Consider the following 111,884-nt stretch of genomic DNA (forward strand, 5'->3'; position numbering starts at 1 on the left):
TCAAGCTTGACAATACAAGGACAATATGAGAGATAATTATCTGTGTGATTTCTACATCGATCAATTAAAACGTTCGATGACACACCCCGACCGAGATCAGGGCGTGCTGGCCGTCACGCGAAGGTGACGTAGCCATGTGCACAGTGCGGAAGCTATTAGAATAGTAATATAAAAGTATGAATAAATAAAAACTAGCATACAAACGATAATAGTAATGAGTGCTAGTGAAAGTGAGACACTAAGTTCAGAGCAATAAGTCTACAGCAGTCCAAATTAAAATAATACGACAACAGTGCACCCAAAGGTGACCCTACATTGGTGCGTGTCTGTCAGAAGCGCCGGGAAGCCCTCTGGGAAACCACCGAACCTGCTAAGCAACTAGAACCTGGAGGGGCGCAAAACAAAAGCGTAAGTGGGCAAAAACAAAGCTCTTTGAAAACCATTTAGTAAAAATATATTCTAACCCCTCGCCGTAAAACCTGTATACTTCCCAGAAAATAAACATATGTACGTATACAATAAATATGCCAATCATGCTCAAGGATATGCTATACCAAATCTCGTGGTGAAATGCAAGTGCTCAGGTATAAATCGTATCAATAACATATCACTGGCAGCCGGAGTCACTAAAGTGACCTGTGCGGCTGAATCTAGAGCTCAAATCTCAATCTCAATAACTAAACCTGCCCACGAGTTGGAACCACCTATAGTGGTCTGTACGACAGGCCTGGGTGTAATACATATAGATGCTCTAGTGCTACGATCACGTGAAGGCTGTGCGAATAATCGTGGGTCACCTACGAGTCGGAACCACCTATAGTGGTCTGTACGACAAGACTGTGCACCTAACTTGGATCCAAGCTGAGCATGTGGTGCGGGAGGTGAACAACACGTGAAGGACTGTGCCCTACTCTGGGCGGGAGCACTAACACCGGAGTTGCAGGTTATGAGCTCTCTAAGCACCTCGAACCACTATTTAAATGCGATTATTAAATAACGCTTACCTGGCACTTACCTGTGCCTCCACAGCACCAATAATATATATAAACGTATAAATGAATATATATAATAACCATATATGCAACTAACCATGCATAATAACCAATAATAATAAAGGAATGGCATAAACTAATAAACATATACAAAAATTTCTGGGAATTATAAGTATATAGGTATATACGGAAAAGCAAAAGCCCACTCACTGGTATATGGAAGGGTCGTAGCCCCCCTGCCTCGACTGAGCACGCTCGTCCTCGGGATACGTATCACCTATATGCGAAAATACTATAAAAACGTTAATTTTAAAGCACATAACCAACTTCTCGTAATAACTTCTCATACATTGCTCAAAATGGACAATTGAATATACCAACGTGCTCTACACAACCTCAGAATCACAACCATATTTTTATAAAAATTTTCCACCGCCGCACGCGCAGGCACGTGCGGTGCACACGGACGGCGTCAACTGACGCCGTTAGGAATATTCAGTCAGTTTTGACAGATTCCGTTGACGGCGTCAGGAATATTCCGTCAGAATTGACGGAATATTCCGTCACCTTCTCCGGCGACGTCGCCGGCGCCGGAAACTGGAAAAAATTTCAAACTTTGTTTTCTCACTCGTTTCTCAACCATTTTTCACGATTCTTGAAGCAAAATGATGCCTAGGACTAGGAGAATAACGATATACAAGTTTTAAGGGTCAAAAACCACCAGGAATTACCTGTGCAAACTAACCAAAACCGGCCAACTCCGACCACGGTGATCCCAACGTCAAAACTCGTCAAACGAAGTACTCCGAGGCTCCTTGGGACCTCACCAAACCACCTACGAGCTTCAAAAACTCAAAAACGTAAGAATTTACGTTCGCATGAATAGTACTCAAATCGGACCTTGTGAAATCGACGTGAAAACGTCGAAGTTCCTACCTGAAACTGGTACGATCGTGCTCCCCTCGACCTCACGAGCTCGAATATGGCTTTAGTTCTCTCGATCTGTGGGTGTATATTGTGGTTGTGTGTGTGTCCGTACGTATGGTGAATGAGAAGGGGGAAAGAGACTCGGGACAGAGAGCAGGGAAAGGGACAGAGGAATAGGGAGAGTGAGGGTGTGAGTGTGTGGCCCAGAACATGCCAACACACATACAAAACAACCCAAAAATGTAACAGAATCGAACTAGGGTAAAATCGTCTTTTCACGCGTACATTTTCGAAAATTTCGGGACGAGATGTCACATTCGAGGTCTATGCACCGTCTCAAATCACTCATATTTCAAAATCAGGTGATTATATTTATGTTAATATTTAGGGTTTTCTTATTATAAATTCATGTATATGCTATGGTTGCAAATTCAGGTGACATTCTATACAGGTTAATAGAAATTTTATTCAATTAAAAATCAAGCAAACAGTAGACTTAGAGAGTTGCTATTAACACTTTAAAAAAATTATTCTGCATTCTACATATGTAGAAATGTGACGAGAAAATGCACTTAATGACACACCCCGACCGAGATCTGGGCGTGCTGGCCGTCACGTGCAAGTGACGTAGCCATGTGCACAGTGCGGAAGCTAAAAAGGTAATGATATAAAAGTACGATTAATTAAAAACTAGCATACATAAGGTCGAAGTAAAGAGTGCTAGTGCGAGTGAACCGCTAAGTTCAGAGCATTAAATCTACAACAATCCAAGTTAACATAATACGGTAACAGTGCACCCGAAGTGACCCTACATTGGTGCGTGTCTGTCAGAATCGCCGGAAAACGCTTTGGGAAACCACCGAACCTGCTAGCTAGCTAAAACTTGGAGGGGCGCAAAACAAAAGTGTGAGTGGGCAAAAACAAAGCTTTTCAAAAACCCTTTCAAAAACAATATTCTAACCCCTCGCCGTAAAACCTGTATACTTCCCAGAAAATAAACATATGTACGTAGGAATAAATATGCCAATCATGCTCAAATATATGCCATAACGGAACCTCAGCCTGAAATGCAAGTGCTCAGGTATAAATCACATCAATAACATATAATCTGGCAGCCGGAGTCACCCTAAGTGACCTGTACGGCTGCATCTAGAGCTCAAATCTCAATCTCAATAACTGAACCTGTCCACGAGTCGGAACCACCTACAGTGGTCTGTACGACAGGCCTGGGTGTAATACATATAAACGCTCGAGTGCTACGATCACGTGAAGGCTGTGTGAATAATCGCGGGTCACCTACGAGTCGGAACCACCTATAGTGGTCTGTACGACAGGACTGTGCACCTAACTTGGATCCAAGCTGAGTGTGTGGTGCGGGAGGTGAACGACACGTGAAGGACTGTGCCCTACTCTAGGCGGGAGCACTAACACCGGGGGTGCAGGTTATGAGTTCTCTAAACACCTCTAATCACCATTTAATGCAAATGTTAAATAATACTTACCTGACACTTACCTGTGCCTCCACAGCACCAATATATATATATATATATATATAACATGTGAATGAATATGTATGCCATCATATATGCCACTAACCATGCATATTAACTAATAACGTAAAAGGAATGGCATATAACCAGTAAGCATTTATATAAAATTTATGGGAATTATAAGTATATAGGTATATACGGAAAACAAAAGCCCACTCACTGGTACATGGAAGGGTCGTAGCCCCCCTGCCTCGCGTGAGCACGCTCGTCCTCGGGATACGTGTCACCTATATGCGAAAATACTATAAAAACGTTAATTTTAAGGCACATAACCATCCGTTCAAAATAACTTCTCATACATTGCTCAAAATGGACAATTGAATATACCAACGTGCTCTACACAACCTCAGGAACACACCAGAATTTTTAGAAAAAATTTTCACCACCGCACGAGCCCCCACGCGCCGACCAAGGCACTGCCACACGCGCCGGCCACGCGCAGGCACGTGCCTGGCACGCTGACGGCGTCAACTGATGCCGTTAGGAATATTCCGTCAAAGTTGACAGATTCCATTAACAGCGTCAGGAATATTCCGTCAGAATTGACGGAATATTCTGTCTCCTTCTCCGTTCAATCTCCGGCGCCGTCGCCGGCGCCGGAAACTGGAAAACCTGCAATTGACGTTTTCTCGTTCGTTTTTCCACCATTTTCCATGATTCTTGCACCATTTTAACCCTTAGAACTAGTAGAACACGTCCAAATACGTTTTAAGGACTAAAACTCACGAGAACTCACCTGTCACCAATTACCAACACTGGTCAAACTCGAACCAGGCTAGTCTGACGTCCAATTCCGTCCAACGATGCATTCCCAAGCTCCTTGGGACCTCACTAACACATCTACAAGCTTCAAAATCCCAAAAACTAACTAGATTAATCTTGCATGAACAGTACACGAATCTGCCATTGCAGAATCGACATGAAAACGGTTACAACCTTACCTGAAAATGGTACGACTGTGCTCCTCACAGCCTCACGAGTATGATGGTGTACTTGATTCCCTCGATCTGCAAAGGTTTGAGGGGTTTTGGGTGTGGTCCGTACATATATGGTGAAAAGGAAGGGAAAAGGGAGCACGGGAGAAAGAGAGAGACAGGGAAAGAGACTGAGAGAGGGATAGGGACAGTGAGGGTGTGTGTGTGTGGCCTAGCACCTGCCAACACCACACCAAGTAACCAAAAACATAACGTAACAAACTAGGGGTAAAAAGGTCATTTCACATGTACGTTTCGATAGTTTCGGGACGGGATATCACACTTAAACCTTGTCCAATGGTTGGATTAAATCTTAAAATTTAAGGAAAACTAATGAAAATGGCTTGAAATTTTTGAGTTTTAACTATAAGGATAAAATAAAATGTAAAGTAAATAGTACCAAGATTGACTTTTTAATCTAAAAATATGGTTTTTTTTGTTAAAGTGAACAGTACCAGAAACTTTTCGTTAAAGTTCCTTAAAATTTAAGCTTTGGCCTACCCAAGCCATTTGAAATCATTGGGTTTAATAACCCTTGAGGGAAAATTTATGGGTTAGATTACACCCAAGAATAAAGCCAGACTTTAATTCACTCGGACTAATAGGTGAGATGCGTTCCACACACCAAACAAAAGAATGGCAGCGCTCATGTGGATAGGTCTGTTGGCCACTCTAAAATAGAGCCATTGGCTGATCAACGGTCCAAAAAATATGATCGTTGGTTGATCCAACGGTAATACTCAAATTTTTTTTGTATTTATTTTTACTTATAATCCAAGAGTTGCTATTAAATGAAATTAAATCTAATCGTAAAAAAAATCCAACGACACAAATTTAAATCTAAAGGCTAAAACGATTAAAATTTTCATTTAACTCAAATTTAACCTAAAAAATGATAAAATATCTATCTAGGGTGTGATTTTTCATTATGTATCGAAACTTAAATATTTTTAAGTTAAAATGTTCATAAAATAAGTTAGAATAATCTACATAAATTTTATTTTTAAAAGACTAAAAAAATTATGTTAAAATCATTCTTTCATAATCAATGACTTAAATTTTAAGCCATCACTATGGAAAAAAAAATTTCTGAATTATGACTTAAAATCCTCTAGGGTAAGTTTTTAAGCTTTAACCCAGACCATTCATTATACACGGTAGCAATGTAATTTAGAGTGTTAATAATAACTACTTAAATTTTGAGAACTGGTTACTTGTAAGTCCTTGATAAACATGACACTTCAGAAAACTCAAAACTTTTGAGAACCAAGAAAAATTACAACTACAAAATAAATTAGAACATGACAAATAAATATCGGAGAGTTACTATTTCGAAGAAAAAAATAGGCAAGGGGTATTACCATTTCATGATTCTGTGGGTCTAAAATACATGGGCCCAACCCATGATATCGACATGGACCAACCCATAATATCTTTGAAAATATAAGAACATGAAAAATGGTTCCGTTGCCGGGACTTGAACCCGGGTCTCTCGGGTGAGAGCCGAGTATCCTGACCAACTAGACTACAACGGATTGCATTGAGCACAAAAATTATATAACCTATTAGCGTAAAAAAGGGACCAAACGGTGACTTTTCTTTCCTCTCAACTAAAAATGGAACCTAAACAAATAAGGGTTTTATCACAAATGGTGTCTGTGATTGATCAAACTCATCATTTTGATCTCTCACTTTCAAAATCAATTAATGCAATTAATGTCATCTCTGACATTCACTACCACACATCAATTTGGTCATTCCGTTAAAATTCTGTCAACTATTCTGTTATTTTGTATGTGGGACCTACAAATCTAATGAAATGGTGACACATGGATTACACAAAATAAGGGTTTTTATTGCATATGGTTCCTTGATCCAACTCCTCATTTTAGTCCTTAAGTTTCAAAAATCAATAAATTTGATCCATGACTTTCAATACCACACATCAATTTAATCTTTCCAATCATATGGCGCCACGTGGATTAACTACAATAAACTATTTTCTTATGATTTAAAACTAAAAGTAAAATAAGAAACTAAAAACCAAACTAAAAGATTAAACAAAAGTCGTCGTTTTAATCAGGGTATGCTAAAAAAGAAAAGGAAGACACCATGACACACCACTAAAATACTTTGCTTCCTAAACTCACTCCTTATTCTCTCTAGTTGATTATAATCCTATCAAATTTGAATTGAATTTGGATTCGATTTTATCAAATTTAGATTGATTTTTTTTTTCCAATTGGGATTGTGGGATGCGAGAAAAATGTCAGTGCGGAATACTCGTTCACTGATTCACTCTTAAAAATATATATATATATATATATATATATATATATTTTATAGTTAATCCACGTGGAGCCATATGATTGGATTACTAGGACCACATCAGCACACAAACAAAAAATATAGATGAAATTTTAACAGAAAGACTAAATTGATGTGCATAGTGAAAGTGAGGGACCAAATTTATCGATTTTTGAAACTCAGGGACCAAAATGAGGAGTTTGATCAATGTTAGGGACCATTTGTGATAAAAAAAACATTTATTTTGTGTAAATCCACGTGTCATCATTTTATTGGATTTGTGGTTCTCACATACAAACTAACACAATAGTTAACAAAATCTTAACGGAATGACCAAATTGATGTGGAGTAGTAAATGTCAGGGACGACATTAATTGATTCTAAAAGTGAGGAATCAGAATAATAAGTTTGATCAACCTTTATGGACCATTTGTGATAAAAATCCAAAAGATAATTATTAGTAGTAATTGTTGAAATTTGATAGAGATGATATCTTATACATTTAATTGGAAAATGGGAAAAGAATAGTAATACACTCAAAATTTTGGATCTTTGATTTGAATAATTGTTTTGTAGGATTGATCTTTAAATGAAGATTAACAAACTGAATAATTCTAATTATAAAATCTTTATGGTAAAAACACGTTGTTCGCAAGAGCTGAGATATGCAAGTATTTTTTTATTTTTTTGGATACTGGAAATGTATTAACCAGGGCAAGAGATGCCAAAGAGTACAACAAAAGCCAAACAACAGGCAAACAACCGAAAAAACATACAGGAAGTACAAGGGGGTAGAAAACCCGACACTCGAAGCCAAGCTCAAAGTGTCCCCCCTTGAACCCTGAGCACAAAATTAAGGTGGGCAAGGTAAACCATTATTCAGGACATGCACTAGTGGGATATGCAAGTATTATCCTTAGTAATATGGGCGTTTTCACAATGAAAAGAAAAAAGTCGCATGGGCATTCTTTTTCACATTGAATCATGCACCTATTAACAGTACAAATATAATCAGTTTCTTTCCTATCAAGCATGGTACAGCCACGGCGGTTTTCTTCAAGATGAGATAGCCCGCAAGGCACAGGCAATAGTGACTTCCATATATACAAATGTACTCGTGATTAAGCTGAAATAGGTACATTTGAGGTTGATCAGTAACCTAGCCAAGTCGATGGTATTGGCTGAAACTTGTTCTTCGCACAAGCCAACACATCATAGTAATCTACATCATTGAAGCAGTCGCGAAAATCTGTGAAGAGTTTTTCAAACACCCTCCATTGGACTTTGATTGATCTTGAGTACGGGTACAGAAGAAAAACCTGCTCATTCGGAATCTATTAGCACCACGGCGTCAAAGTAAATAAACATGTTGCAGCAACAATATATGCTTATTCATGTTTGTATGCTCTGCATTTCGACATTACTTATAGCAAGTATAGCAATTAGTATAACTTTATAAGCTTACATCGGCTTCTTGTGCAAGACGTTTCAGTAATTGAAAAGTTTGCTCGTTTTCCTCTAAATTGTCAAGAACAGCCAGCCAGATCTGGGAAGCAAGATCATGAGCCATGTCTCTCGATTTCCCACAAGCAATAAACTGATCTGCTAAAACACACAGTAATCCCAGGTCAGGAGGTCGTATGAGATTTACAGCCTGGTATTAATTTAACTAAGCGTCAGCAATGAAATTCCCCATTGGATTTGGTATGCAATATGTACTATCCATGTCACGTGACAGTAAACGATAAAAGGTTCAAGATGCGTTCCATTAAATGGCATACAATTTGAGGCTGTCAACTTCTACACTTACGTGTTATGTAAAGTAAATGTTTTGAACATGTCAACAAGTTAGCTGCAAAAGAAAGATTAACTAGCTTATATTAACTTTTGTTCATCAAATTCGAGATCGAGGATCAGTACTCAAATCATAAATATTCATTTCACAGAATAATTTTCAGTTCCTAGTTTATAAAGGCAGACTAGAGAAAGCACGAAAGAGAAGTGAAATTTGAAACGCACCTATGAGGGTTCCGTGCAGTATAGTGGAAGAGGGTGGCATGGTTGAATGCTCAAGCTGCTCTTTTAGAAACAAATAACTATGGCCTACGATCTCATCAATCTCACCATCTAGAGCAAAGATATGTTTACCGACATATAAAGCTTCAAATCTCCTGCGAAAATTGCCAGTGCCTTAGCAGAATATAATGCATGGATATTTGACGAAAAGCACACGCATCAAATCAGCACCTAGGGGACAGTAAGAGCCACCGGTTTAAGATATGAATCCACAAACATCAAGACACAAGTCATAACATGATCTTTAAATAAGATGCCAACAAATCAAGCTAGGCCAAAAGTTGTTGTTTGGTTTATTTTCAAGCGGGAAGTTAAAACAAGAAAAGGAATTTGTCCTTAAGGCAATGATTATATCTTCAGTGATTATAGTGCTTTTTTTTTTTTTTTTTCAAACAACAAAATATAAAAACTCCGACGAAAGGAATTACAAAAGGAGAGAAAAAAAAAGTGGGATTGAAAAGTTAAGGATAGAAAGAAAGAACCAAGATTGGACAAAAACTGGAAGTAGAAATGCTATTATACCTCTTGTTCAATCCTCGAGGGATAGGTCCCGGCCACCTTTTAGCTTGGCTAGCCAAAGGAAATGTCATAGCAATAGCAGCTTGCCACAAGAATTCTCCGCGAAACAAATTGGCCCACTGTTTTTTAACACAGGAGATTTGTGCCCACTCTGAGACAGGAACTCGGATGAAAATTTCTATTAGCAAATGATCAGGAAGCTTTCCGAACGAACTATCAACTGACATTAAACTGTCATTTTGATTGTTATCTGTCATTAGGGTTCTGCACTGCAAGGACCAAAAACATAACACATTACTTCAATAAGCAAACCAACAAAATGAACTAATTTTCATTTAGAACAAGGCCATATTTAAGTTAACGAAAAAATACAACGTTTTTCAAAGGCACATTCCAAAAGAAGAATAAACCCTTAAATCAGCCTGAAGTCTATACAAGAGGCAGATACGTAGTTATGTCATAAAAATTCAAAGACTCAACGAATGTCCCGAAGCTATTGAAAGAACCAATCCATCATCCAAAAGGGGCGAATTGGAAAAAGAAACTCATGGAAGGAAGATGAATGAACAATGAAATGACAAAAGGAGTCACTTGAATCAAGCAGAAAGGAAGGAACAAAGACAGGCAGAATAGAACATTAGACAAGGCGAAGGATTCACATTATTTGAAGGTTAACTTACAGTTTTTTAAAACCGAGCATTTATAGTTTACCTTGCTTGAAAAGAAAACAAGGATCACAATTACTTTACTCTTTTACATTGAACAAAGAAACAACCATAAAATGTTTATAGTAAAAGACTAGATTATAATGGATAGAAAGTGGTCCTCGGGTTTAAGTCTTTGCAAGGAACCAGGGCACAAACTAACTTCAACATTGCAAATCGCAACATACCAAAACAAATTCTTCCCAACTTGTTCTAGCTTAAAGAAACAAGACACTCTAATGAGACGATATAAACAGAACGATTAACTTTGTTAGTTCTCGCGAGTATACAACATTGTCCCAGAAACTCCTGCAGAAACTAAAACAAAAATACAAAGCAACCTATATTTGTCTTCATCAAAATCAATCCAATTCTGCTAAAACTCACCTGAATACCAGATAATAAGCCAAAACATAAGACACAAAAAGGAAACACTTGAGCCACCAGAAAATGGAAAATCACAGAACCAAGCCACCAAATACTTGTTACTCTTTCAAATTACACAATTAAGCAGAACTGAAACAATTCACAATACCATAATCTGTTGATTTCACATAATATTTTATTAAAATTTCAGCTGTAAGATGAAAACCCAAATTAATTTGGCTACTTAATCCAACAAACAAATGAAAGATTAGTGTTTGATCAACATAATAATAACATGCAGAGAGTCAAACGATTGAGAATTTCATACAACTGATTGGAGATTTCATGGTGCAAAATATTATGAACTAACAGTAAAACAAAGATTAAATATGTCCAAAATAATTCGAGAAGAGAAGGAAGGGAGTGATAAGGAATTATATTACCTGATAGACTGAGAGGAAGGAGTGAGCTTTTCAGCTCAAAGGGTTTTTTTTTTTTTTTTTTTTATTTATTTATAAATTTGCCCGAATTTTCTGCTGAATGTTCCAGTGGAAGAAGAAAGACAAGGCTCTTGCTTTCCTCTCCTTATACGGCTGTTTTAGGTGAATGACGTCAGATTTCTCTTGTAATTTTCACTTGAATTTCCATAAAAAATGATATAATCTCTATTAATTAATGGAATCTTCTTTGTCAACCAAAAGAACCGAAGCCTCACCTACCGATGATGTTAAAATACCTTCAATATTAAAAAAAAAAAAACAAAACAAAACAAAAACCTCCAACTCCCTCCCTCTCTCCTTCTCATTTAAAAAAAAAAATATGTTCATACACACAAAGTGTGTAGGCAAATGCTAATTGTATTTAAAAATATCTATTTTTTCAATTAAAGCGTTATAACATCTTGTATTTTATATATTTTTCCATCATTATTCGTTTTTGGGTAATAAATTTGAGTTACTTGGTCCGAGTAGTTGGTGTATGTAAAATTGGAGAAATTTTTGTTTACCGAACACGAGCACGATCAAGTAATGTTATTTTGTCACATAAATATGAGTGGAAGACAAAACTAAGGTGCTTTTTTAAAAAAAATATATTAACTTAAAATAAATATACTTTATACATTGAGTGAAATAATACTACAACGTTATATGCCGAATACATGTAAATACTATTGATAAATTTGCTAAAAAAAAGAAAATTGTGAAAGATGACTTTGTGGACTACAATGCTTTGCACAGTTGGCATATGTAGTCCTTTTGTTGGCTTCTACCAACCATATGTTAGATTCTCGGATGAGAAAACGATGTGACCTACCATCTATAATTGTTATAAAAGTGAACTCACCTATCATACAACAAACTGGTTGAACTGCCCAAATTCAAATCGAAATTGTTAGTTTGGTTGGTTTTGATTATCGAAAATTTCGAGTGCTTTCACAATCAAACCGAACCAAGGTGTATTGGTTCGGTTCGTCCAGGGTGTTGGTCGCCTTTAAATCACTTCATACAAACTAAATCATCCCCTTCTTAGTTTATTTATCTTTACATATCATCTTTTATTTGTAAATTTGGGATTGTAGAAAAGAATGTGGTTTTTTTGTTTTTAACATACTATATTATCTACATTAAGGGGTGAAGAAATGGGCTAAGCCTCACAATGAATTAGCAATAATATGGTTCAAATTCGTTTTTTAACAAGAATTGACCTAACTTACAAGTGAAGATAATTACTAAAAAGAGAAGAATGTGGTTTTAAACTATTAACTATAACTGAGATGGTTTGGTTAGGTAAAAATTGAACCATATTGTTCTATGACATCATTGATATGTATAGTAATTGATAGTCTTAGAGCATCTCCAAAGGAGAAGAATGTGGTTTAAAACTATTAACTATAACTGAGATGATTTGGTTAGGTAAAAATTGAACTATATTGTTCTATGACATCATTGATATGTATAGTAATTGATAGTATTAGAGTATCTCCAAAGAATATGTCAAAATTGCCACATAGACATAAAATAGTAAAAAATGGTAGCAAAATATTTCCAACCAAGCTTTCGATTTATTACGTGATCACATGACAGCAGGTCTCAAATTCATTTAATAATTTTTTTTAATCAATGTGATGCAATATATAATAAATGTTATTGTGTATTACAAGTATTTGATTGGTTATCTCAATAATTGGACCCCACAAAAAGATAAAAAAAAAATTTAGAATTACATTATTATTTAACATATCAGTTGGAACAAAAAATTATTCAAATTGTTGCATAGGTTATCAAATTTCATTTTGATGTTTTAAATTTGACATCTCGTTTAAACTTGCACTTAAACGACCATGTTAAATCTTTGAATTCCTATTTGGAAAATGCAAGAATCAGTTGTAAACAATTATGTTGGTCTTAGAACGAACATGGATGACGAAGATCAATCTCAAGATTGTGAGTCGGCACTTATCTTTCCATTTATATATTTCATTGGTACCATGATCATCATGTGACCAAAATTTACAAATTCTATTTCACTATTTTTCAACATAAATTTTAAATATGAAATCTAAATCTAAATTGAAAAACCTATGGATGATGAGAAACACAATCCAATCTATAATATTTGGATCTATTCAATTAAGATTTTGAGAATTTTAATTATTTTAATATGATTTTGAAAGAGTATCAAAATTTAAAAAAAAAATCTCAATGCATTCAATTAGAATTTTAAAAATATTTTACGTACATATCTAATTCAGAATTGATTTTAAAGAATTTAAAAAAATTGAAGAATCTAAAATGCTCAAAGAATTCAAGAAATTTTGTAGTGTATTTTAAGCAATCACAAATCTTAACTCAAAATTTTACCAATAATGCTACTCTTACCGTATTATTATACCACATTTAGTATACCACATGATGTGGAAGCTTAGGTGTCAACCTAGGTGGAATTTCTATTTATTTTATTTTTGCTTAAACCCTACCCGTTCAACTTCCCTGTCAGATACGTTTCATCTCTCCACCTGATCTGAGTCCAACAGATGATAATTCCAATGAAAATTCAAGCCAAAACCTTCGACTACATCGGGAAATAACATGGAATGAAATTTTCATTCCTGTAGAGGATTAGGAAAAGATTTTGGTGCTAACCAAAAGTCCGTGAAGAAGGAAAAAAAGAGGTTGTCTTCCAAATCTTCTTCCATTCGGAAAATCCTCAGCATAGAATATAAAGGAAAATATCGTATCCAATCCTCTTCAGATTTTTGTTCAATGTTGCCGGAATTAAAGACCCATGAAATCCAACGTTTGGCTAGAACGCATACACCTTATCTGACATGAGAATTTTTCAACTGATGTGGATGCATCTCAATTGCTTATAGTATATTTAGATAGTAAGAATAACATTACTCAAATTTTACACTCAATCTCTAGTAAATTCATCAAAATGCATGAATATATAAATCCAGTCAAATATCTCAAAATTCTCAAAATCCTAAATACACTTTTAATCAACTTAAGAAAACGAAGAAAAAGTAAGATTATTATTGGCACTCCTTAAAATATTTAAGAATAAATTTTTAATGTGCTAATAACAATTCTTACGAAAATCTCCCGGTTCTTCTGCTGTATGCCATTTTCAACAGACCTTCACGTCCAGGAAACCGTTTCGAATTCTCCACCATCCAATCCTCACCGCCACTCTCTTTCTCCCTCCCTAACCCAACTCCATTTGTAACACTACCCCCACTCTTTTCAAAAATCCCCAACTTCTCCTCCCTCCTCATTCTCTGCCTCACCCTCACTCTCCTCTCCCTCCGCCTCTCTCCGACCTCCCCCAAATCCTCCACTACCTCCTTCTCCTCTTCCCTCTCCTCCCCTCTCTCTCCTCCCTTCTTCTCACTCCTCCTCGGAATTCTCCCCCCTTTCGACGTCCCCAAAAGCTCAAAGTTCACCCTGCTCCACCCAATTTTGTCCTCATTATCCCAACCGAACCTCTCGCTGATCTCCAACAGCTCCGAAACTCCACCGGCGGCGATAAAATTCCTCCGATTCCCGTTCAGGATGTTCTCCGCCAGCTCCCACTCGATCCGGTCCCGGTAAACGGCGTCGTCGAGGACCTGGTCGGCGAGCTTGGCCCAGTCCTCGAAGTCGCGAGCGCGGAGATTTTTGGAGACCCACTTGAGGTAGGCGGAAGGGAGGGTGCCCAGCATCTTGCCCTTGTGTTTTCCGAAGTCTATGACTCTGTCTCTGGCGGGCGGCGGCGGCGGTGTTGAGGCGGATAGAGAAGGTCGTTTGCGGGGTTTTGTGGGTTTGAAGGAGCAGGAGAGGCGGAGGGGGTGCGGAGAGGTGTGGGAGAGTGGTGGGTTTGACGGCGGAGTGTGGAGGCGGAAGAGAGTGCTTAGAGTAGTCATGGATGGAGGAGGAGGAGGAGATAAGGCAGAGAAAACAGAGTATGTGAAACAGTGAAAGGAGGTGTGCGAGTGACTGAGTGTGCCTTTTTGAACCCAACTTTTTCATACCTAAACCCAAGTATTCTAATGAACAATGGGTAACAAAGTTCCAATTTCACACCCTATCGCGCATTGGTCAAAAAGAAATTATTTATTGACAAATAGACACTCAAACTGCGGATGGGAGGTGAAAATTTTATCTCATGATCGAAGATATATATTTGAGATTTGCTAATTTGAGTATTTTCTATTCTCTAGTATTGGGGTTAGTTACTATTTATATTCACGGAATTGGTTGAAATGTGTTCTTAATAGATTCAAATGCGTTGATAAAAATTGTTTGTCCCTAACCAAACAATATCGTTTGGAAGTGCTCTTAAAATGGTTAAAAACACTTTTTAAAACCAATACTTGATAAAAATCAAAGTAAATCCTGGAAGCAAGAAGTACATATTTGATATTTCTTTCAAAAAGCATTTAAAAATATTTTTAGAACTTAAAACCAATTTCACTAAAAACTTTCAATCATTTTAAAAACAAGGGAGGGCCCACCACACAGAAGCAATTTACTAACACAGAAAATATATGCTATCATGTCCTGTTCACCTGTGAGGCATCAAAACACGAAAAAAGAGAGAATTAATCTCAAAATGCTTGGTGAACGTTGTTTGCTTATGAGAGTTGTGTAGTAGTTAGCAGCCACATTTTTCGCTGGAACTAGTGTTGTACTTGTACGCTATGCGACACTCAAATTACACCATGTTGAAGTAGGTAAACCTAAAATTGGTAATCTTAAATACTACAAAAGTTGGTGAATGTATGAGAATGAATGCCTAAATTTTCATTCTCTCTTATCTTAGAGCTCTCACATTAGATAAAATCTTGAGCGTAATTGGGAAAATACATGGTGAAAACTCTCCTCATATTTGAAGCTAGTAACTTAGTATACTTTTTAAGTTGGGGTTATTTTTGGAAGATGGGTTGGATATTGTTATGAATATTCCTTGCTGTAGATACATGAGGTTGGCGAGGTTCGTTTCAGACCAAGACCTAAATTTGAGTCTTGCTGCAGCAATTCCTCTTGGTGGACAATTTGTAAAAACCAAAAAAGGAGTTTAGAACCCCCTTTATAAGTTCTCAAAGAGGTTTATAATAAGCTCTTTAACAAGCACACTGAGGCCATCTCCAACCGAGGGTTGGCCAGAAGGCTCGTTTTGGCCCTCTAGCCCTCCAAGATTCTCCAAGATATTAATATTTTATTGAACAGTACATGCCCATATTTGTCTACGTCTCCAACCGAGGGCTAGAGGGTTAGAAAGCTCGTTTTAGCCCTGCCACAAAAAACCGTCTCCAATCGAGGGCCAAACATAATTTATTATTTAAAAACTACAACTTAAATTCAAATCCAACGGCTAAGTGACATCAGCATGAAACAACTTAAATTCATATTGTTTAATATTGTTTCATGTTACTTAATTTAATTTAATGTTGTATAATGGCTTAGAAAGTTATAGGAAAAAAGTATAATTTAAAAAAATATGAAACAAATTTTGTGAAATAAAAGTTATAGGATAAAAATAGAATTTAAAATAAAATAAAGCAACTATGTGAAATAGAAGTTATAGGAAAAAATGGAATTTTAAAAAAAATGAAACAAATTTTGTAAAATAAAGTTATAGGAAAAAATAGAATTTAAAAAAATATTAAAAATAGAAGTTATAGGAAAAATTTTGTAAATAAAAAATAATAATAAAACTATTAAAATTTTTTTTAATGTAACGGCTAGCATTTTTGTCGGTTATAACCGACAGGAAAACTGAATTTTCTGGACAGCCCTTTAGCCTTCTCCGATTCCGTGAGGCCCTCTCAGATTCCAGAGCTCTCTAGCCTAGTCCTCGGTTCTGGACCCTTCGGTTGGAGATGGTCTGAACAAATTGCATAAACAATAAGAAATCAGATTATCTATACTTGCAAAATCAAGTAACCTGATTTTGTCTAGAGTATCTTTAGTTGAGAAGATCACAAATATACTTGCGTATGATTTGATTAACATCAGGAGGATGTACACCACCTAAAATACATTAATTTTAACCATATTGAATACCAACCAAATAACTTGATTTAAGAAACTATATCAAACTCGTGAACAAACTACAAAATCGAATAGTCTAACTCATAACTTAGAACCCCTCGTCGCCCTTTTAACTCAAGCCGAGAAAAAGTTTACCTCAAACAAGGGTCGGACGCTCCATCAGACAACATTACGGATTACACCCTCGTTGATCTGCTCTTTGCATTCAAATTTCTGTAATTAAGGTGATTGAAGCTTTCAAAGCACAGAACACAATAGGAAGAGGACCCAAAGCTCAGTGATTTAAGCAAGAAACGGTTTGCCTTATTTTCTTAGAAAATTAATGATAAGGGTTCAAAACTTTTTTAACAAAAAATCAGATAATAAGTTTATTTAATAGTAAGGATACAGGTGTCCATAGGTTATTGATGAGGAGTACCACTTGTCATGCTAAGGTGTTTGTTCATGGAAAAATTTCTCGAAGTGCAGGTACTTGATAAGGTGGGGTCCACTTTTAACTGGTGATGTGTACTGGTCCTACTGGACCTGTGGTGTTTTTTTATTCTTTGGGTAAATGGGCCTTGAGCTCCAACAGGCATAATTATGGACTGCTACAAGCGGTGGAGCATATCATTGGCATATTTCATTTCTGGGCCTTGGTAAACAAGTTTGATATTTTTTAGAAAGCTGTTATTAGCACTCTCAAAATCTCAATCTATGCTCCTTTTGTATTTCTGATTTATCTATTTTAATTCTTTTAATGTGATTTCCGATTTTGCCCTTGTATTGCGTTTAATGTTGCTTAGAATTTTGAAAACCTCATTAAGTATAATTTTAATGACTAAAATAAATTGGTTTTCATTCTTTTCAACAACATAAAATTGTTGCTAAAGGCAACAAGTAATCCTTCTAAAATACGACATAATAGTTGTGGCTATTTGTCACATGCCGGCTCAGGAGGGATCACTTTCTGGACTTGACTTCGCCGTATCACGATATTGTCTATTTTGGGTCCCGACCAAGTCCTCGCGGTTTTGTTTATGGGAACTCAGACGAGAACTTTCCAATGGGTCACCCATCTTGAAATTGCTCTCGCACGAACTCGCGTTACTTCGGAGTTCTGATGGAACCCGAAACCAGTGAGGTCTCAAAAAGCCTCGTGCTAGGTAGAGGTGAGAATATACATATAAGACTTACAGAATCCACTCCCTTAGACGATGTGAGATCTTACACTATCATAGTTCATATCTTGAATATCATAACAAGGAATAATCTCATGTTCTTTTTCTAGAATTTTAACCATGTCAATGCAAAGTTAAATAATTATAAACATAGCATCCAAACATATATGTATCAGCAATTGCCTCCACATCTCAAACCAAGCTTGAAGCCTGTTTCCATTTCCTTGATAATCAAACTCTAATCTTCAATTGCCTCCACATCTCAATCAAGCACACAAATATGCATCAGCAAAGTGCATAACCTGTATATCATAATAAAATATACCAAAACAATTAGAAAACATATATAAATATGTCCTATATATTCAAACTCACATTAAAATACAAATGATAAAAAGGTGCAGTCTATTTGCAGACTTTAGTTGTTACACATACAAGAGAAATTTCAGTTGAGGGAACACAAATTAATTTTAAGTCTCAACCGAGATGAACGTGATTTAAAGAGTAATTATAAAAAGAGAACGTACAGGTATGTTTGTGTTCAAAATCTGCAATCATACCACAGAAATCATGCAGCTCTCTCGTTGAGTTCACAGGTCCGACGGTTGTTGCAACATGTTACAAATGCTACATTTTCGGGAGTTCTCAACTATCTCAAACGACGAAGGCTCATGCTAAGTGGAGTTAGATTCCTTTCTCTTTTTTTGACTTTGATGGACGAGCCTTATGAACTTGAATAGTAGGCTCAAGAATTAAAGGAAAAGAAGCACAAAAACTAGGATAGCTGTCTTTTGGTACCTTTTTTTTCAGAAATGGGCATTTTCTCGTACTTTGATTTAAAATCTACCAGAAGATCACTTATTTCATCTATATTACCATCCAAGTTAACATCACAAACATCACTAAACGATCTTGTATCAATCCTCCTTTGCTCATGTACGTCCTTCAATTGCAATTCACTTCTCATTTCTCTAATCATGTGTGCACAAGGAAGGCCCATTGTTTTTAAAAATTGCCCTTACACCGAGATAAAACATTAGTGTATTTTTCTAATCCATATTTCTTATGTAACTCATCCAATGCAAACATAGATACATGAGTAACAAGTTCTTTAAAGAAAGGAATTTGAAGTTCTTCTCACTTGAGAGTCGAACTTTGATTTTTTGAAATTGATTTTCAATAGCAAGACAAATGTTTTCTTACACCTCACGAAGGTCTCCAGTTGAAACTTGAAGATACTTCTTTAACATTGCATGTGCACCTTCTGCTTTTGAACTAATACGATTACCAAAGTGCATAACCTGCTCAGTCCATGCACTTACAAATTTTTCTTTGAAAGGTAGCCATGTAACTGTAATATATTTAAGAACATAATTATTGTACTTGTCCTTGTATTTTACTTCAAAACAATTCCAAGCTTCGTTGAATGATGATTCATCAGGATAATGTATTAAACTAATCCAAGTGGATATGGAATTAACCCAATCATCTTCGTTATCAAAATGAGACTTACAATTGTAAGAATATTTTTCTCAATATGCCAGACACATAAAATCTTTGTAGTTCTAGGGAAGACACTTTCTATAGCTTTCTTCAATAATTCCCTATCTGATATAATCGCCGTGGACGATTATTAATCCCCATGAGTTTACTAAACATTGTCAGCTACCCGCCCATACATAATCCTCTTCCTCCTCTTTTTGCATGAAGGCAAAACAAGAATAAAATGATGTGTTGAAACTTGAGACTCCAATGATATCCAACAATGGCATCTTGTACTTATTAGTCTTATAGGTGCAATCCATCACAACCAATGATAACATATTTATCAGCCTTCGATCTCCGAATAACAGTTGCACACCCTTGCTTTAATGCAATTTCACGAACAATATCAAGGAGTTATTCCCGACTTTGAAAGTTCTTTTTAGTCAAAAAGAGCATCGTCTCATGTTCACTGATCTCTACTTGACTCCCTAGATAAAAATAAACTTAGTTTTATAGCATGTGAACCATTCGGTTCAACATAATATAAAGTAACTTACTAACAATGGAAGCAATCATACTAGTTAATAAAACAAAAGAAGTTGGTCGAATGAGAAGTCAATTGATAAGAGGGTAGAACTCATTACATGAAAAGCAAATCAGGGTAAAAAAAAACAAGCATTCAAAGGGTAGCAACAGAAAAACTTATTCATGAAATTGCATTGCACCAACAAATAAATTTGTCTAATGGAAAACTCCAATTATAATCCATGAAATTGAATATCTAATTCATGTTATTGAGATTGAAATACAAGTATGTTCAAACTCATAACTAAATACCTATAATACTAAAAATAATTAAACGAGTAAATAAAAAAAAAAAAAAGTCATGAGAAGACATACCATGAAAATTTGATTCAAGAGAGTTAGAAGGATTACTCAAGTTTGACATTTCTTCCATTTCACCATTGTAAATTTTGTCAAAACTTTCCAGTAGTATCAGGTCATATATGGTTGTTCATCCATGAATTACCCAAAAAAAAAAATGAAGAATTTTGCTCAGACAAGAGGAAAATAGTCTGAGGACGAAGAAATGGTTCACTTGATAAAGCAACCACCAATTCTATATGGAGCTAGATTTTTTTGCATATATGCTCGGACTTGAGAGTCAAAGATTACTTGCTTCTAGAGCACAAAAGGTCTTTACAACTCCCTATAAATATTTACCCATATTTATGTCATCATACTTATAATGAGGTTTTCAAGATTGTAGACATTAAAAGTAATATAGGAAATCACATTAGAAGAATTAAAATAGATAAATTAAAAATATAGATGAAGTGTAGATTGAGATTTTGAGAGTGTCAATAACTGTTTCATTTTTGTATAATGATATTTTAATTTCATTTAGTAGGGAAAATCCTAGTTATTGCCAAAATTAATCATAATAATTATAGAAGTGTTTTTTTTTTTTTTGGTAAAAATAATAATTATAAAAGTTATCTTTCATATGAACTCAAGTTTGAATCTTCTTTTCCGTATTTAAATGAGTTTAGTTATTATTACATTTTGGATCAAAATAATATTATAATGATTACAAAAGTTAAAATTACGAACTTTTTAATCTTGAGTCCACATACAAGTTAGCAATATGACGACATTGACGAGTCAATGAGTGATACAGTTTCATCGCATAACATGTTAAATAGCTAAAAACGCATTATTACTTCTACATATTCTGTTATATTAAGTAATTAAGCATGTTATGTTGCATCATAATTTAGATATAATACAACATAGAAATATAGCAATAGGAGTTATAAAGGATTAGATGTGACATTCAACCCCATAAGGCCATCTCTAACCGAACAGTTTAGAGGGCCGAAAATAGTCTGAAAACCATCTCCAACAGAGGGCTAGGCCGGAGGGCTATGGAATCTGAGAGGGCCCCACGGAATCGGAAAGGGCTGGCCAGAAAAATCAGTTTTCCTGTCAGTTACCAAAGGGCCGAAAATAGCCCGAAAATAGTTTCCAATCAAGGGCTAGGCCAGAGGGCTTTGGAATTTGAGAGGGCCTCACGGAATCGGAAAGGGCTGGCCAGAAAAATTAGTTTTCCTATCGGTTGTAACCGACAAGAATTCTTAAAAAGAATTTTGAATCCAACGGCTAGCTGGCGTCAATTACCGTTGGATTCAAATGCTTTTTTTTTTTTTTTTTTTGGGGATTTTTTGGGGCTTTTTTTTTAATTTTATTTTAAAATTCTATTTTTTTCCTATAAATACCTAAACCATTCCTCACAAAATTCACCATTCCTACCATTTCAATTCTCATATTTTCCTTCCTTTTTCAAAAATCTGTCCTTCAATTTTTTTAATAATTTTGAAATGGCCTCTTTTGCAATGAAAGGTAGGGCTTGGACCCGAAAAGAAGATGAAGCTTTTTGCAAGGCTTATAGATGGGTGTCGAAAGATAGTGTGAGGGGGAATTGTCAAACAAATGACGGTGTTTGGACTCTTGTGTCCAAAAAATACTTAGAGTTCTATGAAGGCACCACTCCAGTGAATATTCAAAACCACGAGAGTTGTTCTTCAAGATGGAAGAAACATCTTCAGCCAAGTTTGAACAAAAGGCATCAAACATTGTTAGCAGCCGCAAGTAGACATAAAAGCGACGTTAATTACTACGACGAAGTAAGTGTTTTCACAATTTATTTTAAATATTTAATTATATTACATTTAATTTCATAAATTAATTTCTTTTAATTTTTTTCTAGGTATGCCAAGCGGAGGAATTATATATGGAGAGCAGCTCGAAACCCTTTCAGTTTTACAATTGTTGGGAAATTTGTAAAGGGTGGGTGTTATTTGAAGATTCACCACAAAGAGCTCCTATGCCGGTGTTCGAAACTGCATCCTCAGCTGCAGATATGGATGAAGATGGATCTCCAACCATTCAACAAAAAAGGTAGAAAATCCGTTTTCGGGTGAAGGTTCCATACCTAGGGCTATGGGACAAAACAAGGTGCGAAGGTTGAAGGAAAAGGGCAAGGCAAATGATAATTATGCCGCTCAACATGAAGTGGCGGCGTCATTGTGATTATTGGCGGAGCAAAATGCCCTTGAAGCCGAAGAAATGAAGCGTAGGCATGAAGAACGGGCAAAACAAATACAAGAAGAGATGGATGATAAGAATATGGAAATGAACACTTCGAATTACACTCCAATGAGTAAGGCCTATTTTGATAGAAAAAAAAAAAAAAAGAAATTATGAGCCGACAACAATTGTTTACCTCTGATTATACTTCTATAATGACAGATGATGAAGATGATGTTGATTATAGATAGTAAATTTAAGTTGTTTTAGTTTTTAAATTTGAATTAATGTTATTTTCGAATTTAATTTGTAGTTTTTAAATTTAATTTGTCATTTTTAAATTTTAGTTGTAATTTTTAAATATAAGTTGTAGTTTTTAAATTTAAGTTGTTATAGTTTTTAAATTTAAATAATAAATTATGTTTGGCCATATGACCCTTGGTTGGAGACGGTTTTTTGTGACTGGGCTAAAACGAGCCATCTAGCCCTCTGGCCCTCGGTTGGAGACGGAGGCAAATATGGCCATGTACTGTTCATTAAAATATTAATATATTAATATCTTGAAGGATCTTGGAAGACCAGAAAGCTAAAACAAACCTTCTGATCAGCCCTCAGTTGAAGATGATCTAAGTTTAATTTGCTCACCCAATGCACCAATTAACAAGATTATCCTCACTGGGAATTAGTCTTTTCGGAACCCATTGTGGATTAGTCCTGCTCTTCAAGCGAGAGATACTTCAGATTTCGAAAAGGAAAAGAATAAAAAACACAGATTATCCTCACACACTCACTCATTTTACAGAAATCTGAAAAATGCTTTATTTTATTGACTTTAGCAGTATGTAAATAATAGATAAATAAATGATAATAAAGATGGTAAGGACAGATAAAGACAGGGAGTAGCATGTGACAGTTACACCACCTCACATCCTTAGCCTACTTGCCTTGATAATTATTTGTCCTTCGTTTTTTTTTTTTTTTTTTTTTTTTTTTTTTTTTTTTTTTTTGAAGAACCGGAATCCATTGAAACCATGGCCGAAGCCAATTATTTGTCCTTTTCCACTCTACAAAACCAATCGAAAGCACTTTCGCGGAAACATCATTCACCAGGCACATGGCAAAATACCTTTGGATCCTCTTGTAGAGCTCCGCAATTTTCACTTTTCACCACGTCATCAGTAATCCAACGGGATTGGAGATCTTTTGGTGAGAATATTAAGGATTAATAAATTGTGTTCGTTCATCATCTATTATATAATCAGTTTTTATCATGTACTTTTTGTATTTAATTTTAAATAAAAATATTTAAAATAATTTATGACCACACAATGTACATTTATAGATTCCTAGAATAGTTAAAAGGGCATCCGGATTCATCAGTAATCTTCCAAATTGTGGACCCCAATACGTGGCGGATTCCCACCAGATCGCGCGCAGTTAAGTAAATACAATCATCCGCATGGGATCACACTGGGTGCTCTATCTGCCAATTATACCGATCTCATAATAACAGTCCGTGTCCTTTGAAAGCTTTCCCTCTTTATCTTCCTGCTCTCCACTCTCTCTTGTAAATTTTAACTCTCTCTCTCAATTGTCTCTGCAATTCGGTCGGAACCCTAGAGTTTTGGTCGAGCTTCGAGCCTCAGATATCAAAATCTCTGCCCGATCTGCGCCCAAAATGCCGGCGGTGTACGGTGCCCGATTGACCACTTTTGAGGACTCCGAGAAGGAGAGTGAGTATGGCTACGTCCGCAAGGTTCGTTCCACTTCCACCCTCGATTTGAACGGATCAGATTTATTGAATTCGATATCAATTCGATCTGTTGATATTGAAGTGATTGGATCAGTGCTCTGTTGCTGTGAATTTTGTAATTATTGAGATATAAAGGTTGATTGAAAAGATATAGTTGTGTGTAATTGATCCAAGAACTTGAATTGACGTGTTCATTGTGATCAATAAGTTTAATTGATCGATGAATTTTGCTGATATGATTTGCATTGCTTCCAAAATTGAGTGGTTGGTTAACCGGAGTAGAAAAGAAATGCTAAAGTTTAATTTTTTCAGTACTTTTTGTTGCTCGAGCAGCAAAAGTTTAGTAATTTTCCACTACTTTAATCGCAAATCACATCGATCTTCTCTTTATTGGGTTTGTTGATTTGATTTACGTACGACAAGGTTTGGTTTTACGTTTATATTTTTGTGTGTATTGCGGCTGGCTAATTGGATTTGGCAAATACATAATTGACAGGTCTCTGGACCTGTCGTGGTTGCTGATGGCATGGCTGGAGCTGCTATGTACGAGTTGGTTCGTGTTGGACATGATAATTTGATTGGTGAAATTATTCGGTTAGAAGGAGATTCTGCCACAATTCAAGGTTACTTGTTATTTCTTGTTCATCCTATCTTGTTTGCAGTCATATCTATTCATGTTTGGCATCCATCGTTTCAGAAAAGTAAATAATCAGCTAATTTATGTTTGGCTTTGGTATAACCATAAGTTTTTCTGTCCATTTCAGTTTATGAGGAAACAGCTGGGTTGATGGTGAACGATCCAGTTCTACGTACTCGCAAGGTGGGTTTGACGTCTTGTTTTACCCTCTTTGTTTTCTGTTGCTTCAACTACATCAGCTAATATTTCGTATATTGGTGTTTCAGCCTTTATCAGTGGAGTTGGGACCTGGAATATTGGGAAATATTTTTGACGGAATCCAGGTTTGTTTACATTACTTCGCAGCTATCCTTTTTTCTATACTGTGTTACGAACTTATCTATTCTGTTTATACTTCGTATTATCTTTAGTCAAAACAAAACCTCAAGAATTTTGAGAAAAAATTATTGATTAGGGCAGTTTTTTATGCTTACTCGCTTCTTTTCTTATTGTCTTTTTCTTTATCATGGCAGAGGCCCTTGAAAACTATTGCAAAGATCTCTGGTGATGTCTATATCCCACGTGGTGTATCTGTCCCTGCTCTTGACAAAGATATACTTTGGGAGTTTCAACCTAAAAAAATTGGTAATTTAAATCAAATTTATGTATAGCTGTTTAGCAGAAAGAAAAAATTGATTTTAATATGGCTCGTTTGATTTTGAAAATTTTAAACCACGGATGGCAGGTGAAGGTGATCATCTTACTGGTGGAGACTTGTATGCTGTAAGTTCCGTAGCATCGAACTCTTGGTTTGTGAAGACTTTTTGAAAGATATTGTACTACTCAAGTATGATCATTTTCGTTCGAGTTGCATTTAAGTTTGGGCATGTGTATCTTTTGCATTGCAGACGGTCTTCGAAAATAGTCTGATGGAGCACCGAGTTGCACTTCCTCCCGATGCTATGGGAAAAGTTACTTACGTCGCACCACCTGGTCAATATTCATTGAAGGTTTGATTATGACTTTGTTAATATTTGGTATCCATTTCTCTGATCATCATTTTAACTAAATATTTACTACAATTCTGTGAACATGGTTTCTTTACTATGTTAGGAGTATGTAAACATTTGCGTGTATATACATGATACAGACGTTTGTCTTTATAAAGCAAGCACTACTTGAGTCATGAATGGATTTTCTTGAACTTTGAGAGTTGACTCTTCCTATATGCATTTGCAGGATACTGTGTTAGAGCTTGAGTTTCAAGGACAAAAAAAGAAATTTACAATGCTTCAGGTCTGTATAGTTTGCTCTTTGGCTTTTGGTTTCAGAGTATTTGTGCTTACCGATATGGTCATTATTGTAAACTGTATTTAAATTGGTTTACATAATTGCAGACTTGGCCTGTACGTACACCTAGGCCTGTTGCATCAAAGCTTGCTGCTGATACCCCTCTACTCACTGGGCAGGTGATTATATTTTTGCTTTATAGATTCTTCTATCTTTTGGGATTAGTGGTTCCTGACGATTTTTTTTCTCAGCGTGTTCTTGATGCCCTTTTCCCCTCTGTTCTTGGTGGGACTTGTGCCATTCCTGGGGCTTTTGGTTGTGGAAAAACGGTTATTAGTCAAGCTCTTTCAAAGGTAAAAATATGTCATTGTTTATTAGAGATTTCCTACAGTTATTTGTGCACTGGACCTCATAGTAGATGTTTTTCTTGAGTGCAGTACTCAAACTCAGACACTGTGGTTTATGTTGGTTGTGGAGAACGTGGAAATGAAATGGCAGAGGTATGTATTCTATAATCGGATCATTTGTTACACATTTTGACCCTCTTGGATGTGATCAATTCAAACTAATCAATGATCCAGGTGCTTATGGATTTCCCTCAATTGACAATGACTTTGCCTGATGGTCGTGAAGAATCTGTCATGAAGCGCACAACCCTTGTGGCCAACACTTCTAACATGCCTGTGGCCGCTCGTGAAGCTTCAATCTATACTGGTAAACCTTTTAAGCTATGTCTCACTAAGGTTCCACTGATCTATTAAAAACTTTGGGTGCAAGAGGATGATATGTTGTTTTTATAAATCTGTACGATTTCATTCTACTTCACCACCTTTGATGGTCCATTACATATGCTTGGAAAAGCATAGACATAGCCATGGCTCAAATAGAATTGAACTCTTCTATTGAATTTTTCGGGGAAAATTTACTTAGATAGGTCAACTTCCTTGCTGATGCTACTCTTTTTGGGTGGCGAACTGAGTCAAACTATTATTTTAGGAGTTGTTTTCATATTCTTCGCCTTTTGTCTCTGAAATTTTCAGGAATCACTATTGCTGAATACTTCAGAGATATGGGCTACAATGTCAGCATGATGGCAGATTCAACATCTCGATGGGCTGAGGCATTGCGTGAGATTTCTGGGCGGCTGGTAATTCTATCTCTTATAATTTATTTTTGTGCAAGATGCATTTTTATTGATTTGTTCTCTCACCTTCTTACACACACAAAATATGTCATGTGGCATATTCTTCTTTCACAAACTACTTTGGAAGTTTTTCTCTTTTTTCTTTTTTATACATGAAATATAATATTCATCCCTTTAATGGCATTTCTCTTGCTTTTATATATAGGCTGAAATGCCTGCAGATAGTGGATACCCTGCTTATTTGGCAGCACGTTTAGCATCATTTTACGAACGGGCTGGTAAAGTAAAATGTCTTGGTGGGCCAGAGCGTAATGGCAGTGTGACAATTGTTGGTGCTGTTTCTCCTCCAGGAGGAGATTTCTCAGACCCTGTGACATCTGCAACCCTTAGCATTGTTCAGGTATATTTGCAATCTCATTATTATGTATGAAATTACAAATAAGAGGTTGTTCTTGATACCTTCTGTGATTCTCATCAATGGAAGTATACCTTTTCTTTTCCAGGTTTTCTGGGGTCTGGACAAAAAACTTGCCCAGAGGAAGCATTTCCCCTCTGTGAACTGGCTTATTTCTTACTCGAAGTACTCAACGGTATGTTCATAGACTTTTACCCCTCATCATTTAATAAAGGCTCCCCTTTGTTGGTACCATTGACTGAGCGGGATTAATTGTTCATTCCTTTTTGCTGATTGTTAGACTTGTTTCTGTATGTTGTTTGCAGGCATTAGAGTCTTTCTATGATCAATTCGATCCTGATTTTATCAACATCAGGACAAAGGCACGTGAGGTTTTGCAACGAGAAGATGATCTCAATGAAATTGTCCAAGTACGTCTTTCTTTACTTGTAGTATGGATTAGAGGGTTTTCCAATCCCAAAAACAGAAACAGTTTCATTTTTGTACGTTATTTGTATAGAGCTGAACTATAAGGTACTGTAAAATTCAAGACAGGGACCTTTAGATTTTCTATCGTATCAGATTGATGTCTGGTGTGATAGATATTCAAGTTTTAGCTTATACATACATTGTCTGTCATAAACTGATGTCATGGGTTACTGCAGCTTGTAGGAAAGGATGCTTTGGCTGAAGGAGATAAGATCACCTTAGAGACTGCAAAGCTCTTGAGGGAGGATTATCTTGCTCAGAATGCATTTACTCCGTGAGTTCCAGCTCCATAGTCCTCTCTTTTGACCTATATATGTTTTAATTATTCATATGTTCCTTCTGTTTTCATTTTGGTTGGGCCCAGTACAGTTACTCATCTTTTACATGTTTTTCATGGGTGGACAGATATGACAAGTTCTGCCCATTCTACAAGTCCGTCTGGATGATGCGGAATATCATCCATTACTTTAATCTGGCCAATCAGGTGAACTGTTTGTCCATTTCTTTCCTTTATTATTATGACCTACGATGTTTGCATTAGCAATATCTTTGGATGTCTGAAGAATCCGTCTCTAGGTTGATTGAATTTTTTTTGTTCTCGTGTTCATAGTGTAAGGAAAAGAAGAGTTGTTATCATTCGTTGTCTTCACATACACAATTTTTTTCACCACAATTAAGCTTTATATCGTATATAAAGAACAACTGAGTTCACCTTGAAATGGCTTTAATTGAATGAGAAATGGTCATCTGATGTTATGCGGCGTTCAATATGCAGGCTGTAGAGAGAGCAGCTGGTATGGATGGTCAAAAGATTAGTTACAGCTTAATCAAGCACCGCTTGGGAGATCTCTTTTACCGCTAGTGTAAGTAACATCACAACGCTTTTACAACAGGAAACGTTTCAATCTTGTTGGTCCTAACCCTCTTACCGGTGACATGCAGGTCCCAAAAGTTTGAGGATCCGGCAGAAGGGGAAGAAGCTCTTGTGGCGAAGTTTAAGAAGCTACACGAGGACCTCACAAGTGGTTTCCGTGCTCTTGAGGATGAAACCCGATGATTGAACATCTCAAAACAATGAGCTTTAGATTGTTCGAGTGGCTGTTATAAAGTCGCGTGGCAACAGAGTTTGAGTTACCGTGGATTTATTTTTGTTGTGCATGAAGAACGACAGTGTTAGGTCTTGTGATGCCACTCTTGCCCTGCTCATGTGGCACTTGTTCTAGTCGGAATGTGTAGTTATAGTTTCAATTATTGTATTCCTGTCATTCCCTTGGGGATTTTTCACCCAGAATAATTTAAACAATAAGGTATGCATCATTTCGAGTTTTTGGTTCGCTCGACAGTTCTCATTTCTCTCCTTTGGATCTCCCATTTTTAAGACTCCGAGTTGACGAAGCAAGCGAAGAGAAGAAAGGATGAAAGTAAAACGAACTGCCTGTATCCCAATCCAATAAACCCTTCTCGAATGGCGACGATGAGCGTAGACAGTGACCATGGTAACTGCTAAGCTCTATCTCCTTGGGAGATGTCAAAATTCTAGACGAAATGTCACTGTGCGTATTTAACATCAAAAGTCTATCCAACTGAAGTATTATTTGCTGATTGGATTTGAAGACTTTGTGATTACGAGTGAAATTTGACATCAATGTCAAATTTATTTTAAAATAATTTAAACGACAAGCCCCTTGTTCCACTACATTTCAACCAATTTTCAACATTTTTTAATAATTACAACCATTTGAAGCAATATTTAAATAAGACAATAACATTTGACAATTCGGTTGGAGATATACAAAATTTGATATAAAACTTCCGATTACCACATCAGCCATTAATTGTAATATGATTCTTATAATTTGACATTTCCTTTGAAGATGGTCTAAGAAAGTAAAAGGCCTAGTCACTCTTTAGAAACTGGCTAACAGAAAAGCAAGTCTACCACTTTTCAGCAAAGCAATGACATTGACATAGCCATACCAAGGTTTAGCGGAACAAACGGAATTCAGAAAACCCTAAGACGTAAATGAGTACTACAAATTACAAAAGCAAGGTTCAAATAAAATGTCATTAGGAATCGATTCATATCCAAGCAAACACTGCTACATTGAATACAAAGCATAAATTGACGACCGCATGAATTAGACCCCATATATATAGTACTGACTTGAAATGAAAAACGAGACTCGATCCTTTGGCTTTCACTTTCAAAGACTTCGCCGAGTTAGCCTGGCCCGACTTTAGGAATGTCATAATGCTCGCTCATGTTTGCCAGATACTGGTTGAAGTCTTGAATTCTGTCACGGTGGGACTTGTTTGCTGTCTTGGCCAGCCTGTGATTATCAATTCTCTCTCTCTGTTCTATATATCGTCTCTCTGCAGGTGTGAGAAGATCACCGTAGTGAGGAGCCTTCCCCTCCTCACTTGATTTGTGAGGATCGTTTATTTCTTCCTCATCGGGATTGGTTACTTCTGTACTTTCATCTACACCTAATACCATATTGAATGACTAAACTCAGACAATAGGGAAATTCAAAACAGAAATGGCATGGTAAAGAGGAACCAAAGTAAACATCAATACAATACTTTTTTTTTTTTAGAAAACAGCATTGGACATTGGTACTGCCTTGCATATAAAGTACTAAAAAATGACTAAATCAACGAAACCAATGTCTTCTTGTTCTTTTTTTTTTTTCCAAAACAAAATCATTGTCGTTGAAATTCCATCAAGTCTAGCAATGGATAGTCCTGGTGATGAAAGAACCATTGTTCACACACAGAGTTGATAAATATATACTACTAAACTAAAAATTAATCTGATGTTACAAAAAACAGTTTTTATTTTTACAGATTCACGTGCGGTCAAACCTTTCTCAATTTGCAAGACCATGAAAAATGAGAAAAATACAGGATAAAATATTCAAACCTAGAAGAGAAAACAGTTTTAATTTGATATCAAAGGGATAACTTACCAGCTGAGAGCTCAGTTTCTGTTACAATAGAAGGTTGTTCTTGATGTTTCTTATGCTTCTTTTTCTTCTTCATTCCAGCAGCCTTCACATCCAGAGCCTTTCCCTTGAGCTTCAGCTTCCCACCAACGACATTCTCATACGACGACATGTTTGTGTCTATAAGATCAAAATACACAAAAGTTATGCTACACAAACACGAGAGCGATGAACGAAATGGCAGAGAGCAAACATATGTGGAAAAAGAACGAGCTCTCTCAACAAAAAGGCAATCAAATCACAGGTAAGTATTAAACTGTCCCAGTCTCCCAAGAAACAAACAAACTCATTTATAACAAGGGCGAAATATGAAACTATTTATTGACCTAAAACAAATAATTTACTACAGAATCAAAGTCAATTGAACTCAGAAAAACCTCTGGAAAGTAAAACATATACAGAGGAAAAGAACCCTTCGTTCCAGGATATTAGGTTATCCAAGAAACAATCAAACCCCAATTTGTTATTCCTCAATTAGATTTAGATACCAATTTCAGCCAAGCTCCAATAAACCCAGAAACCCTAATTCTTAGTAACTGAGTTGCAGCAGCAAGAATCAAATTTGCCCCTCCCTTCATCTAAGAACCCATCAAATAAACGAATAACCACACTAAAACGGACTAAAAATGAAGAAAAATTACCACAAAAATTCTCAGATGAATCAATTGAGAAAGCAGAAAGCAAAGAACCCTTAGATTAAAGATTGTACCTGAAACAAAAGAGAAAGAGTGCTTGATCTCGATCGCTTTGGAATTTCACAGAAGAATCTTTTATCTTAAGTTTTACGATGCACCTCAAGATTAAAGATTTTGTGTTCGATATGGACCCCGAAGAGTACCCAGGTCTTTGCTGTTATATTTTAAACCCGCGTTCAGATGGCCCGACCCAAATTTTAAATTTCGGACCCTTTTAGAGAGCAGTTTTTATTTTATTTTTAAATGAAACAAAAATGAGTTTACTGTAACATGTCGTCCCAGTTTAATAATAGAATATTCTGTGTTGAAACATTTATAAATGACTTTATACTATTAGACCGAAGATACAACAGTCATGGTGAATTTGTTCTGTGTGAATCCATTTTATCCCAAAGTGATACTTGAAATTAAATAGATCCATACATCCGTTAAGGTTGTAATTAAGTTAATCATTAATTGATGACATAACGTTACGTGGACAATGACGGGATGCCAAGTGGATATTAAAAAATTAAAAAAAAAAAAAAAAAAAAAACATCAATCTGGGTTCTTCTCCCTTCCTCCGCACCCAGTGCTCCCCCTCCCTCTTCGACTCCTGCACATCCACCCTCTTCCTCCTCCCTCCTTCGCACCCAGGGCTTCCCCTCCTTCTTCGACTCCTGCACATCCACCCTCTTCTCACCCAGGGCAACCCGGCAGCTACTGGTAAGAGTAGCAAGTTGGGTGGAGGCAAAAGCAAGAAAACTGTCCAGTTTGTTTTGCCCGAAAAGGAGGAGTTCGATGAAAATTTGCAAAGGTTAATGGTTATAGAGACAATGGTATTGTGATCGGCGACGACAGGGACAAGGGAAAACCTCACGAGGAAACGTGAACATAACCAAGTGCTTACCAGAATTAAAAGTTACAGGGGGTTGATCGGAGATGATAGGAACAAAGGCAAACGTGATGGGGAACGTGAAATTAAACCAGTGCTCAGCAGAAGCGAAAGACAGGGATGAGAACGATGGCATTGTGATCGCCATGTAAGGGTAAACTCACTAACCAAGATTAAAACACGAATCCCAATCTAACAAGAACTAACCAGTTCATGTATGAGAGAATTAAGAAGAGAAGCATACCTGCAGAGGTTCCAGAACTCGATGCCATGGCACCAAGCTTTCAGCGGACCTTCTCCCCTTTCGCAGAAAATCAAGAACTCGACTTACAATAGGTGTAAGTCCCAAGATGAGCATGTGTTCTGTGAGAGGAGAGGCCCACTATATATATACAGAGTCTTTTCCGTAACAAATAGGATTCCCTATTAAAATCCCTATAGGAAACAGATACTCGTTTCCTCATCCCATAAGAACTGTTCTCAATGCTATACGAAATCCTTCTTCATCAAGGACTGGCATTCCTTTTATTAACAAGAATTTTCTATCAAATCGAATACCTATAGCCGGTCCCTAAAACTTCACCTTCTCATACTCATATTCTAACACACAAATGATAGGGACGAAGGCAAACACTTAGACGAACGTGAAACTAACCAAGTGCTAAGTAGAAGTAGAAGTGCAAGGAGTGATGGCAATGATAGGTGTATGCGAACCCACGTCCGCCGATGAATTACATGCCATCAGATTCAAAAGCAGCAACTGATCCTTACACTATCTGCAGTGATGACCACGTCAATGGTTGCTCTGTCATGTAAACAATCTCGCTTGAGATATAAGTGCAACACCAGAAAATATTTTTATGTGATAAAATGAGAATGAATCTCATTCGATTTAGAATCAACAAATTTCTAGCAAGAGCCTGCAAGTTTTACATTACACGACCTCGGGTCAAGAGGCTCAGTAGGAGCAGGACAAGGAAGTCAGTACCATGCACACGGTATAGTGAGGACTGCATATTAAGGAAGGCAGAGTGTACAAACGCACCAGAGCTTCCGAGAGTTGGCTTAATGCTTTGGCGCGGACGCTAAGTACCATATCATCCAAGACTAATAGGAATGTGGGGAACCTACTCTTCGTCATTTAGATTTTGGCACTTGGATTCCGGGTAGGTTGAACATCTTTTGATATAAACCCCATCTGCAGAGTCAGCAATGATTTTATCAAAAGCATCAGCTCATTTTTCAGATTCTTATATATGCATGAAATTAGAATGCGTCGTGCAGAGTGAGACCGCATTTTCAGCTTAGCCTTCCAATAATTTCATTTGCCTACTACATTATTTAGTACATTTACACGATACCAACTGTGGACACACTCTTGGTCTCATATGATTAATCAATTCTATGTTGCGTGAAGTCAACATATCACTACTCTATTCATATGCAGTGAGAATATAGTATTCAACTATATTCATATGCAGAGTTATAAATACAAAATACAACTGGAACACTCACCATTCTGAGGTTTTCTTTTTTGACTGCACCATTCTGAGGTTAAACGAAGGTTTATCTTTGATTCCCCGTATATGGTAGTGCAGAAGCAACTGCCTGTGAAGATACGGACGCATTGCGGCTCTTCTGTCAGCCAACATATACCAAACTACACATAGTACGAGATAAGAATCACATTATAAGTTTCAGAAAACCAAAAACCTCTTAAGGGTTTCAGACAAGAATACGCACCTCTAATAGAGCTTTTCTCCACACCAAGCATGTTGCTTTGCGAAATTCTTGGTTTTGCCTGTCATTTCGTACTTGTTGCAGATGCACAATCCCCCACAACATAAAGTGCTAGCTAAGAAATGTGACAAATGATAAGAGGAAGAAATGAGAAGAAAAGAGCAGATGAATTTATTTTAATTTGTACTGCTAGGTACACTTGTAAACTTCAGCTAAAATCCAAATTTGCCAGATTCGAAAAGCCGCAACCTCACTTTGACAGCGTAAAGTTTTTATTTTTCTTTTGTTCCCCTATGAACATTTCATAATTCATCCAAACAACCTAAATGGTAACCAAAGTCTAACGGATAACCCTGTTTCCTCGCATTATCATTGAGCAGCCATAACCCCACAATAACTACCATGTACATGACTGACAAATACATATCAATATTCATCTAGGGAAGAGCATACTTCAAAATATGGAAATAAGGTGATGATTAGAACACACCTTCAGAAATTCTGCAGAAATATGATGATTAAATTCACAATTTAATAAACTGGGCAAACCAGTGATGGTTTGTAGGATGGTTGACCAGGTACATATCTTGAGAAGTATAAATGGATGGCACCCACACTAGGCAACTCCGATAAATATAGAAGCTAGCTGCCAGAGACAAACATACAGTGAATCGTAGTGAGATGAAGCATGCAGATGGCGCTTTACCGCAGTGGCGGAAAGCAATTAGTGAGATGAAGCATGAACTGAAACAAGTGAAGAATGGAAAACAAAGTCTTGAGTTTTGCCCCTTCCCTTATTTAGTCCAATAAATTGTGCAAGATCAGTGAGACGTATCATTCTTAAAAGTTATAAATTTGTAAAATTATAAGATATGGCACCTTTTCCCCGAATTATTAAAAAACATGTTTCCCATTTGGAAAAACAAAAAAAAAACAAAAACAAAAACTATCAAACAAGTTTCCCTTTTATTTGTTAGACTAATATGTCTGTTCAATTCTACCTTGTGTTCCTGTCTGTTCAATTCTAACTTGTGTTCCTAATAAGTAATAATTGAAAAAAACAAGTGTTTTTGGAGTGAGGAACAAGCTCATGTTTGGAATAATCAAAGCTACCAATGAACCAAATATCCAAAAGAAATTCTTAAACTCAAATTTAATGTTTTAAGAATTAATCCCAAGGGCCAAAGGCAATTCAAAGACAACCAATTACACAGGATAGAAATTAAAGTTACGGAATTACCTTTAGCATGCTAGCTGAAATACCATTTAAATCATCAATTCCAAGAGAAGACATTGAAGAGGCAGATCTCAACCATTATAAATCTCAACCCATTGAAGCAGCCACATCATAAACGTCTTCAGAGCCAGATGTCTCCACAGATAAGCCAGTTTCTGAACTAACGCCTAAAAATGCAACGAGGCCATCATCTACTTTCACGCCTTCAGCTACTTCGTCGGAAAGTAATTCTTGTACTACCTTGGAAGATATCAAACCCAAACTTCTCATCTCAATCCATAGTTCAATAACTGAATCAGAATGATATGGTCTACAGAGGAATTTTGATAATCTCAAGAAAGTATTGGAGCCCAGTTCTACTCTTGCTTCTATCATCTCTTGTAGCATTAAATTAACCATATTAAGATCTCTTTCTTTAACGAAACCAGAAACCATTACATTGTATGTATGTGCAGTAGGAGCCAAGCTGACCTCCTTCATCTGGCGATAGAGTGACCAAGCCTCTCCAGCTCTACCACCCATAAAGAGCCCAATAATGGCAACTGTGTATGCGACAACATCAAGTGTGAACCCCTCTGCAACTGCTTTTCTAAACACTCTAATGGCCGCATTAAACTTACCAACCTTTATAAGCCCATCCATGACCACAGTATGAATGTAAGCATCCTGTCCAGGGAAACTACGGAGAATCCCTTGGTACACATCAACTGCTTCGTCAACTCTTCTTGCCTTACACAACCCATCTACCAATCCAACGAAAGTATACTTATCTGGTATAAGACCTCTATCAAGCATATCATTGTAATACTTCACGGCAAGAGATGGAAACCCAGCCTTACAAAAATAACAGAGAAGTGAGTTGCATAGCAATAAGTCAGCTTCTATGACAAGTCCACGAACCAACTTGGGTAACAGATGAAACCTCCTAGACAAACATATGGTGGATAACAATGAAGAGACAGTACAAGAATCAGGAGCCAAGTTTCGTGATCGCATGCTAACAAAAACATTGATGGCATCATCACACCTCCCAGCCTTGGCAAAGGAGTCTATTAACACATTACAAAGAACGAGGTCAGGGGCATATCCTTTAGATTCAATAATATTTAGAATATTGAATGCTTCACTAACCATATTAGATTTTAAAAATCCTCTGATTAAAGTCGTGTACGTTACAATACTAGGAGAAGAACCAGTCTCAACCATCTTCTCCAATAACTGACCAGCCGCATCAGGTCTCTGCAATCGACAAAACCCATTCATCAACATGCTCCAAACATTTACAGACACAACGTTGCCCAAAGTAATCAGTAGGCCCAACACTTGATGCGCCTCCACTATATTATCCATTTTGCAAAAACAGCTCAAAATCATCTCAAAAGTCTCAACTTTTGGGTGATATCCCTGCCGCAACATCATTCTCAACACATCTCGAATGTGACATAAATCCTTGAGATTACATAAATTACACAGTGCAATGTTATAAGTCAAAAAATTTGGCCTTCGGGTTTCTTTCAGAAACTTAATAGCTAAATCCCCATGCCCAATTTTGAACAACGCATCAATGATTATGTTACGAGCAAATGTGTTTGGAATAAAACCATAAGTACCCATTAACTCAAAAGCCTCAAAGACCATTGTATACAGTTCGCCACGCCAATAAATCCTCAACAAGAGTAAGAACGTTTGAGATTTTACAACACACCCCATGCTCTCTAGTTCCCTAATTATCAATTGAACTGTTCTGTATTGTTCCATCATGCGCTTGATGACACCAACCATGTGATCAATCACAATCTTGTTGTGAAAATAATTGCGTTGTCCGGCACACCACAAGAAGAATCTCAGTGCAATCAAATCAGAAGAGCATTTCAATAAAGTGGAATGCACAACTTGATGATTGAGAATGAGTTCACTTCTTTCTCGGTCAAAAATTTTCGGGAAATTTTCCTGGGTTTTGTTAGTTGGACACACCTTTGGTGATGAAAAGTGGCAGATTGGGAACATGCGCAGTGCTTTGATGATTTGGGTTGGCCCTCTGTGCAGAAAACAATACCTAAATCTCCATACTTTTTCCATGAAAGTTCAACTTTTCCTGCAAACCAAACGCTATATAAGAAAATTAGGAAAGACCAAGAGAGGGTCAGGTCAACAATATAGGTTTTTTCTACTTTACCTACATTATATAGGGTTTTTTCTGGTGCCTAGGATTGGACTGTTTAGCATAACTATATCCCATGTATGGTGAATGAGATCAATGAGTCGGACCATAATCCATGCTTTGTGGTTGCATTTCCCCCACCTATCTAGGCGTTATCCCTCGGTGAACCGCTTCTTGTTCCGTGAAGATTCAGACAAAAGCTTAGTGGGATCTGTGACCTTGATTTGGCAGCAGTTCAAAAACACTATCCATCTGAGTGAGTAGGAGCAGATCGACTCCTTATTGCCCTGGAGCAGCTGCGCCTCTGTCACTGTTTCTTCTTGATGTGCCTATTCGTGTAGCTTCAGAGAAATACGAAATTATTATTTATCCCCCCTCAGAATGCAATCCAATCCAATCTTAGGCACCAAACGAGCCCTAGAGTATTGGCATTTGAGTTTCCTAAGGTTTAGCAGATACACACACGTACATATACGTATGCACATACACACACACACACACAAATATATATATATATATATATATATATATTTATAAAGGTACTTACTTTCATCTGCTTGGCACTCATAACCCCTGAATTAGTGCAGTATGTATGAATTAGCTGAAGAAGAAAAAACCTTTTACCCTTTGGAATTTGAGAGCCAACCCACCAAAAAACCAAGCTTCCATTTACATCTGCAACCCACCACTCATACAATAAAAACTGAATAAAACAAACCCATCACATTTAACAGCAGCAGAAGCAAAAGCAAAAAATCAAAAGCGTATATAAATACAAGGACGTAGAGAAGTACCTGAGGAAGGAGGTGGCGCCGACTGGAGAAATCAAAGGGAGGATTGAAGAAAAGCAATAACAAGGGGGAAGAAGAAGGAGACGAACATATAATCGAATGGGCTTTTTCTTTGTGGGCTTAAAATGTATGACTATAAGAAAGTAAGTTGGGCTCCGCCCAAACTACAGTCCAGCTGAACGCACTCCAGCCCTCTTGGTTCTTGATCATAAGTAGTACTTTTGTATCTAATCTATTGGGTCTTGGATTTAAACTCTCTTTATTTGTTGAATCTTTACTAATTAATAAAATATTTATTGTTAATTAAAATTCTATATTAATTAATAAAAAACTGATTGTCAACCAAAATCCTATGAAATTACCAGTTTAACCCTCTAATTAAAACAGAACATGAATAAGAAATATGAGGTAGAAATGTAATTTCACACAACCAATTTTTTTTGTTTTTTAAAGCCTCACCTCCATATAATCCTAACATATCTTAAATTAAAAAAAGTAAAAAAAAAAAAAATTCCCGCTCCCACATTCTTTATCTCTCTTCATCTCTCTTCTATTTCAAAGACAAAAATAAAAAAATCTCTCCCACACTTTGTGTGTGCCCATATGCTAGTATGAATTAAAAGAATAACATTGCTCTGATCAAGAGATCACGTGACTGAAATATATAGAAAGAGAACTATGTCAGTTGTATGATATAAATTCCCGTAAACACTGTGTCAATAATGCATCAGAGGATCTAAGGCATCCAAATTTCGAAACTTTTTAGAGGAGATTGGATCCTTAAGCTCCTCAATTTATTTTGTATTCGATTTACAGAACGTCGTGTTTAAGATTGTAACTATTTATTTTATAAATTCCTTTGTAAAGTTTATCTCTACAAAAAATCAAAACTATTGTCGTTTAGTCAATCAGTCATAGAAAATAAATGGACAGTTCATAATACTTTCATTGAATCTGTCAATCTATTTTTGTATAGTTTGATACTAAATGATTTCATATTTTATTAATTTATTTAAGGATGATCTTTATAAAATAATATAATATTATCGACTCTAATCATAAGTCCCAAATTTCATAAATCGAGCACAAAATGAATTGAGGAGAGTCTTCTTCAACCATTGAGGAGCCAAGTTAATTCTTTTCTTTTTCATGCAAGTTTTATTTTGGAAATGATAGTCTAAAAATGGCATCCTCAAAGTATTTATCTTTAGAAAAACTGATAAAAATGACTTGAAAACTTTAAATTTTTAAGATATGGACAAAATAAAAGGTAAAGTGAATAGTACCAGCATTGATTTTTTAGTGTAAAAATATGATTTTTCGTTAAAGCCAACAGTATCAAGAGCTTCTCGTTAAAGTTCGCTTTTATCCTTTGGACAAATCCCCCTCAAAATGTCCTCCTTTTCCTGTAAAGAAAGGGAAAAAGGAAAATTTAAACTCTTGGCTCTAAGAACGGAGTGATTTTTGCACTCTCCTTTTTTTACATTTTTCGCACTCCACTTTTCTCCATCTCTCTCAACAAGGGGAGAAGTTTAGAGGGAGAAAACGAGACTATGATAACCACCACCCACATTAATGAGACTTTTGGACAGGAAGTCATAGTGAAGAGTTGATTATCCATCACCATCCATCATCAAATTGGAGTAGGTTGAAGTCCAGGTATAGTCGTAATTTTCCACATAAATTGATGGCGATTAATGAAAAAAAGAAAACACTGAAATTGTACATAACGGAGTCATAAGCAATACAAAACTAATGTTTACTTGTGCAGTCGACAAGACTAATACCACAATACACCAAAACTTACATCCCAAAGCAAGCATACACAGCATTCACAAATCACCAAATGAGCTGTGAGTAGAAAGAGCGAGTTCAACGTGGCGCACTGGTCGATGCTTACCGGATTCGGACTCTTCAGTAGATTCCGGGAACGACCCTGTAGGGAACCTTCTGACAATATGACTTCCAGTATTTGCCGTACCTGCAAACGGTACTCGTCAAAATCTCATCAACATTACATACAATGGTTGAAACTGTTTTTCATTTTTTATGGTTTTTACAACTTGATTACTTTATTTTGAAACCACTGGACGTCTATTCATTTTTTTGGATTACCCCAAGAAATGAATATTATGTAATAGGAGGAATCTGTATCTGCTTACTTGGTGCGACATCGGTCATCATCCCTCTTTGCTCGGTCAAGCAGAAGGATTGTCAGGAAAATCACGTAGAAGTAAGGTAGAAACTGCAGGAAAACAAGGAAATAGTTCAGCTAAACTGCACGAAAACTGAAGTAAGCTAGAATCGGTGGTTGTTTTGTAAGAAAACACTAAATATAAATGGTTACATGATTGAAGAGGGCTGGAACAGTCCAGAAAAAGGCAGCTGATATTTCTGGCACATAATGGAAGTGACGAGATAAACCCCACCTGCAGGGAGAGCAATACTCCTTAGCAATGACTTAAAACAAAAGTTTCAGGCTTATCTTTTGAACTCTAGCATAGGCATGAATCAAAATATGCAATGTACATAAACGAGAAGAGATCAACAAAAGCACAGCTCAACTCACTCCCCATGTACGACAAAAAGAACTAACAAAAATACTCAGTTGAAATATTCACCATCCTGAGGTTAGAAGAAGACTTGTCTTTGTTTCCCCAGATGTGGTAGTGTATGAAGCGACTATCTGAGATGTGCAAATCATGTTTTTCTGTCAGCCAATATAATCTCAAACTGTGCATATAATTAATCACACGATAATCCTTAGGAAAAAATTTCACCTTTGATGGTGCTCTCCCCCAAACCAAGCATTTTCCATTAGTTCTGCGAAATTCTTGCCTTTGCCTGTCACAATCATAGTTGATGTATATGCAAAGGATTCCGGCTGCCAGAATAAAAAGTGCTAGCTGGAACATGAGGTTGGAGATTGTTAGAAATGTGACAACTAATGATAGGAAGAAAGAAGATAAATGACTCAGCTGAGAAATTTCACGGACATGTATAAATCCAGTTGAATTCAAATTGCCAAAACTGCAGCCAGACTTACCCTACCTAAAGTTTTTATTTAAAACCATGCTTCTCTTTGTTGCACAAAATTTCTTTTTCCCTTTTGTCTTTTTAACTCATTGATGTTCACTGGATTTTACAGTTTTAAGCAGAAGGTAGTACTCCTGAATTCTGAAAATACCTTATCTTGCATAAGGATGAATTCTTATTCTAGCATGATGCAATGAAACCAAATGCAAAGCATTGAAAATCTTTGACGTTAAGAAAACTTCATAATATTCATACAAACAACCTAACCAGTAACCAAACTCCAATGGTTAATCTATTAGTCAATAACCAAAATCTAAATGTTAATCCTTCTCTTCCTATGCTCATTGAACTTTTAGAATCAGGAGTGTACATAATAAGTTAATAACTATTCATCATTCACTACGACCCCTGAATAAAAAGAAAATGTGCATGACCTAAAACATAAAGAAATCACAAGTAGACAAACTTAGAACACGCCTTCATAACCAAATACGTTTACTACTATGATTCATACTTAAAAAAATGGGGCAAACCACATATCAGGATGCTATTATACCTGAGTACCAAGATTTACAGGATGGTTGACCAGGTACATGCCGGGAGAAGTGTAAATAGATGGAACCCAGACTAAGCAACCCCAGCAAATATAGAATCCCGCTGCCAGAGACCAAAGTACAATGAATCATAGTGAGATGAAGCATGAACTGAACCAAGTGCAGGATGAGGAAACCATGATTGAAAAAGTTACATTACTATGTGTCAATCTACAAGGGTAAGAACAAATATGACAATAGTCAGCATGAAAATCTTGGACTTGCTAAGAGATTGGTATTATAATAGGCCCGTAGATCACCATAAACACATGGTAAATACCATGCTCGTGGTAATCAAATATCAATACAATCAACCCCCGAAAAGACCACCAAATTCATTACAGTTAAATGTTGACCTTATAACATTGATTAATATTATCACATCTGATGGTTAGTCTTGGGCATGCCAATATCCAACAGTTGTGCCAACCAAACAGTGGGAGAAAAAGTAAAAGGCAGAGCATATGTGTACCTCGATCGTGTGCGATATCCATTGTATTCCAGTATCCAGCCTCCCACCAGAAAAACTTTGTGACATACACCAGCATCAATATAGTATTCACAAGCATTGAGTCAGCTACTCTCCCATTGACTTCATACTGGTGCAACAAGAAAAAAGTTAAATGTTAGAAAAAAATATGTTGACAAAAAAATTTCAAAAGGTGAACAAATACACTCTTCATCTTGGTCCTTCGATCACACAGGTTTTTCTGCCTTGGTTGAATGGGGGAAAATTCACATTGTCCACCAACCAAAAAGTGACGGAAAAGTAAATGTGGATGACATTGAAAATTTTAACAAATCTACACGGGTAACTTTGAAATTAGAAATATATGGACTGAAGTGAAATGTTGGACCTAAATGACAAGGACAGGAGAAATATCGTAGAAGATTTACCTGCTTTATGCAATAAGTCACAGCAAGAACTGCCCAAGACATCATCCCAAATCTGCAGTTTGTGAATACTTTGATATCAAAGTATTTGCCAATTCGAGGATACAACTCCATGCCCTACAAAAATGAAGAGGAAATCATAATTTCTTTACATTAATTTAGGCCATATCCAACAATTATAGATTATCATTTTTTTTTTTAATAAAAGAAGCATCACATAACAATAACTCTACATGTGCGCAGATACAAACTACAACCTATTGAAGTAGTCCAGTAGTTTATTTTATTTATTTATTTATTTTATTTATTTTTTATACAGGAAGCAAGAATGTTATAAAACAAAGAGAGGGTACAACTAAATCTGGAGAAGAAGTCCATCCCATTAATCGACCAACACAATAATCCCTTCTAGTTGTATTAAAAGGAATGCCAAGGTAATCCAGTAATTCAGTATATCAAAAAGTAAAACCATGTTTACTAGAGTAAGGCTGTGACATTAGCAAAAATTATCTTGGGACAAACTTATTCATTCTGATATAGTACATCATGAACCAGGTTGAAAACCATGTCTACAGCTCTGTGTGCATTGTGAACTGCTTATTGCAAAAGAAAAGCACGGCTCATTTGCTCAGATAGATCATAGGTAACACAACTTGTTGAAAGAAACATTTTTCACATGGTTTATTTAGAATGGGTGAATGGATATAACACATCTTGCAAATATTAGTCACAAGGCAGAGTCACACATGTACAAATTAGCATAATTAATAAATTAAAGGTTGACACACACTGAATGTGAACCTTCTAAGGGTATATATTTAGTTAAAACCAAAAGATATGTCAATTCTTAAATTTGTGTGGCAGGGAACACAATAGATAGAAAAAAGGCAAAAATGACTTATAAATGAAACTTACCCAATAGAAATCAATTATTGCATTCCCAGATGATCCAGAATCAGTGGAAGATGGTGTCACATGGCCCTTGCAAACATAACGTATTTGTGTCAAACAAAAAAATCAAAAAAAAAAAACATTTGTAAGTTGCAGATAAACTTATATTTCGGAGTAATGATAAACCCTCACTTTTATGTACAGGAAAATACAAAAAATGAAGCTTCCGAAAATGAGGGCTGAAAATATTTCTCCCAGATGATCATAAACAACTGTAGGATTGAATATCCCAAACCTGAAATTTAACATAGAAAAACATCAAATGCACTCCAAACATTTTGGTGCTACAAGGCCACCCTGTCAATAACTCAACAATGCCGACCAAGAAACTAAAACAAGACTATGACCGCCTCTCTAGGAATGTGGAATCAAACGATGCACCCGCATTCATAAAAGCAAACACTGTGAATTGATGGAGAAAGTATGTACCACCAAAGGCCAAGGTAGGTAGTCAACGTTACAAAATAGGCTGCCATACCATTTGCCTGCAAAATGCACATGCTATATTAGAAAAGGAGAAAGGAGACTATGCATATAGAACTATCTAGAACAAGAAGTAGAAGTTTCCTTATATTTCAGAGAACTAGATCAACTTATAGCTAATAGTTATCAATGTAACAATCCTACATTTCTGCAAGTCCAGATACAGAAAATTGACAAGAAAAGACTTTAAGCTATACAAAATTTAAATCTAGAAGGCCAAACGTTCCAGAACATTCAAGACATATAGCTTGAGCTTGGCATACAGATTGGAAACCATATTTGTATGATCACATTCACAAAGCAGTTTGGATAAAGAAATCGAGCATCCAGCACCTTGTATACAGGCCGATTCCCTGCTGGAGATATTGGTCCCTCAACGCTTTTTCCAGGTAAAAGAAGCTGAAGTGCAGCCTCAAAAGCACCGTAACAGGCAATAATCTTCCATGCAGTGGCAGTAGGTCTGGGCCAGATTTCGATGAACCCCTGCAGTCCATGCTGCCTCAAGTGATCCCAAGTTTGCAGAATAGAGCCATCAGCATGTACCATTGTATACCATCTGCATTAAGTATCAGATTCTGAGTTCAATCACTCGTGATCATCATGACCATTACATTGATGTCATGTAGCAGTAAATGGCGTATACATTGATAAATTGATACGGTGCTCCAAATTCTGTAACTGTTTAGTTTTTATTCACATGAACTTCGTTTTGCTTTATTGAACTGTGTATCAGTTTAGCTGTGGTAATGTTAAGTCACTTACATCATCCCAACTAACCAATATCTAACACTCTTAAGGTTTCAATTTCCGATTCTTTGCATGCATCGTGTCATTATCGAAAGAGGGGATTATTAAAAAAAAAAAAAAGGAATAAAAAGAAATCAGTTATCAATGGATCTACGCGAGATACAAACTTCAAAATACAAGTTCAGGACTTTGTACAATACAAAATCAAATAATCTTACACTTCTTAAGATTTAATACCAGCATCTCTTTCTTTGAAGCAAAATTAAACATGTCCCTGTACTATTTCCAGATCAAAACATCATATTTTCCCAGAAAACTAAAATTTTCTACGGAAACAAACAAGAAAACGAAAAACCGATACGAGATTCGGATTCGATCACACTATTTTTCCCGCTACACCAAAGAAATAACGAAAACCCATTAGTCCCCATATCACCATCCCTCCAAAAAATTCAATCCCAACGCAATAAAACACAAAATTCATTTCAATTTCCACACCGAAAAAAAAACGCAAAAACGAGAGATTACAGAGCGCTTACAGTAGAATTACAAAGGGAGGGCAGAGAGAAAGCAGCGATAGCATGGAAGCGTACGTCACCAATGGCGAATGTACGGTCTTCGTCTCCCCCATTGTTTCTCTCTGTGGTTTCTGAGAGTGTAGACTGAGATCTCAGTTTGTATCGTTGATTGATTGACTATCTGAGATGAGAAGACTTCTGTGTAGCAAATAGCATCATGAGTGTCGTTTTAGTATTTCTTTTTGGTTAATCTCAAGTTTACTAAAGTTTATTGATTTTCAATATTTATTAGAAATTTTTTTTATTTTATGATGGTACATATGATAAAGTTATAATTTTGAGATATTTTTATACATCTGTTTCATACATTTATTAAAATTGCTGTTAAATTTATTATTAATAGATGATATGACATACACGTGGATAATAACGGTACGCTAACTAGATATTAAAAAATAAAATAATAAAATAATAAAAACTAAAACAATTTAAAAATAAAATTTTGGGCATTTCTCCCTCACCCCTTCCGACCCCTCTTCCCTTCTCTCCTTTGCAACACACCCTTACCAAATCACTCCCACACTACCGCAAGATCCCCACTCTGCCTTCCCACTTCGACCTTCCTCTCTCACCAATGGAGGAAGAAGACCAGCAAAAAGCTGCAGATTTGTAAGCTCTGGGGCGAGGTTGAGAGTTTTGGTTTCGGGTCGGATTCGTTGAGGGCGTCGACGATGGCGAGGCCGATGCCTTTGGAGTCCAATTTGTCCCAGTGGATGTGTCTGGATTCGGGTTCCGGGGTTATGGGGGTGTTCGATTCGGACCAGAAGGGGTTTCAGAGGCCCAGAAACGGTTTCGTTTCGAGCATGGATGTTGGGCTCATTATGGCGTCGGATTTAGAGACGGCTTTTGAGGTGAAGCTGGTGAACAATCTCGGATTAGCGAAGAAAGAGGAAGTGAGTCTTGTGTGTTTTTCTCTGGGAGAGAGAAGAGAGCCGTTTTCCGCCATTGGAGCTCGCTCGCTTGCGCTGGTTCTTGAATAATCCTATAAAAACAAAATCCTTCTGCAAAACAAGAAAAATAACTACTAAATGCACCCAAAATTTAAAACTTGAATCGATTTTTACCCAGTAAATTACTCACAAGCTTTGAAGCTCTGGAAAATGGCAGAAAGTTGCAGACTTTTAAGCTCTGCGGTGTTAGAAAAGGCTCGGTGGTAGGGGTGGTTATCAGGAAGAGGAAGGGTGTCGGTGGGTGAGGGGATGGAGGGGATGGAGGAGTGTTGTCGGCTGGGGAAGACATTTCTGAGTTTTTTTTTTAATACTTTTATTTATTTTTTTAACATTTTTATTTAATTATTTAATATTTTAAATTTTTTTTAATTTTTAATTTCCACGTGGATTCCCTAATGACACATGGCGTCCAATCATTGTTCATATAGGTGCCACGTCATCAGTTAACGGGAGACTTAAAAGCCAGACTAACAGACGTATGAGACTATCCCAAAATTAACACTTTAGGTATGATTCTGGAACAAAAAAAAACTTCATATACTAAATGTTAAAAACTACGAAATTTAAGGGTAGCAAACTAAAATTTACCCTTTGCTTTTCCAATTATGCCGTGGTTGGTGGGATGGGGTCCACTTACAATGTCCCATTAGTCCATGATCTCTTTCTCATCATCTATCAAATCAGTGGATCCGTGCTATTGAAATTTGATCAAACGACTGAAGTTATTATAACTTTTAAAGTGGACTCCTGTTGTAGCCATTTGATCAAATTTTAATGGCACAGATCCACTGATTTGGTGGATTAGGAGGAAAGGATCCGAAGAGGATCCTTTTGCGTCCATGTTATCTGAGTTTTGCTTCATTTAACAAGGAGTTTAGCAGCCATTCAGTACTACAGTCTGTTGATATTTTTTTTCACTTGAAAGTGAAAAGTTTTAGTTTCAAATCTCGTGAATGAAAAATTTGATGTCAAATTAGATTGTCATTGTATGAATTAGCCGAACCCTTTCCCCTTTTTAACGTAAAAATATTGATATATTAAAAATAAAAAAATCAAGGAGTTGAGCAGACTGTGGTCGTTATGACAAAACACAGAATAAGGTTAGAAATGGCCCACATGGAATCTTCAGACTAATCATGTGAACCAAAATTTTTTCAGTCCTCAATTTACTTTTATTAAAAAAATAATATCCACATACTCTTTTTCGTTAAATATGTAACTTAGCCCCAGTTTGGGGTTGAGGTGCTTTTTAAAAAAGCTACCATGAAAAAAAGCTGGTAAGGATTTTGGTGTTTGGTAAACATCTCAAAACAGCTTAATTTCAAAGTTTCACATGAAAAAAAGCCAAAAAGTGGAAGCTGCGTTTTGCAGCTTCCAGAAGCCGCTTATTTTTCCAAAACGCGGAGCTACAGTACCCCATTAATGAATTTTTTCAATTTACCAAAACTGCCCCCTCCTTTCTCCTTTCTCCTTCTCCCGATCCTACACTCTGCACTCTCTCTTTCTCTATCACAAAAAACCCTCTTCCCTCCCGCCGCTGCACCTCTTCCTCCTCCTCTTTTTCGTTTCTCTCCGTCACTCTCAACGCCACACCGCCGTCGCCTTCCAGGTACCAACTACTCGACTTGCTTTCAATTTTTGCTATTAATTTAATTTTTAGGTTAGGGTTTGGCTGCTCTCTGCACAAAACTAATAAACTTTCAGCGAATCAGCGGAAACAGAGTGCGAAATCGATGTAGACGACGAGATCCATGCCTGTCCGTACAAACGAAGCATCGTGAACAACCACCGGAGATCCGAATACGACCTAACCGGGTCACAGAGACAGAGAAAGCAAAATCGGATTCAGACCCAGATCAAAATTCGAGATTTAAATGGAAGCCCAAGAGCAGAAACTAGAAAGTGGGCACCTACTGACTGAGCAAACACATGCATATATTTGTATTAAGTTCTTGCTTGTATTAAGTTTTGATGCATATATTTGGTGGGTTTGGATGTTTCTAAAGGAGCTTTCTTGAATCTGTTATTCGGTTGCAGAGGTACATCAAGCAGTACAATGCAGTTGAGCTCTCTGCATTGGGAATGGGTACCGACAACTTGTTCAATCTTCCTCCTTTCCATGTATATTTGTTTATGTTATTTTTCCGACAATATTGACTGCAGATTTCTTAGTGTTAATTAGAGCAGCCATGGTTTTAATTTGCATCAAGTTTCAGCATTTTGTTCTAATTTGTGAAAGTTATTTGGTACAGCCATTCCTACTCTGATCACAATTGCTGAGAGTCTCAAGAGCAATGGAGTTGCTGTCGAGAAGAGTAAGTCGATATTTGACTAGTGTTTGATTTCCAGTACTGTTTTGATGAACATAATGGTTAATCCTTTGGCGATAATACTTGAACAGGCATAAGCACCTCTACTGTTGTACTAGTATTTGGTACAGCCATTCCCACACCTTCATATGCTTATTACTTCTCTTGCTGCCTGTGGAGACGTTCCAGTTACTATCAAGGATCCCGGTTGTACCAGAAAAACATTTCCCGATTACTTTGAAGTCCTCAGGAAGTTTACCAAGCATTGAACAGCGGTTATAAGATATATTTATCTGTAGATAGGGAGAGAGAGGGATCGTCCTTGTGCCTCTACAGCCAAAGTAGTGCAGATGGAAGCCACACTTGTTTCAGTTTCTCTTTATTCCCCTGTAATTTTGGATGATTTGTATTTGCGAGTTGAGCTCGTTATTTGTATTTGCGAGTTGAGCTCGTTATTAAGAAATAGAATAGCGGCAAGTTTGATGAATGCATCTAATTAGATTACTATTAAGTACATTAACAATATTGTAGTAATGAATTCTAACTATTCAGTCTAAAATATTTCAATTGAAGTAGTTTGTCATACTAATTAATATTTAAGATAAAGTTTATAAATATGTTTGTTTTACAAATAAAGTATATTTAGTAATTCACCTTTATTGGTTAAGAAAATTAAATTAATGACACATCTAGTATTATACCCTTTTTGGTCATTTTACACAGTCACAGCTGTTTTACATAAAAGTTTACCAAACACTATCATACTACTTTTTTTTCCAAAAGCACTTTCACAAAAAAGTTTACCAAACACTCTGCTGGCTTTTTTTCACAGCCGCTTTTTTTCACAGCACAACAGAAGCAGCTTTTTTTCAAAGCACAGCAATACCAAACCAGCCCTTAGGCCTGTCGAAAAAAGTTAGTGTAATACTAATATATTGAATTCATATATAAATCACACTTCTATAGTGTGATACTAATTTATTGAATTTATGAGTTCAATATATTAGGCTCATTAGTTATATCAAATTTACGAGTGTGATACAAATATATTGAATTAGTATTACAAAAAGAACAATATTTGATTACTCAAAGATGAGTAGGAGCTCATACTCAGAACTTTTAGTATTTTAATCACAAAGCTTTGTACTTATGATCAGAACCGTTCATACTATGAATCACACTGTAAAGATCATCTCTACAAAAAAATAAATTAAAACTAAGGTTGTTTGGTCAATCTATTGTAACAAATATATAAACGGTTTGTAATGCTTTTACAAATACTGTTCATTTGTTTCTAAATAGTTTGATGACTAAACAACTTTAGTTTTAATTGATTTTTTGTAAATGTGATCTTTATAGGATGATTTATAATATGAACGACTCTTATTATAAACACGAAGTTCCATAAATTGACAACGAACAATTTTGAGAAATTTTGAGTAAGAGTTCCCAATCATCTTTGAGTAGCCAAATATTATTCTTACAAAAATCAAACATGATTCTTATATACGGGCTTCACGTTCATCTAAATCACTGTGGAGTGCCACACTTAATTTAACACAATTGGGAGTTGGGTTAATGAAGCCAATTTTAAAGCTTTGAATTAACGGGAAGGATATTTTTTTCATGCTTGTTGGTTGCTTTGTTGAATTATATAATTTCAATTTTAATGAGGGATTGGTTTTGTTTCTGGCTTTGTAATTTCCAATTGTAATGTATGCCATTTGAATTAAGGTTGGGCAAACAAACCGAAAAACTAACCCAAACAAACTGAAAAACCGAAAAACCAACCAAACTACATCATTTGTGTTGGTCCAGTTTGATATTTTTTTATATATATTTATTCTAGTGATATTTATTTTCACTTATAAGTGAGATGTTTTAAGTTCGATTCTCGCCAAATGCGAATTTAAACCACGTTACTGATAACTAGGGGTGGTTCGGTATGGCATCCCATACCGAAACCATTGTCCCGATTCCCAAACCGAAATTTTTGGGAATCCCAAATTCAATCCCAATCCCAAACCAAATTTTCGGGAATCCCAATTTTCGGGAATCCCGAAATAATTTCGGGATTTCGGGACAAATCGGGAATCCCGAAATGTTTTTGGGCTTTTGGACTAAAATTTGACATATTATGTTTTTGGGCTAAAATTTGACATATTATAAAGTAATAAATAAAGTAACAAACTCAAAAGCAAAAATATTAGTTACAAGCCAAGGTTTATAAATAAAGTAACAAACCCAAAATCAAAAAAATTAGTTATGAGCCAAAGTTTCAATAATTAAGTTACAAACCAAAAGCTAAAAAGCAAAGCTTAAAGTCTATAAATATTGTTGGCCTCTTCGGCCCCTTCGTCCCCTTGATCTTGTTGATGCTTGTGGTTGCTCCCTTCTTGTTGGTAATTGTATGTATATATATATATATATATATACACATATTAAATCTAAAACAATGAACGGTTGAAATAATTCTCTTATAATAAAAAAAATTATATATATATATATATAATATTTATTTTAATTCGGTATGGGAATACCGAAAAAATGGAGATGGAATACCGAATCCCATACCGAAAATTTCGGTTTGGTTCGGGATTACATACCGAAAATTTCGGGAATTTTGATTTGGGATTTTTTTGGTTTGGGATCGGGATTTTTTCGGTTTGGTTTGGGATTTTTGGAATTTTTTTCCAGTTATCAGTGATAACTAATTGTCTGAGTAAGCTCACCCCCTTTTTCTTTAGCTAGATATTATCGTGTGTTAAAAAACTAAACCAATTATATAATATAGTAATTTACTGAATATCTTAGCATTATGAGATTGTAAATTTAAAATTCCGAGGTTAACAAGTTGGCAATGAATTTTCTATAAATTGGAAAGAAAAAAAATCTAATATTTATTTCAATATAGATGCAAATTTTTTATTAAGCGATAGGTGCATATTACACCACAAACCGAATCAAACCATTGGTGAACCAATGTTCTAAGCCATTGTGGCTAAAGATAATACCATAAGGCTTTATAACCACCTCGCAACATCTCCAAACTGATAGTATAATACTGATTAATGGGCAGACTATTGGTTTAAGTATATACTGATACACTATAAACACATACTATGGCCAGCGAATGGATCATAATGAGAACCAATTAGGCTTTCAACAATCAATAGAGATTGAACTACAAATTTTGTATAGTTAGAAGCCTGAGTAGCCAAAGGAAATGGATCATCTCCGGATCCCTTCCTCCTAAGCCACAAAATTAGTGGATTTGTGCCATTGAATTTTGATTCAACGACTACAAACAGGGGTTCACTTTAAAATTTATAATAATTTCAGTCATTGGATCAAATTTCAATGACACAAATCTACTGATTTGGTGGATTAGGAGGAAGGGATCCGAAGAGGATGTCTTTCCCCAAAATTCCCAAAAGCAACACAGAGTACTGATTACTTCATCCACAAGATTCATTTTCTCAGCTTTGATTTTCTTCCTCAATTTACTTCGATGACGTTCTCCTAAGGAAGCAACTGTTCGTGCTATTACCTTGTCCTTAGTGACTCCATTATGTTGTCCTGAGATTTGGGCGAAGTAGTTCATGTGAAGACATAAATTAATCACATCTAGTAGGAGGACACATGGAGTATATGCTCATTGTGACGGTTTTACTCTTGACGTCATAAGTAGTATGTTATAAGGTAATTGGACTTTTATGCCACTAACATATCATGGGCTTTGAAGGCCACCCATGGTGTGTGTCATGGACTCTCCCAACTTCACATGACACTTATTATGGACTCTCCTTGCCGCCTATAGTACATTATGTCATTAGGCTATACCCAGTCTCAATTATGGCAAGGCAACGACTCTTCAGAGTCTCCCTTTGCGTGTTCAAACGCACATGCGCTCTTACCAAGGGACCTTCAGGAATGCTAGCTGGTAAGACTAGGGTTGGAAAAAAATCCCAAAAATCCCAAACCAAACCGAAAAAATCCCGATCCCAAACCAAAAAAATCCCAAACCAAAATTCCCGAAATTTTCGGTATGTAATCCCGAACCAAACCGAAATTTTCGGTATGGGATTCGGTATTCCATCTCCATTTTTTCGGTATTCCCATACCGAATTGAAATAAATATGATTAATCTTTTGTTTGTTTCTATATTCCAGTTGTCTCAACTAATGTGATTAATCTTTGGATATTAGTTTAAGTTCATCAGAAAAGTTTGATTATATATATCAGTATACATATATTATACTAGTACCTTAATATTGTGCATGCATATTGTTAATTGATAAACTAGTACATTAATAAAACTAATTAATATAACTGATGTGGTGTAATTCACTATAGGGAGGTTAATAAAGGGTATACTGATAGTTATAATTGATGCACCTTAATATTTGATGTAGTTTAAGTTCTAACTAGTACTAATAGTTAGTGATATGAAAAGTTTGTATTTGAATTATTCATTATTTATTAGTTGTAAACAATTTAATTTCCTCTTTTATTTTCTTAGTATTTATTATCTATTAGACTATAATTCAATGTAAATGATTTGTGGTTTATTGTTTTAGACACGGCTAATTTGGGAGGTGAGGAGAATACAACACAATTTTGGCTCATAACTAATTTTTTTGATTTTGGGTTTGTTACTTTATTTATAAACCTTGGCTTGTAACTACTATTTTTGCTTTTGAGTTTGTTACTTTATTTATTACTTTATAATATGTCAAATTTTAGCCCAAAAACATAATATGTCAAATTTTAGTCCAAAAGCCCAAAAGCATTTTGGGATTCCCGATTTGTCCCGAAATCCCGAAATTATTTCGGGATTCCCGAAAATTGGGATTCCCGAAAATTTGGTTTGGGATTGGGATTGAATTTGGGATTCCCAAAAATTTCGGTTTGGGAATCGGGACAATGGTTTCGGTATGGGATCCCATACCGAACCACCCCTAGGTAAGACTGTGGAGACTGGCCTGCATCATCAAGGATTGCCTAGTATGCTCTACAACCTCCTTCCCAACTACCTGCTAGGGTTTCTTCCCAATAAATAGCCAAGTCATTCAAAGAAAATTGTAATCGTCCCTTACTACTTAGAACTCTCTCAAGTTTTTTGTTTTCTCTACTTTTTTCTGAGCATCAGAGGTCCTTTGACGAACACATTCCCTTTTTTATTGAGTGTTCGTCAATTAGGCTAACATTGTTTGTTCTCTTCTAGGCGGAATTTCATCAAATCAGCCATGTACGAAATTTGCATCCACATTTCACGGATCTAGTAGGCTCAGGTGCACGCCTTTTCTTTCAAAGTTGTGATGGCACTCCAACACCAGATATGGAACTTTTGTGTTTGCTACTATGAGTTGGGGTTGATGCCCATCTACCGTTAGTGAGATTGCCGACATAGAACTTCACAGGAGTTGCAAAACTATGGGGAGAATGGGAAATTCCAGCTGACAGCTGTTGCATTTTCTTTAACCATTCGGATTTTTTTTTCCAGGTTTATTGGGTTGTGGATAAAAGAGAGCTGTGAAATCTTCCCTAATTGTCAAGTTATGAACACATTCAATATATGATAATAACATAGGATAAAGCGTGTTGCAGTGTAGACGGAAAACGAGAACAACAATTTCAATGGTAACGACAATTTTACTAAGATATTGTCAAGTTTAATTTCAACATGGGTCTTTACAACTGTGAGGCTTTATATACTTGTAATTACGGCGGTCCCGTGAGAAATACAGCTCAAGTAAGGCTAGCAACCATCATCTCTCAATGAAAACTCAATTAATTTGTCCGAAAATGCAATGTTTAGCAACTCAAGCTGTATATCAAGCCAATTTGATCTGTTCCGAGTTGTCCCTCATCGAGTTATATTTCGGTCAGTATCCCTACTAGCTCTCTGTAGTATACCAAGTGAGCTTTGAACAAAATTGCAACATGCTAGGAATAACACTTGACATCATTCAGGATACTAAAATTGCCAAACATCCCAAACATAAATTTTCCAGGTCGGCCTTAAGCAAGAAAGAGGTGGGAAGTGCACATGTGTCACCTAGTGTGACTTTGTTGAATTTAACATAATTAGCCAAATAGGTCCAATGTGAGTTAGTTAAGTAAGAAACCATTTGCTGCTTAATTTTGTGTACATAAACGAATACACTGGACGAGATAAAAACTGATCAAATAACATGGTTCACCCAACTTATAGTAGCTCCATACCAGCATATGCAACGGTTCTCAGTTCACCCACTGCCACCACATTTCACCTCCATTTCTACTTCCAACTACAACAACCACCATAGTCGGCAATCAGTCAACCATGGTCCCTTTGCCTCCACCTCTACCTCCAATTGCAACCCCAAATCCAAACACTGTCGTCAGTCCAAAAAATGTGTTCACTCCGCCTCCACCCATAACTAAAACCATCGCCACTGCTAACATTCATCAAATCTAAAGCCTTCACCATTGTCTTGTCCACTTCGGAGGTATTGCTCTTCAATTTTTGCTTTCTAGCTCTTCAATTTTTGCTTTCTAATTACTTGAATTTTGTTTGGCTTGAGTATGTATATAATTTGTAAAAATTATGTTCTTTTTTACAATTGTCATCGAGTTTTATTCGGCTGTCAGGGGTTTTGGCCCTTGTTTGGATCAATTATCGAAAAATGTTACTTTTTATAATTTTACTTGTAGGAAGTCTTTTTAAAAATTAGAAAAAATAAGCATAACAAAACAGAGAGAATTCAAAAGAAAAAAATAATAAAGATGAATCATAAAGAAAATCTACAAAATTTTTTTTTGTTTGTTTCTTTTATTTGAGTACAAAAGTTCTCCTAATCAGATTTTAGTTTCCTCCAACATTTCAATTTAAAATTTTGAAAAAGAAAGACATCCAAGTATTTTTCCTTTTTACAGAAAAAAAAAAAGACATCCAAGTACTGTAAGAACATGTAAAAATACAATGTTGTACAATATATACCATATATACATTTATAAACACGCTAACGAAATGAAACAATTATCAAGCTATAGAAATGAAAGTAGTGTGACTATACATGAACCCAATCGGTCTTTCAGATTCAATAAGGAAAAGTGTGACAATCTTGGCAACTATCTTATAAAATCAACATGAACATTGGCAACTATGCACGTGTAAAGAACAATGTGGCCACCACAAAAGGTTGTGACAAACTATTTTCTAATGTAGTAGGATAATCGTAATTACAACACTTCTTGTTGTTTAATCTTGATGGTCGTTTTGGTTTAACTAATTCACTCAACGACTAAAAATAAGATAAAAAAAAAGAAATTATGACGTTAAACTGTAAGAGCAACTCCAGCGTTGGAGCCCTCCCCCCTAGCAATACACTATTCAATCCACCTAATGAAGAGTAACTGCCCTTAATGAATAGTAAGTAACCCTGGCAATAGAATTTGCATCTCCACCGTTACACTTCAATAGCCCTGGCAATAGGCAATAAAATATTAGTATTTTGTTTATTTATAAAATAATACAAAATAATTTTAATTGTAATATCGGATAAGATTTTTAATCGTTCTCGTTGCGCCACGTGTCATTATCCGAAATATTATTAAATAATACAAAATAATACAATTATTGGTGATGGATTTCTGATAAGATTATTAACCAATCACGTCGCGCCATGTGTCATAATCGGTTCACAATCTTTGAGGATAGATTTCCATCAGATTTTTAACGAATGACGGCATGCCACGTGTAATAATCTGTTCACAATCCCGTAAGCGAACTATGAGTAACTTCAACCCAGCTAGTACACAGCGCAACATCTTCAATAAGCGACCAATTCGTACCTGCACCAATTGTCATTTTGTTGAAAAAAAATGGATTCAAACTTTGAGACAAAGAAAGGAATGTGATTGAAAGAAGTTGAGAAAATATGAAATTGTTGTGTAAGGTAGATGATAATGACAAGGTATTTATAGAAAAGTAAAAACAATTTTTTTTACAATTTTTTTCAGATTTTTCAGATATTTTTTTGAATTTTTTACAATTTTTTTAAAAATTTTATTCAATTAATTAATCTCTGTCGTTGGATATAAAAAAATTTGAATTCCAACACTCCAGATTGTGCCACGTGTCACAACGGTAACTTTTCAGATTTTTAAAACTATTTTTTCATTTATTTTTTAATTTATAAAGCATTTTAATATCCACCGTTGATCTCAGATCGAACGGTGGATATTAAATCTGACTTAATTTTTTTTTTACCGTTGAGATCTAATGGTCCACATTAAGTGACCGTTAAGATCTAACGCACCGTGGGAAGCCACATGGCTTCCCAACGGTAACTGACACTTTTTTTTTTTTTTTTTTTTTTTCTGATTTTTGTGTCAGCGACGCGCCCCCACGCGCGGGTGGGGTGCACGCGCCTGACACAAAAAAATTTAAATAATGCGCTGACGCCACCCTGGCGTCAGCCTTACGTCACCCCTACCTCGGGCTCAAGGCCTGGCAATCCCTCACGGGCCCGTGACCGGGCCTCCCCTTCCCATCGGCCCCCCAGCCTGGAGGACAGCCCACGGCCCTGGGCCATTGTTTTGGACCCCTTCTCCCGAGCAAAACCCCACTCTGGGGATGCTCTAAGGTGATAGAAATTTCGTAGAAAGTCTCATTTTAAAATTTTTGTTTCTCTGCCTTTTGGTTAAAATCAAAGTTAATAATATATGAACCTTTCGTATAAAATCACATTTTGTGACAAGACTCGGGGATCAGAAATTTCATTAACATTAAAATTGAATCCATCTCGTTCTCAATTCTCTGTTAGTTGAAATTTCTGGTCAACTTAACTTGGTAGGTCACAGCTTATGTTCAACCTGCAAAGCAACCTGTACTTACTCACTAGGGTCTAGGACCTTGGTACAAAACCTATAGAAAACAGGATTGGTGTCCAACTAAACTATGGTACACTTTTAATTATAGAGAATAAGAACAAAATCATTTTCATCATCGTCAGACTTCCACGTTTACTAAAGTATGAGTGTAAAAAACTTTTTAAGGTATGTTTACTTATAAGAATTAGCTTACAAGGAATATGTATCAGTTTCATTCATGTGTTTATTTACAACTAAGGATTAAGAGAAATGTGTATGATTTCAATTCATGTGTACCAAAAAAAAAAAAAAAGGATCAAAATTGATTTTGAGTGTCGGGAATATGTTCATCCCTTTATATCTTCATTCTCATGATGAGTAAACATGCCCCGATTCCTAACTTTGCATGTGTTTATTTTTTATGTCAAACTTTCTAGCTATAAACACATATGAAATTATTAAGAAAAGTGTGAGTTCGTAATTTAATACTTGAAAATCATGATCATATAAGTTGTTGGAGACTAGTTGGTCCGATTCACTTTCCTTACTTGTCCTCTTAAGTTTCTTGAGTCTTTGTGCTTCTCATTTCTACTATGTAAACATGAGCAATACACAATTGGTCAAGGCCCAAAAGAAAAAGTACAGACCTAGAAGGAAAAGTAAACGTGCTTACCAAAATGGCATGTAAATATGCGCATGCAACAAAGAATGAGCGGCTGAAGAGCATGCCCATGACCGTTAGGTTATACCTAAGATTCAAACAAAAAAACTCCCGGGAAGGTCATGACTTTGTCTCGGAGGGACACATTGTCCTAATTACATACTTCCAAGGCCAAGAAGAGAGAGGGAGAGAGAACATTAATTTGCATGTAGGGGAAATATTTCAATGGAGGACGATGGTGAGAAAAAAGCCGACCCGTCTCCGACATCATCTCCTCCCACACCTCCCTCTCCACTTCCAATCAGTGTAGGGCCTGGCAACCAAAAGTACATATTCTCACCGTCTCCTTCCCCCTCGCCGCCTTTCTCTCCGGCTCCCTCGAGCCACACGTCAGCTGAGAACCTCCCTCTTCTGCCTCGTGATCAGAAGCTCTCTAGTAGTCCAGCAGGGCCATCGGTATTCTCGTTGGATTATCGGAGACCGCCAGAGGATTCGGATTCCAAGAGCTCATGCCTTAAAGACTTGTAAGTCCCTTCTATCTCATTACAAACTTAGACAGCATTAGCATTTAGGGGAAATAATAGATTAATTAGTTAATCAAATTTTTGCTTACCATAGTGGATGAAATAACAGATCAATTAGTTGATAAAAACATGTATTTATGCATTAGAATTTTTGAGTTTTCAATCCGTGTAGTTTTGCAGTCAATGATCAATTACAGCAAACAAAAAAGAATTATTACTTTTTAAATATTGATTTTTTTAACATTTAAATGGGAAATGATTTGTATTTCCTTATTTAAGAATCATGGAAATGTCAAATTCAGGCAACTGTATGCAGATGATCTTGATAGGGGATTTTGACTGGTAGGTTTTTACTTTTTTCCTCCCTTTTATATTTAAGAATCATGGCAAATCCACACTGATTTACTTTCTTTGATCCAAATCATCCAAAAGCCTAGACCAACCAGTCAAAGCTTTATTTTTTTTATTTTTTTTATTTTTTATTAAATTGTAGAGATGGATTAGACGAGATTAGCTATTCGTCAACAGTCGTGTGCGAGGCACCAACCCTCTCCTGAAGGAGAAAGGACCGTTGCACTCAGAAATCTCCCGTCCGTCCCCTCTCTACTAGATTTTATTAAAACGAGCCAACCAGTCAAAGCTGAGCAAACGTAGAAACACACATGGTAAAAATCCACCACAACACACAGTCAATAGTGAAAAATTGTGGATTGTTAATTAAGAAAAGTTCGAAGACCCACAGAAGGAAATTAACCTACCTGTGAGTTGACTGGTAGTTAGGAAAGTCAACACCTTCAACTGTTTCACATAGCTTTGTATTGCTATAAATGCTAGCGATTAGGGAAGGGGATTCGAACATAGAGCCTCACGTGAGTACAAGGGTAATTGCTTTTAAACACTGAGTTACAAGCCTCTTGCAACTATTCCGAAAAGTTAACCACGTAGCTTTTTCTTTCAAATTATCAGTTAATTTGACTAATAATGCTATCTATTTCCTTCTGAATACAGGTTAGAGTGGTTCATAGAAAGATGCTGCAACTGTGGTGCTAAGTCTCAGTAGATTTTTTCTCATTACAAAGACAAAACAGAAATGCAAAAAACAAAGAGAAAATCAGGAGCAGTCAATTTGTAAAAGATATGCTTGCTTGCATTACCGGTTTTCCTTTTACCCCCAGGGATTTGGATTTACCAGAGATTTGCAGCTGCAAGTGATTACTTCTAACATCCTTTCTGCCAACTGACCGTTAAGATTGATCTCTCATCAGATGGGTTTTATTTTTGCCCCTCAACTACTTGAAGACCTGCATGCAGCAAAAGTGAATGAGTATTTTTGTTATTTTGTAACAATTAATATTCTTTGCACAATCAGATTTTCCCAATTTTCTGATAGAATATCGGAGAGATTCTTGTCACTGTAAATGTTTGCTTTATCATTAAAAATTTGAATTACTTCATGGTTTGGTTAATTTGGTTAATTATTTGATTCAATTAATTTTCTGATAACACCTGCCTTTTTAAGTACTCTTTGTTTTCACAAATAATAAAATAATTACACTAAATTCATCATTACTATGCATAGTGGGAGGTGCAAATGGTTAGCCAACTTTGCTAAACCCTTAGGCCATCTCCAACCGAAGGGTCCAGAGGGCCAGAAGGCCGAAAATAGCGCGAAAACTCTCTCCAACTGAGGGCTAGGCCAGAGGACTTGTGGAATCTGAGAGGGTCCTAAGGAATCTAAAAGGGCTGGAGGGCTGAAGGCTGGCTGCAGCCAGCCAGCCAGCCAACCTGGGGCTGGCCAGAAAAATCATTATTTCTGTTGGTTATAACCAACAGGAATCCTTAAGCTAAAATTCAAATGCAACGGCTAGCTGACGTCAGCTAGCCGTTGCATTTGATTTATTTATTTATTTTTACAGTTTTATTATTATTTTTTATTTACAAAATATTTCCTATAACTTATATTTGACAAAATTGTTATTTAATCTATTTTCCTAACTCTATTCAAATTGTTTATTTTTTAAATTCTATTTTTTTCGTATAACTTCCTAAGCCATTATACAACATTAAATTAAATTAAGTAATATGAAACAACATTAAACAATATGAAATAATATTAAATAACATTAACCAACATACAAATTATACAACATAAAAAAAATATTTAACAACATAAAACTTAAAAACATTTAACAACATTTAAAAACATTTGCACCCATTTTGCTTCCAATTTGGAATTGGATGAGGACCCCCAGTTGGAATCTGAAGAGGATCCAAAGTTGGAATTCATTGCAAACTTGAATTGAAAAAGATTGAATTGAAAGAGATTGAATTGAAATAGATTGAATTCAAAGTTGTGTGAATTATAACCCAATATCCACCCTATTTATAGCAAAAGAAAAATTAAAATCCAACGGCTAGCTGACGCTAGCATGATGTTAGCTACCAACGGCTAGTTGACGTCACTGAACCATTGGATTTGAATTTAAGTTGTAGTTTTTAAATAATAAATTATGTTTGGTCCTATGACTCTCGGTTGGAGACGATTTTTTGTGATAGGGCTAAAAAGAGCCCTATGGTCCTTTGTCCCTCAGTTGGAGACAGAGTCAAATGTGGCCCTGTATTGTTCATTAAAATATTAATTTATTGGAGGGCTAGAGGGCTAAAACGAGTCCTCTTGCCATCCTTCGGTTGGAGACGACCTTATACGCTTTCTAAGGACCTTTTAAACAAAACTTCATAATGTTTTTTTTTTTTTTTTGACAAACGATATAATATTTACAATCAACCCACAATACTACAATGAAGCTATGGCGTTATAAATATCTATCGTCTTCGTCATCCATGTTGGATGAGCTAGACTGTGGATCTTAGAATTAACAAAATGCGATATATAGCTAGTTTGGAGCTAATAGTTTGTGTAGATTCATATGGTTTGGCTGGCCGGCATCATGTGGTTTGGTTTTCCAGGCATATGTCCTTCACCGAATCTTCAACTTCAACCTTATACTGATTACTCTATGCTGCAAAATCAAATCAGAAAAAGAAATAAAAAGGGAAAAGTACGTTAGAAAAGGCCGGCCCATATATGAAGTGGGAAGATTTTGAACTCGAAACGTGACTTTATGAGAAAAAGAACGATAGAATTAATGATCTATATTAGAAATGGTCGGTCTATATATAAAGGATGATCTACGTTAGATAATTTACACTAATATTATTTATACATCTATACTATTAAGAGAATTCTCATTGCCAATTTTTTTTTTCTATTTTGCTCTCACTTTTGATGCACATTATTGATAAAATGACAATCAGATATTTATTTTTTCAATTTTACTCTCACTTTTAATATACAATATTTACATAAAAAAGATAAAACAGTAATTATGTAATATTAAAAAAAATATACACTTATTAAAAAAAATTGCTCACATACGAAGTGTGTGCTGTCTTCTAGTTTAATCTATGAGAAGAGTTTGACCAAAACGCAATTTCATTTCTTGGCTTGATTATTTTATGCATCTAAAATCATTTTTTGTTTGCTTATGATCTTGTTTTTTCTAATGTCTTAAATATTTATTTATTATGATTGTTCATCATTTCCATGATTGGTCAATTTCTAATTACACCCACCACCTACCCTGCCTGCTTACTTTTCAACGAAAACAATTTTAAAATTAAATTTAAAAAAAAAATCCCAAATTTTTTTAATCATCCTTGCACCCTTCAAAGTCCACCGTTTCACTTCAATTCGTAAGAACCCTAGAATTCGATTCTCAAATTCCCCATCCAACCGATGCCTGCATTGTTTCAGTCCGATGGCGATCTCCCGTACTGCTAAATTTCAGGTCAGCCCCCTTATTTGATCTCATAAAAATTCAATCTTTGCTCGAAATTTGTTAATTTGTTGATTGAACCGCGTTCCTTTTGATGAGAAATTTGTATTCTTTAATCACATTTTCAGGGTTATGATTATATATTATGATTATATATCATGTATTAAATTTATTAATTGCATGCTTGATTTTTATTTGTTTATTTAATTTTCTGGGAAGAAATAAACCTTCTTTTGTATGGACGCCAAGTTATTTATAGGGAAATTGAAAGCTGGAGCTGAAGTTGATGCTATACAGAGTAATTAAGTTGGAATTTTATGCTAAGTATATATACTTATCTTGATGGGTTATTCATTTAAGAAAATTCAAGGGCTTTTTTTTTTCCTTTTTTTTTTCCTATAAATTAAAACAGTGGGATAGTTTTTTTTATTTTCATAAGTCAAGTAATTAGGCCATGTTATATGTTAGGCTGGTTGCAAGAGCTTGGAATTGTAGTACCTATCAACGAAATCAGTAATAATCGTTTGTTATGCTCCTATTGTTTCTTGAATCTTAATTGGTATATGGTATATCCATGATTAGCATTTTGCTTTTTTGAATCCTCGAAATTTCTGCCGATCTTGTTGCATAGATCTTGGTACTTTAAGCACTATATATTTCATACTTGTGCATATGGATGTTTTATGGAAAGTTCTTAGAGCAGTTTGGCATGTCAAATTATTATTTTTAGTACTGGAACAAGATTTTAATTTCCATAGAACTAGTAACAACAACTTGACATGTAATGCAGGTTCCTAACCAGTGTACTTTTCGTCTATTTGTTCTAATAGGTTCTTTCTTAGTTCCGTTTGAAATGATCTGTAGGAGCTGTAGCACTGGCAATGACTTTTTCTTTGGACTCCTGACTCGACATTCTTCGCAATGCAATTAGTATCAAATGATAGTCATAAGGAAGATATTACAGAATGTGAACCCATCTTATGTCAGTCTGACATTTCACAGAGACCCACAGAATCTTCATCCTCATGTGAAATTACAGATGTGCTAGGTGATTTTCCTGCTACTGATGAAGAGTCACAAATTCTTGACGTCAATGAAAATTCTAAGTTGGTGAGCGCAGAGCAACCACAGTGCCGTATTTGCCTTGATGCTGAAGAAGGTTCTTCTATAGTTCCTGGCATTTCTTTGTGTATCTTCAGTTTACTGTCACCATTAGTTTTTCGTGAAAAGGTTCAAATGATGTAGAGGATACACGAGTAACTTGCTGGTGAAAGTAATCATAGTTATGTACCTTTTCAATCATTATTTGGTGGCTAGGAAATTCAAATATCTTAGCAGTTGTTTATTTGTCTCTCAGGGGAAGACTTAATTGCTCCATGCCATTGCAGAGGTACTCAGAAGTATGTCCATAGATCATGTCTTGATAACTGGAGGTCAACAAAGGTGAACATTTTCTTCATCCCTGCTCTTTCCTCGTGATCTGCAGATGCTTTTCTATATATTCATTTTAGAATAATGCAAATGCACATAATGGTGTTGAAATTCTTGTGATGTTTGTCTAATTTGGCACAAGTGGTGAAATAAAGCATTTTTTATTTATTTCTTTAAAGACTATGTTCCTTTTGTAGAGGCTTGGTATTAATTATTCATATATTTATTTCTTCAGGAGGGCTTTGCTTTTGCTCATTGTACAGAATGCAGGGCAGTGTTCATATTACGAGCAAATGTCCCTCCCGATCGCTGGTGGTTGAGATTGAAATTTCAGTTCCTTGTTGCTAGAGATCATGCATTCATTTTCATCATCGTGCAACTGGTAGGTTTACAAAAACTAATGTGATTCATATCATTTTACCAAATAGGTATTTCTCCCCAAATAAAAGAACTGAGGCATTTTCCCTTAAATTTTATTCAACTTTGCACGAGCCATAGAAGAATTAACTAGAAACAGAAAGTACTGTTTGATAGGTTAGCAATAGTCAGTTGTAGCACACGTTGGCAAGGTTCTGTTATGTTTCGTAACAGAAGGGTACTGTGAGAACTGATCCTAATGGTATTTGAAATTTAAATGTTCGTACTATTGGTAACTCTAAACATTACTGTTAGTGTTCAGTTACTTCAAACAAGTGACAAACTCTTATGGAAGAAGAAGAAGAGGTAAGACTTCCCCGTCAGTTTGTCATTCCTGAAATTTTGTGAATATTTTCTTTTTCATCAGATTGTGGCATTCTTGGGAGTGCTGGTATACAAATTTTATGGAGACGAACTAAGAGAGATGTTTGGTTATGAGGAGCACCCGTATGGGTTTTATACTATGGCTGGTATGCTAACTTCTCACTGCCCTTTGAACTCCCTATATTATATCTATGTTCTTTGTGTAAGACATGCTGATTACACTAACTGCAATCTAATTGCATGTATTATTTTGTTGCAGTTTTAGCTATTGTTTTGGTGGGTTTGCTTTATGGCTTCTTCATAGCCATAATATGTGGACAGAGAATCAATGAACGGCATTACCATGTACTTGCCAAACAAGAATTAACAAAGGTCTAGTTCTTGATACTTTGAACTTACTATGGAACTCAAACTATACATACTGAATCTTACTGGCATCGAGGACTAAAATTTATATTCCAAGTTATGAGTTCTTATGTTCAGTTGTATCTAACTAAGTTATATCATGGATTATGCTCTACACACACCGTGATGTTTCATAGACATAATATGTGGGCAGAGAATTACAGTAATTATTCCAACTGAGAGTTAACTGGTACCTTTGTCCATTTTGTGATGCCAGGAATATGTTGTAGAAGACCGAGAAGATAATAAGAACGCCCCTGAGCTAGACCCGAGCCATGTGACAGAGCTAAGAATGTTGGGCCTTTATTAGTTGGAAGTCCTTCATTCTCTAAATGGTCTCGTCTTGTAAGCAATTTTACATTCTGCAACTGCCTTTTCATATTGTTTTTATTTTTATTTTTTACTTTTAAAAATTTGTTTCTCCTGCTTTCCATGTCTCACTGAAACCTGCCACTTGGATTCTGATTGTTTTGTTTTTTTACCCGTTTGCGTGGGTTGATCTTATGCGCTTATGTGCACATGCATATTTGTTTGTATTAACCAGTATTTAAAAATGACGCAAAATAATGCAAAATTAATAAATCCAGGTTTCTCTATCTATGCACTATTATACTTATCATTTTGGTCTTGATAGCTCTGAGTTTGTAGGTTCGTTGTTCCCTTGCATGTTCTTGTTACATAGAATCTGGGACTTCAAGTATTTGATGGATGCATTTTCTGAATATATCTTGACAAGTTTTTGTGTTTTTTTGGTCTCTCATTTTCACCTTTATTCCCTTCAGGTTTCCTTATGGCTTGTAATTTTCCAAGTGGAAGAGTGTGAAACCACATTTTCCTGTCAGATTCTTAATTAGCCGATTACCACCTTCTCGACTCCTGCAAGTTTTGCCTGCACTATTTTACGCTTCCTTAAATCCAAGCCCCACAGTATCCCACATGCTTTCTTCACGGTCCTGCTTTGCTCTGGCTGTGTCTTTCAGATGCGGAATTTGGATTTCTAACTCAGCAATGGACCTGAAAAACATTTTCTACTCACCAGGTACGTGAACTGATCAACGAGCATTGTCTTTGCTGTCAAACGGAACAGCAATTACACAAGTGGTTTTTTCCAAAAATTAATATACGTGTATCTTCATTTACTTGTGAATTATTCTTAGTCATCAGCTTGTATTTACAAATAAATCTTACGATTTTCAAGCAGAAAACTGATGTTTATACTTTTTTTCTGCATTCATTGTGCGTCTCTTATTTTCGCTTCCTCTTGTTCATCCTGGATGGACAGTGTTGTAATTCAATTTCTAGTGTTATGTAAAATTCTTCTCTTTGCACTTTCCAGCTTTCCTATGATACAAATTGTGATTCATGATTCGTTAAATTATCAGCTGGAATTTGAAATGCGAACGAAAATGTTCTAAATGTTCTTGTAAATTCTTGCTCCCGTTGAACGGTTTGTATCTTTATGCATTAGGATCCGGACTCATGGATCGTCGGATCGATAGATCAAAAGAAGATCCAACAATTTATCAGAGAGAGAGGGAGAGAGTTTCAATGAGACTAAGCTGTTATTCTCTTATTTTAGTGAGATCTAAGTCTCCAAAAGATAAGAAAAATGGCACCCAAGGTAAAAAGGGAAACCCAAAACCTGCATGTCTGTGAATAACTGAAAACAAGATCAACTACCTACTAGTGCTTTGAACCAAATGCATTAGGAGGAGCAACATTGTGTTGAACACAGTTGTTCTTAAGCAATGCGGAAACAGAAGGAAACAACGGGAACAATTTCGGCAAGCATTTCTCATCAACTTCGACGATGGCCTTGCAACAAGCAGGGCCTAGCGCAAATTTACCGGTAAAGATTGTGGTAATAATTTCCTGTGCACACCCTGGAATACCCCGAAGTGAAGACCAACACTTTGCTATCTCAGCCGGGTCCACTGGCGGTCGTAGGCCTGGGATCCCTGGCGGCAACAGGCCTGGGATTCCAGGTGGCAGCAGGCCTGGGATCCCTGGCGGCAATAAGCTTGGGATCCCAGGTGGCAGTAGACCTGGGATATTGGGAAAGTTCGGGAGTAGCGGTGGGGGTGGCACGTGCGCAAATCCGGTTGCAGCGCATGTTGCCATAATTAGCAGTAGCGAAAACATTGCCTGAACTTCTCTAGACATCGTTGTCGGAAAAAACTTGGCACTCACGTATTTGCTATATCAGTATCAGAAAAAGGTTAACTAGATTAGCTGTGTCGATGTTGGAGAAGAGATCCAAGGATTTATACAGTCCTCAGGTGAGTAAGTTACAATGGAATTAAATTTTTTATTTAGTCTAACAACAGTTTTTCATTTTTAAGAGCATTACTAGAGCAGTTAAACGTTATAACTTTTAATTGTAGCAGCAACTAAGTTTCTTCATTGAGATCGTAAATCTGTTCTTCGTTTTTCCTTTTAATCTTGGTAACTTGGCGCTGGCGGTTGAAAATTACTTACTGCCGGTAGAATAAAAGTTACACGGTCAATATGTATTGTATAAAAATCTACCAAAGCTTGAGAATATTTTAAATTTTGTCATACACTTAAAGAGTTAGGAAGTTAACTTAACACTTTTACTAAGCAATTTCAAATGAAGGCAGCTTTTGCTTTCTGAGGCTTTCTGGGAAAGCAGCTTTTGCTTTGACTTTCGAATCTCAAAGTATATTCACAATCAAATGAAATTATCCGGTAGTTGAGATTGGCTGCTTGCAGAAGCAACCACAGCAGCAGCTAATTACTTGTTCGGATGGATATTCACTCCACTAGCTCGTTTCGCTCCTTTGTTTATTGTGTGAGTCACTTTCACACAGTATATTTTCATCTATGTAAATTAAATCGACCAACCATATTATTTTTCTTTGTTTAGAAGGTTCGGTTCAGTTTTATCTGGTGCGGGAAAAACTGTAGTTACGCTATCGCTTACTTGCAATGCAATTGCACGCAACATGTTAAGTATTGGATATGCTAGCCACATCAATTTCTTCTCACACATCTCTCTTAATTTTCAACTGTCAGATTGGATGAATTGAAGAAGATAGTGGGAAAAAAAAAATTAACAATGGATGTGTGGGAGGTAAAAATGGATGTGAATAGTAACTTCCTAACCATTTTGTTGGAAAAATGATCTTGGTTCGTGTGGATAACAAGTTGAGAGGAATGCTAAGAAGATTCTATCAAAAGTGGAACTCTCTATGTATTCTTTGTCGCCTCATGTTTAGGCACAATGTTTTATAATGTTGGCACAGAAATTGACGTTAAACTGTGAGGTGATAGAAACTTCCATGGAGAGTCCCACTCTGAGAGTTTCCTTTGCATTTCTTGCTAGTCAATAATTGGATTTTTGAAATTTGAGTCATTTTCTAGGGAATTTCATGGACAAATAAATTACTACAATCTGATTGCTTTGTCACAAACAATTTAAAATCCAGTCGCTGTGTTCAATTCTGTTACCAAAGCTTGAGAATATTTTAAATTTTGTCATAGACTTAAAAGAGTTAGAAGTTACTTAACACTTTTACTAAGCAATTTCAAATGAAGGCAGCTTTTGCTTTCTGAGGCTTTCTGGGAAAGCAGCTTTTGCTTTGACTTTCGAATCTCAAAGTATATTCACAATCAAATGAAATTATCCGGTAGTTACTGAGCTTGGCTGCCTGCAGAAGCAACCACAGCAGCAGCTAATTACTTGTTCGAATGGATATTCAGTCCATTAGCTCGTTTCGCTCCTTCGTTTATTGTGAGTCCCCTTCACACATATATTTTCATCTATGTAAATTAGATCGACCAAATATATTATTTTTGGGATGTGCTATCCACACATCCCATTTTACTTCTCGCGCACCTTTTGATAATTTATGTCCATTGATCTTCTTCAATTCATCCTATCCGACGACCGAAAATTAAAAAGATGTGTGAGAAGTAAAATGGGGTGTGTGAATATCACACCCCTTATTTTTCTTTGCTTAGAAGGTTCAGTTCAGTTTTATCTCGTGTCGGAAAAAATGTAGTCATGCTATCGTTTTCTTGCAATGCAATTGCACGCAGCTTGCTAAGTATTGGATAGTGCTAGCCACATACCCATTTTTATTTGTCACATATGTCTCTCAATTTTCGACTGGCAAATTGAATGAATTGAAGAAGATCAGTGGCAAAAAATTAAAAAGGATGTGTGAGAGGTAAAAATGGGTGTGAATAGCAACTTCCTAACCATTTAGTCGGAAAAATGATCTTGGTTCTTGTGGATAACAAGTCAAGAACTCCATGAAGAGTTCCACTAGAGTTTCCTTAGCATTTCTCACAAGGCAATAATTGAATTTTTTAAATTTGAGTCATTTTCTAGGAAATTTCATGGACAAATAAAATAGTACAAAGAAAAATTACTAAACTCCGAATGCTTTGTCACAAACAATTCAAAATCCAGTCGCTGTTACTTGCACTAAAAGGCATCTGCAATTTTTTTGAATATGTATATGTTGCCCCTCGCTTATATAACTCCATACAATTTGGAAAGGAGAGGATAAAAAGGGTAATTGAAACAGTAAAGAGAGAGTTAATGGCAGAGAGTGCAGTAAAGTTTCTGCTCGACAAGGTTGCACCATTTTTCGAAAATGATCTGCAACTTTTGGGAGGGGTTAGGAAAGAAATCGTGTATCTGAGAGGGGAACTGGAGCGCATGACTGCGTTTCTGAGGGTTGCTGATGCTTTTGAAGAGAGTGATGAGGAAGTCAAAGTATGGGTGAAGCAAGTAAGAGACATTGCTCATGATAGCGAAGATGTTCTGGACGAATTTACACTTCTCCAGGCACATGATCATGGGAAGGGGTTATACAGTTCCATCCATAAGTTTTCGTGTTGTATTAAGAACATGAAATCTCAATACCGAATTGCTGCTGAGTTACAAGGCATCAACTCGAGAATCAGAAAAATCTCGGAGGTTCATAGGAGACTACGTCGCAAGTTTAATATGGCTGAACAAGGTTCAGGCTCTTCAACTGCACGTCAAATGTGGGAGGACCATCGTGGTGATGCTCTACTATTAGAGAAAACTGATATAGTTGGCATTGACGAGCCTATAAAGCAGATGGTAGGGTGGCTTGTCATCGGTGGTTCCGGACGAGAAGTAATTTCTGTGGCCGGAATGGGAGGACTAGGGAAGACAACCTTGGCGAAGCAAGTCTATGATGCAGCAGAAGTGAAGAAGCATTTCAAAGTAAGCGCTTGGATCACGGTTACTCAGTCTTTCAAACTCGGGGAACTCCTCGAAGACATGATTCAACAACTCCACAAAGCCATCCGAAGGCCAGTTCCACAAGGAACAAACAATATGAACAACAATCAATTGAAAACAATAATCAAGGCCTTCCTGCAGAAAAGGAGGTACCTAATTGTTCTCGACGATGTGTGGGACATGTACGGATGGGCCTCTCTGAAGTATGCCTTGCCTAACAATACTTGTGGCAGTCGAGTCATACTAACTACTCGAAAAGCTGATGTAGCCTCGACAACCAGCAAAGAATCTGGAGGTAAAGTCTTTAATTTGAAGCCCTTGCCGCAGTTGGAGTCGTGGGAGCTTTTATGCAAGAAGACATTCCAAGGGAATTCATGCCCTCCTTATTTAGAGGAAATCGGTAAATCTATCTTAAGAAAGTGTGAGGGGCTGCCCCTTGCCATTGTGGCAGTCAGCGGTGTTTTGGCTACCAAAGACAAGCGCAGGATTGACGAGTGGGATATGGTTGGCCATAGCCTTGGTGCTGAAATGGAGGGCAATGACAAACTCAAGGACTTGAAAAAAGTACTTTCACTCAGCTTTAATGACTTACCTTACTATCTCAAGTCTTGCTTCTTGTACCTGAGCATCTTTCCCGAGGATCATCTAATCGAGCATATGAGACTTGTTCGGTTATGGATGGCAGAGGGTTTTATCGAAGCAAAACAAGGCAAAACGCTAGAAGATGTTGCAGAGGACTACCTGAATGAACTGTTGAATAGAAGCATGATTCAAGTAGCAGAGACAACAACCGATGGAAGGGTTAAAAGCTTTCGTGTCCATGATCTTCTCCGTGAGATTATCACCTCCAAGATAAGAGATCAAAACTTTGCCACAATAGCTAAAGAGAAAAACATACCATGGCCTGATAAAGTCCGACGCCTGTCAATGCATACCTCTTTGCAATACATACAGAAAAACAGGTCCACTTCTCAACTACGTTCTCTGTTTATGTTCGGAGTTACTGAGAAGCCACTACTGCACACAATTTTTCCTGGAGGTTTTAGGCTTCTTAGTGTGTTGGATTTGCAAAGCGCACCTCTCAATGTTTTTCCAGTTGAAGCTGTCAACCTTTTCTTCTTGAAGTATCTAAGCTTGAAAGGTACCAGGGTGAAAATCATTCCAAAATTTATAGGGAAGCTTCAGAACTTGGAGACTTTGGATCTGAAGCATTCTCTGGTCACTGAGCTCCCAGTTGAAATTCTAAAGCTTCAACATCTGCGTCATCTTTTAGTATATCGTTATGAATTTGTACCTTACGGAGATTTTCACTCAAAATATGGCCACTCCAAATATGGCTTTAAGGTGCTTGCAAAAATAGGGGCTTTAACTTGCCTTCAAAAGCTTTGTTTCATCGAGGCAAACCAAGATGGAGGTGCCATATTGAGGGAGCTAGGGAAACTAATTCAGCTAAGACGGTTAGGAATTGTACATTTGAGGAAACAAGACGGAAAAACTCTCTGTTTATCCATTGAAAAGCTGACCAAACTTTGCGCGTTGTCCATAACTTCGGTAGAAGAGGATGAGATCATTGATCTGCAGCACATTTCTTCTCCTCCTCTACTGCTTCAGCGCCTATACTTGCGAGGACGATTGGAGACATTGCCTCACTGGATACCTTCGCTGCACAGCCTTGTCAGGTTATATCTGAAATGGAGTAGGTTAAAGGACAATCCGCTTGTATTCATTCAGCATCTGCCCAACCTAGTACATCTCGAATTATCTCAGGTGTTTGAAGGAGACACATTGTGTTTTGGAGCTGGTGGATATAAGAAGCTCAAACATTTAGGCATTGATAAATTTAATGAGCTTAGATGTATAGAGGTGCAGAAGGGAGCAATGCCGTTCATTGAAAAACTAAGTATCCAGCGCTGTAAATCGTTAGAGAAGGTGCCATCTGGGATTGAACACCTGAACAAGCTGAAGGTGCTTGAATTCTTTGATATGCCGGAAAAGTTAATCAAGACACTGAGTCCACATGAACAAGGCAATGATTATTGGAAGGTTGCGCATATCCCAGAAGTTTATTTAACCTACTTAAGGGAGTCTGGGTGGGAGGTCTACACTTTGGAGGGTTTTAATGAAGGAGAAAACTTTCCTCAAATCACTTCTCTCATCAAGAGCCACGAACTTGAAAGCCGTTGGAAGTAATGTTTTCACTTCACTTGATCAGTTTGATATTATTAAGGAGATGCTGCATACATTGCAAATTAATGTAAATACTCTTGTAGATAGTTGCAAATACTCTTGTAAATAATCTTGTTCAGTTTGATATTCATGTATATATTATATATGTTTATGTCTTGGATTACTCAACATATAGAACAAGTAACCAGAATTTGGAATTTCGAAAAGGATTCCAAGAGAGAACAAGAGTTAGGTTTCAAAGTACAAGAAACAGAGGAACTTTAGAACCAAAAGATACAAATGGTTTCAAGTTGGTTTAGAAGATGTCAATGACAACTTCTACTATGTTATCAGAGGCTGGAAAAGTTATTTCTATACCATGAACACGTATAAAGCCCTTCTCACATATATCCAATGTCTCACTTACTAGTCACATTACCAATTATTATGAAAAAGACATTGTATGCAAAACCCTTACATCTTTGTGGATTACAGAAACATAAGCGAAATCTATTTAACCTAGGTCTCCCCAGATTTTGTGTCATAAAATAGTGTATGCATACAATAATATCTCATCCAACATCACTTGAGCTACAAAATATGGGAAAATTCGAAATTTCAAATTTAGAAGATGAGGACATAACTCTGCAGTTTTGATAATGTGAAGCCACAAAATCTTAAATTTCCCTTGGAAGAGGAACTAAGAAATATATGCAAAATTTTCTCATTGATGGCAGCACAGTTGTTCTTGGGAAAAAGGAAGAAGAAGGATTGAACTTAAATCAAGTAATTTGGAGCGCAACATGCCTACCTTGCCATAGTTTTGTAGAACACACAAATACTCTCCCGTATCATCTCATCATGTAAACACTGAACAACACGTAACGGGTACATATAAAGGTAAAAGATGAAGTTGATGAGGATGGTAGTGAGGAGGAAAGCAAGACCAAGGAAAAGATGGCTTTGCCAACAAAGGTTCTTGTGGAGCCGAGTCACACCAATGCTTCTTCAGAAATTGAAAAGCAAAATCCAAAAGTCGAGGCATGACTTACAAAAGCAAATCGACAGAAAATCTGGATAACAATGATGCAGGAATGAAGATTAGAGCTGTATCAAATGTTGGCATGGAAAAGTTTGCCTTTGGGTCAACAGATGATGGCTGCTTAATGATTCCTACCAAAGATATATTATTGATTCAAGTTGTTGATACTCAATTCTTAGGAGAGCTCAAAGGGTTCAAAATTTCGACAGGTCGAAAACCTAAATTCAAACAAAGACAAAAAAAAAAAAAAAAAAAAAAAGGATCTGAACTCGAGGACGAGTTCTTTCTGAGAAGAAGAGTATGATGTAGCCCACGACAATTAATATGATCTATGTATTAAACATGTTGTTGGTGGCTTTCCATCTTTTCAAAACCATGTTTTAATTAGATGTCTAGAAACTATAATCTTTAGTATTAAATATGTATCCTATCAATTATAGTAACTTCCCTATTTAAAGGGATACTTATGTACTCAAAAGGAAGTCAATTTTGGTGAATTAAAGTTAATTAAGAAGAGAGTGATTTTCTCCTTCCTTAAATCAAGTGTTAGGTTTGGTCGCCTTGAGCGAATCCAAGATTAGCGACGTCGAGCAATTCCGTTGCACCCGGTTGAGTGATTCACAAATTACTACCCTCCGCCTCCTTGAGACTTCTTGACTCCTACTGCATCAAGAACCCCAGAAGTTCTGATTCTTTAGGTGTTACCACTATTCATAATATGTGTTCTAACTAATGGCTCTGAGATCACAGTTGGCAGCCACTTGACAACAAGGTTCTAACATAAATAAAACTGATCAAGTAGAGGCCATTTCAACAAATTATTTATCTCATATAATGATCAATTTGTTATAAACTTCTTATTTTAGTGTGATTGTGTAAATCCTAGATTAGATTTAATTCTGGTTATTCTTCCCTATTAGGACTTGTATTCCTTGGAGGAGAAGGATTTTTTTCCCTCTTTTATTACTATAAATAAAGGCACTGCGTAGGGGGGATAAAATATCCTCTACACAATCCTACAACACACATCTGTCTCTATATTTTCTCTGTGTCGTCGACCCCTTCTCCCTGTCAGTTAAGTATAGGCCACAACACGTTATCAGCAAGCTCATACCATTGCGTTTAGGAATTTAACGTGGAAGTTTTTCTGCATCAAACCAGTTCATCAATATCATCACGTAATCATGTTCTTTCAAAACAACGGTTTTTATCTTGATATTTTTGTAGTCCTGATAGTATGAACATTCACCATAATGCATGACCCAACTTTATGTTTTTCGAATTTTAGATTCTACATAAATTGTGTATGCATTATATCCATGATTGTTGAATTATGTGAATTGATATTTCCCGGAATTGCATCAGATATCTGCTTATGCATTAAATTATATGTTGAATTAATTTGAAAAAAAAAAATTAAAAAAAGGGGTTTTGTAAAACCATAAAATCACCGGCTCTATGTTGAACCGCCAACACCAAGCCAGTAGCTTTCGTCGGCTTGGTGAGCCCAGCTCAGCCACAAGTTACAAGGTTGCAAGCCCATAACCAAACAGTGTGTTTTAAGCACCATCGTCCCTATCCCAAACCCTTAGCTTGAAGCCAAAGTCCTCTTCGTCGACTTTTCTGATGAAAACACGACCAACAGTCATGTGATTTGGAGGAAACTCATCGTTTTCACCAACGATCTTTGAAATTCTAGAAGAATTTCATGAGTTTTTCGTAGGATTCACTCAAATCCCTTCAGTTCTCACACCCCTGATGTTAAGGTTCAACGTTTGTCATCCAATCTTGGTTCTCCGATGAACCAAGGGTTGCACCGACCATGGAACATCGCCTGAAGCGGTGCCGTTCACCATCTCCGGCGGATTCCCACACCCAACATCGTTGGGGTGGCCTGAAGATCCAACCGAAGCCCTAACGGGCCTCGGATTCATTTTGATCCATATTGCACAACACCCTTTTTATTGGGCCTACTTGTGCTTAGAGCCTTGACCCACATCACCAGCCCTTTGGGCATTGGTGATAACCTAGCCCGAGAACCAGTTGAGCCATTCTGGGCTCCTACCGTTTCTTCCATGCAGCGCGTCACACACAAATACAGCTCCTGCTGGTGTATATGTGTCTATGCCCCACCAGATCCCAGCCTACACATTGGTGCATCCATGTATGCATCACACTAAATCAATGCCCTTCATAAGGCCCTATTTTGGGCTTGCGCATGAAGTCCACTTATTTGTGATGTTGGGCTTGCCTACATGCTAGGCCTGAGCCCAACCTTGCCCAATTTTTGGGCTTGGACCACGGCACTAAATTTGATAAGCCCAGTAGTGGGCTTTGGCCCATTATTTTGGGCCCTCGATTTTAATTGTTTTTTTTTTAGACAATTTGGGTTTTATAATTTTTCATCCGCACTTTAATTTTGGCCCGAAGTCCAAATAATTAATTCAATTATTATAATGACCTGAAATTCTATTTGCATATTTTTGTATATATCTGTGTTTGTTTGCAAGAACATATGAACCTGAAGTTCATAATTATTTCGAAACCTGAAGTTTTCTTTAAAAACATCACCTATGAAAAGCTGAAGTAATTTTTCATGAAAATTTAAACAAATACATATGGATTGATTTTTTCTCTATTACACTAACCACATCTTATCCATTTATTTTGTGATAGGAACATGTCGAATTTGAACAAATTCAACTTCACCGCTTTAGAGGTCTCCGGAAGGAACTACCTCAAGTGAGTCCAAGATGTGAAGCTCCACCTCACCACAAAGAATTTGCGTCCTGCCATTTAAGATGAGACAGACAACCTGGTTGGCGAAGCTAAGAAAGCCACTGTCATGATCTTCATATTGAGCATCTCTTGTTGAAGACCTATTCGACCTTCTCTGCTATTAATATTGTCCTGCAGCAACAATATAGGGCTCAGAAATTCACTAAGTTTTAAGATTTGATCTCTATTTTACTTCTTGCTGAAAAGCAGAATCAGCTGTTGATGAAAAATCATCAAGCTCGACCTACTAGAGCAACTGTTGTGCCTAAAGCACATTATAGCACGAACCAGGCATGGTAGGGGTGGCCAGAAGCCACCATGTTAAGGTCAACAGAGCCAAGACCCACTTAAGGGAGGAAACTGAGCCCAAAAGTGCCCCAACCTCACTCCTAAGGCCCCAAACTTCAAGAATAAGGGTAAAGCACCTGAAACCATGGATGTGGACATGTGCTATCGCTGTGTCGATGTTGGGGAAGTGATCCAAGGATTTATACAGTGCTCAAGTGAGTAAGTTACAATGGAATTAAATTTTATTTAGTCTGACTGCAGTTTTTTATTTTTAAGAGCATTACTAAAGCAGTTAACGTTACAATTGTTAATTATAACAACAACTAAATTACAAGAAAATCTGTTCATCAAGATTGTAAATCTGTTCTTCGTTCTTCGTTCTTCGTTTTTCCTTTTAATCTTGGTAACTTGGCACTGGCAGTTGAAAATTACTTAGGGGTGTGCTATCCATACACCCTATTTTACTTCTCACACACCTCTTGATAATTTATGTCCGTTGATCTTCTTCAATTTATCTGATCCGACGGCTGAAAATTAAAAAACTGTGTGAGAAGTAAAATGACGTGTGTGGATATCACACCCCATTACTTACCGCCAGTAGAATAAAAGTTACAAAGTCGATATGTATTGTATGAAAATCTATCAAGGCTTGAGAATATTTTAATTTTTGTCATAGACTTAAAAAAGTTAGAAAGTTATACTATTACTAAGCAATTTCAAATGAAAGCAGCTTTTGCTTTCTGGGGCTTTCCGGGAAAGCAGCTTTTCTTTGACTTTCGAATCTCAAAATATATTCACAATCAAATGAAATCGTCTGGTAATTGCTGAGATTGGCTGCCTGCAGAAGCAACCACAGCAGTACCTAATTACTGGTTCGAATGAATATTCAATCCACTTGCTCGTTTCGCTCCTTTGTTTATTGTGTGAGTCACTTTCACACACATATATTTTCATCTATGTAAATTAGATCGACCAAACAAATTATTTTTATTTGTTTAGAAGGTTCGTTGCAGGTTTATGCGGTGCTGGAAAAACTGTAGTCATGCTATCGTTTACTTGCAATTGCATGCCACTTGTTAAGTTTTCGATACTGCAATTCACACTTATTTTTACTTCTCACACATCTTTCTCAATTTTTAACTGTCGGATTTAATAAATTAAAGAATATTGATGGCAAAAAATCAACAAGTGTGTGTGGGGAAGATAAAAATGGGTGTGTAAATAGCAATTTCCTAACCATTTTGTCGGAAAAATGATCTTAGTTCTTGTGGATAACAAGTTGAGACATGCTAAAAGGACTTTCAAAAGTGAGACTTTCCATATATTCTATGTCGCCTCATGTTTTAGGCACAATGTTTTATAACATGGTACAGAAATTGACATTAAACTATGAAATGGTAGAAATTCCATGAAAAATCTCACTCTTAGAATTTCCTTAGCATTTCTCAAAGTCTATATTGGATTTTTGAAATTTGAGTCATTTTCTAGGAAATTTCATGGACAAATAAATTACTACAAAAAAAAATTACTACAATCCGATTGCTTGGCCACAAATAATTCAAAGTCCAGTCGCTGTCACTCGTACTAAAAGACATCTGCAATTTTTTTGAATATTTATATGTTGCCACTCACTTATATAACTCCATACATTTTGAAACAGAGAAAATCTGTTGAGGAAAAAAAGGTAATCGGAATAGTAAAGAGAGAGTTAATGGCAGAGAGTGCAGTACAGTTTCTTCTGGACAAGGTTGCACCACTTTTCGAAAATGATATTCAACTTATGGGAGGGGTTAGGGAAGAAATCGTGTATCTGAGAGGGGAACTGGAGTGCATGACCACTTTTCTGAGGGTTGCTGATGCATTTGAAGAGAGTGATGAGGAAGTCAAAGTATGGGTGAAGCAAGTAAGAAGCATTGTTCATGATAGCAAAGATGTTCTCGACGAATTTACACTTCTCCATCCATAGGTTTTCGTGTTGCATTAAGAACATGAAATCTCAATACCGAATTGCCGCTGAGTTACAAGGCATCAACTTGAGAATCAGAAAAATCTCGGAGGTTCATAGGAGACTACGTCACAAGTTTAATATGGCTGAACAAGGTTCGGGCTCTTCAACTGCACGTCAAATGTGGGAGGGCCATCGTGGTGATGCTCTACTATTCGAGAAAACTGATATAGTTGGCATTGACGAGCCTATAAAGCAGATGGTAGGGTGGCTTGTCATCGGTGGTTCCGGACGAGAAGTAATTTCTGTGGCTGGAATGGGAGGACTGGGAAGACAACCTTGGCGAAGCAAGTCTATGATGCAGCAGAAGTGAAGAAGCAGTTCAAAGTAAGCGCTTGGATCACGGTTACTCAGTCTTTCAAACTCGGGGAACTCCTCGAAAACATGATTAACAATCAATTGAAAACAATAATCAAGGCCTTCCTGCAGAAAATGAGGTACCTAATTGTTCTCAACGATGCGTGGGATATGGACGGATGGCCCTCTCTGAAGTATGCCTTGCCTAACAATACTTGTGGCAGTCGAGTCATACTAACTACTCGAAAAACTGATGTAGCCTTGCCATTGTGGCAGTCATCGATGTTTTGGCTACCAAAGACAAGCGCAGGATTAACGAGTGGGATATGGTTGGCCATAGCCTTGGTGCTGAAATGGAGGGCAATGACAAACTCAAGGACTTGAAACAAGTACTTTCACTCAGCTTTAATGACTTACCTTACTATCTCAAGTCTTGCTTCTTGTACCTGAGCATCTTTCCTGAGGATCACCTAATCGAGAATATGAGACTTGTTCGGTTATGGATGGCAGAGGGTTTTATCGAAGCAAAACAAGGCAAAACACTACAAGATGTTGCAGAGGACTACCTGAATGAACTGTTGAATAGAAGCATGATTCAAGTAGCGGAGACAACGTCCGATGGAAGAGTCAAAAGCTTTCGTGTCCATGATCTTCTCCGTGAGATTATCACCTTCAAGATAAGAGATCAGAACTTTGCCACAATTGCTAAAGAGCAAAACATACCATGGCCTGATAAAGTCCGACGCCCGTCAATGCATACCTCTTTGCAATACATACAGAAAAACAGGTCCGGTTCTCAACTACGTTCTTTGCTTATGTTCAGAGTTACTGAGAAGCCACTACTGCAAACAATTTTTCTTGGAGGTTTTAGGCTTCTTACTATGTTGGATTTGCAAAGCGCACCTCTAAATGTTTTTCCAGTTGAAGCTGTCAACCTTTTCTTTTTGAAGTATCTAAGCTTGAAAGGTACCGGGGTGAAAACCATTTCGAAATTTATAGGGACGCTTCAGAACCTGGAGACTTTGGATCTGAAGCATTCTCTGGTCATTGAACTCCCAAGTGAAATTCTGAAGCTTCAACTTCTACATCATCTTTTAGTATATCGTTATGAATTTGTACGTAGAGAAATTTTTTAGACAAAATGTGGCTTTAAGTTGCTTGCAAACATAGGGGCTTTAACTTGCCTTCAAAAACTTTGTTTCATTGAGGTAAACCAAGATGGAGGTGCCATATTAAGGGAGCTGGGGAAACTAATTCAATTGAGATGGTTAGGCATTGTACATGTGAGGAAACAAGACGGAAAGGCTCTTTGTTCATCCGTCGAAAAGCTGACCAAACTTCGCGCTTTGTCCATAACTTCGGCAGAAGATGATGAGATCATTGATCTGCAACACATTTATTCTCCCCCTCCACTGCTTCAGCGCTTATACTTCAAGGACGATTGGACACATTGCCTCACTGGATACCTTCTATGGACAGCCTTGTCAAGTTACATCTGAAATGGAGTAGGTTAAAGGACAATCCCTTGTATTCCTTCAGTATCTGCCCATCCTAGTACATCTCGAATTATCTCAGGTGTCTGAAGGAGACATATTGTGTTTTGGAGCTGGAGGATTTAAGAAGCTCAAACATTTAGGCATTGGTGAGTTTGATGAGCTTAGATGTATAGAGGTGCAAGTGGGAGTAATGTCGTCCATTGAAAAGCTAAGTATCCGGCACCGTAAGTCGTTAGAGAAGGTGCCATCCGGGATTGAACACCTGAACAAGCTGAAGGTGCTTGAATTATTTAATATGCCAGAAAAGTTGGTCAAGACACTGACTCCACACGAACAAGGCAACGATTATTGGAAGCTTGCGCATGTCCTGGAAGTTTATTTCACCAACTTGAGAGAGTCTCGGTGGAGGTCTACCCTTTGGAGGGTTTGAATGAAGGAGAAAACTTTCCTCAAAGGCTCAAATCATTTCTCTCATGAAGAGCCACGAACTTGAAACTCGTTGGAAGTAATGTTTTACTTCACCTGATCAGTTTGATATTACTAAAGGAGATGCCGCATATAAATTACTGTAAATACTCTTGTAGGTAGTTGCAAATACTCCTGTAAATAATCTTGATCAGTTTGATATTCATGTATGTATTACATATATTTTGATGCCTTGGATTGCTCATGATGTAGAACAATTACCCAGAATTTGGAATTTCAAAAGGGATTCCAGGACAGAATAAGAGTTTGGTTTCAAGGTACGAGAAATAGAGGAATTTTAGAACTGGAAGACACGAATGATTTGAAGTTGGTTTAGAAGATGTCAATGACAACTTCTACTATGTTATAAGAGAAGGAAAAAGTTTATTCCATACCATGAACGCATATAAAGCCCTTCTCATATATATCCAACATCTTACATACTAGTTGCGTTGCCAATTATTGTGGAAAAGACGTCGTATTCAAAACTTTCACATATCCTACATCCCCAGATTTTGTGTCATAAAATAGAGTATGCATACAAGAATCTCTATAAAATTATCTCATCCCACATCACGTGAGCTACAAAATATAAGAAAATTAGAAATTTCAAATTTAGAAGATGAGGGATACATAGAGTTTTGGTAATGTGAAGCCACAAAATCTTAAATTTCCCTTGGAGGAGGAACTAGGGAATATATGTAAAATTTTCCCATTGATGGCAGCACGGTTGTTCTTGGGCAAAAGGAAGAACAAAAGATTTAAGATAAATCGAGTAATTTGGAGTGCTACGTGCCTATCATGCCATAGATTTATAGAACACACGAATACTCTCCCGTATCACCTCATCCTGTGAACAACATTTAACGGGTACGAGATATGAAAGGGGAACCCAGAAGTTCTGATTCTTTAGGTGTTGCCACTATTCATAAGATATGTTCTACCTAATGGCCGTGAGATAACAGCATGGTAGCCACTTGACAACAAGGTTCTCACATAAAAACTGACCAAGCCGAGGACATTTCCACAAATTATCTCACATGATGATCAATTAACTATCCAATTTTTTTCTCGAGAAGCTTTAAATCGGAATTTATACCGTGAAATTGTAATTTTTTTTTTTAACTTAAAAGAGAGAGACTTTTCGCTTAGTTGGTTAAGAGCATTCATCTTTACAAACAAAGTTTGGAGTGCCATTACCCCCTCCCGGCCCCACCATCGCGTGTATCACTTTCAAAACCAAAAACTTTAGAGAGAGACTATATTTTTTTTATGAGACCGTAAGCCGGTTATTATCTTATTATAATTAGATCCATCATGCAAATCATAATCCTGAAGGCTAAAGCTTCCAAAACCTACCAACTTAACTGGCTCCCAATGTAAACCAAAAAAAAAATAAAAAATCCCTGCACGGCTACACCTAATCGAAACCAAGATCTACTCATTTCCTGTAAAAATTATCATCTCAACCGCCTACTCGGTTACTACTGCCTTGATCCAGCTGCGTTAGGAGCAGCAGCAGTAGCACAGCTGCTCTTGAGGAATGCAGGAATTGAAGGAAACAACGGGAACAACTTCCGCAAACAATTCTGATCAACTTCGATGAAAGCCTTGCAACAAGCAGGGCCTAGTGCAAATTTACCGGTCAAGATTGTGGTATAAATTTCCGATGCACACCCTGGAATGTTCTGAAGTGAAGACCAGCACTTTGCTACCTCACCCGGGGTTCCCGGAGGAGAAAGCCCTGGAATCCCAGGAGGGAATAGACCTGGGATGCCGGGTGGCAGCAGGCTTGGGGTCCCTGGCGGGAATGGGCTTGGGATGGTCGGGAAGGGCGGTGGTGGCGCATCCGCCCCGGTTGCTGCACATGTTGCCAGTAGGAGTAGTGAAAGTAGTGCATGAGCTTGTCTAGACATGGCTATTAGGAAGCTTGGAACTTCTCTTTCGTGCTATCCCAGAAAAAGGGTTTGGCAGATTGGACGTGTTGATGTTGGAGAAGATAGAGGGTAAGGGTTTATATAGAAATTTTGATGCTCGGGGAGTAGGTTACAAATGGAATTAAATTTTGTAAAGTATTAATGCAGTTTTCTGTGTTTTGATGAGCGTTAGTACTAGAGCAAAACGTTATAACTGTTGGACAGGTTCTGAAATTTATGTCATTCATTCTTTCCTATTAAATTACCAGTAAATGTTTTTAAGCTTGTCTCATTTGTACCAATATGGTTTAGTATTAATAGATAGATATATACGCGTTATAACATGAGTGAACTGGTAACACTATGCAACAACAGTTAAAAGTTGTCATACTCATTCAATCACCGCACAACAAATCAGTGGAGAGGGAACACAACTTACAGCTTTTTTTTTTTTTTAAACAAACGATATTATCTAACACTAAAAGGGTGAGAGAGTGAGCTAAGTCACACAATGGGTTAGCAATATTGTGGTTTAAATTTGCTTTTGACGAGAATCAAATCTAAAACCTCACTTACAAGAGGAGAGAAATAACACTAAACCGTAGTACTAAGTGGCATGCCAAAGGTGAAGTTGAGCCACATATTATGGAAAGTCATAATAAGACTGAACAACTCTGCCCCCACCACACCCCACACCCCCCCCCCCCACCCCAACCCCAACCCCCTTGGTGTAGATACTATCGTTTGTTCCAAAACAAAAAGCTTGAATGATTTTCAAGTTCAGGCACATTGTTTTCCACTTCATAAATTCAAATAGTACTATTTATGCGAACTTGGGATTTTCTTGTGTTGCAAGTTTACCAGAAAGTGCCTCCATTTTAGTTGAATTAATTTTCTCCGGTGTACATGTTCCCAATCAAATTTTCTTTAAAAAGGAATTTGAAACTAAACTCAATAAAATGATTTCCTCCAGTATTACTTGCGCTACAATTTATGAGAAAAATTAGAAAATGAGAAGATGAGAGCATGCAGCGTAGTTGGTCACGGCCGGGAAAGGAAGGAAAGGGTTTGAGCAAAAATTTTCTGGACTAGCAATGTCTTGCAGCTGTTTTATAGGACGAAAGTCTCGTCGATCATCTCATAAAATCCTTCTGTTTACTTCGCTGTGGGACAAGCAACCATGCGGGAATAGGTATAGAGAGAGAGAGAGGATTGGTGCACTTCTTTAGTATATTTACATGGACATCCAGATAAAAACTGAAATGTTGATGGTAAAACTTGGATTCATCAAATTTACCATGCGGGCGTAGGTACAAATAACATTCAATTCAACCGAAAACACACTACAATGATCAACTGTACATACTTCATGAATAATTACAGTAAACTCCTTTTCGGTTGTAATCTTGAACTCGGATAGAAGTCCTTCAACCTCGCTAACCAGGTTGCATCTCTACAGCTCTTGACCTTGACAAAATGCCTTTCATCAATGCATCTTTCGTCGTCCTACATACATTTTACAAGACTACATGAGCCTGCATATCCCAGCAACCAAGGCATTATTAGCTTTCAAGCAATGACTTAGTTTAGCAAATAGTAAAATTCAAGGAACAGTCAGTTTAGCAAATAGTAAAATTCAAGGAACAGTCCATCTATAAGCTGCTTATCAGGAAAGCATAAGCAATACAACATAAAAAGCAGTATCATTCACAACCAGATTTTAAGTCTTTTGTCCTAAGATCAGCCCCCATGGCATCAACTCATTTCAGGTTAAAACCACCGTTATACTAAAGGATCAAGTTTGAAGCTCTCCAAATCCAACTTTTATGACATAGAGATAGATGAATTCAACTATTAATGATATTATTAGGATCCATAATAAGAGCACACACAAACCTCTCCTAAAAATTTAACAGTGGTCGGTGAACTAACCACGGCCCTAAACGCCAGCTTTAAATCAGGATGAACAAGGTCAAAATAGATGTTATCAGCACAGACTGTAATTCAGTATGCTCCATACAGAACTATTGATCAACCTAATTAGTATTTGGAAATATATTTTCTACTTTAGGAAAGATGAAAGCATTTCTCTTTAGTCTTTGAATATGAAGCAGCTTAACTTCGGTAATCTTAAACTTCCACAAAAATCCTAGGTTAATCCAGTTTACCCCCAAATTAGTTTGATTATTTGTTCTTAAAACCATTATACTCCATGGGATGAAACCCAACGTAATGGCATTGAGTTTTACTAATTGAGTAAACATATTTCGTGTCAACAATACAGAACTCAGCCAATTGTTCTTAAAACTCACCTCAGATGCCGCTTTTGAGAACTATATGGTTCATCCCTCCTCATCCTCAGACTTGGACAAATTGACAGAACTTTGATCCCCGGTCTCTGTCGGTTGGGGATTGGGCACATCATCAGAACTCTGAACCACAATCACAGGCTCCATCAGTTGTGGAGATGTACCTACAAAGAAAAGGAAAGCATGGCATAAGCAACCACTGTAAGAAAATCATTTATTATACAAAAGATTTCAATACTTTCTATCACAAAAGCTCTTAATCCGTCCAATGCCCCAAAAGACATACATTATAAAAAATAAAAAATAAAAGCCAGAATAATTCCTTTATCTTAATCATTCTAGCTACTTTTTATCATTAACAAATCAAGATCAATGCCTAAAAATATGATCAATCCGTAAACGCTTTTAGATTTTTGATATTCTCACCTAAAGAGAGAAAATTGCATAATTCCGAACCAAACCCAGATGCAGAAACGAATTAGATGATCCAATTAAATCAACCACAACGCAAAATAATAAATTTCCAATCCCAATTAATTGAAGGATACAAACCAAATTTTGAACAGAACCCAAATCATAAAATCGAAAAACGGAAGCAAACCTTCGATAAAATAAGCAGAAGAAGGCCATCCTCTAACAGTGGTCATAGACATGGTCTCCTCCTCACTCAGAGGGTTAGCCAACTTATCGACCAGCTGAGCCAGGCCGTGCGATCTCGACCGTGGGGGAGGGACCCAGTAGGAGGCGCCGGGCAGAAAGGGGAGCCAATCGGGCGCGGATCGGCGGACGATGATCCGGTGGATGGCGTCCTCGAGCTTGCGCAGAAGGGGATCGGACGGCGAGTCGGCGGAGGAGTCGGTTGGTGGGTCATGGTGAAAAGGGAGGGTGGATTGGGCGCGCAGGTTTATTAGGCGGGAGGAGCAGGGCGGCGATAATTTGGAGGAGAGGTGGCGGGTTAGGCTAAGGGTTTGAGAAATCGACCTTGCCATTGATGACCGAATTGCTAGAGAGAGGGGAGATTTTGAGGGGGTGTTTGGATAAGAGGAAAATATAGAGAGCAAATTTAGGTGTGTATTTGTGCGTGTATGCGAGAAAGAGAGTGCTGGATGGTGTAAGAGAGAGACGGTAGACTGGTGGGGAAAGGGAGGAGCGAGAGGGTTATATAGGTACATTCCCGACCGTACCGTCAAAAGCATTTTTTTATTGGTGAATTCTTAGACTTTTTTTTTTTTTTTTTTTTTTTTTTGATGAGTTGGTCAAGTTGGAACACCCAAAGACTTTATATTCTTTTTTGTTATTGCATTCAGATTACTTTCGTTTTGAATTAAATTTTTAATGATGTTTAGAACAAAACAATATTGATGTGTGAAAATTAATTTATCTCTGTTCCTCGCTCTGTCACCGTCGCATTTAGGTATAATTGTTTTTAGTTAGGATTTTGCTGAGTAGTTGTTGATTTTAGTCCAACACAATTATTCTGTTTGTCTACGTGATTGTCTCAAATCTCAATATGGTTGACAAGTATTTTATGACGGTGTCTTGTTCAATGTGGTGACGGTGACACTACGATGTCAAACAACACGCTTTGAAGAGCTATGTGAATCTAAATACTTGCGAGTTTTAAATGTGTAGATTTTAATTTATTTTATTTGTTTTAAGGACTAGTGAGTTTTAAAATGTTTAGCTTTCACAAAAACACAAGTTTAATTTGTTGTGTTATTTGAAGTATTTACGAGAGATTTTGGTTTGCTTTGGTATGCTGCCATTTTGTGTCGCTAGAGGTGATCAATATGTGTTGATGATGGTTCAAGTAGGTGGAGTTTTAGTTGTTTGACACAACGTTTTTTTTAGGGAAAGAGATCCTCTCTTAATCTTTTCCACTAATGCCACCTAAACAAGTGATCCGGATTCTTGAAATTTGATCCAACGGCTAAAAACAGGAAGACTCTTTAAAAGTTATAATAATTTTAACCGTTGGATCAAATTTTAAAGATCTGTATCACTTGATTAGGTGGCCTTGATGGAAGAGATTAGAACATAATCTCTTTCCTTTTTTAGTACATCGTTTGACTTGCGGGTCATGTTTTCTCTTTTGCTATTGTATTCTTAATCATTGTATGGTCGCTAAGATTTTAAAACATTTTCAATTATTAGCACTTCAAAGTAGGCATTATTAGCCACTAAAAATATCTTAGATATAATAGGATTTACACAATCATATTACTGTGACAGAAAAGCATTTATTAGCCATTAAAAATAGATTAGAAGTTGTTGTTAAAACTGATAGCAACCACCTTTACTAACATCCTCATCATGCCATATAGAAATAGACATTTCGGTTGAAAAAACACTAATGTTGTCATTTTTAACTCATTATTAATATAGATATTTTGACTTTTCCTTTAAAGATGCTCTTAGTGTCACATCTCAAAAATAGATTAGAAGTTGTTGTTAAAACTGATAGCAACCACCTTTACTGACATCCTCATCATGCCATATAGAAATAGACATTTCAGTTAAAAAAACATTAATGTTGTCATGTTTAACTCATTAGTAATATAGACATTTTGACTCTTCCTTTAAAGATGCTCTTAGTGTCACATCTCAGCCCAGACCCCTACCATATCCCGGACTCGACTCCACTATAGCACGATATTATCCGTTTTGGGCCCCGAATACGACCTCACAGTTTTGTTTCTGGAAACTCATACGAGAACTTCCCAGTATGTCACCTATCCTGGGATTGCTTCTCCCGTAGCACGATATTATCTGTTTTGGGCTCCGACCACGCTCTCACGGTTTTGTTTCTGGAAACTCAGACGAGAACTTCCCAATAAGTCACTATCCTAGATTGCTTTCCCACGAACTCGTGTAACTTCGGAGTTCCGATAGAACCGAAAACCAGTGAGCTCCTAAAAGACCTCGTGCTAGGTAGAGATGAGAATATACATATAAGGCTTATATAATCCACTCCTCTGAACGATGTGGGATGTTACACTTAGTATTCATCATTTTTATAATTATTATTTAATAATACTCAAGTTAAAGTTAAAGCAACTTCACTAAAAAAATGCACAACATGAAGAGTCCCTTTTTGCTCAACGTCCCCCAACTCAAGTAGGATTTCAGAGGGAATAAAGTCGATACTTTACCGATTAGAATATATAATTAAATCGATGCCATTCCAAACTTGAAAAAGCAAAATTATATATTTGCAAGTCGCCCATATGTTGATCCAATAACTTTTTAATGGGTATATTAGTCCCTTTATGGGATTTGCATTCTCGAAAGAGCGACTCCCTATTTTGGATATTACCACGTTTTTCATATTGTTGTAGGTTTTTCCCTTGCATGCATGCTTATATATATATATATATATATATATATATATATAGATACATATATATATCAATCAAAAGAGATTAAGGGGTAGGACTTCGATTCAAGTCTCTGCGCACAGATCGTTCCTTTTTTAATTTTGCCTTTCAGGCGATTGGATCGAAATCCCCGTGATATATGATTCGAAAGATGGTTTCTAAACCGAGTCTCAGATTTTGAATGCTGGAGAGTCCCATCCTGGCCGGAATGAATGCTGGCAGCATGCTTAAAACATGCAAATCAAACGTAAAGTGGTGTTTCTAGTAGCGGATGAGTGAGTAATGCGCAAGAACCTACCTTTGAAGGGGAACAACAGCTGACAACGACCGTTATGTGTACATCTTTTTACAAGAGAAAATTGTAATATGCCGAAAACACATCTTGATATACTAGAGAAATTATTTCCTTTCAATGTACTAGAAAGACAATACATCCAACACAAATGATTGAATACTAAAAAAAAAAAAAAAAAATTCTACTATTTGTATTACAACACTTTTTAGTGGGAGACCATATTTCGGGCACATGAAAAATTCCGACTCTAACAAAGATGTAAGCGAGTAGAGGGCTAGAGCACTCCCAGGATGGGTGACCCTCTGGGAAGTTGCTCGTGAGTTCCTAAAAACAAAACCATGAGGGAATGGTAAGCCCAAAGCGGACAATATCGTGCTACGGTGGTGGATCGGGCCCGGGTTGTGGTGGGGGCCCGGGCCGGGATGTGACATTGGTATCAGAGCTTATCCTTGGCCGAAAATGTGCCAACGAGGACGTCGGGCCCCTAAGGGGGGTGGATTGTGACATCCCACATCGCCCAGGGGACTGATCCTTATATGTATATTTCATGTCTACCTAGCACGAGGCCTTTTGGGAGCTCACTGGCTTCGGGTTCCGTAGGAACTCCGAAGTTAAGCGAGTAGAGGGCTAGAGCACTCCCAGGATGGGTGACCCTCTGGGAAGTTGCTCGTGAGTTCCCAAAAACAAAACCGTGAGGGAATGGTAAGCCCAAAGCGGACAATATTGTGCTACGGTGGTGGATCGGGCCCGGGTTGTGGTGGGGGCCCGGGGCGGGATGTGACATTGGTATCAGAGCCTATCCCTGGCCGGAAATGTGCCGACGAGGACGTCAGGCCCCTAAGGGGGGTGGATTGTGACATCCCACATCGCCCAGGGGACTGATCCTTATATGTATATTCCATCTCTACCTAGCATGAGGCCTTTTGGGAGCTCACTGGCTTCGGGTTCCGTAGGAACTCCGAAGTTAAGCGAGTAGAGGGCTAGAGCACTCCCAGGATGGGTGACTCTCTGGGAAGTTGCTCGTGAGTTCCCAAAAACAAAACCGTGAGGGAATGGTAAGCCCAAAGCAGACAATATCGTGCTACGGTGGTGGATCGGGCCCGGATTGTGGTGGGGGCCCGGGCCGGGATGTGACAAAGACCACCGTCTGTTAATAAGCCCTACCTTCGGTTCACATGTGGTAAAAAATGTAATAGTATAACATTACTCATCAGATTTCCATTTGATCGAATTATGCTAAAAAGAGAGGAGATTTTTTCATATGAGAAAACAATTCGATTTAGCACGTGTCGTGATATAAATAGAGACAAGTGTCTTTCACGTTTCACTCTTGAAATATGAGACGTACTATTGTACAGTAGAATCAGTACACAAGCTTCCCCATGTACTGAAAACTACCAAACTCCAGTTACTTCTAACAAATTAAACGCATACAAGTAGTACTACACAAGAACACCTTCGAGAATAAGAAGACCAAAATTCATGTTTTACGCTTCTACTTGGATTATAGCTAGGCTAGAGCTCAGATTGAGGTCCTTTACTTTCTCTATTATTATCACCGTCGGAAGAGCTTCTTTTCACTTATTCCTTCTATTTTGGCTGCTGATTCCGCCGAGTCCCCCAACTTGTCTCTGCCCCAACCTCCTTAACCTTCTCTCCAGCTCCTCCATCGCCGCTGCCACCGCTACCAGGCTCAACTTCAATATTCCCCATACTGCCTAGACACCCCTGCTTATTTTTTAGCATCGAAGTTAATAAATCAAATGAAAATAACAAAAATTAAACATGAACGTGTTGGAAGAGAAAAATAGTGTGTCGTTTTCATTTCTCCACGAAATTAATCTCATAACTAGCACAAAATCCTAATCAATAATTTCAACTATTTTTCTTCGAAAATACTTAAAGAAAATAATAATAAATGAGAAACTGAAGAAGTATATCACTTACTCTAAATTAGGAGGGAAGAAGTAAGCTTGAACTTGATTAAATAGGGTTTTGGCCTTCTCCAAGTATGTTGGAACCCTCAAGGGGGAAGATGTATACAAAGAAAAAGCATTCTTCGTCATCTCCCACAGAGATGGTTTTTTGGGTTGTTCATTGACTCTGTCTTCCTCCGTCTTGTACTGCTGCGGCTGCTACTATTCTCCTTCTCCCAACACTCCTGTCGGTCCACAAGTATTGATCAAGAATAATATGCAGAGAATCACCAGAATACCAGAAGAACAAATTCTGATGCGGAGCTTCAAGTTATCTTTAACTTCTTGATCTGTCTCGGTGTGTGGACGCGTGTCTAGCCAGCGCCGCTGAAGACGATGGATGAAAGCGGTGAAAGCCTTGAAGATGTGGCGCATGCATGCACGTCACTTCTTGGTTCGTTGGTCTACACGTACGTCGTCGAAGTCGGTCGGAGTCGGTCAAACTTACAGAAACCTGAAGGTTTTTCTTCCTTATTCATTGGTTCCATACTCAATTGTTGTGATTCCTGTGAATTGTTCAGGGCAAATTCGGTAAAGAGCATTCCACATTCCATTTACACTCGAATTATCAATGCACTTCTGCGAATCAAACATTGTAATTTGTAGAGAAGATTTTAGTTGCGACAGAAATAAAAGTGGTCAACTACGTGTTTTTATGTAAATGGTGGAAAATTTTATTTTTTAAGTTATTAACTTTTTAACATGCATATCTCACTATTTATATAGTAACACGTGATGTACCATCTCGTGTGACTGTCACAATGAAAAAATGGAGCATTTTGATATAGATGCCTCAAGTTTGAATTTTTTTAATCAAACATCTATAACTTTTAAACTTTTGATCAAATGTTCTTTTACTAATTTTTAATTAAAAATTATGATTTTTATTGTATTTAATTAACCAACTAGTTCAGAAAATAATATCACAAATATTCTAAAATCACCACAAACATCCTATCTTATCTTATCATAATTCGTTCAAAATGAATTTTTCTTATTCAAATAATTTGTTTTTTAAATTCTAAAAACACGTAAACATCCTATTAACATACAATTATGAAATATAACATGCACATATATTAAATATAACGTACCAAATAGATATATTAAATATAACGTACCAATCATTTGGTACGTTATATAAATTTAATCTGGGTACGTATTAGTATTTTGGTACGTTATAAAATATTTCTTTTGGTACGTTATGCAATTCTTTATTTAGTACGTTGAATTATCCTTATTTTGGTACGTACAAAACTTATGGTATGTTATGTGTAAGTTGTGTAACCCAAAAAAAAAAAAAAAAAAAACTTTTCACATTAAAGCATTGCACTAAAAAATATTTTGTCAACTCTTAATAATTAATTATTGGAATAAGGACTCATTTTAAATAAAAATGTGAAAACTCTTAGTTGACGTTTCTACTATAAGTAGTTGTTAAAAAATTCAAATTTATTTTCAGTTGCATGAAATTAGGCAGTCTAGTCTACATCTCAATTTAATTATAGACGAACTCTTGTTTTTTTATAATCTATATAAAATGTTGAGTTGGAAATTGGAAAAACTATATTTTATCCAATTAATCTTGAACCCCAGTAGATGTAATTAAATCCTTAAATCGAAGACGGGATGAGATTCCATAAAAATAGCAATAAATTAATGAATATTATTGAGTGCTTTTTTTTTTTTTACATAGATATGGATTTAAAAGAATTTATAAAATACTTAAATTAAGAATATACCTGGAATATACAGTTTAATTAAAAGTAAAAGCATTTTAATCAAAAGTTGAAAAGTAACAGATGTTTAATTTAGAAAAATCTAAAATGAGACATCTAATTCTAATTTTTCCGTAAAAAGGGATCTCTCGTAATTTGTGAGGGATGATTTTGCTACCACCAGACAGACAAAACTAGACTTCAAGTCGTGTGCCTGCCTGCCTGGTCTCCCATTTTTTAGCCAAATGACTTTTGACAGATGACTTTTATGTGATTTCAAATTGATTGTTTTAAATTTCATAAGAATTAAAATTTCAAATTGATTTAACATTCATGGATATTAATGGGTGAAATTTTCAAATAATTTCTTTCAAAATCGTGATACTAATATATTAATTGGTGCTTGGTAAATTGTTATGTTATACGTGAAAATCAAATTATTTCAAATGGTGAAGTGGAGGTTTGTTTCTTTCAACGGATGAGATTGAAATAAGGGAATCTAATTCAACGAATGATTCATAAGTGATGAAATTTAACTTTGTCACAATTTGAACTTTTTAGGTTGACAAAAACCTGTAATACATGATCATTCACGTGAAAATTTCACAAGATATTGACAGATTTTTTATAGAAAGACCAAAATGATATACAGTGAAAAAATAGAAAGAAAACAAAATGGACAATCTTTCCTTTTTGTTTGTATTATATATTTTTATTTTATCAACTTCAATCTATCTGGCATAGTGTACCTTGTTGTACGAAGTTTATATTTTTTTTGATACAAACTCTTTTTTCTTGAAGATCCATTATAATAATGAGAAAGATTTCTGTATGTATGCACAAATCAATCGATAATACCAAAATACGATTAAGGACATCTATCGATTTTCATTATCAATGCCCATAATAAAAATTATGTCAATTTCAATAACCATTTTAGTTAAAAGACCCTAATATCCTAATTTTTGAGATTAATTTGCTTTGTAGGTTTTTTATTTTTTGGAAAACTAGTCTGTTGACCGCATTCCATATTCGATCTAAAATTTAGACCATATAAGTTAGGATTTTTTTGAAGAAACGAGATAAGTTAGGATTTAGATAAAAAAAAAATAGTTTAATCAATCAATTGTAAACAAATAGATAAGGGTTTGTTTAGTCAATAAATTCTCATATTACGAACTGTTTATTTATTTTAATTTTTTTTTATACAAATAATTTTTGCAAAATGATTTATATGAACTGGTTTCAACATAAATATGAAGCTTTGTGGAAGTTTTGTGGATTGACTATTGGGAACGAAATTTATGTGTCTACAACTATAAAGAGTTTTCAAAAGAAACTCTTTTACACATTCTTGAGTAACTAAGAATTATTTTGAAATTGGGTCAGCTAACATTTTATATGCCCATAAATAGAGGTCAGTAAAGAGATATTAGAGCGAGTGACATTAACTTTTAAATGACCATTAACATTAAAATGTCGTATCAGTCTCTTAGTTTAAGGATTAGGATTCTCTCTCATTCTCTTTCTATTCCTTTCCATCCCCCCCTTTCACATTCTCTATTTTATCTTTCTCTTTCTATAAAAAATTAATATAAGATGTTGACGTGACTTAACCGTAACAGTTTAAATAGAAAATGAGGGAAAAATAAAGGGGAGAGAATCCTACTCCCTCAGCTTTGGCATAGCGAAAGTTTGAGTCTATGAATTCATGAGTATTGATACTTAAATTTGCCAGTCCTTTTAAAAATACTGTTAAAACTTCGATCCAAAATAGAGCTTTAAAGGACAATTTTTTATCAAAGAGGAAAGTTTTAATTAAATCAAAGTTTCAACCATAGTAAGTGACCTAGTGATAAAGGTGTAGATTATATCCCCAGTAAAACAAAAAAAAATGTGAAATGATCCGAGTTTGATGCTCTGAACTAACGAATTTGCTTAACTGTAACTACAAATAGAATGAAATTCCTTGTAACTTGTCCGGGCTTAAAAAGGGTGAATAACTTGTTTCCAAAAAAAATTAAATCACAAGTTTGAGGGCAAAAATATTTTAAATGCAATTGGTGCCAAAAACAAAGCAGGCGTATATACACCAGACAACCGTAGTTCAGTGACTTTGCTTTGCTTCTTTCACCACAACAGATAATCCATCCCCAAATAATAGCAATGGCATCAGTCATGGCTTCTCAAGTTATCTTCTTCCCCACCTCAACCCCCATCAAACCAAACTCCAAATTCAAACCCTTCTTCTCTCCCACTCCCACTCTCAAATTCAATCCCAAATCCAATCCCAACCCAATCCCCAAACTCTCCCTCAGACCCATCTGCGCCACTCTCACCACAAACCCCCAAACCCTCACTCCCCAAAACCCATCTCAGCCCCCGTCGGCCCTAACCCACCTCCCCACTCGCACCATCACCACCCTCTTCGCCCTAACAGTAGCCGCCGTCCGCAGCCTCTCAATTTCTCTCGTCAAGTTCGGTTCCCAATTCGGACCCTCCATCGGATCCGCCGCCGGACCCCTCTTCTTTGCGGCGCTCAGGGACCGCCCGAGTGGTAATTTGAATACCCCTTTGACGGTTGTCGCTGCCGGACTCTCCAAATGGCTCGACATCTACAGTGGGGTTTTGATGGTTAGGGTTTTGCTCAGCTGGTTCCCCAATATTCCTTGGGACCGTCAGCCACTTTCGGCGATTCGGGACCTCTGCGATCCTTATTTGAACCTCTTTCGCAATATAATTCCGCCGATTTTTGATACCTTGGATGTTAGCCCCCTCTTGGCCTTCGCAGTTTTGGGAACGCTCGGGTCAATTCTCAACAACAGTAGATGAAGTTATTGATTCCAAGAGGAAAATTGGCGGGTTTTGTTGGTGAATCAGCGGTTTTAATCAATTGGGTAAGGAAATTATTTGTTGTTGAGCTCAAAGTTTAAATTTTTATGAGTTACTCATCATGTGTTGGGTTATATCACTGTAATAACTTTAAATTCAGTATGAAATATATAAATTTTGACAGGTTTTGTGGAATGGATTTTCGATATGCCTTTCGTATGTGTTTTGCAGTTCGGTATTTATCGCAGGCCTAAGCGTTGTTTATTTGTACAGCTTTTACGTGGAAATTTGTTTTGAAACTCTGGAGATTATATCATGTGTGAATGTTGCGAAATGAGGATAGGAAAGAAATTATAGAGCTTGGCACTTTGTTGTTTATTCTAGATTAGATTAATGATAAGTTTTGATGAAGCAACAACATTTGTGACGACAACTAATGTGCTTTCTCGCCGAAAGAGAGAAGGAAAGGAAAGAAAATGGAGAAGGGTGAAAGCATGTTATAGTCACAATTTGACGAGGAAAGTGATTTGAGTGGCTCAGTTTGTTTAATAGATCATGCTGCCAGCAGGACGAGGTTTTATAATTTAAAAAAGTAGTGAACCTGCTTCCATCAGTTTAATTTCAAGGCTTACTTTCTATGAATTAGTTTTAGTAGAGGTTGTTTTCTGATCATGTGTGTTGCAATGAGTTAACTGGGTGAGGTAGTTTGCTGATTTATGTTTGTTCTAAACTGATTTTGTTAGCAGTACTTATTTTGCAGAATATATATAGTTTGCGTGCTTGTTTTGTGATTCGGTGCCATTTCAAATTGATTTCGGTCAATTTTAAGTGGCAGTAAGTGATGTTATTGCCCTTGCGTACGGGCCTGATTTCAAGAATCCTTTGTTAGGGAATCTGAATTGACTATGTTATCTCTAAACAACCATATAAAGATTGAGATTTCGATTGACAAAGATAGGTCTTTGAAGGACCGATCTATGAGTAAGAAATGCTATTATGCTTTGCTATTTTAGTTTTTATCATTTGGTTTTGAGCAATGGAAATATGTACGTCTCATTGGTGAAGATCGGGTATGCAATGGTGTCCTGTTTAAGTTTTTCATTTCCAGAACTGGGGATTAGCTGTGAAAACTGGATTTGCGTTTCTCTACCTTATGTCAAAAGGTATCGTTTGAAACTTCTGTAGGAGTGTTGTGTTAAAGTTATCGGCATTCATAGACCTTTTTCCTTCAACTCCTCCGCTCGGCTGATAGTCCAATTCATATCAAGGGAACTATTCAATGTTTATGTTGATGATATGTTCAGGTGGCCTTATCGATGTTGAGGCAGCATCCGTCACACCTCCGTGGTGCATCTGATGATCGGTAGAGACGTGCCCGAGAGATGAATCTTTTAATTTGGGTTTTATGCAGCAATGAATGGTTTAGTTCATGTCTGAGTGCAGAAGCATGATGTGGATGTTACAACCACCTTCTCATAGAGATTGTCCAAAATTTAGATGTTGAAGCATTGTTGTTTCTCAAATGATGGTGATTTATGTTGCTTGTACTAAAAGGAAGCCTCTGCTGTAGACCTGTAAATGGGTTGGGTTTACTGGGTTTTGGGTTTAACTTGATCCGTTAATCTAACGGGTCATCCGAACCCAACTCGTTAAGCTAACGGGTCATCTATTTCATCCGTTAACAATTTTTTTTCTTTCTTTTCTTTTCTTTCAAATCAAATCAAATAATTTCAAGAGAAAACACAACACACAAACACCAAATGCAAACAAATCAGCAGCAGCAGCAGTTGCCATGGGAGACGTAGTAGTGTTGTACGCGGTTGCAGGAATGGGTCACATCATCTCCATGGTGGAGCTCGACAAGCTCATCCACCGCTACGGCCCCCACAAGTTCTCCATCACCATTCTTTACACCTAAGGCAGCTTCTTCGACACCCCTAAGTACAATGTTGTCTGGAACTCCAGTCAAATTGGTCATCCCACGAACCACCAGGTTCTCATCATTGATCCAAATCTACGGTGTCACCGTCATGGTTGATGATTGTCTGCCCAACTACTATCTCACAACATAAAACACATTTCACATTCAATGGGATAAACAAAACAAAAATTCAAGTTTTATATTTATATTCATCAATCAGATAAAATATTTCAAATTTCATCTTTAGTTCATAAGTCAAAAACACGTAATATTTGGGAACAAAAAAGATACCATCAATGGAAAAATTAAGAACCCAGGTGAGTTGCATGTTTGTTTTTCTGGTAAATGTAAAAATTTGAGGCAAAATTGATGCAGAAAATAAAAACCCAGAAGCGAAAAAGGAAAAGAATTGAGGATTTTGAAGCAAATAAAGAGCTCAGGCCCCGCCTACATCCGCCGCATCTCCCACTCCCACGGTGGGAGTCCCAACCTTCCATTACCTTCCGCCAATTCCCTCACGTCATAAATAAAATTACCCAAAACATCAGCGACATTGCAATGATGGTCGACTTCGTTCGCCAGGCCTGTGTTTCTCCATAACGGGTGTTAACAGGTGGTTAACGGATTTGCGGGTTCACCCAAAATGACCCGCTATTTAACGGGTGATTAACGGATTGACCCGTTAATCACCCAACCCATTTATCACTCATCCGAATAATAATTTTAACGGATCAGGTTAACGGATCTTGTTAAAAATACCAGGTCCACTCTTCTAATTACCAAAATAGCCTGATGATTGAGAACAAACTTTAACAGGAAAAATAAAGAAATCTGTTCACAGTGGGACCAAATTAAACAAAAGGAAAAACAAAGCGAAAATCACCAGCAAATTGATTCCAAGCCACAAAACAAATGCCCTAGAAGAACAAAGGGTAAATGCTTTTCGAGAATATGACTGTACGAGGAACATAAAGTTCTCTACTCGAATATCAACTTGGTTCAAATCTCACAGACAACAGTATTTGAATAGGATCATACTATCCACACATTTATTTGTACCTTTTACATACCTTCTCAATTTCTGAGCGGCATCAAATTGAGTTGAAAAAATTAATAAATAAAAACTAACAAGGGTGTGTGAGATGTAAAAAGAAATGTGAAAAAAAAAAAGTACCCTTTAAATATCCTTCCTCAACTTTGCACATACCGAAAACCATAGGAAGTGACTGAAATACCACTGTGTAGGTTTTGAGTTTGTTAGATCTCTCTCTCTCTCCTTCTTTATAATAAAATTGATATCTTTCTTGTTTGGTCATGTATTTCAGCTCTGTGGAGCGTACTAGATCTATGCAACTTTACAAGTAATGTGTTTAAAATTCTTTTATTATCCCGATTTAAAGCACTGACGTTTACTTTGCTGCCGAACTCCATGCCCTGCATAAGCTTTTTTTGTTTTTGTTTTGTCGATGCCCTGCATAAGTTGAATACTTCCTGATACGTCTGAGTTGGTCCCTCGTTACCTTTTACGCATCAAACCTACTCGCTATGACAATGACATGATCAAAAGCATTTTCACAGGGTTTAGATAACTGAAAATTAATTCTAGTATGCTCTAGTGTATAGAAATTGATCGGTACAGGGTTTAAACGCTATACTCTGGAGCATACTAAAAAGTTCACGAATTTTCATTTGCACTTTTTTTTTTCGTTTATGATAAACGATAAGATAATTTACATTAAGGATATTTTCACTTGTGAGAAATATAAATTAGAATTATTTTGGTTCTTAAGTGACATGTGTTTACCAAAAATGGGCAGGACAATTATTTCTCCTTAATTTTTTTCTGCGTTTTATTACATGTAAAGAATTAAAACAGTGTAAGTTTCCTTTTGAATTTATAATTAAATACAGCGTTTGTTTTCACGTAAAGAATATAAAAAGTGTAAGTTTCTCCGTGAAGCTGTAATCAAATTACTAAAAATTAGAAATTGTACTAAAAATTACAGCTTTTGAATTTATAATTATATATATATATATATATATATATATATCTCCGTGTGTGTGTGTGTGTGTCTGTATATGTACACAAGGCTCATCACTTCCAATATTTGGTGACCTTAATTTTTCGATAGATGATGATGGTAGAGTAGGAGGTGGAGTGGATTATAATAATTTTTAATGACTATTTTATTGTGCATGGTGGATCAACCTTTATGAAATTTGTGGCAAGTGATAGAGATATCCCATCCCATGCTCATTGCACCAATTTAACCAACTTTTATCCAATCATAAACAAAATTAACATGGAAAGGATAAGTTGCATTACTTTTTTTACACAACTTTTAATATATAATTTTTTGTGAAGCCTACTTTCTAATGTATTTTAACGATTGGACTCTTATTTTTTAGGTATTTTCTCAAAGTTCATGTCTTTAAAGAATCACCTAAATCTGAAATCATATAACCGTTGAATTAAGGGTTTTTGGTTTCTTTGTAGAATCGTATTCGTCCATTTTCTCCGGTACAAATGAATGTCCTAAATAGTTTTGGATTTGTCCAATTTTTTTTTGCAAGAATGATCTATGAATGATATCTAAAAGATAGATATTTTGGATCATTAAAATACATTGTGCAGTATGCCCTACAAAAAAATGTGTCAAAAGTTATGTAAAAAAAGTAATTGCCACACCCCCAATTAACATTTATTAAATTTCATACAAATCAATCTCTTTCAAGTAATATCTTTTTAACATATTTGTCATTCAGTATTACGGTTTAATAATATTTTTATTCACTTGTAAGTGAGAGGTCCCATTGTGAGACTAAGCTCATCCCATTTCCCTTAGGGCTTGTTTATCAAACCAGAATGAAAGTGTAGGAAACGAAATTGCACGAACTCCAAGTCATTCCAATGTTTACCAAACCGTAGGGAATCAACATTCTGGTAGGACCCACCCAAAATCCAGAATACAATTCCTTAAATACCCGGAAATGGATTCTCGACTTGGGAGGTGGGAATTGAGTTCCTGGAAATAGATTCATCAGGGATCCAAGTTTTCTACCAATAATATCCTTATGCTTTTTTAGTAAACCCAAATACCCTTCACAATTTCACCTCCCTAGTTCCATGACCAGTCTATAGACCCATCTCTCTTCTCCCCAATCCCACCATTTCCTAACAGAGGAGCTGCGACTTCGGTGAAATCCCGACCCCTTTCTCCTTGCCCCGTCGCTGCAGACTATCCAAAACCCAAGCATGAACTCACAAAGTGAGGGGAAAATGTGTGGCATGGCTGCATGGTCATCTAAGAACACGGGGTGGGGAGGGTTGTGATAGGTGGTGAGGAGCTGGATTTGGGGATGTAGGGGGGAGAAGATGGCATCGCAGTTTTCTATTTTTTGGGGGTTTTTATGTTATTTTATATTTTTAATAAATTTGTTAATTATTTATTTTGCTAAATAGTTATGTTTTCATGTAGCCAATTGGATTTTATGAGCGTATGTGGTTATCAAAATTAGCTATTAACTAGCATATAAAAATATTATTTATAACAAGAGCAGTTTAGTAATCAAATAAGTTTCAATTCTGATTCATATGAGTGAGTAAACAGATTTTATGTAATCAACATCATTTTTATTTTGATTCCAGATAGTTTAGTAAACCGTTTCAACATGAATCCAATTCTGATTCCACCTCATTCCATCTCCTCCTCAATTCAATTCCTCCTACTCTGATTACGGATTAGTAAACGGGCCATTAGTGTAGATAATATTTTTTTTATTCAAGAAAAATTTATATAATTATGGAACATCGTTTGTTCAAAAGATAATTAATAAAAGTGAGATTAGTCAAGAATTTTGAATGATATTTTGTATAATATGGAACCATTGGTCTAAAAGATAATTAACAAAGTGAGATTAGTCAAGAATTTTCAATTTCCTTCATAAATGATATTTTGTATGGTTATGGAGCCATTGGTCTAAAAACAATTGAGAGACCATTAATTCGAAAATTACAAAGTTGAATAATTTTGGAGACGTAATGACGTATGAAGTTGCACAAGAAAGTTTACTGTTTAGAAAATTGAGACTTGAGAATAAAATGCATTAATATGGTGAAATGAAACTGTCATGATAAGGGTTCATAATTTTTGTGTAACAAAGAATTGACTTGCAAACTAACTCTTCATTAAGCTCTCACCTTTTACAACCACATGCCCCCACACACTTCCTAACCCAACTCATGTTTTTGATCATGTCATTTAACTATATTTTAGTAAGGGTTTTTATCACAAATGATTTCTGAAATTGAACCATCCCATCAAGATGGTTTCTGAAATTGAAAATCAATCAATGTAGTCTCTGAAAATGGATGATTGCAAATCAATGTGGTCCTTTCGTTACAATTCCGTAAAAATTTATGTTATATGCTTATTTGTCACATAAGTGGGTCCCACAAATCTAATTAAATATTAGCATCTATATTAAAAATATTTAAATAATAATAAATAATTTTTTCATGTCAAAATAAATAAAATAAAATAAAAATATATTTTTTTTTCCGTTGTCTTCCTCGCGCAGGCTTGGCTGCCATGGCAGCCCTGCCCACTACCAGCCGAAGCAAAAAATCCCATAGGTGTGGAGGGTTTTTGCCCAAATCTTTTGCTACTCGTAGGAAAGATTGGTGTGGGGCCGTCAACCTAGGCCTCGGGTGCGGCGGGAGATTGGAGGATATGGTGGGGAAAAGGTGGGTGTCAAAAACATTGGAGTCGAAAACAAAGAAGATGGTTTGGTTCAACTGGGTTTCTATCGTGGTATATTATGTTTGAATGGATAGAGTGCCAAAAATGGAGCCATGGCAGCCAAGCCTGCTTGACGAAGATGACGGGAGAAATTTTTTTTAATTTTTTTTAATTTTGACATAAAAAATTATTATTATTTAATTTCATAGTAATATTTAATTAAACTTGTAGGATCCACTTATGTGACACATAAACACAAAACATAAATTTTAATGGAATTGTAACGAAATGACTACATTGATTTGCGGCATTAATTTTCAAGAATTATATTGATTGATTTTCAATTTCAAGGACCAACTTGATGGGGCTGATCAATTTCAAGGATCTTGTGATAAAAACCCTTTTAGTAATCATGACATGATTTTGAAAATTTTAGTTGTCGTGAAATGATTTTTGTACACTATTTTTTTTTCATTTTTTTGCACATTTTTTATGTTGTTTTTAGTTATTACCATAACAACAACAACTAAAGCTTATCATAATAAGTGAGGTTAGTTGTATGAATGTTAGAATGCTATTGCACTCGGTTTTGCGTCAAGTTTTTCTTTAGTTTCAAGTACTCCATATATTTTTTTGTAGTTTCTTTCAAATTTTTCATACATTTTCATACACCTATTTTACCTAAGATTCCGTCTCATAATCGCATCTTCTCAGAATATTTGTTAAAAGATGCGACTAATAAAGGAAAATCAAAGGATGAAATTAACAGAAAGTAGGGGTGAAATGCAGAAATCGCTATTCAAAGGTTGTGTTCAGTACACGAAAAGGAATTCATAGGAAATGATTTCTCGTGTCATTTCATGAGGAAGGGAAAGATAACAATCAGCAAAATGAATACGAGGAAATGGAGGAGGGCTTCACTTTTTCAAGTCTGGACTTATCAAACACGGCAAATACAACCATTCTCAAACTTTATTTCCCACATTTCAAATGAGAACATTTTCAATATTTCAGAAATACTGTTTGACATATCAAGTATCTTAATACAAATAGTTTTAAAAATTTTCTCTAAGTATTTAACTACTTGTATTATTACACTTAATATATCATATTGTGTTTCTGATATATTGAACAATCTCTCCTACCAAATGTAACCTAATTATAAATGACATTTACCCTCCCCCTCTCTCTGCCCAACACATGTTTGTAGTTGATTCCAACTTCATGGAACAAGTCAGCACAAGTACCTACTTTGATAGAGTCATATTCTTTATCAATTAGCAAACTCCATTTCTTGGTAAGATGTACTAATCTAAGCAATCACTTAAAACGGTGGAAAATTATATTCCATCTGTTTATTCCTGATCAATGTGACACTACTACCTTGTACATACAACACGGCTTAGCCTAATCAATGTAACTGCACTTGGGAATTGGATTCTTGTCTTGTTCATGTTTGTTTGAAAACGAAAGTGATTTTTACTCACATATTTTACTTTATATATGCACACTTTTGTTTATTTTTATATTTAAATTAAAAGCGAATTAAGAGACGTAACACTAACACTTAAATGTGCATAGAAAAAAACTTAATTTTAGCTACAGTCCTATGGCTTGATTCGCCATTTTACTATTTGAAACTCAAAGTTCGCTCCACTTTGATCTTTGGAACTCGATTTTGATTCCGTTTTGCTTTCTGAAACTTAAAAGTCGTCTTTATAAAATGCAAAATTTGCTTCACATTGCCTTAGAGCAACTCCACCCCTATCCACTTTGCGCCAGCACCCAGCCCATTTATCCACTTAATTGAACAGTAACAGACTCAATGAACAGTAATAGGCCAAAGCATCTCCACCCCAAAAAAAAATGTGCTGGCACCTAGTCTAAAAATGCGCTGGCACAAACGATCTCCACCCCTACAAAATGCGCTGGCGCCCAGTCCATTTAAAATATTAAATAATTTTTTTATAAAATAATAAAAAAAAATAGTTTTAATTTCGGATATGATTTTTAACCAATCTCGTCACGCCACGTGTCATTATCCGAACGTACTATTTTTTGAATAGATTTCCGCTAAGATTTTCGACCAATCCCGACAACCCACGTGTCACTTCCTGTTTACAATAATTTAGGCAAGATTTCGATAAGATTTTTAACCAATCTCGTCACGCCACGTGTCATTATCCGAACGTACTATTTTTTGAATAGATTTCCGCTAAGATTTTCAACCAATCACGTAGTGCCACGTGGCATTGTCCAGAACCTCATCTTCTTTTTTTTTGTCCATATAAACCCTACATCCCTACATCCATCCTCACACTAAACTCAATCCATTTTTTTAGCTCAGAATTCTTCTTTATCATTTTCAAATCTTGAGTTCTTACAATGTCTTCTTCAAGGAGAGCGTATAAACAGTTGCAAGAGCAGCAGAAAAGGTTGTTGGCACAACAGGAAGAATTGGTCAATCTTGACCAAGGTGGAGGTGGAGATGAGGCCTTCGCAATGGAGGAGGATGACGATGATCACCATAGAAGGCGGAGGGCCTCACATTCCCGCCGTATCATGCAAGCTATGGGTCAGATAGCCAAACCCGGACGTGCGGCAAACATCGATAGAAGAAGGGAAAGACGAGGTAAAGATCTCTTGGAAGATTATTTTATTCCCAACAGCGTTTACCCTGATCATGTTTTTAGACGTCGTTTTAGAATGCAACGAAGTTTGTTCGCTAAAATCATGAGTGATGTTTGCAACCATGATCCATATTTTGTGCAAAAAGAGGATGCTTTTCATGTTCTAGGTCTTCTTCCTGAGCAAAAAATTACGGCTGCCTTGCGAATGCTTGCATATGGAGCATCCGCAGATCAAGTGGAATGCTTTTCATTTGGAATGCATATTACATAAAAATTACATAAGAAATTAAATAAGAATTGTGGAATGCATAAAAATTACATAAAAATTACATAAGTATTTGGAATGCATATTACATAAAAATTACATAAGAAATTAAATAAGAATTGTGGAATGCATAAAAATTACATAAGTATTTGGAATGCATATTACATAAAAATTACATAAGAAATTAAATAAATTAAAATATTGATGTGGGTGGAATGCATATAAATAAATAAAAATATTGTTACCTCATCCGCTAAACTTGTCCCACTACGCAAATTACCAGAAGCATGAGAGATGGCGTTTTTCCAACAAGTAAAGGATGCGTTGAGTTTTTTCCAACGACCTTGAAGACCTTGACTAGATCTGGCATCTTTTCCATGTACATCTTTTCCATGTACATCGTTGAACGATTTCGTAATTTTACTCCACATTTCTCGCTTATCCATCTCATTACCCGTAATCGGGTCATGAGTAGTGCGAACCCAACATTCACACAACGTAACATCTTCACTGAGCTTCCACGAAGTCATTTTTTTCTCTCAAAGTGTACAAAATATTCAAATGTAGAAAGTGTAGAAAGTGTAGAAAATATTGAAATGTGGTGTAAGGTGGAAGATGAGGGTTAGGTATTTATAGAAAAAAAAAATGTATTTTTTAAAATTTTTCTGTATTTTTTTAAAAATTTTTGACATTTTTTTATTATTTTTTAATAAATTTTAATGTTGTAATTAATCGGGACCGTTGGATTTGAAAAATAATCAAATCCAACAGCACTCATTACGCCACGTGGCCAACAGTCAAATTTCTGACCGTTGGGCCTTTTTTTTTTTTTTTTTTTTAATTTTTGTTGAAATAAACGTGGACCGTTGATCTGTGATCGGACGGTCCAATTTAAAATTTAAATTTAAATTTTTTTTACCGTTGGAAATCCAACGGCCTAAAAAACTAGCCGTTGGAAATCCAACGGCTCTGACGAGGCCACGTTTCCTTCACCCGGGCGACCGCAAGTGGGTCTGCACGCGGGCTCCAGCGCCTGTCTTCTTGTCGGCTACTCGCCTGGGCAGCCGCGTGTGTTGCACGCGCCATCAAACAGGCCGGCTTCTGGGTCTGTCCATTTTGGGCTGGGCAACGGACTGGCACGGGCTGGGTGCCAGTCAAATGGGCGGGCTGGAGCTCTTTTCTTGCAGGCCGGGCTGTTTTCTTCACTGGGTGCCAGTCTAGCCCAGCGGGCTGGAGTTGCTCTTAGATCTGTTAAATTCTTATGTGGGAACAAAGACATCATTAATTATGCTCCTTGGCACTTTATTTGGTCTCCTTTTTAAGTTTCAAAGGGTGGGACCAAAATCGAGTTTCAAAGACATAATTATTTTCATTTTTTAACTAATCTACCCCTTTTGACAATTAAAAATCTCTATTATATCACGAAGAAAATAGAATTTTGTGATTCCTTTCTTAGCATTACCAATTATATGAAAGAAATCTTCCATTTCTCTTCGTCTGTTTGGTTCACGAATTCGAACATGAAAATGGATGTGAGAAACCAAACCATTCCCATGTTTCTTTTTGTTTTTTGGTAAAACATTATTAGTTTTATTAGAACATTAAAAAAATGTACAAACTTCAAAGTGGCATCCTAAATTAAATCTAGGACAAAGTTTGGCTGCTGCACAATTAGCAGCAGCTCCTGCTGATTAGGGGTGGGCACGGTTTGATTTAGTGCGGTTTTCAGTGAAACCAAAATTGAAATCAAATTTTTTTTTGGTTCGGTTCGGTTCAGTTTTGAAGTCAAAACTGAAGTGAAACCAAACCATTTGGTTCGGTTCGGTGCGGTTTCAGTTTGGTTTTTAAGAAAAAAATGTACAATTTGCAATTTAACATATTAATAAGCATTTCCCAATAGCAATAGGAAATAGACATTTGTTATGTAAACAATTAGCATGTTGCACGCAGTTGTGAAGTTAAAACATGTTTGTGCAACAAAAGGGTGTCCCTTACAATGTTTATCATAAAACAAGTTGAATAAATTTGAATTCATTAAACGTGAGCAAAACTTTCATACTAGAATATGTGATATCATGCTTCAAATGAGTGGACTTCATTAGATCATTGTTCGACTCTTGATAACAAGATTAGTCCACTCTTGTACATAGATTTGTGTGTGATGGTATAAAATAACAAAGGTCCTTCAAGTTAATGAACGAAAGAAAGTGATGAATAATGATATTCTAGTGTGGTTGAGTCCATACTAAGTGTATAGATTCTAACAAACAACTAATTAAAACATGAAATCTAAAATGAACATTTAATTAAATATTTATTAATATTTGCGGTGCGGTTCGGTTTAGGTGTGGTTTTCAAAAGCCAAAATCGAAACCAAATCGTTTTCTATGCTGCGGTTCGGTTTCAAAACCGCAAAACCAAACCGTTCGGTACGGTTCAATTTGGTTCACGTTTTGGTTTCGGTTTTCGATTCTAAATGCCCATCCCTATTGCTAACAGCCTATGTCGCTCTTCTTTAGTTTGACACCGGTCAAGAATTATTCAGTTTGAAAAGCGAATTGGACAAGTGTCAAATAAAAAGGGAGCTGCATTGGTTTTTTTTTTAATCATTTGTATTATGACATTTAATGTACGGAACTGGCATATTCGTAAATTTGTTGTACTTCAAATTTTTTTCCTCCAATCACTTGGGAAAACATTTAATACATTTGTATTTACTAACTTACCCTTGTTAGAAACGTAAAATATCAATTTAGTGCAATTAATGCGAGCGTATAATATTGAACACTCATGATTTTTGTTACTTTGTGAACCAAACATGGGAAGAGAAGGAAAAGGATTCTAGGAATCCTAGAGATTTCATGATAGTGATCGTTCATCATATATCGTACGGTCAAAAATTATTTTAAAATTTAAAATTTAAAATTAAATATAAATAGTACCTAATAAAAACTGACCGTATGATGTACGATAAATGATCACAATCACGAAATTCTTAAGATCCCTAAGAAAAGGATCCGGCGAGGATTCACAAATGATATTTCCTTAACACGATTTTTCTGCGTTTTTGAACACGAGAGATGGCATCTGTCATTCTCATTTCCTATGAAGAATGAGAAGAAAGTTTTATTCCTCAAAAGTTCGTTCAACAAACCAGCCAGACCCTAAAACAATACATCGAAATTATTTCACTAGCGTACCAAATTGAACGTTAATGGAATGGTATAGTGTTCAATATATATATATATATATATATATATTTTTTTTTTTTTTGGAAGAAAATCGATAAAATATTATTAGAGCAACTGAAACCAGACATGAGATGAGCAATTGGAAATGGAGAAGAAAGAAGAAAGTTGAAGGATATCAAACACTTCCAGTTTCTTTATTATAATGAAAAGATCTCAGGATGAGGGTAAATGCTTTTACTTTTGGAGTATCTTTGTAAGACTTTGAGTGCAATTTTTTAAATATTTTAAAATAATCTAATTTAAAAAAAAATGAAGTTAAAACTTTGACAAATGTGTTGTGCACATCATTTCGGGATTGATTTGGAATTGCTTAAATATTTTTAAAAGCAGCTTCTTAAAAAATTTAGGGCCTTAATTGTGTTTGATACATGGAAAAAAAATGTTTTCTTTTCAAAATCATGGGTCCAAAATAATAAAAAGCAGAAGTAACTCTGCACATACATACTCATCAAAATAGTGCTTTTTCATTAGAGGTTGATAAACAATATCAATTATAAAGTTTTCATATTGACAATCTTACTCCCATTGTTTTTTGCTAAACGTATTTTTGTGACAGCCCGTCCCAAAAACATTTTTAACGTACGTGTGAAAAGACGAAATTGCCCCTATTTTGATTTCTTTACGTTTAATTGTCGTTGTGAGCTTTGTTGGCATGTGTGGAGCCACACACACATTTCCACACTTCCCACCTGTCCCTGTCCCTCTCCCTGTGATTCCCCGAGCCCCATTTCCCTTCCCTTTTCACCGAAAACGTACAGACACACACACAAGCACACTAAATCACCTACAAATCGAAGAAACTAAACCCATATTCGAACTCGTGGAGCTTGTAGGAACCCAACCGTACCATTTTCAGGTAAGAATATCAACGTTTTCACGTCGTTTCCACGAAGTCCGATTTGGGGTACTATTCATGCAAACGTAATTTCTCACGTTTTAGGGAAAATAAAGCTTGTAGGTAGCTTGGTGAGGTCCCAAGGAGTCTCGGAGTAGTTCGTTTGAAGAAATTGGACGTCGGGATCACCGTATTCGAAGTTGGCCGGAATTGGATTGTGTGGACAGGTGAGATCCCGTGGTTTTTAACCCTTAAAAATGGTATATTTGTATTCTCCTAGGTCTAAGCTTCATTTTGGTAGTAATTTCATGAAATTTGGACGAAAAACGAACGAGATATCGAAGTTTGAAAATTTTCCAATTTTCCGGCGCCGGCGACGTCGCCGGAGTCTCGCTGGGGAAGGAGACGGAATATTCCATCAAGTCTGACGGAATATTCTTGACGCCGTTGACGGAATCCGTTAGAACTAACGGAATATTCCTAACGGCGTCAGTTGACGCCGTCAGCGTGCCAGGCATGTGCCTGCACGTGGGGGCGCGTGTGGCCTTGCCTTGGCCGGCGCGTGGGGGCGCGTGCAGTGGTGGAAAAATTTTCTAAAAATTTGGGTGTGATCCTGAGGTTGTGTAGAGCACGTTGGTATATTCAATTGTCCAATTTGAGCAATGTATGAGAAGTTATTACGACAGTAAGGTTATGTGCTTTAAAATTAACGTTTTTGTAGTATTTTCACATATAGGTGAGACGTATCCCGAGGACGAGCGTGGTCACTCGAGGCAGGGGGGCTACGACCCTTCCACATACCAGTGAGTGGGCTTTTGGTTTTCTGTATATACCTATATACTTATATTTTCCTAGAAATTGATTTAAATGTTTATTAGTTATATGCCATGTGTTATATTATCGTTCCTTATGCATCATTAGTTGCTTTATTAGTCGTATATATATATATATATACACGTATGCATAATTGGTGCTGTGGATGCACAGGTAAGTGCCAGGTAAGCGTTATTTAATATTCACATTCAATAGTGATTAGGATGCTTAGAGAGCTCATAACCTGCACCCCCGGTGTTCGTGCTCTCGCCCAGAGTAGGGCACAGTCCTTCACGTGATATTCACCTCCCGCACCACACGCTCAGCTTGGATCCAAGTTAGGTGCACAGTCCTGTCGTACAGACCACTTTAGATGGTTCCGACTTGTAGGTGACCCGCGATTATTCACACAGCCTTCACGTGATCGTAGCACTAGAGCGTTTATATGTATTACACCCAGGCCTGTCGTACAGACCACTTTAGGTGGTTCCGACTCGTGGGCAGGTTTAGCTATTGTGATTGAGATTTGAGCTCTAGATTCAGATGTACAGGTCACTTTAGGTGACTCCGGATGCCAGTTATATGTTATTGATATGGTTTATACCTGAGCACCTGCATTTCATTCTAAGTTCTTTGGCATGGCATATTCTTGAGTATGGTTGATATATATATTTATACGTGGATATATTCTATTTTCTGGGAAGTATACAGGTTTTACGGCGAGGGGTTAGAACTTATTTTGTTAAATGGTTTTTGAAAAGCTTTGTTTTTGCCCACTCACACTTTTGTTTTGTGCCCCTCCATGTTCTAGCTGTTCAGTTGTTTTGGTGGTTTCCCAGAGGGCTTTCCCAGCATTTCTGACAGACGATCACCAGCGTAGGTCCACCTTCGGGTGTACTATTGTAGCGTCATTTTAGTTTGGACTGCTTTAGGCTTTCTGCTCTGAACTTAAGTCTCACTTGCGCTAGCACTTATTACTTTAACTTATGTATGCTAGTTTTTATTTATTCGTACTTTTACGTTACTACTTTATTAACTTCTGCACTATGCACATGGCTACGTCACTTCCATGTGACGGCCAGCACGCCCTGACCTCGGTCGGGGTGTGTTAATTTTTAGCACTATAGTTTACCAAACACTTACCTATTTTTTTTTACAATTTTTTATGCTCACAGAACAGTTTTTTAAAAAAAGAAAAAACACACAATAACCCTAAACTAACTCGTAGCCAACTACCTTAACCAATGTTTGTTTAATTTGTTTTTGTTTTTGTTTTGCTTGAGTAGTAGGATTTGAGCCTACGTCGTTTACTCTATAATGATTAAATAAAGTCTTAATAAATAAAGACA

The 111,884-nt window shown here is 36.6% G+C and overlaps 15 protein-coding genes and 1 non-coding gene across 30 annotated transcripts; 7 read left to right on the forward strand and 9 right to left on the reverse strand.

Moving 5' to 3' along the window:
- Nucleotides 1-5,905: 5,905 nt before the first annotated feature.
- TRNAE-CUC lies at nucleotides 5,906-5,978 on the reverse strand. The gene has a single exon. It is a non-coding gene; the product is annotated as a tRNA-Glu (tRNA).
- A 1,672-nt stretch (nucleotides 5,979-7,650) lies between these two features.
- On the reverse strand, nucleotides 7,651-11,019 carry LOC103967668. Its single transcript, XM_009380951.3, has 5 exons — nucleotides 10,859-11,019; nucleotides 9,349-9,614; nucleotides 8,770-8,921; nucleotides 8,216-8,352; nucleotides 7,651-8,069 (listed from the first exon to the last, which is right to left on the reverse strand). Exons 2-5 carry the CDS (start codon nucleotides 9,600-9,602, stop codon nucleotides 7,902-7,904), a joined length of 711 nt encoding a protein of 236 aa, XP_009379226.1. The 5' UTR covers nucleotides 9,603-9,614; nucleotides 10,859-11,019; the 3' UTR covers nucleotides 7,651-7,901.
- Nucleotides 11,020-13,844: 2,825 nt separating this feature from the next.
- LOC103967669 lies at nucleotides 13,845-14,919 on the reverse strand. Its single transcript, XM_009380952.3, has one exon. The coding sequence runs from the start codon at nucleotides 14,818-14,820 to the stop codon at nucleotides 14,008-14,010; it is 813 nt and encodes a 270-aa protein (XP_009379227.2). The 5' UTR covers nucleotides 14,821-14,919; the 3' UTR covers nucleotides 13,845-14,007.
- Nucleotides 14,920-24,254: 9,335 nt separating this feature from the next.
- Nucleotides 24,255-29,706, forward strand: LOC103967672 (V-type proton ATPase catalytic subunit A). Its single transcript, XM_009380967.3, has 20 exons — nucleotides 24,255-24,442; nucleotides 24,936-25,062; nucleotides 25,204-25,259; nucleotides 25,343-25,399; nucleotides 25,589-25,700; nucleotides 25,801-25,838; nucleotides 25,964-26,065; nucleotides 26,295-26,351; nucleotides 26,453-26,524; nucleotides 26,597-26,698; nucleotides 26,783-26,845; nucleotides 26,927-27,059; nucleotides 27,386-27,492; nucleotides 27,695-27,889; nucleotides 27,993-28,079; nucleotides 28,210-28,314; nucleotides 28,549-28,646; nucleotides 28,778-28,856; nucleotides 29,148-29,235; nucleotides 29,315-29,706. The coding sequence occupies exons 1-19, from the start codon at nucleotides 24,365-24,367 to the stop codon at nucleotides 29,232-29,234; spliced, it is 1,755 nt and encodes a 584-aa protein (XP_009379242.2). The 5' UTR covers nucleotides 24,255-24,364; the 3' UTR covers nucleotide 29,235; nucleotides 29,315-29,706.
- A 703-nt stretch (nucleotides 29,707-30,409) lies between these two features.
- On the reverse strand, nucleotides 30,410-32,229 carry LOC103967671 (protein FAM32A-like). The gene is made up of 3 exons (XM_009380965.3): nucleotides 32,087-32,229; nucleotides 31,342-31,497; nucleotides 30,410-30,859 (listed from the first exon to the last, which is right to left on the reverse strand). The coding sequence occupies exons 2-3, from the start codon at nucleotides 31,487-31,489 to the stop codon at nucleotides 30,594-30,596; spliced, it is 414 nt and encodes a 137-aa protein (XP_009379240.1). The 5' UTR covers nucleotides 31,490-31,497; nucleotides 32,087-32,229; the 3' UTR covers nucleotides 30,410-30,593.
- A 155-nt stretch (nucleotides 32,230-32,384) lies between these two features.
- Nucleotides 32,385-38,982, reverse strand: LOC103967670 (putative pentatricopeptide repeat-containing protein At1g16830). 11 transcript variants are annotated; one of them, XM_048572574.1, is made up of 9 exons: nucleotides 38,879-38,982; nucleotides 38,632-38,759; nucleotides 38,104-38,425; nucleotides 35,927-38,018; nucleotides 35,177-35,332; nucleotides 34,690-34,801; nucleotides 34,462-34,606; nucleotides 33,992-34,144; nucleotides 32,385-33,751 (listed from the first exon to the last, which is right to left on the reverse strand). In XM_048572574.1, exon 4 carries the CDS (start codon nucleotides 38,000-38,002, stop codon nucleotides 36,011-36,013), a length of 1,992 nt encoding a protein of 663 aa, XP_048428531.1. In that variant the 5' UTR covers nucleotides 38,003-38,018; nucleotides 38,104-38,425; nucleotides 38,632-38,759; nucleotides 38,879-38,982; the 3' UTR covers nucleotides 32,385-33,751; nucleotides 33,992-34,144; nucleotides 34,462-34,606; nucleotides 34,690-34,801; nucleotides 35,177-35,332; nucleotides 35,927-36,010. The 11 variants fall into 11 exon arrangements, with proteins under 11 accessions (XP_048428531.1, XP_048428535.1, XP_048428536.1 ...); XM_048572578.1 differs by lacking the exon at nucleotides 32,385-33,751 and having other exon boundaries at nucleotides 33,755-34,144; nucleotides 35,927-37,162; nucleotides 37,898-38,018; XM_048572579.1 differs by lacking the exons at nucleotides 32,385-33,751; nucleotides 38,104-38,425 and having other exon boundaries at nucleotides 33,755-34,144; nucleotides 35,927-37,162; nucleotides 37,898-38,018.
- A 1,555-nt stretch (nucleotides 38,983-40,537) lies between these two features.
- Nucleotides 40,538-46,411, reverse strand: LOC103967673 (7-dehydrocholesterol reductase). Its single transcript, XM_009380969.3, has 13 exons — nucleotides 46,119-46,411; nucleotides 45,166-45,388; nucleotides 44,779-44,834; nucleotides 44,482-44,584; nucleotides 44,314-44,379; nucleotides 43,402-43,515; nucleotides 42,977-43,103; nucleotides 42,468-42,568; nucleotides 41,656-41,781; nucleotides 41,497-41,561; nucleotides 41,223-41,304; nucleotides 41,038-41,120; nucleotides 40,538-40,856 (listed from the first exon to the last, which is right to left on the reverse strand). Exons 1-13 carry the CDS (start codon nucleotides 46,208-46,210, stop codon nucleotides 40,790-40,792), a joined length of 1,305 nt encoding a protein of 434 aa, XP_009379244.2. The 5' UTR covers nucleotides 46,211-46,411; the 3' UTR covers nucleotides 40,538-40,789.
- Nucleotides 46,412-46,828: 417 nt separating this feature from the next.
- Nucleotides 46,829-49,988, forward strand: LOC103967690. The gene is made up of 6 exons (XM_048572485.1): nucleotides 46,829-47,050; nucleotides 48,460-48,716; nucleotides 48,812-49,009; nucleotides 49,145-49,206; nucleotides 49,360-49,422; nucleotides 49,509-49,988. The coding sequence occupies exons 1-6, from the start codon at nucleotides 46,829-46,831 to the stop codon at nucleotides 49,655-49,657; spliced, it is 951 nt and encodes a 316-aa protein (XP_048428442.1). The 3' UTR covers nucleotides 49,658-49,988.
- A 9,102-nt stretch (nucleotides 49,989-59,090) lies between these two features.
- Nucleotides 59,091-60,914, forward strand: LOC103967676 (putative uncharacterized protein DDB_G0290521). The gene is made up of 2 exons (XM_009380970.3): nucleotides 59,091-59,460; nucleotides 60,469-60,914. The coding sequence occupies exons 1-2, from the start codon at nucleotides 59,162-59,164 to the stop codon at nucleotides 60,518-60,520; spliced, it is 351 nt and encodes a 116-aa protein (XP_009379245.1). The 5' UTR covers nucleotides 59,091-59,161; the 3' UTR covers nucleotides 60,521-60,914.
- A 2,021-nt stretch (nucleotides 60,915-62,935) lies between these two features.
- On the forward strand, nucleotides 62,936-67,201 carry LOC103967677 (E3 ubiquitin-protein ligase MARCHF2). Of its 3 annotated transcripts, none has more exons than XM_009380973.3 (8): nucleotides 62,936-63,308; nucleotides 64,127-64,455; nucleotides 64,654-64,739; nucleotides 64,963-65,109; nucleotides 65,512-65,614; nucleotides 65,728-65,840; nucleotides 66,091-66,208; nucleotides 66,656-67,201. In XM_009380973.3, the coding sequence occupies exons 2-7, from the start codon at nucleotides 64,218-64,220 to the stop codon at nucleotides 66,181-66,183; spliced, it is 780 nt and encodes a 259-aa protein (XP_009379248.1). In that variant the 5' UTR covers nucleotides 62,936-63,308; nucleotides 64,127-64,217; the 3' UTR covers nucleotides 66,184-66,208; nucleotides 66,656-67,201. The 3 variants fall into 3 exon arrangements, with proteins under 3 accessions (XP_009379248.1, XP_048428503.1, XP_009379246.1); XM_048572546.1 differs by having other exon boundaries at nucleotides 62,938-63,308; nucleotides 64,161-64,455; nucleotides 66,091-66,218; XM_009380971.3 differs by having other exon boundaries at nucleotides 62,939-63,308; nucleotides 66,091-66,218.
- Nucleotides 67,202-67,556: 355 nt separating this feature from the next.
- LOC103967691 lies at nucleotides 67,557-68,036 on the reverse strand. The gene has a single exon (XM_009380985.3). It carries the CDS (start codon nucleotides 68,034-68,036, stop codon nucleotides 67,557-67,559), a length of 480 nt encoding a protein of 159 aa, XP_009379260.1.
- Nucleotides 68,037-70,415: 2,379 nt separating this feature from the next.
- Nucleotides 70,416-73,415, forward strand: LOC103967692 (disease resistance protein RPM1-like). The gene has a single exon (XM_048572545.1). The coding sequence runs from the start codon at nucleotides 70,444-70,446 to the stop codon at nucleotides 73,306-73,308; it is 2,865 nt and encodes a 954-aa protein (XP_048428502.1). The 5' UTR covers nucleotides 70,416-70,443; the 3' UTR covers nucleotides 73,309-73,415.
- A 5,688-nt stretch (nucleotides 73,416-79,103) lies between these two features.
- Nucleotides 79,104-81,740, forward strand: LOC103967693 (toMV susceptible protein tm-2-like). The gene is given in 4 exon segments (XM_048572486.1): nucleotides 79,104-79,295; nucleotides 79,378-79,492; nucleotides 79,597-79,950; nucleotides 79,953-81,740. Coding segments are annotated over 4 exon segments (1,539 nt in total). The 3' UTR covers nucleotides 80,831-81,740.
- A 1,399-nt stretch (nucleotides 81,741-83,139) lies between these two features.
- Nucleotides 83,140-83,571, reverse strand: LOC103967694. Its single transcript, XM_009380987.1, has one exon. It carries the CDS (start codon nucleotides 83,569-83,571, stop codon nucleotides 83,140-83,142), a length of 432 nt encoding a protein of 143 aa, XP_009379262.1.
- Nucleotides 83,572-84,783: 1,212 nt separating this feature from the next.
- Nucleotides 84,784-87,009, reverse strand: LOC103967678. Of its 2 annotated transcripts, none has more exons than XM_009380974.3 (3): nucleotides 86,482-87,009; nucleotides 85,884-86,044; nucleotides 84,784-85,077 (listed from the first exon to the last, which is right to left on the reverse strand). In XM_009380974.3, exons 1-2 carry the CDS (start codon nucleotides 86,867-86,869, stop codon nucleotides 85,914-85,916), a joined length of 519 nt encoding a protein of 172 aa, XP_009379249.1. In that variant the 5' UTR covers nucleotides 86,870-87,009; the 3' UTR covers nucleotides 84,784-85,077; nucleotides 85,884-85,913. The 2 variants fall into 2 exon arrangements, with proteins under 2 accessions (XP_009379249.1, XP_009379250.1); XM_009380975.3 differs by having other exon boundaries at nucleotides 84,784-85,106; nucleotides 86,482-87,008.
- An 8,304-nt stretch (nucleotides 87,010-95,313) lies between these two features.
- Nucleotides 95,314-97,774, forward strand: LOC103937165 (ylmG homolog protein 1-2, chloroplastic-like). Of its 2 annotated transcripts, none has more exons than XM_048572414.1 (2): nucleotides 95,314-96,143; nucleotides 97,264-97,774. In XM_048572414.1, the coding sequence occupies exon 1, from the start codon at nucleotides 95,413-95,415 to the stop codon at nucleotides 96,076-96,078; it is 666 nt and encodes a 221-aa protein (XP_048428371.1). In that variant the 5' UTR covers nucleotides 95,314-95,412; the 3' UTR covers nucleotides 96,079-96,143; nucleotides 97,264-97,774. The 2 variants fall into 2 exon arrangements, with proteins under 2 accessions (XP_048428371.1, XP_048428370.1); XM_048572413.1 differs by having other exon boundaries at nucleotides 97,383-97,774.
- The last annotated feature ends 14,110 nt before the right edge of the window (nucleotides 97,775-111,884 follow it).

The sequence above is a fragment of a genome, unplaced genomic scaffold (assembly GCF_019419815.1).
Source record: "Pyrus x bretschneideri cultivar Hongxiangsu unplaced genomic scaffold, Pyrus_bretschneideri_v1 Contig61, whole genome shotgun sequence".
NCBI classification, from domain to species: Eukaryota; Viridiplantae; Streptophyta; class Magnoliopsida; order Rosales; family Rosaceae; genus Pyrus; species Pyrus x bretschneideri.

Excerpts from the sequence above, each read along its gene's own strand:
- LOC103967673 (XM_009380969.3), bottom strand. The coding sequence starts at position 46,210 with ATGGGGGAGACGAAGACCGTACATTCGCCATTGGTGACGTACGCTTCC. Across the intron at positions 44,585-44,778 it reads ACCTACCTTGGCCTTTGGTG|GTTTGGGATATTCAATCCTA; the intron begins GTACATACTTTC and ends GTTAAATTTCAG. Across the intron at positions 40,857-41,037 it reads GATGACCGATGTCGCACCAA|GTACGGCAAATACTGGAAGT; the intron begins GTAAGCAGATAC and ends TACCGTTTGCAG.
- LOC103967691 (XM_009380985.3), bottom strand. The coding sequence starts at position 68,036 with ATGTCTAGAGAAGTTCAGGCAATGTTTTCGCTACTGCTAATTATGGCA.
- LOC103967669 (XM_009380952.3), bottom strand. The coding sequence starts at position 14,820 with ATGACTACTCTAAGCACTCTCTTCCGCCTCCACACTCCGCCGTCAAAC.
- LOC103967690 (XM_048572485.1), top strand. The coding sequence starts at position 46,829 with ATGGCGAGGCCGATGCCTTTGGAGTCCAATTTGTCCCAGTGGATGTGT. Across the intron at positions 47,051-48,459 it reads GATTAGCGAAGAAAGAGGAA|TGGAAGCTGCGTTTTGCAGC; the intron begins GTGAGTCTTGTG and ends AAAGCCAAAAAG. Across the intron at positions 49,423-49,508 it reads TGGAGTTGCTGTCGAGAAGA|GCATAAGCACCTCTACTGTT; the intron begins GTAAGTCGATAT and ends ATACTTGAACAG.
- LOC103967677 (XM_009380973.3), top strand. The coding sequence starts at position 64,218 with ATGCAATTAGTATCAAATGATAGTCATAAGGAAGATATTACAGAATGT. Across the intron at positions 64,456-64,653 it reads TTGCCTTGATGCTGAAGAAG|GGGAAGACTTAATTGCTCCA; the intron begins GTTCTTCTATAG and ends TTTGTCTCTCAG. Across the intron at positions 64,740-64,962 it reads ATAACTGGAGGTCAACAAAG|GAGGGCTTTGCTTTTGCTCA; the intron begins GTGAACATTTTC and ends TTATTTCTTCAG.
- LOC103967676 (XM_009380970.3), top strand. The coding sequence starts at position 59,162 with ATGGAGGACGATGGTGAGAAAAAAGCCGACCCGTCTCCGACATCATCT. Across the intron at positions 59,461-60,468 it reads AGCTCATGCCTTAAAGACTT|GTTAGAGTGGTTCATAGAAA; the intron begins GTAAGTCCCTTC and ends TTCTGAATACAG.
- LOC103937165 (XM_048572414.1), top strand. The coding sequence starts at position 95,413 with ATGGCATCAGTCATGGCTTCTCAAGTTATCTTCTTCCCCACCTCAACC.
- LOC103967670 (XM_048572574.1), bottom strand. The coding sequence starts at position 38,002 with ATGGAAAAAGTATGGAGATTTAGGTATTGTTTTCTGCACAGAGGGCCA.
- LOC103967668 (XM_009380951.3), bottom strand. The coding sequence starts at position 9,602 with ATGACAGATAACAATCAAAATGACAGTTTAATGTCAGTTGATAGTTCG. Across the intron at positions 8,922-9,348 it reads CCTCGAGGATTGAACAAGAG|GAGATTTGAAGCTTTATATG; the intron begins GTATAATAGCAT and ends CAATTTTCGCAG. Across the intron at positions 8,070-8,215 it reads GTCTTGCACAAGAAGCCGAT|GTTTTTCTTCTGTACCCGTA; the intron begins GTAAGCTTATAA and ends CCGAATGAGCAG.
- LOC103967671 (XM_009380965.3), bottom strand. The coding sequence starts at position 31,489 with ATGTCGTCGTATGAGAATGTCGTTGGTGGGAAGCTGAAGCTCAAGGGA. Across the intron at positions 30,860-31,341 it reads AGAAACTGAGCTCTCAGCTG|GTGTAGATGAAAGTACAGAA; the intron begins GTAAGTTATCCC and ends ATATGGTATTAG.
- LOC103967694 (XM_009380987.1), bottom strand. The coding sequence starts at position 83,571 with ATGTCTAGACAAGCTCATGCACTACTTTCACTACTCCTACTGGCAACA.
- LOC103967678 (XM_009380974.3), bottom strand. The coding sequence starts at position 86,869 with ATGGCAAGGTCGATTTCTCAAACCCTTAGCCTAACCCGCCACCTCTCC. Across the intron at positions 86,045-86,481 it reads TTCTGCTTATTTTATCGAAG|GTACATCTCCACAACTGATG; the intron begins GTTTGCTTCCGT and ends TTTTCTTTGTAG.
- LOC103967672 (XM_009380967.3), top strand. The coding sequence starts at position 24,365 with ATGCCGGCGGTGTACGGTGCCCGATTGACCACTTTTGAGGACTCCGAG. Across the intron at positions 24,443-24,935 it reads AGTATGGCTACGTCCGCAAG|GTCTCTGGACCTGTCGTGGT; the intron begins GTTCGTTCCACT and ends CATAATTGACAG. Across the intron at positions 28,647-28,777 it reads GCTCAGAATGCATTTACTCC|ATATGACAAGTTCTGCCCAT; the intron begins GTGAGTTCCAGC and ends ATGGGTGGACAG.
- LOC103967692 (XM_048572545.1), top strand. The coding sequence starts at position 70,444 with ATGGCAGAGAGTGCAGTAAAGTTTCTGCTCGACAAGGTTGCACCATTT.